General features: G+C 39.0%; 2 protein-coding genes across 7 annotated transcripts in view; one reads left to right on the top strand and one right to left on the bottom strand.

Moving 5' to 3' along the window:
• Positions 1-9,932, bottom strand: part of si:dkey-5i3.5 (uncharacterized protein LOC565091 homolog) — a 103,224-nt gene extending 93,292 nt beyond the window's left edge. For 2 of the 4 annotated variants that reach the window (XM_051930375.1, XM_051930382.1), the window contains exon 1: positions 9,862-9,929. The gene's annotated coding sequence lies outside the window, so the exon portion shown is untranslated. Of the gene's footprint in view, positions 1-9,861 lie in introns of all 4 variants that reach the window. The other 2 variants (XM_051930388.1, XM_051930384.1) reach the window with 2 other exon arrangements.
• An 18,644-nt stretch (positions 9,933-28,576) lies between these two features.
• prrt4b (proline rich transmembrane protein 4b) lies at positions 28,577-142,534 on the top strand. 3 transcript variants are annotated; one of them, XM_051930232.1, is made up of 5 exons: positions 28,577-28,633; positions 29,147-29,459; positions 88,619-89,632; positions 124,832-124,921; positions 140,509-142,534. In XM_051930232.1, exons 3-5 carry the CDS (start codon positions 88,663-88,665, stop codon positions 142,425-142,427), a joined length of 2,979 nt encoding a protein of 992 aa, XP_051786192.1. In that variant the 5' UTR covers positions 28,577-28,633; positions 29,147-29,459; positions 88,619-88,662; the 3' UTR covers positions 142,428-142,534. The 3 variants fall into 3 exon arrangements, with proteins under 3 accessions (XP_051786192.1, XP_028670640.2, XP_051786195.1); XM_028814807.2 differs by lacking the exons at positions 28,577-28,633; positions 29,147-29,459 and adding an exon at positions 66,630-66,762; XM_051930235.1 differs by lacking the exons at positions 28,577-28,633; positions 29,147-29,459; positions 124,832-124,921 and adding an exon at positions 66,630-66,762.
• The last annotated feature ends 1,645 nt before the right edge of the window (positions 142,535-144,179 follow it).

The raw sequence follows: 144,179 nt of genomic DNA, 5'->3' as shown, positions 1-144,179 counted from the left end.
ACAGCAGTTATGTGATGAGCAATGTAAGATAAATAGAAAGAGAGCACTGCTAATAAGTAATGCTGTTGCATTGTGTCAGAAGACCTCTGTGAAAGTTCTCTAGTCTAGTAATACCGAAGTTGAACTGAGATTTTAAGTGTTTCTGTCCTTATACCTGTTCCTTGGATTTTGTCTTAATCCTAGTGCCAAGTGTTCTGTTTGCCTATGTATGTTTTGACCTGCTTTTGGATTTTTCCTTTTAATTTTGGACATTAGTAAATATATTATAATATTTTTAATTACCTAGCTTTGTCATTTTTTTCTTCTTTCTGCATCTGCTCATTTCAAACTGTGCTGCCACCAGGCTGAGCCACAGAGCCACCAGCCAGACTGACTTTGAAAGGTCATAGGACACTGTTAATCATCTCTCATGGTGGTGTCACTCTCCATTAGTCAAACTCAAGCCAATTTGTTTTTTTCATTTAACAAGGTGCAACAGCCCCCTACATCAATTTAAATAGTCAAACACAACTTTTGTCCAACTAAGTATTTAACAATTAACAGTATCACAGTGAAAGAACCTAAAAATTAATTCAACCACAGTAAAAATAACAGCAGCAACTGAAGCAGATACATGAAAGTCTTATCTAGATGTTTAAAAATGGAATACAACTGGAAAGTAAATGTCCTAAGAATAGAAAAAAAATGAGAGAACAGTTTTCCTTATTCATATTTATATGTTAACCATTGTGACAGGCAGCCATGGTCATTTCCTGGCAGAGATGACAACAGAATGGAAGGACGGGGGGGAGAAAGCATCGATGAGGCAATACCTCCTCTGGGACACTAGAGGGCTGCCCTCTTGGGCGGCTATGGCACCATGGATTCCCGCAGGGCACACTGGGAGCTGGAGTTTAGTACAGCCCTGCTGGGTTCCATGGAGGCCGCCAGGGGAAGCTGCAGTGCCCTATAATGGACTTCTACCACACCTGGGAGTGATTCCAGGTCTGATTAATGAGCCACCTGGAACATTCCCAGAACCTATAAAAGGAGCCAGTCACCACCACTTAATGGCCTGAGTCAGGAGGAAGTGGACGAAGCTCGTGAGGAGGAGTGGAGGCGGAAGGACTGGGAAAGAGAAGGGACTGTGGTGCTGTATGGACTGCGCTGTACTTTGGGGAGGCAAAAAAGACATGCTTCCCCGGCTGTAAATAAATCATGTGCTGTGTGGTGAAACTTGTGTCCTGCCTGTTTGTGTCAGGTTAGGGCGACTGTTCCTGCCCTGGGCTTCACACCATATACAGATGGAAATAGTGGAATGCCATAGATTACCATCCTGAGGTAGTCATGCCAGGCCCTGGAGAAGTGGTGGGCTTTCATACAATCAGTTTCTTTATTATGAGCTAACAGGCATTGTGCATTTTGCCAAATGCTTTATATAATTAGATTTCCTGCCTTACATTCAGAATGATTCCCCAGTGTAAAATGTAGCAAACAAGAAGCATTGTCATGACTGTTATTGCATAGGGCCATGTTTACTCTCAGAGATTTTGTTTTTTAATTGTTTTTTGGCTAATGTTTGGTTGTTCTACAAAAGCAGTGAACAGAGGTGAATGGCATGAAAAGAGCAGCTCCTCTGTAGAGCACCGTTTAATTGCTCTGTGACTAGAGGACATACCCTCCCTTTTACTGCTTATTTTGTCCTGCATTTGACAGGCTGCTACCCAGATGCCTTTCTTCCTCTCCTCCAGAGGGCAGGAAAGAACCATATACAATCCATATATTCTCTTAAAAAGATGAATAGCATTAAAATATATATATACAGTGGTACCTCATGCTTCGAATTTAATTAGTTTCAGGAGGTTGTTCGAACTCTGAATTTAATTGAATTTTCCCCATTAGAAATAATGGAAAGTGAATGAACCCATTCCCAGACCCTAAACGCTGCCCATTTTGATAAACTTACACAGCAAATACACATCATTTAAGGTAAAAATAACACAATTAAATGCCCTAAATAATAAATTAAAACATGAAAACAATACATAAAATATGTAAATACTGTATAACAAAATGAAAATTGCATTTACTTTAACTTAGAAAGGAATGGTGATGTCCCATATGGCGGGTAGAAAGAAAAAGAATGGTTACTGTTTGGAAGAGAAGTCACTTTCCATAAACACACCATAGACTTTGGTACCTTAAACATGGCCGCCAGATCCACCACACGTGCTCCACTTCCATACTTTGTGCTAAGTTCCTTTTTCACCTCAATTGTCAGTACTACAACCTTCCACTTAGGCTTTTTTTGCTTGCACGCTCTTCTTGGATGCCATGGTTAATAGATAGGGGTTATATATGTAAACACACCAAAAATAAAGCGAAAAGACATGAAAACACACAAGCATAACGTAAGAGATGCTTTCACAGCGAGAGCAAGAGATGACTTGGATGCACAGCAGATCACTGCATAAAAGCCATCTGTTGCTGCATATTTTCACTATGCAGGCAATTTGAATGTAGAAGCATAGTTCAAACTCTGAATTAAATTTCTTTCAAATTTAGCATTCAAACTCGAACACTCGAAGTATGAGGCGCTACTATATATGAGTATTCATAGGTCTGAATTGCAATCTGATTATATGGAGGGTTATCTTGCAGGTAACGCATGTGGCAGGTAACGCATGTGGTTGGTTGTCCTGTTAGCAAACATCTGCCATTTCCTATCAGATTTCGATTCAGACCTATGAATGTAATACTCCAATCTTCACCCTGTTAAGTAAGCGAACCAGCCACTGTGGTGCAACCTCAAAAGTTTTGTCTCAGGCACTGAGGTTTGATACCTGAAAGGAGAAGGAATGGTGTGTACACCTGATAAGCCACAATTAGGGCAAAATATGTGTTGTGTACTCTTTGTATAGTTTGGCATGTACTGTATCACATATCTATGATCTGCTTCTCCCAACTGAGAGGATGTGGTGGATGTTTCCTGACTGGCTGACCAACCGCACGTGTTACCTGGGTATTAACCATCCATATAAGCAGATTGTGATTCAGACCTATGAATGTAATACTTCGATCTTCACCCTTTCAATTAAGTGAACCAGCCACCATGGTGCAACGTCAGAGCCTTCACCTCCTGCACAGACATCTGAGCTTTGATCCCTGTAAGAGGAGGCAAAGGTGTGTACACCTGATGAGCTTCAATTATGGCAAAACACGTGTTGTGTACTCTTTGTATTATTTGTCAGGTACTGTATCACATATCTCATAAAATCAGACACCAGAGTCATAAAAAAGGTTTGGGGCAGCCACCTGTATAATATTCCCTGGCTGTAAATGGTTAAATTGCTAGCACTGATGAGCTCAGAACAGAGTCCAAAACAGAACTGACTAGGTTAGTCAAATATGGTGGCTTTAAAGGCCAGAAAAGGAAGTGAAGTCATCAAGGGCAGAAGTAGAAGGGTCCTCTTCCATAGGCTCAGACCTGGACGTGATGTCATCAAAAGAGCTGAAACAGGAAGTCTCTTTGGTCATTGGTTCTTCACCGGAAGTGACGTCACTAAGGCCAGGTGGACTTTCCCGTGAACGGTCTGTAGGAAAGTGACAAAAAAGGTCAGTGCACTCTGCCACCCCATGGTCTGGTGTAGAATTACTCTCACTTAGACCCTTTAGCTGCCTCCCATGTGCACGTGTGTGACACATATATATATATATAAAATTGAAATGCAGAGCCGTAGGTTTCATTTGGCAGGTGTGCTCGCCCCCCCTTATCTATCAGCCGCTACGCGAGTTTCTCTCCCGTTTGTCTTTTCTCTGTGGTATCACTTTGGCAATGGAGTCACTTTCTTTCAGCTTCATGCTATAGCCTCGTCCATCTTTCTTCTTCCGACTTGTTAACTTGGGGCCGCCTTGACAGCTCTTTCAGCTTCATGCTGTAGCCTTGCATTTTCGGTTTGCCTTGCACTTCTGGGCTAAACAGACAAACACACAGAATTCCACGCATAGACGTTTATATATAAGATATATATATTAAACATATGAACATTAATATATATATATATTAAACAGTGTCCAGTGGAACAATCAAAAGAAAACCAGCTTGTGCTCCTCGCATTTTCACTTCAGCACAATTCAGCATTGAGTTTTCTGGTTTTTGAATGGGTCACAAGATGATCTCCTTTTCTGTGTGCCCCATTTATATCAGCCTGGCCTTGGAAAGTGTGGCATTCCCAATGCCCCTAGGATGTGGGGCTAGTTGTGTTCTCTAGGTGATTACTACACACTGTACAGGAAACCACAGATACAGTTAGCAGCAGTGCCCCTTTCTGCCTATATATATATATATATATATATATATATATATATACACACACACACACACACATGGGGGGGGGAGTATGCAGTAAAAACTGAATCTGTGAAATGCAACATTGTTTTTTTCATGCAAATGAGAAAATACATGTACATTAAATTCCACAAATATATTTGTAATTCACATAATTTTATGGAAGGCTGTGAAATTAACTTAAATTTCTTATATACATATCTGTGCAGGCATGGCAGCTCAGTAGCAGCATTGTTGATAAGTAAACCGGGGTTCACATTCTGGATGTTCCCTGTGTGAAGTTTGCATGTCCACTGTAGAGTACACTCACGAAGACACCATCACTCATTTTCTGTACATCTGGCCAATTTATCTATTAATCAATGTTCGGAATGAAGGAGGTAATGCCAAAGAAAGCACACACAGGCATATGCAGACTCCAAATAAGCATTGCTTGGGTCAGGAGTTGAATGAAGGACTCTGGACCCATGTGTTTGAAGTGTGAACTACTGTGTCATTTATGAAATGAATGTTTAACATGTCACAGGGTAAAAACATTAGCATTAAGTAAATATTAGGAAATGTGAAACATTATTTCAGGTTTTAAATGATGATATCAGTCAGACATGGGCTATTTAAACAAATACTGTTGTGTTCAAATACAAGAAATGAGACAACATCCAGGTGGATAAGGAATTGCTACATTATTTGCATTACATTTTTTCAAACCTTCATAATCCAATTCATGTTTATGGGAGCCTGGGGCCAATCCTATCTGCATTGATGAAGTGCCAGTCCCTCACAGTCCCCCTTTTATTTATCATTCTCAACTAAGTATATAAATAGAACTTCATTTTACCCCAGGGGAAAATTTGGCTTAGATAGATAGATAGATAGATAGATAGATAGATAGATAGATAGATAGATAGATAGATAGATAGATAGATAGATAGATAGATAGATAGATAGATAGATAGATAGATAGATACCAAAATGGTTGAAAAGGAAAAAAAATTAATAAGAAAGAAAACTTCTGACTTGTCAGTCCCAGCCACAGTGGGGCATTATGCAGATATATTGCTGTTGGTATATAGGAGCCCCAGTAGTTTTTCTTGACACACTTCTGCTGAATAATTCATTGGATACTTCTTCTTCTTCTCTCAGTTCATCATTTTCCATATGTTCCTGTCCTCTGCATGTCCCCTCTCACCACAATCATAAACCACCCCTTAGTCCTTCCTCTTTTCATCTTGCCTGGCAGCACTATCCTTAACATCCTCTTCCCAGTATACCCAGCATCTCTCCTCTGCACATGTCCAAACCAACGCAATCTCGCCTCTCTGACTTTGTCTCCCAACTGTCCAACCTGAGCTGACCCTCTAGTTTACTCATTTCTAATCCTGTCCATCCTTGTCACACCCAATGCAATTCTTAACATCTTTAACTCTGCCACTTCCAGCTGTTTTTTGGTCATTACCACCATCTCCAAACTATATAATATAGCTGGTCTCACTACTGCCTTGCAGACTTTACCTTTCACTCTTGTTGGTGCTCATGTACAATACAATACAACACAATTTATTTTTGTATAGCCCAAAATCACACAAAAAGTGCCACAATGGGCTTTAACAGGCCCTGCCTCTTGACAGCCCCCCAGCCTTGACTCTCTAAGAAGACAAGGAAAAACTCCCAAAAAAACCTTGTAGGGAAAAATGGAAGAAACCTTGGGAAAGGCAGTTCAAAGAGAGACCCCTTTCCAGGTAGGTTGGGCGTGCAGTGGGTGTCAAAAGAAGGGGCACACAAATGTGTAACAAATCACTCCTGATGCTCTTCTTCACCCACTCCACCCTGCCTGCACTCTCTTCTTTACCTTTCTTTCTCACTCCCCGTTACTGGGCACTGTTGATCCCAAATATTTAAACTCCTCTTCCTTTGCCAACTCTTCTCCCTGATCCTTAACCATTGCTCTGACCTCCATCTCATTCACACACATGTATTCTGTCTTGTTCCTACTCACCTTCATTGCTCTCTTCTCTACAGCATATCTCCACTTCTCCAGGGTCTCCTCAACCTGCTCCCTATGCTCTCTACAGATTACAATGTCATCAGCAAACATCATAGTCCACGGGGACTCCTGTCTAATCTCGTCTGTCAACCTGCCCATCACCATTGCAAATAAGAAAGGGCTCAGAGCCCATGCCTGATGTAATTCCACCTCTACCTTGAATGCATCCGTCACTCCTACCGCAAACATCACCATTGTCACACTTCCCATTGTACATATACTGTAAAACTCTTACATACTTTTCTGCCACTCCTGACTTAATCATACAATACCAAAACTCCTCTCGAGGCACCCTGGCATATGCTTTCTCTAAGTCCACAAAGATACAATGCATCTCCTTCTGGCCTTCTCTATACTTTTCCATCAACACCTTCAGAGCAAACATTGCATCTGTGGTGCTCTTTCCTGGCATGAAACCATACTGCTGCTCGCTAATCATTACCTTCCTTCTTAACCTATCTTCCACTACCCTTCCCCATACCTTCATGTTGTGGCTCATCAATTTTATCCCCCTGTAGTTACTACAGCTCTGCACATCCCCCTTATTCTTAAAAATCAGTGCCAGTACACTTCTTCCCCACTCCTCAGGTATCCTCTCACTTTTTAAGATTCCATTAAACAATCTGGTTAAAAACTCCACTGCCATCTCTCCTAAACACCTCCATGCTTTCATAGGTATCTTTATCACCCTAATCTGTTGCACATCTTTCCCAGCTCGGTCCCTCTGTCTAGCCAATTGGTACAAGTCCTTAGTGTCCATTCTCTCATACAACTCGTCATACGCCTTTTTTTTACCCTTCACCATCTCTATTTTCACCTTCTGCTTGATCTCCTTCTACTTCTGTCTACTTTCTGCATCTCTCTCTGACTATCCCACTACTTCTTCACCAATCTCTTCTTCTGTATACTCTCCTGTACTTTCCCATTCCATCAGCAGGTCTCCTTTTCCTCCTTCCGCTGTCATTCATTGGCTAAAATAATTAATTGGGTAAAATTAGTTAAATTGGCTAAAATAATCCATTGGCTAAAAGTACACAATGTCAGTGTGTCAGAGAATCTTAGTCTAAACACATGTTTTAATAAAAAAACAACAATGGGTGGAGTTTAAGGGGAGGCCAATGGGCCTTAATAAACAGATTCATGGTTTCTTCCCACGGGACAAAGACATGCAGTTTAGTTGAACTAATGATTATAAAGTAGCCTGTGTGTGCTAAACCTGTCCAGATGTTGTTCCTGCCTGTGCCCACTGCTTGACGGAACAAATTATTAACAGAAAATGCCCCAGCTTTAAAATCAGGTAATTAAGTCCACAAACACATCAGAATGTTACTCCTTACATATATTTCCTAACGTGTTAAGATAATAAAGTGCCTATTTTGCTACAATTAAAATAAGTGAACAAACAAACTCAAACAAGCAGCATTTTCTGTAATTTAAATATCATTAACGGTATTTGTGTACTTTTGTGTAATTTTGAAACTTTAAATGTGCTACTATTAGGGAGACTTTATATTATAACTTTAAATTACAAATGATTTACAATATTTGACATTGGATGTGATGTAAATATGTAGCACTAGAGTTGTGATGCATTTATCTATTATGGCTTATCTGGTTACCAAGCCTAAATGTCAAACTCTGCCAATGAAAATAATATATATGTTAATCTTAAGAACAGACATATTTTTCTAAACAATTCTATAAATTCTTTAAGTTAAAGTAACTAGACATGTGTTAGGCTATAGAAGTAACACTTTATGGACCTTCTGAGCTTTTTATATATTTGTTTTGCATTTTCACTAATCATTACTTGTCAATATTAAATGTATTTCCCCTCAAAAGCCTTGTGGCTGCATTAGTCTGGTTTCCAAAGTTTCTGCAGCTTCTTCTTTATAATGGAGTTCAGGCAATGAGTGCAACTCGTTGGCATGTATGCAAATAATTCCACAGCTCAAATGTCTTTGTTTAAACGTTTTAGTAAAAAATCAAAGCAAAGCAGTTTACACCAAAACAAAGAGAAAAATCAATAATAAAAAAGAAAAGTTCTTTTAGGAATTTTTTTCTGTCCAAGCTTTGTATATCTTGTTATGTTTCTTTGAGTTTCTCTTATTCCATATAACATACAGTTTTACGCTCATACTGTATGTCACACTTGCAGATGTGATGCATGAACATTTTGAAAACTGTATGCTTTTGTTACCACCCTGAAAACAAGGAAAATCGTACTGTTATGTTTCTAGCTAAATAAAAACTGACTAAAATACTATTACGGGAGTTCAGATAAAGCAGACCACTAAGGAAGTTCCATTAAATATTACGGTTAGGGGTTAAATAGAATCATCCATCATCTATGTAGTTATTAGAAATGCACATTCTAAAAAAAAATTAAACAGTCACTCATGTGAATTTGTTATTAACATTAAACATTCTACCATTGGCTATTACAAGCATTAATAAACTTAATTATATGTTTAAAAATGTTGCAGCAGAGCAGATGGTGTTGCTGCCTCACAGCTGTAAAGCCCTGGATTCAAATTCTGGCCTGGAACTGGAATGGAGTGTCCCCAGCCCAGGGTTGGCTCCTGCCTCAGTCCCAGTCCTGCTGGTACATACCCCTGCTTCCATGACCGTGAACTACATAGTTGGAAACAGCAAAAGTCAGTGAACTGACTTGAAGTTTAGGAATATTATTTAAACTATCTATCTATCTATCTATCTATCTATCTATCTATCTATCTATCTATCTATCTATCTATCTATCTATCTATCTATCTATCTATCTATCTATCTATCTATCTATCTATCTATCTATCTATCTATCTATCTATCTATCTATCTATCTAATGATATGTATAATGATTGTAACAACACAATCAAAGCTTTTCCTTCCATGTACAGTTTTACAGAAAGCATTTATTTTAGAAATAATATTACATTTTCTAGTTTTAAATGTATATTCTTTTCATGAGTTTAAACCTGTGTATTGAAAGCGTGTTTGCTGTCCAAAGCTCCTTGCAATGGTGCATACTTTCAGAGGCACTATACACAATAAAGATTAGTTGGCTGACTAACTGTGCCCATAGACTGAAGCATGTCACCTACATGGTGTATCCTAGAGTGTGAAAGTGGATTGGCAGGATTAAAATGTTCTCCAAACACCCATTAGTGACAAATAATACTTAGACGCACACTCCAGATGCCTCTTTAACGTAAGGGTAAAGTTTCCTATTGTTAGACCCTGTTCACATTTGTGTTTAATCCAGTCTTAAAGTCAAGTGTGAACGCAGAAGCACCTTGGGCCAGCCTTGAATCTTCCTTTAACTGCTGCCGTGTTTCATGGTTATGTCACAGACAGATAAGTTCTTTCATTCTTCCTAGATTATGTGTATCCTGGCCTATCTGTGCTCATGTATTATGTACAAAACTGTGTCATTACCACACTTCCTTCAGATCACCAGTGCACGTTATTATCAAAGCATATTTTTCTTACGAGCTGAACTGCTTTTTAACCGAGTTAAAACCTCTGAGGCCTTGCTCAGCAGGATCACTTTCAAACGTAGCCAGGCACATAAATTTTTGTACTGAAAACAGTCTGATGCCTGGAGATTAACCAGGCCCCTCCGATGATGTCATATGTTTAACCACCCTGCCCAACCCATTGTTGAGCTCTGCCCCATTGTTTGGGAACATTTTGTTCTCTGCTATTCAGAGATTAGATTTAATATGAGCACTTTCACACACACACATTGACACTTGCAGTCTTTTGTATGGCTTTGGTAAAGGCGGCCCCTCTCCCTCCCCCTCTCAAAATAACTTACTCATTTATACAATGCACTCTCTATTTTCAGCTGCTTAAATCTTATACATTCTTCAGAGAGTAAACACTCTTTTTTTCGCTGCTGTAGTCCATCTCCTAGACCAACAGAATATTTCTGCTACATGCTGAGACTTTATTAACTTGTGCACATCTGAGTCTTTCATCACAGCTTCTGAGGCAAACTAATTCCTCCATTAAAGCTGTGTGTACAGCTTTAGGTAAATGCTTGCTGTGGAAAGACACTCTGCTTAGCTGTTTAGAAAGAAGAAGAAGAAAACAAAACCAAATCGAAAATACAATCAAGCAGTTGACCGAGGTGGTTTTAATTATGTAAGTTGTCAACATTTTGGCTAAGGGGTTAACTTTACAAGCACAGGTTATGGATGCAAATGCACTGTAATGCTAGATCTGTTTAATCTCTATTGTAATAGAGCACATCAGGGTATTTGGCAAAGATGTGAGATTATTATGTGCACATTATGTGTCAGAGTGCATCAGCTCCTCATCCTATGTCTTCTTTTTTTGTTCTCTACTAGTTACTTACCACCAATATTCTTCTGTTTACAATTTTATCTTGTATATTTGGTTTTCCTCACTCAATTACCGTCAGGAATGGGATCTTCTTATAACTCTCAGGTGCTGTGGTCAATAGGGTTGCTTTTATTTGAGGGGGCTATAAGAGGGTTTTCATTAGTTCTAAGGCCCAAAGGGCCAGGGAAAAATGTTTTAATAACATTTTGAAAAGATTCCTGCCATTAACTGCTAAATCTGGAAGTGGGGGGTTGCAGACTTATAAGGAGTGCAATGGTCTGTACACAGCCGGGAATTTTTGGAAGGTCCAATTAATCTTAAGGAGGCAGGTAGGGACAAACCATAAGACACTGGACCGACACATTCCAGAAATCTTTAGGTGCCAACTTCCCAGAATTCGGTTGAATGTCCCTAGTCACCAACCACATTTTTTGCCCCATATTTAGAATAGGAGCAGTCCTACACTTACAGTCAGCAAAATGTTTAGCTGAAAGACCTATCTCTCTTAGATTCTCTCAAGCTAATTTCCATTTTATATGGATGTCTTGAACATAAATCAAAACACTTTGAATAATTGACGTGGATGAAGGGTTGTCAAAGAGTCTTGGACAATAAACATAAAGGCACTCAAAGGCAGTCATTATTAATGCCAAGTGGGTCAATGCAGTTCTAGCAAATTCTACTAAGGACAAAAACTCAATTGTCCTGATTAGAATTAACTGTGCACCAAAAATATTTTTAAAATCTTGGCTAGCACATTCCATCTGACCATTGGCCTCTGAGTGATAACCAGAAGTCAAGTTAATAGTGTGACTAAATCTAATACAAAATCGTTCCAAACCATGATCCAAAACAATCGATGAAGGGAAACCATGAAGACTATCTTCTCCAAAAATACATCAGCTAATATTTTAGCAGAAGGTTAAACGTTAAGGGGACTACAATTAGCATGTATGAGAACCTATCAACTACTACTAATATAGTTTTACATCACTAAGAAACAGGTAGGTCAGTAATAAAGTTCATGGAAATGTGTTCCCAGGGACAGAATGGAACAGCAAAAGAAAGAAATAATCTAATAAGCGAGCCAGAAAGTGGCGTAGCATGACAACAAGTTTCACATGCTGCAATATAATCCCTTACTTTGAAATGTAACCTTTTACACCTAAAGTTGGTTTTAATTAGATTCACAGTCTGGGCAAACCTTGGATAACCAAAAGTACTGCATTGGTAACACAAGTTCAGCACCTGAGCCCTTAAAATCGGGAGGTATAGATAACTTTCCTGCAGGGATTCTGTGTGTGATGCCTGCTTGATTTTGCACCACTCTAACTTTCTTCCAAATAAGGTATCAATAAGGTGCCCACTTTCACTATGGAATAATGGGCACAATTTCTTCCTGATTATCAATGGAATCACTCATTTTCAGATCTGAGTTATTGTTGTTGTTATATCAGTGAACTGACTAGATTTGAGACCAGGGGCCTCATGTATAAACGGTGCGTACGCACAGAAATGTTGCGTACGAACCTTTCCACGCTCAAATCGCGATGTATAAAACCTAAACTTGGCGTAAAGCCACGCACATTTCCACGGTAACTCATTCCTTTGCGTACGCAATTTATCCGCCCGGTTTTGCAGACTGGCGGCACCCAGTGTCAAAGCAGTGCTACTGTTCCTGTGTGATCACTCTTTCTTTCTTAAATCCACATTCCTGGCGTGGCTTTATAAATACACTGAAATTAACTGCATATTGTTTATTAGTGTAATGCATCTGATTGTAATTAACCTGTAGCAATATAATGGTCCAGGGAATAGCCATAGTATTCCAAATACCATAACTGCTTTAGCGTTGTAACTCTCACTGCATCTTCTTTCAGCTGCTCCCGTTAAGGGTTGCCACAGCAGATCATCTTTTTCCACATTACTCTCACTGCACCACTCGGAGTATTTATGTCACTGTATCTGAGTGGGAAATCACAGCAGCAGCTGATTGGAAAGAGAATTATCGGTACACAGCATGAAGCAGATGCTGCCTGAGCCACAGCAAACGCTTTAGTCCCTGTACGGACTTCGCGGTTTAGAAACAGTTTCATCCCAAGAACTCTAAACACTAAATCAGTCCATCAACTGCTCCTTATATAATTGTTTACTTATAAGTACAATCACCTCACTGTAAACTTGCACTACAGTTATAATATTGCACAACCTGCGCCACTTTATAAAGCGCGTATTTACATGTGATGACGGTATTCATTTCTAAGACGAAATGCAGCAAAACATGTTGATTATATTATACAGATAAAACTTTAACTTCATTTAAATAATCTGTATTGTTAATAATTAAACATGTGAGGACACGGTGCCGCAGCGCTAGCTAGTTCAGTAATTGTTCCTGCCTTGCGCTGTATTATTGCTGGTGCTGACGCGACACTGGAAAGATAGACGGATATAATAATTAAACATGTACTACTAAGATATTTCAATGTTCCTTAAAAGTTTTGAAGAATCGAAGTTCTAAGCTTACAGATGGCTTCACGTCTATTACATAGCTTATTGTGTGGCGATTGAGTTTTTGGAGAAAGAAAAGTAAGGACAGGAATTGGAGGTTAGTACGTTTGAAAGAGACAGTACTGCTGTGATAAATTATTTAACTGAAGGTTGCGCATGGCGCAGCAAGCCTCTTGCGTGAGACATGAACAAGCACTGCGCCACCGTGTTCCCATGTTTAATAACATGCTTTCATTCCTATCATCATGAAAAAGATATCACGTATACATCTCAGTATTTTAATTATTCAGAGAGCTGTAATATCAAGAATGTAATGGAGTATGTGTCCTGTCGGAGAAAGAGAAAGCCCGTTTAAAAAGCAGGTAGTGATTCATACACATAGAGCACATAGAAGATCAAATACAGAACAAAGCATTTAACATGCCACTTTAGTTACAATAGGATTTGAGAAACTAGTAAATTAAACGATTTTAAGATGAAGTTTAAGATGTTCTACTTTAATGGCAAAATAAACTACGTGATTAAAGTGGAAATTTCGAGATTAAAGTTGACATTTCGTGCTTTTTTCCCCACTGTGTGCCTTTTTTTTTGTCTGTACCCTAATAAGCTTTCATATGACACTCAGACGGTGGGCTACGACTCGCTTTTTCACGGCGACTTTGATATGTGATTTCTTTTTTATTTCGGGCACTGTGCGACTTTGTGAAGTTGAGCCTTCGAGATTCTCCGACACACTGTCACTCGATCAGCTTTCTTTTGTTGATTATACCACTGTTTAAACCAACAAATAGTACGTTTTTCATTTGCCTCCACTTGGTATTCGCTGAAATTCTTATATTTTCTCCCGTGCTTTTCCCATTGTCTTTTCACAGAAGGCTATTTATATTGATTTGCATATTCAAAGAGGCGTAATTCTGGGAGGAGTTGGCGCGGGACAGAAGGCGCGTGCACGTGCGTTACTTTTCACGCAAATCGGGATTTATGTAGTAGAAGAACGTGAAAGTATGCGTGCGCACAGATTCCTGCATCTGGATTTTTCTGTGCGTACGCACAATCCCGCTTTTGTGCTTACGCCATATTATAGTGTGAGTTCTACGCACGGCGTTATACATGAGGCCCCAGGAGAATAGATGAGTAATATAAAATGGTGAAATCTGGGAAATACAAAAAACAAGCATCAAAGCCAAAATGAGAGACAAAAATTATGGCTAGAAATACAGGGCAGAAAGTCAGCACCAGGAAAAGATACTGAAAAACCTTTAAAGAGATTGCTATGACTAAAGGATTGTTTTCACAACTCAGATAAAGAAGCAAATTCCTAGATGACCTTGGATCCCATTGTATCATTACTTGGTCACAACTGACGGGAAGCAAACATTGCTGAAATTTTGAGAAATACAAAATGGTGTATATAATGGTCCAATAATTAGATAACTTTTTAAGCAATTAGAATTTTCAAAAATGAACTTTATAACTGTATTCAGGGGCATCAAACACCCCAAAAATGAGTGTTTGATCTCAGAAATCCATTTGAAAAACTTATAAAAAATAAAAACAGAAATCATAACTCTAGTAGTTACCTTCTCTTTATCTGATGATTTTATGAAATTAGTTTAATTAGTTCTATATATGACAATGGAGTGTCACACACATGTGTGGGGGTGGTGGGGTACACTAATCTTTCCTCTGATATTCCTGCAGATCAAATATGGTAAATTCTGCCCGAGTCTGGCCATGAAGATGTCACTTCTGGTTCCAGCACTATGATGTCACTTCCAGTTACGGCCACAAGAACCTTACTTTTGGTTCCAGCCCCAAGACCTCACTTCCGGATCTGGACCCTAGATGACGTCACTTCCGCCAACCTACTATAAAAGCAAGACAACCTCCACATGTATTCAGTTCTGTTTTGGGCTCAAACCTATTCACAACTTTGCTTGTATTTGCCTTTTTTGCAGCCAGGAATTAAGTACACAGGTGGCTGCCCCAAACCTTTTTCTGTATGTCAAGGCTGATTATTTTCACAGGAGGTATTATATATTGAATACTTCTGATGGCACTATACTGAAGGATTGTGAGTGGCCCCATCACTCTTGTGATGAATCTACTTATGAGTGCTAAAACTGTATGCCAGGTTCTTCCATGGATAGCTGGTTAGGCTTCCCTCTTTTATTTTACTGCATAATACATAACCTAATAGTATTTACTGTAGCTGCTTGAGAACTGGGATTAAGGTGTGTTTATGTTTGTAGAGGTGTGTTTGTATGTTGTTTCATTTGGATTTATGGAGTTATTGGTTCTAGACTAGGTATTGGGGACAGCAGGACATGCTCCTGCTTCAGTTCTCCACCTTTGTGTGTTGGCATTGTCCTGATACTTTTTAAATTTCTTCAGAGAATGCCTTGAGTAATGGGATTAAGTTTTAAAAGAATGAATATATTGGGCTATTTATGATATATACTGTAAAATAGATGTGTTTCTGCATGTAACCAAAACATTAGTCACAAAACATTCCCAGAAGCTAATGGATGTTGTGCAATGGCTTTGGTATATACTCTTTCTAAAAAAAATGGAGAAACTATCTTATTCCATCACAATTTACAGGTTGTAATAAGAGACAAAAACAAGCTTGAAGGTTTGGGGAAACTGTCACTGTATAGTTGAAGAATTGCATTAGAATGATAGCAGTCTTTGCAGACTGGAGTTCAAAAAACAGAACTAAGTAGGGCAGCAAACATGGCAGATTTATAGTAGAGAAACCAGAAGAGGATGGATCTTTGGACCGGAAGCAGAAACGACGTTAACTAGGCTGCGACTTCTTGGGAGGTGGGAATTGCGTCATTAGGAGGTGGATTCTTTTGATGGTCTGCAGAAGGAGAAAAGGGAGAAGCATCAGAGGACAGCACCAACCCCTGATTCAGTGGAGAAACACTTACAGTCAGGCCTGCAAAATGTGCCCCATATGCATATGTTTGACAAGATCAAAATACTCAACAGAGGCTCAGATAAACTGGGGCGCTTTATTTTATTCTTACAGAAATATCAGTGAGGAAAATATATTTTTGGTATACGTTCTGTTCAGCTCCCTATGAACTGATATACCTTTCTTACATAATGAATGAAATTTTAGCGTTTAAAGAATTTAATATTGTATTTGCTATACATTGAAATGCATAAGTGAAGCACCTGCATTACAAAAAAACGATCCCACTCCACTATCCGATTCCTTATTTAGCTTGAGCACTTAACTAATGCCTGATTGACTCATATAGTTTATTAAATCTTACAGGCAAAGCCTGCCTTGCTGGTAATAATTTTGGGAAAGATTGAGGATAAGGTAGCAAACCCCTACAGACAATCTGGACTGGAGGCTTGAAGGCAAGCTAGTAATAAACTCTTTCATCTCTCTGGCAGCTCCTGCAACCAAGGAGTTCACCAGTTGTGATGGTTTTATTTTGTACCACTGAATTCCAAAGTATGAGACAGAGAGAGTGGGATTGTCCCTATGCAATGATTGTCCCAATTAAAAGCTTTCCTGCACAGGTTGGTGTGCACATCTTCTTTTTTCCAAGTCCTCTGGTAATCTGAGAGGGGCAAAGCAACATGTCAAGGTTTTGACTAGCATTCATAGTCTGAAACCTGTATTTAGGCAGTTTGGGGATCAGTGGTCATACTACCCTGAACCAATTACAGCAGGGAAGTTCAGCAGCATTACAGATGACTGAGCAACGCTGGGACAGAACTGCTCACCCAAACAAGGGATGGGACTGAAATAGGAGTCCTAAAAATGTCTGCCCAATTACTAATTAACTGTCCTGTTGGCCATTGCTGGTAGCGAAACAATTCCTATCATTGAAAACAAAGACTAAGAAAACTTCTTGCTGCTTTGAATATACACACCTTAACTGATAGAGACAAGACAGTAAGACCCCAGAGAAGATTAACTCTTAAAACCAGGGAACTAACTGATCATAGAATAAACATTGCAGCTTTCAGTGAGACACATACTGCCGAGGAGGGATCAATTTATGAATTCTATGGAGGTTACACTTCTTTTTGGAAGTGCAAACTAGAAAATGAAGAGAAAATACATAGAATGTGATATGCCATTTGTACCACACTTCAACTTCCTGACTTGCCTACAGATTTAAATGAATGCTAGGTGAAGCTTTGCTCCAACCTTGCTCTTTCTCGACATGCTACCATCATCTGTGTATATGGCCACACTCTTACCAGCTGTGAGGACAACAAGGAGACATTCTATGAGAACCTTGACTCCCATGTGAAGTCTACCCAAACAAGTGATAAAATGATAATAATCTGCAATTTCAACCCAAAAGTAAGATATAACCATGAGAGGTAGGATTTGAGTGATGAGGAGAGGAGTGATGGGTGTAAATGGACTCAGGAAGATGAACAGCAATGGGCTGCTGCTTTTGACCATGTGTCTTGAAAAAAAACTTGACCTTTACCAACACCCTTTGCAGGCCAGTAAGTACAAGACCATGTAGATGCATCCAAAATGTAACAAGTGACACCTTACTGATTATGTTGGTGTCCATAGGAGGAATGAATACAACTTCAGATTACTTAACTCCATGAAAGGAGTTAAGTCCTGGATAGATCATTGGTTGGTCAGGTCTACCTTCAGTCTTTCCATTGCCACACTGTATCACAAGCAGCTTAACGTTACTCATTCTTTGTTTGATACAACAAAGCTGAAGCATCCAGAAATAAGCAACAAGTGCCAGTCCTATTCTGATGATATGTTAACTACACATGGAACATTGACTGGAGACCGTAAGAAGAGTGGGGACCAGTTCAAATGAATAGTGATTGAATAAGCAGAGGTGGTGCTTGGACTAAAATCACAAGTTCACAAGAACTTGTCTGATGAGAATAGTAATGAGATCAGAAAAACTCCTGGAGAAGAAGTTCTTTGCATTCATTGCGTGCAGAATATCAACTCTGTGACAAAGAAAGATAATTTTAAACACCTTCAGAATAAAGCATAGAGAGAACTCCACACAATGCAGATTTAAAAGAAAATGAAATGATAAAGTGAAAGAAAAATTTAATTTCTAAAGCTCCAAACCTAATAAATATATACAATTTATTGAGCCTAAGGAAAAAATCACAAAGCATGGAGTATCATAACGCTGTACCTAACTAATAAACATGCTTTTTTTTGTTGAATAACAATTTTTGCTGAATAACACAGATTCAATGGAAGATCCAGAATATACTGAGTATGGACTATTTTGTGGCCCATTTTCCACCCTCAGAGGGAGATTTAAGTCATTGTGTCTTCCTAAACAGTCTGAACCAGACACAGTATTGATAAAGTTAATTCATTATTCTACATTCTGACTTGAAGAAGGCCTTGCATTCAATGGATTCTATAAAATATTGATGTCCCAATGAATTGCTTACAGACGCCTTTTCTGACTTTTGGTCTCAACTAGCACATTTGTATGAGGGTTAATCAAAAACTAAAGGCAATTTGAAAATTATGCACTAAACACATGGATAGAAGCTGAAGCAATATGATATACTTGTGATAGCTTATTGGTTATTTGATCATACACAGCATGCTCTCTGCCGTTAATCTAGCCAACGTCAAATGAAAATGGACGCTTCACTACAGGATTGCACCATTGTTAAACAATGTTCCATACTGAGAGTTCTTTGGGCTGAGGGAGTGGAACCTGCTGAAATTTACCAAAGGATGTTGGCTCAGTACAGAAGTGGAAACAGCATGACTCAATAAAAAGGTTAAGAATTGACAGAGGTTTAAAGTGGGAAGAACAAGTGTAACCGATGAGGCTTGATCTGGTTCCCCATGAACATAGTGCATACAAGCCCACATCGACATAGTGAATGCCTTCATCAGAGAACACCAAAAGATTATGTTGTTTGCTGTTTCTGCACTTTTGGATATCAGGTATGGATCTGCACATGCCATTGTGCATGATGCCTCAGGGTACTGTAAAGTTTGGGCAAGATGGGTACCTAAACAGCTTACGGATTTGCACAAGCCAACGTCCTTTGGTGAATTTCAGCAAGTTTCACTCCCTCTGCTGAAAGAAATCTCACAAGAGTGTGTCATTCAACAATGGTGCTTAGCGGAATGTCCATGTTCATTTGACCTTGGCTTCACCTAGACTAACAGTAGAGCACTGTGCTGTGCGTGTTTCAACTACCCATAAGCCATCGCGAGCATGTTGCATGTTGTATTGCATCAGCTTCTATCCATTGCAATTACCACATAATTTTCAAATTGCCTTTACTTTTGATTTACCCTCGAATTTATACAGTAGATATTAAGTACAGCCATCATTTCAACTAAATCAGTCATAACAGTAAACTCAGCTTTGATCACAGAGCAAAGACTCACAGAGTGCTGAAGTTGCTTCCTTCTTCCATTGTTGAATGCAAATACAAAATTATTAGCAAATATCACTACAAATTTACATCCAGATCAAACATTTTTTTCATTTCCAACAAGCTGATAGGGATATCAGGCATATCACTCTCTGCATTTTCCTTTACGATTGTATGCCAAAACTAGAATAACTGCCACTTGATTCTCACTATTAATCCTTTCTTACTTACTTACTAGAAGTCTCCCTCTTTTAACTACACTAATGCTTTTGGAGCTCTTGGCTTCAAGGACCAGAAGGGCAGCCAGCTCTAATGGAATGGTATGATGTCTTTTCCAGGGACTAGTTGGCCAGTGACTCCTAGAGCAAGCAACTTTACCTGCATTTTAGATGTCTAGTATTGTGTTTAACTATATTTAGCTTCTACACTGTTGCTTTCTTTTCATTCTGCACTCCAGGGCTGGTGGCAATGACTGCATCCCTTTTCTTCTATATGCTTGGGCTACTAGCACTCAATTGAAGTGTTGGTAATTCTCTCTTTTATGGGGCTGTTTTGGGATAATTGGTGGTGCACAAAATACTTTGGGAAATAAATTGATGCACAGAACCAAGATATATTCAGCATAATGACGTAGATAATTATCCTATCATGAGCAAAATTGCCTGTACCCTCAGGCGGTGTATTAAAATACATTTATGGTATGTCATTAATGTTTGTCTGTTCTCAAGCGCAATTCAAAATGCATCTTATGGAGCATGATAGACAGAGATTGACTTAGCACCAGTGCAGGCAGCTGTAATATTCTACAACAAATCCGTCACTGTTGAATATGTGAAAAGTAATTAGCAGTTTGCTGCTACTGAAAATTATTTTTATTTCTGCTTTGAATTTATGCACTGTGCGACATGACATATTAACTCTGCACACAGATGAACAAAAAAAAAGAATAAGGTATAAAATACACATAACAGATACATAACAACTGCAAACGGTTTTTGAGTACTCAGTGTTTTTCTAAAATGGGGACTATCTGAAATAATTGGAATAAGCTGATTTTAGTGGCTCCTGCTCTGTTAGCTAAAGCTGCCAGGATAGATTCTAACATGACATAAAAGTACGTTAAGCATTTTGGATAATGAATGGATGGAATAATGTTGAACATGAAATAATTCTGGACGGTGTTACTTAATGCTGTCCAGCATGAAAGGCCAAGTGATGGACAGTGTCACCCAAAACAATTGACTGTAACCAGCAATCAATTAAATGAAGTGAGCTTTGTGTGCAACCACCCTATAGCACTCCCTCAGTGTGACGGGACGTTTCTGCAACAAGCCTAATTTAATTAACAGGGTCTCACATTATTGCCTACAGCTAGCATTTGTGTTGGGAGAATTGATTCTCTACTGTAATAAAATTTGTAAATGCACCACCAGCGAGTTCAGTTTGTTTAGTGATTCTGTCATGCAAATGACATTCCTAAATGAATTTGAAAATGACTTTTCATTTCTGTCTTCTAATAAAGTAGACAGCCCTATGCACCTTTTTTTGCTTTTTCTTTGAAGTCAGCTTTTCTTTCTAACATGAAGAGTTGACCCTAATCTGGGAGATTGTGTCATGCTGCTGAAAGATGGCCACACACATATAAGGCAGGGATGAGGAGCCCCAACGGGCCACCTCAAAACCAGTTCCCAAAAAGAGAGAGGTAGTGATAGTTGGGGACTCAATAATTAGGGGGATTAAAGTGCAGGTGTGCTCCAGAGAGAGAGAGTCTCACACGGTGTGTTGCCTTCCGGGAGCACAGGTGGGAGACCTCCCTGGAAGGATGGATAGGCTCTTGGCCAGAGCAGGGGTGGATCCAGTTGTCATTGTCCACATTGGGACAAATGACATACATAAGGGTAGTCTGTCAGTTCTGCAATCCAAATTCAAAGGGTTAGGTGCCAACCTGAGGAGAAGAACAGACAAGGTAGTTTTCTCCGAATTTCTGCCTGTGCCACACACCAGTTCAGGTAAAATTGAGGAGATTAGAAGTCTTAACGCGTGGCTCAAATCTTGGTGCAGGGTAGAAGGGTATACAGTAGGTCTATGGGGCATTGGGACTCCTTTTGGAACAGATGGGACCTGTTCCGTCGTGATGGGTTACATCTGAACTGGAGGGGCACCAATGTATTGGGGAGGTGTATGTGTAGGCTAGTCGAGGATTGTTTAAACTAGGGAATGGGGGGACAGGGAGTTTAGGACAGGCCAGGTTTAAATGGAAGAACAAACAATGGTGTAGAAATAAAAATGCATAGTAATGTAAATTCTAAGCAAACATTTAAATATAGAAGGAGTAATACATTAAAAATAGCTTGCCTTAATGCTAGAAGTATCAAAAATAAGGTAAATGAGTTGGAGTTGTAAGTAGTAGAGCATACAATAATTATGATATTATAGCAATAACAGAAACCTGGCTAAATAACAAAGATGCAGATGAGTGTAACATAGAGAGATACCCATTTTTTAGGAAGGATAGACAGAACAGAAAAGGAGGTGGGGTTGCTGTTTATGTCAAACAAGATTTAAATGCAAGTCCTCTTCAGTTGGATGATGAGCCCCATCTTAGTGAGGACATGTGGCTTCGCATGGAAAATATTAGGGAAAAAGGTCTTATTTTAGGAGTGTGTTATAGACCACCCAAATCAGACAGTAATTTCAACACACATCTTTTTGTAATATCAAAAAGGCAAGTTTACAGGGAGATATTATAGTCATGGGGACTTTAATTATTCAAATATTAACTGGGATAACCTTACAGATGGAGGAGCACAAGAGTTTTTAGAAGTAATCAGTGACTGTTTTTTAACACAGCATGTTAAAGCACCAACAGGGGGTGAAGCCTGTCTGGATTTAGTATTTAGTAATAATCAGGATAGAATTGAGGGAGTAGAGGTGATTGGACCAGTAGGGTCAAGTGACCATAATATAATACAATTCTCAGTATTTTGTAAGAGTACAGATGCAAAGACTAAAATTGTTAAGTTGAACTTTGGCAGGGCTAATTTTGAGCAGATGCGACAAAGTCTAAGTAGGATACACTGCGATAAACTTTTAAGTGTGGAGACAGTCAAGGAGCAGTGGAACAGGTTTAAAAATGTTTTACATGTAATGCAGGACAGATACATACCTAAATTTGGAATTAATAGGAAACTAAAAAAACTCCACGGTGGATTAATAAAAATTTAAAAAAGAAGTTGCAAAGGAAAAAACTGCTTTATAAGGCATATAAGACTAATGACTGCAAAGTGAATCTTAGAGTGTATGCGAACATGAGGGCAACCATTAAGAAGGATATCAGGGAGGCTAAAAGACAGTTGGAGAGGAATATAGCAGATAAGGCAAAAGAAGACCATAAGAGATTCTTTCAGTATTTTAGTAGTAAAAGAACAGTCAAGGAGGAGGTCAAGTGCATCAGAAATAGTAAAGGGGAATTAAAAGATACAAAGAGTGAAATAGTGGATGCCCTAAACTTACATTTTTCTGAGGTCTTCACAAGTTAGCAAGTGAATAACCTCCCAGAGGTAAATGTGACAACTAAGGAGGTACTGAGGGATTTGGACATTGTAGAGGGAGAAGTGGTGCTCAGATTAAATAAGATGAAATCAAACAAATCACCAGGACCAGATAATATTTATCCTCGAGTTCTTAAGGAGGCTAGTGAGTACATATATAAACCTTTGACACAAATTTTTAGGAAGTCATTGCACACTGGAGAAATTCAGAAGGACTGGAAAATGGCAAATATCATTCTATTATATAAAAAGGGTGACAGGGCAGATCGAAGCAACTATAGGCCAGTAAGCTTAACATGCATCACAGGAAAATTAATGGAAGGAATTATTAAGGTTAGGATTGAGCAACACCTGGCAAGGACAGGAGTTTTTCTGAACAGTCAGCATGGGTTCAGAAGAGGCAGGTCATGTTTTACTAACATGCTGTAATTCTATGAGGAGGCAACAAAAGAATACAATCAAAGTGGAGCACATGATATTATTTATCTGGACTTTCAGAAAGCATTTGATAAGGTGCCACATGAGAGGTTGGGCATCAAATTAAAAGAAGTGGGAGTTCAGGGTGATGTTTGTAGATGGGTGCAGAATTGGCTCAGACAAAGGAAGCAGAGGGTGATGGTGCGAGGAACCTCATCAGAACTGGCCAATGTTAAGAGTGGTGTTCCACAGGGGTCAGTGCTAGGGCCACTGCTATTTTTAATATATATAAATGATTTAGATAGGAATATAAGTAACAAGCTGGTTAAGTTTGCAGATGATACCAAGATAGGTGGATTAGCAGATAATTTGGAATCCGTTATATCATTACAGAAGGACTTGGATAGCATACAAGCTTGGGCAGATTTGTGGCAGATGAAATTTAATGTCAGTAAATGTAAAGTATTACACATAGGAAGTAAAAATGATAGGTTTGAATACACAATGGGCGGTCGGAAAATCAAGAGTAAACCTTATGAGAAGGATTTAGGAGTCATAGTGGACTCTAACTTATCGACTCCCATGTGTTCAGAAGCCATTAAGAATGTTAGGTTATATAACACGATGTGTGGAGTACAAGTCCAATGAGGTTATGCTCAGCCTTTATAATGCACTGTTGAGGCCTCATCTTCAGTACTGTGTGCAGTTTTGGTCTCCAGGCTACAAAAAGGACATAGCAGCGCTAGAAAAGGTCCAGAGAAGAGCAACTAGGCTGATTCCAGGGCTACAGGGGTTGAATTATGAGGAATTAAAGATTAAAAGAGCTGAGCCTATAAAGTTTAAGCATAAGAACATTAAGATGTGACATGATTGAAGTGTTTAAAATTATGAAGGGAATTAGTACAGTGGATCGAGACTGTTATTTTAAAATGAGTTCATTAGGAACAAGGGGACACAGTTGGAAACTTGTTAAGGGTAAATTTCGCACAAACATTAGGAAGTTTTTCTTTACACAAAGAACGATAGACACTTGGAATAAGCTACCAAGTAGTGTGGTAGACAGTAAGACTTTGGGGACTTTCAAAACTCGACTTGATGTTTTTTGGAACAATTAAGTGGATAGCACTGTTGAGCTTTGTTGGGCTGAATGGCCTGTTCTCATCTAGAGTGTTCTAATGTTATAAAAACGTTGCGCTCCTCTTACTTATAAGCTCTCCACTCACAATGTTTGTATTCCCCCGTATTAACGAACCCTTAAGCTGTCGCCCGCTTAACTGTTCTACCTCTGGACCGCTAAGTACTGTTCAATCTAAAATAAACAAATAAATAAAACTTTACTACCTTATCTGCTCCTACAGCCCCTTGTGCCTGATCGCCGTCTTAACGATGGCTGATTACCTGCGCACCGCAGCCGCGGCCTTTTAAATTATTTTTTCTTTTCCTTTAAACTAAGGAAGCGCTGTTACGACGACGCGGTTATATGGTTACAAATGCCGATATCAGTTACTGCTGCTTTCTACCCTGCCTCCTCGATTCTAATTCAAATACAGATAACAAAAACAAGCACACGTACAAGTAAAAGTAACTTTTCCAAGTGCATCTTCAAACACCCAACTGCTTTTGCTCTTGTGTGGGCGAAAAAAAGCAAAAAAAAAACCCTTCTAAATGGAAAAATGCTTTAAAAATTCCCACACGGTTCCTTAGCGGCAACCAAAAACCAAGTTTTTAAGAGCAAAATGCATTTGTTTATTTAAATCTCACACCACAGAACAGACCAAAAACTCTCAACAGCCTCTACCGTTTTCAAAGCACACGTCAGCAGCTGTGCCGTTCAAATCAGACTTCTATGCCCGTTCATTAATAATATTTTAATAAGGAAAAAAATACTATTTTGTATAAAAATACATATATTGCATATGCAGATTTACAAAGAAGCGAGGAGGTAATTTTCTAATTGATAGATGACCTATTAGCGAGGATTGGTATGCTTATACCCATACTGGTTATTTGGCACTGAAAGAAACTCAAGTTTAATTTAGGCAGAAACTTGTGCATACGTTCAAATTTGTCAATGGAGATCATTGCTAATTACATTTTAAATAATATCACATTATTTATTTTGAAAATTCCTACAATTTGTCCCTGCTGCTAGATGTAATTATAAACTGGTGACAGAATTCAGCATGCAAGTGGTAAGAACAGGGCTTGCGACTTTTGTACTGTATCTTTTGTGTAGTTTCCATTGCTTATGCAAGCATGTGCTGTCGGTCTTGGTGATGGTTTATTCTGGAGTTGAATATGTGAGTAATAAAGCTGTATACATGTACTAATCCATGATCTGTTACTCATTTTGTGCACTTGAGCACAAATTGGTTAATTTAATATTTGACTGATATAGTCTTATATGATCCTGCAGCACCCTGTTGGGCTGTTTAAAGCATTTTTATTTTAATGGCTTGGGTTTTAATGCTGCTCTTTGGTTAACTCTAGTTTGCCATTTGACACAAAGATCAATTCTCTTGATGTTAATTTGTCTGCTGGAGTGCAGGATGTCTGCTCATGGTGGCACTGACCTCTTCATATATACTATCTCTTTAGTCTACTACTTGATTGATTACTGCATCAACATTTCTCCTGTTCTTTTAATGTATATCTTTTGACAGATACATAGGTCTCAGAACCAACACTGGAATTAATTAAATTTAATATAGGACTTGTGCCTGTCCACAGCAAGGCAAATGGGCAGCTTTAGTGTTTGTTGTGATGTGAGATTTTGCATATAAGTTGAGTGAGAAGCATTTATGCATACAACCCCCTTACCTTATAAACAGTGGTAAGTCTGTGAGATCTGAGGCATTCTGACAAAAGCTACATATTAATAATACAAAAGGGGAAAGTAGAGCAATATATTACTCTACCAAGTCAAAACAGAGTTTTTGTTTGTGTGACGGGTCTGAATTGGATTAACAAAGGGAAGACTTAGGTACAAAGCTAAAATGTACTGCTGTAGCCACGTTGGACCTGACTGTGTGCTCTGTATATTCAGTGAGGTGGCTTACCCACTTACCCACCTCAAGCCACCATCTCCCTAGCCCTAGGCTACATCCACACTACTAAGTTTTTGCATTGTTTATGAATGAATTTCTGTCCATTCTAAAACAGCAGAAAACGCATTTGATATAGACGTTTGGCCACACCGGGCATGTGTGTAGTACTGGAAAAAACCCTCAAAAGAAGGGTAACGTTGCCAGCCACCAGATTTATCACAACACTGTTGTGACAGATAGGGGGCACTGTCGTCCCCTTGAACCCTCGGACAATATGCAGGATACCAGATAAAAGTCCAAAGATAATATTTATTATAATAATAAAGTGCACAAAGCACCCTCCACTCCACAATACTTCAATAATAATCACAATAATAATCAATACTCTAATCCTCCACTCCTAGCAGCTCAGTCACCCTTCCTCCCAACTCGGCTCACTGCTGGGATCTCCCAGAGTCCTTTTATATATCTTAACCCGGTAGTGCTTCTGATTCCCCAGCACTTCCGGGTCAGGTGAAACTCCTCTTTTTCTTCAGCCCGGAAATACGTCATTTCCTCTGTCCCTGTGACTAGGACGTACTTCCGGGTTATAGTGCAAATATAAATCCTTATGCCTCCCTGCAGCATCCTCTGGCAGCCCCCATGGTATCCAGCAGGGCTGCGAAGGAAAACTCCAAGGTCCATGATGCCCTGCTGGAATTCGGGGCCCCGCCATGTTGCAGGGAAGGCTCCATCTGGCGGCTTGGGGGTATTGGCCGGGATAAGCTGCCGGCTATATTCCACACTTTATTGACCAGTGTAATAAGACTTGGTCATGAGCATAAAGGTTTGGGGAATTAGCAACCCTGTATACTTGAAAATAAGGCAAAATAAAAAAAAACGTCTTTACAGACTCAAGTTCAATGTGGTACTGAGGTACCACAAGATGGTGGTGGATTTATATAATGGGAACAGAAAGAAGTGATGTCATCATTAGACAGGATCTTGGGAGGCGGAAAGAGAGAGTGTTTCTAGACAGCGTTAGCCCCTGACCAGGCTGAAAAACATTTACTTTTCAGCCTGTAAACTGTCTCCCATGTGCATTTGTGCGACACCAGTATTTGCTTTTTGTGCATGCATGCAGCATTCAAACTGTACAAAGCACAATTTAAATGCATACAGGTAAGCAACACAACAGATATCATGAAAAGTAACTCTATTATATCTGAGAATAAGGCTTTCTTCTAAGAAGGGTGACCAATCAGGGAATGAGACATTTTAATGAACAGAATGCAATCAGTGAAGGGCAAATCAGAACGTGAAAATATCTGCACTTTCAAAAGTTTACTTTTTAATCCAATCACATTGTAATGCTGAGCTTTTATTAGAATTAGGCTCTGGAGAGTATTTTTAAAAGTGTGTTTATGGGGTTTTAAAATGCCCGGGTAGTGTGGATGAAAGGTGAAAATGGGGACCAATGTGTGCGTTTTTAAATGTAAATGTAGTAGCGTGGGTGTAGCCCTAAATTTCCTCTCTCTCTCTTAAAGATCATCTCTTCACTCACCTCTACCTGTAAGTCTCCATTAGCCTTGAATCTCAGGTCTCCAAGGGAGCATCCCAGCTCCCTGTACTATTTGAGAATCCCTCATATATCCTCAAAGGACTATCTTCTCATTAACAACCAGAAGGAGTTGCCACCCCTGTCATTCCGCAATTGTCCTCACTCTTATAGACAACCTTAGCATCCACTGGGTCGTATATCTTCCAGCTTCTTGAGGAAATACTGCATGTTCCCCTCTAGGTTTCTTTTTCCCTCACACAAAAGGTTGTGCTCTTGCCTGTTACCACCCTTGGGAGACACTGTCAGCAATCTCAACGGACACAACACTTCCTTGCATTTCTCAGCTTCTTACCTGGCAACGTACATTCCCTTTGGCAATGCATGATTCTCTCAAGATATAGGACTTCACAAGACTCTTATCTGGCACCACAATTGTCCTGCGTGCATTTCCCCATCTCTATTGGGTAAGCTTCAACAGTCTAAATATGTTTTAATGTTAAGAAAAAACAATCTTTGTAAAAAATTGAGAAGAATTACTTAATATTTGTGTATGTGATGCAACTTTTTGTAAACGAATCTATAGCATGCAAAGGATCATAGGAAGGTTTAATAAATTTTAAATGAATGCAGTTCTGCAGTTCAGTAGTTTCTAGTTGGACAGTGTGCCTGCTGGCCTAACTGCTTCATCATATAACTACCAAGGATGGGAAATGTTTAGAGGCTCTTCATCAGTAATTACCTTCCCAAGATGGTGCCAGTGTACATGTTGGCTTGCTGTCTGCTGTTGTTACCTTTTGCTGTGCTCATTCTGTCTGTGCTTAGCTGTACTTGTTTTTCTATATCTGTAATACGTTATAACCATCAAACCCTTATGGATATATGTTCCTTTGTTATTGGATCGTGTGGTGGATTTCTGGGCATTTATTATTCTCATTGTCCTCTTTGTTGCCCCACTTTACTCACAATCCTTTCAACAGGTGTATGCTGCTCATCTTGCATCCAGTTACACCATAGAAAGTGCTGTAAGAAGTGCCAGGGTAAACAGAGTGGTGTTTTGATGAGGATTAAGCTGAAACTGGCTTCACATCATGGATCATTCGACGCATGGATCTGGGAAGACTGTGACAAGCTGAATCTTTTCTGATCTGCCGGTTCCTAAAACTTAGATATACTGGTCTTCTACCTGTGGTCACAGGTCAGCTATCTGGATCTCCAATGCCCCCCTGGATTCCCGCAGCATCATAATGGTGGAATTAACTATGGTACTCTTTCCCTACTGGAATCTTCACAGTGAGTGATTGATCCTTTATTAAAATGCGTTGTTCAATGTTAAATCTCTATTGAAGAAAAACATTTACTTTAAATGAAACTTTTGTCTCTCTTAAGGTAGACATCTTATTTCTGGCAGAGACTTGGCTGAGTGAGAGTGACATAAGCCCTTTTTCTGAATTTTCTTCTCCAGATTATAGTTTTTAGCTCTCCCATGTCTACAGGCTGTGGTGGAGGTCTGGCTGTAATTTTTACAAATCATTTTAAATGTTGGTTATTACCTACTGAGACTTTTTCTAGGTTTGAGGTTCAATTGATTAAGGTGGATTTGCTTCATCCAGCTCTCTGTGTCTTGGTATATATTGTAGATCTCCCCACTCGTGTAAGGATTTCATCCAAGATTTCTCAGATTTTTTGTCATTGATCATGACACTATATGATTGAGTTTTAATTCTGGGAGATTTAATACCTATATTTTCCTTCTAAAACTTTGGCAAGGAATTTTTTACATCATATGGAGTCTTTTGATTTTGTTCAGTTTGTTACAGATCCCACTCATAAACATGGTCATACTTTGGACCTTGTATATACGTCAGGATTCTCTCTTGGTAACACTGAAACAGATGATGGATATCTTTCAGATCACAGCTTTATTACATTTGATGCCAATTTACTGTATCTGCCTTCAGTGACTGTTCCTCCTAGTTATTGGTCGTGCAGCTTTAATTCTGCGTCTGCCAGGCTTTTTTGTAATTCTTATTAAACTATTTCTTTATCATCCAGGAGGGAAGCATCCTTTCTGGATCACAGCATTGATGAGCTTGTGAATTAATTCACATCTACTTGTGTGAATATTTTGAATATTGTAGCTCCACTTAAAGAATTGAAATGTAAACCAAGAAGAAAGCTGTGGTTTAATGACACTATATGTTCTCTCAAAAGCAAGTGTAGAAAGGCTGAGAGAATGTGGAAGAAGGATCGCCTCCAGGTCTCCTATAAGATCTTCAAAGACTCCCTTATTAATTATCAAGAGGCTGTGAAGGCTGCAAGAACCATATTTTTTTTTCAAATGTTATTGCAAGCAACTCCAACAATCCTTGAGTATTATTTAGTATTATTGATGCCATGCTGAATCCATCTGGAGGTTCTGCAAATTCTGGGTCATCACTCTTTTGTGATGACATTTTGCAATACTTTATCAGTATTGCTCACTTTTACTTTATCAGTAAAATTACTGATATTAGAGCTAACATTGTCCCCGTTGCTCAGGATCTGTTGGTGAGCATCATACACTTCACTGTTTCAGCAAGATTCTCTTTCAGACCTGATGAAAATTGCGAATTGTCACCATCTTTTTGTCCTCTTGACTTTATGCCTGTTTGATTCTCTAAAGTTGTGTTTGGTGTAATCAGTCCTAATTTGCGGTCAATTGTTAATATCTCTTTTGCAGATGGGGACTGTTCCTACATGCTTTAAACATGCAGTGATTCAACTCCTGTTAAAAAAGATAAACCTTGATCCCGAGCTTCCGAGCAGCTTTTGTCCCATTTCCAAACTACAATTTCTCTCCAAATTTTTGGATAAAGTTGTGGGTACCCAGCTACAAACTTTTTTGGAGCACAACAATATTCTTGATAAGTTTCAGTCAGGATTCTGAATATTTCACAGCACAAAATGGGCACTGCTAAGAGTAATGAATGATCTGCTGTTGGCAGCTGATTTTGGGAGGTGCGCAGTGCTAATTATATTGGAGTTGAGTGCTACGTTTGATATGGTTGATCATGACATTCTGATTAACAGGCTCGAGCAATGGGGTGACATTCGGGGTATTGTTCTTAAGTGGTTCACGGATTACCTTAAAGGCAGGATGTTTTCTGTATATATTGGTAGCACAGCATCTCCGCCTCTTTAGCCTGTTGGGTACCCCATGGATTTGTGTTAGGCTCGGTCCTCTTCTCTTTATATATGTTACCATTCTACTCTATATTAAACAAGTATAGCATCCTGTATCATTGTTATGCTGATGATACCCAAATTTATTTTCAATTGCAACCAGGTGAAATGGTTTTTAAGTGCTTAGACGATATAAAACCCTATATGGTAGTTAACTTCTTGTAGTTAAATGAGTCAAAACTAAAGTCATTCTATTTGGTCAACCCATTTTTACTCAAAATATTGCTAGCACATTGGGTCCACTTGTCCGATACGTAAACCCATGCGCAAAAAGTCTTGGGTTGATTTTGGATTCAGATTTTAAATTTGACAAACAGATCAATGCTATGGTAAAAAGTATTTTTTTCTACATCAGGTTGATTTATAAAGTTGTTTTTGACATTTAATAACCTATAAGAAGCTCATTCATGCTTTTGTCATGACTTGTCTGGATTATTGTAATGCCCTCTATGTCAGGGTATCCCAGGGTATCCCCCCACGGCTGGTGCAGAATGCAGCTGCTAGAGTTTTTACCAGCAGCAAAAAAAGGGATCACATCACTCTGGTGTTGATCTCACTTCAATAGCTCCCTATTAGTTACAGGGTGGGTGGCACGGTGGCGCAGTGGGTAGTGCTGCTGCCTCGCAGTTGGGTGATCTGGGGACCTGGGTTCGCTTCCCGGGTCCTCCCTGCGTGGAGTTTGCATGTTCTCCCCGTGTCTGCGTGGGTTTCCTCCGGGTGCTCCGGTTTCCTCCCACAGTCCAAAGACATGCAGGCTAGGTGGATTGGCGATTCTAAATTGGCCCTAGTGTGTGCTTGGTGTGTGGGTGTGTTTGTGTGTGTCCTGCGGTGGGTTGGCACCCTGCCCAGGATTGGTTCCCTGCCTTGTGCCCTGTGTTGGCTGGGATTGGCTCCGGCAGACCCCCGTGACCCTGTGTTCGGATTCAGCAGGTTGGAAAATGGATGGATGGATGGATAGTTACAGGGTGAATTTTAAGATTCTAGCGTTTGTGGTTAAAGCCTTACATGGGTCAGCTCCACTGTACTTAGCTGATCTTCTCGAATCATATTCATCAGCCAGGCAGCCAGGTCTTTAAATCAACTATTGCTTACTGTCCATTGAAACTAAGGGACAATTGTGCTTTTGCAGTGGCTGGTTCTAAACTGTGGAATGGTTTGCCCCTTGCAATAAGGTCGGCTCCCACAATTTATAGTTTTATGTTTTTACTAAATGCACTTTTATTCACTTGGTTTTTAGCTTAGGAGTTGATTTTGTTATCTGTCTTTATTTCTTACTATTAGTTTTTATTCTGTGTTTACCACCATGGTCAACTTTTAGTTGTTTTAAATGTGATATTTAAATAAATAAACCAAATAAACCAAACCTGGATGAGCATGCAGATGTCATAATGACATGCATCAAAAAATATGAGGGCAACTGTTAACCAATAAAAACGATTTGCATATTTCCTAATAAGAAACCACAGATCACTATTGAGAGCATGAAATTCCTGTAGGCATGCATTTCAAAATGATGACATGGAAACATACAAGAAATTCATAGAAAAACTCAGAAAAGAAATCCAAGTGGATTAATATTGGTACAGGGGTAAACTAGAGATGCAATTTAGAAGCCGTAATAATTTGTACAAACGTTGACAGGGATTAGGAATGTTTACAGACTACAAAATTGCATCTAATACAATATCATCTTCATCCTCCTTTCCATACCAAATTATAGGATAGAGTGCTGACTCCTCTTCTACACTGCTTGTTCACCTCTGACTGTTTGACCAGACACAGCTCTAGCTCCATCATTAAATTTGTCAATAACACCACCTTAATGATGAATGATGAGACAGCTCACAGAGCAGTGGTCTACCTACTGACTGAGTGGTACCAGAATAATAATCTCACCATTAATATCTTCAAAACCAAGGTTCTGATAAATAGACTTCAGAAGGCAGACCACACTTCCATATACATTGGAGAAGATGCTGCTTAAAGTGTGAGCAGATTTTAATTTCTTGGAGTGACCATTACTGACAAACTGAAGTGGGCACAACACATTTTGTCTTTCACCTCTACTTCCTTATATATCTGAGTATAGCTTGCAATTTCTCCATCAGTTCTCACAAATCCTTACTGTCAGCATCACATCCTGATACAGTGCCTGAACAGCTGAAGAATGTAAAGCACTGCAGGGGGTGGTGAAGGTGGCACAGAATATTACTGCCACCCACCTCCCTTCTATTCGTGACATATACAACACTCAATACCTTAGAAAGGCAAAGAGGATGATTAAAGACTCAGCCATCCGGCACTTCTCGCAAATAGTACAGGGCTATAGATTCAGGGACAGTTTCTACCCACAAGTTCTAAAATTGCTAAAGAATCAATCATAACAATTCAAATACTACAACATAACAAAGAGTGTGTGTAAATATACTGCTCAAAAAAATTAAAGGGAACACTTAATCATCACAGTCTAAGACCAAGTCATTTAAGGTTCAGGGATATCAATTTGTGCAGTTAGGAAGCAGAAGTGATTGTGAATCAACTTCACCTGTTTTGTTGCAAATGAAAAGTGATAACAGGTACACTGGAAAGGCAACAGCAAGACAACCCACAAAATGGTGGTTTTGCAGGTGGTGGTCACAGACAAGTGCTCTCTCGTTATTCTTCCTGACTGATTCTTCTCTAGTTTAACATTTTTCATAGTGCCGTGTCACTATTGGTAGCATGAGGTGGGACCTACAGCTGATTCAGGTTGCACAGGTAGTCCAGCTCCTCCAGGATGGAACATCTATATGTGCTGTTGCAAAAAGTTTGTTGTGTCTCCCAGCACCATGTCAAGACCATGGAGGAGATACCAGAAGATTGGGCAACATGTGGGCCAGTCAATGGCATCAATACCTTCATCATCCAGGAACTGTCTACACACTCCACATGCCACATGAGGCTGAGCATTGTCCTACACCAGGAGGAACCCGGGTCCATTGCACAAGCGTAAGGTCTGACAATGGCACTGAGGATTTCATCAGCAGTCATGGTACCATTGCCTAGTATTTGAAAGTCTGTTCAACCCTCCAAGGATATGCCTCCCCAGAACATCCCTAGCCCACTGCTAAACTGGTCACGCAGGCTGCATAACGTTCACTATGGCATCTCCAGACTCTTTCATGTCTGTCACATGTGCTCAATGTGAACCTGCTCTTATCTGTGAAGAGAATGGGGCACCAATGGTGGAGTTGCTAATTATGGTGCTCTTTGGTGAATGCCAATAGAGCTGAACAGTGATGGGCTGTGAGCACAGGTCCCACTGGAGGATGTCTGGCCCTGGGTTGATGCCCTTCTACAGAACTGTCCAGCTCTCCTCGTGTAATGCTTTGTCTCCTGGTTTCTCCTCCATGCTCTTGAGACTGTTGCGGGAGACACAGCAAACCTTCTTGCGATGGCACGTATGGATGTGCCATCCTAGAGGAGCTGGATTACCTGTGCAACCTGAATCAGCCACAGGTACCACCTCATGCTACCAGTAGTAATGAGGACAACAACAAAATGCAAAACTAGAGAAGAATCAGTCAGTAAGGATTAGGAGAGAGCAACTGTCTGTGGCCACCACCTGCTAAACAATTCCCTTTTGTGAGTTGTCTTTCTGTGGCCTCTCCCGTGCATCTGTTGTCACTTTTCATTTACACCAAAGCAGATGAAGTTGATTCACAATCGCTTGTGCTTCCTATCTGCACAAATTGATATCCGTGACTTGGTGTAGACTGTGATGATTAAGTGTTCCCTTAATTTTTTGAGCAGTGTTACAGTTAGTGTAGGGCTGCTTCAGCCTGCATCTGAAAAGGAAAAAAAGGTTAACGATTATTTCCACACTGAAAAGGAAAAAAGGTTAAAGACAAAACTTTTTGGCTGCACGCCACACCTGATGTTGTTTCTTTAACCTTCTTTCATAATCCGCATGGAAATAACCTTTAACATTTTTTCCTAAATGTATGCAAATACATATTCTATATTTTTTGTTTATTTATTTATTTGTATTTTTGTCAACTATTCTGAGGAGAAATGCAAGGGTGTTTTTAAAAGAATTACAACAAACTGGACTTGACTGATTAAAAATGCACTTATGCAGAACGTGATCATTTTAATTTGCATATTCCTAATCGGTTGACATAGTGTTTGGTTTACTTCATGGAAATAAACTGTATTTAAAAAGCAATTGACTGTCAGCATTAGGTTCCCCCGGTGAAATGAAATTATATTAGCATATTGTTTTTTCAGTTTTAAATTCTGACAAAATGAAATTGCTCATACTGGAAGTATGAGCATTTTCTTCATTTAATCACACATTGTAAACAATTACCTTCTTCACATGTCCTGGTGGTCCAACATAGTGAATTACAGAACCATAGCGATCCTCGGCTAATTAGCAGATTACCTGCTAAAGCTACTGACTTCAGAGGCTGGGAAAATTGTGATTACATTTGTGCAGGCAGTGAGGCACATCAGGAAGGGTAGGCTGTGACGTACACTTTAGAAGAGGCCTCCAACTGTGCCAAAAAGGCTGTGCACAGGCAAGCAGTCAGCTCTGCAGAACAATTACATTTCCATCAAGACATATTTTGTGCATTCTTCTACTCATTCGATCAGTCTTATTGCTTTATTAATGGAAGCTTGTAACTATTATAATTATTACAAGTAATACACGCATTAGCACCAAGGGCAAAAGCAGCTTATGTCACACAATAACAACAACAACAACAACATTTATTTATATAGCACATTTTCATACAAAAAGTAGCTCAAAGTGCTTTACATAATGAAGAAAAGAAGAATACTGTAAAAGACAAATAAGAAATTAAAATAAGACAACATTAGTTAACATAGAAAGGAGTAAGGTCCGATGGCCAGGGTGGACAGAAAAAACAAAAAAAAAACTCCAGAAGGCTGGAGAAAAAAATAAAATCTGTAGGGGTTCCAGGCCACGAGACCGCCCAGTCCCCTTTGGGCATTCTACCTAACATAAATGAAATAGTCCTCTTTGTAGTTAGGGTTCTCACGGAGTCACTTGATGCTGATGGTTATACAGACTTCTGGCTTTTAATCCATCCATCATTGTTGGAACATCATGGTGCTTTGGGTAGATGGTGGTGGCACAAGCCACCACCAATAGGACACCGGAAAAGAAAACAGAAGAGAGAGTAGGGGTTAGTACAAATTTTGAATGAATAGTTATTATAATGAATTGGATATACAGAGTGTCAGGATTAAATTACAGTGAAGTTATGAGAAGGCCATGTTAAAGTAATGTGTTTTCAGTAGTTTTTTAAAGTGCTCCACTGTATTAGCCTGGCGAATTCCTACTGGCAGGCTATTCCAGATTTTAGGTGCATAACAGCAGAAGGCCGCCTCACCACTTCTTTTAAGTTTTGCTCTTGGAATTCTAAGGAGACACTCAGTTGAGGATCTGAGGTTGCGATTTGGAATATAAGGTGTCAGACATTCCGATATATAAGACGGGGCGAGATTATTTAAAGCTTTATAAACCATAAGCAGAATTTTAAAGTCAATTCTGAATGACACAGGTAACCAGTGTAGTGACATCAAAACTGGAGAAATGTGTTCGGATTTTCTTTTCCTGGTAAGGATTCTAGCAGCTGCATTCTGCACTAACTGCAAACGATTGATGTCTTTTTTGGGTAGTCCTGAGAGGAGTGCATTACAGTAATCTAGCCGACTAAAGACAAACGCATGAACTAATTTCTCTGCATCTTTCGATGATATAAGAGGTCTAACTTTTGCTATGTTCCTTAGGTGAAAAAATGCTGTCCTAGTGATTTTATTAATATGCGATTTAAAATTCAGATTACAATCAACGGTTACCCCTAAGCTTTTTACCTCCGATTTGACTTTTAATCCTAATGCATCCAGTTTATTTCTAATAGCCTCATTGTATCCATTATTGCCAATCACTAAGATTTCGGTTTTTTCTTTATTTAATTTGAGAAAGTTACTATTCATCCATTCTGAGATACAGGTTAGACATTGTGTTAGCGAATCAAGAGATTTGGGGTCATCAGGTGCTATTGATAAATACAGCTGTGTGTCATCAGCATAGCTGTGGTAGCTCACGTTATGTCCCGAGATAATCTGACCTAATGGAAGCATGTAGATTGAGAAGAGCAGCGGACCCAGGATAGAGCCTTGTGGAACACCATATAGAATATCATGTGTCTTTGAGTTATAATTACCACAACTAACAAAGAATTTTCTCCCTGCCAGGTAGGATTCAAACCAGTTTAAGACACTGCCAGAGAGGCCCACCCATTGACTAAGGCGATTCTTAAGAATATTATGATCAATAGTGTCAAATGCGGCACTCAAATCTAAGAGGATGAGAACAGATAAATGGCCTCTGTCTGCATTTACCCGCAAGTCATTTACTACTTTAACGAGTGCAGTTTCTGTGCTGTGATTTGTTCTAAAACCTGACTGAAATTTATCAAGAATAGCATGTTTATTGAGGTGCTCATTTAACTGCATAATGACTGCCTTCTCTAGAATTTTACTTAAGAAAGGCAGGTTAGAGATGGGTCTATAATTTTCAAGAGAAGAGGGGTCGAGATTATTTTTCTTAAGTAGGGGTTTAACTACCGCAGTCTTAAGACAGTCTGGGAAGACCCCCGTATCTAATGACGAATTTACTATGTCAAGAACATTATCAATAAGCACACCCGATACTTCTTTGAAAAAATTTGTTGGTATTGGGTCAAGGGCACAGGTGGATGGTTTCATTTGAGAAATTATTTTATGTAAATCAGGTAAATCTATCCTAGTGAAAGACTCTAATTTATTTATTATGGAGTACTGGGGTTTCGGGGGATCCTTAGTGTTGGGGAGATATACTATGTTATTTCTAATATCATTAATTTTTTGATTGAAAAATACAGCGATAGCCTCACAGGTTTTACTGGAAGTACTTAGGAGGCATTCCTTTGAGTTACCTGGGTTTAACAGATGATCAATTGTCGAAAATAACACTCTGGGATTACTAGCATTGTTATTTATAATCTTAGAGAAATAGCAGCGCCTCTCAAGACGGACTGTGTTATTGTATTCTGTTATTTTAACTTTTAATATCTCATAGTCAATAGTTAGTTTAGTCTTCCTCCATTTACGCTCAGCTCTACGGCATGTTCTCTTTAAATCAGACACTCTTTGGGTCTTCCAAGGTATAACAATGCTAGAAGATTTTTTAACTGTCTTTTCAGGTGCAACTATGTCAACAGCAGCCCTCACTTTAGTATTAAATCTTTCCACCTTACTATTTACATTCTCCTCGCTATTATAGTTGGCACTATAAACGGACTGATTGGTTAGAATGTTTGTAAGTTTTAAAGTTGCTGATGAGTCAAAGAAGCGTTTTTTAACAATATGCTTCTCATGAGTGTTTTCTATCATTATTTCTATATTAAAAAGTAGAAGAAAATGGTCTGAAAGACCCGTATCAATGACCTGCTTTATATCAACTTTTAGTCCTTTAGTAATTACTAAGTCTAACGTATGACCTGCTTTATGTGTAGGCTGATTAACGAGCTGTCTCAAATCAAAAGAGTCCAGGAGGTTCATAAATTCTTTTACTTTTTGGTCACATTGATTATCTACATGAAAATTAAAGTCGCCGACTATTAAGAGTGCGTCATAGTTCGTAATTAAGATTGACATCAAGTCAGAGAATTCCTCAAAGAAAGACGCGTTGAATTTAGGAGGTCTATACACGGATAATACTAGAACGTGAGAATCTCCCTGAATAACAATGGCGAGATACTCAAAAGACTTGAACTTACCAAAACTGATATTTTTACATTTTAACCTGCTAGAGTAAATGTTTGCTAGCCCTCCACCTCTCTTTCCTTGGCGATCAGCACGAGTAAAACTGTAATCCGGAGGCGCAGATTCGATTAAAACAGCTGCGCCATCTGAGCTAAGCCACGTTTCACTTAGTGCAATAAAATCTATTTTTTTTTCACTAATAATGTCGTTGATAAAAAACGTCTTGTTAGTTAAAGCTCTAATATTTAATAGTGCCATATTCAATGTTTCGGAGGAGCAGAGATGAATACTATGTGCGTTATTGATATAGGGAACAGGAATTAAGTTATTTTTATTAGCGCCGCTCTGTGTGTATTTTTTATTTAATCTATGATCTGTTTTTACAGTTTTAATACATTGTTCATCTAAAGTAGTAACTTTAATTAAATTATTGGCGTTTATGCCGTATTGCCTAGATTTTCTATGTGCATTAAGATTGGTTATTACAGTATTTATGTTGCGCACTTTTATGGAGGATTTTTTTAAACAATTATCATGACCAAACACAGGAGTGGCATTTCGGAAGGGGTTAAAAGCAGAGATAGATAGTCAAGATAAACGAATTACCTTCGATATGTTTTCGGAGAGGACCCGGGCGCCGAAGCTGTTCGGATGCAGACCATCTCGCTTGAAGAAACGCGGTCTTTCCCAAAAGAGGTCCCAGTTGTTAATGAACCCGATGTCTTGATTCTTGCAGAAGCCCTGCAGCCAGTTGTTTAAACCAAGCAGACGACTGTAATACTCGTTTGATCGTCTGACGAGAGGGAGTGGACCCGAGATGAATATCTTTGCCGATGGGGTCCTCTCCTTTGTGTCTTTAATTAATGCAGTGAAGTCTGCCTTGAGGATCTCCGACTGTCGGTGCCTTATGTCGTTTACGCCAGCATGTATAACAATGGCTCCAACTGCCCTGTTCTTGTAGATCGCCGGTGCACGTCTCGTCACATCTCGGACACGAGCACCGGGAAAACAAGAAACAAAAGATTTTCTATTAGGGCAAGTGATATTGAATGATCATTCCTTAATTCCTTAATATTGACAATGATATTTGGGAGGTAGGAGAAGAGGTCACAGTAATACTGGGAGAGCTTGTAACACAGGTATGGCCTGAGCTGGAAACCCAGTTTCCTGAGGCTGTGAGGCAGCAGAATTATCCTCTGCACCTCCAGGTTGCCTATTGTTCAGGAAAAATAGCACTACAATACAGATACTGCTCACCATTTACATTCAGGTTTGTCATTGGGCACTCACTATCCTGTTTTGATAATATATGTCCCTTTTTTCCGCGACATTATGCATTGGCTCTTAGTCAAAAGTTATTGCATTATACAACATGTCTAAATTATACGATGCTGATATTTATTCAGTTACTTTCCAAACCTGTTAATGTCAACACAGCATCATAGTTAGATTGAATTTATCATGGTAGAATTGTGCAAGATTCCAGTTCAACATATGAAATATTAACTCTGCTTAGGAAGTTTAGAATTAGTCAACTAACCTCAATTGCACAAGCTTGGTATGTACACAACAACGGGATTGTGCGAAAAGGTAATGGAGCATAAATTGAATCAGCTCGCTGTGAAAAAGAGACACCTTCACAGTCAGACATTCAGATAATCACTTGAGATGATGGAGTTCACCTTTGGCTTGTCCGGCTAAGAAGTTTGCTTTCAAAATAAAAACTGTATGAGATATACTCCCGCAGGAGGCGAGACAGTGTGATTTTTAAATGAAAAAGGACCAGAAACTCACACATTTTTACAGCTTTGTGCCAAAAAGTTAAGCCGATTAAGCCCAACACCTTAACCAAGAATCAGAGTTTCTAAATTCACACACTTAATAATCTCATAGCTTTATGTTTATCCATAATCTTGGTTGATCCAAAAATGATACTTGTATATGGTTGCTCCACTGACATCAGACACTGCCTACTCTCGGGCCATTCTTGGTAGTTTCACAATAGCAGTGAATTGTTTTGAAATATTGTCATGGGATAATGCTAGCACTTTTCAGCTTCTTCAAATGAAAAACAAACGCCAGATTAAATATTTTTAGACCAAACCTCTTCCAGAATAGATGTACATCTATATGAAACACAAAGAAATGTGAAGAAAAATTCTGATCCTAATTCTGCTCTGAAAACAGCTACAGCAGAATTAAAATACTGACTAGGACCTTGAATTCAGATCTTGAATTAATTGTATAACAGATCTCATAGACGCTCACATATCAACACTCACTGCACAATGCTTATTTACAATTAAATTCATAACTGTGTTTCTTTATCACTTTGTCTCATTTTATTCTAAATGTGTGGGAAACGTTTACCTCCCCAATTAAGCATGCTGACTGATATTCTTGCGTGTTTTGTTACAAAAATTCTATGCAATACATTTCCCAGCAAATGTATGGGAGTAATAGGCTTAAAGAAAACAAATGGAGCTAGAGAAAAGCCCACCATAAATACACTAGATGTTCACTGTATACTGTAGGATGGAAACAGAATCTAGCAGTGCAAACTGAGCAAAGTGATGATCATAATTTTTGGTTCAGGCAACTTAGAAAGTTTAAAATCAAAAGCTTATACTGTCTATCTGTAGTTGACATTTGGATAGTATAAGAAAAAAGAGGGAAATACATGTTAAAACCACTTCAGAACCTATAAAATGCCTGTGCCTGTTGCAACAAACATGGTGGCCATCAACCTAGTTTAAACAATTATAGAAGCATTGGTGTGGCTGCAGGCTTTAGGCAAATCCCCGGAGATGTAAGTACTTTCAACCAGGTATCATGGTGAGCAACTAAAGCAAACTCATATTTATGGCTTAGGAATTAAGGAATGATCATTTAATTTAAACTTTAATGTGGAGAACTCATTAAAGTGATACAATTCTGAGACCACCCTGGGGATGACTGTACTCAATACAGAACCCCGAGAGCACGTCATCACACAAAGGGTTGTGGAAATCTGGAACAAACTACTGAATTATGTAATTGAAGTGGAACTTTTCCAAATGATCTGGAATATGTGTTTTTTGATCATAGATGGGAAGGTGTTGCTACCTCACTGCTCCAGTGCTTGCATATTCTTCCCTTGATTATGTGGGTTTTCATGTATGTTAGGTTAAATGTTGATTCTAAATTAGGCCCACATGAGGGAATGTATGTGAGTGTATCCTGTGATTGACTGGCACCCCGTCCAGGGTTGGTACCTACCAACCATGCACCCAAAGCTCTTGGGATAGGCATGACTATAAATTAGACTAGATTTAGATTAGAAACTGGATGGACAACTTAGTTTTCACCCATCCAAATGAGTATGATGAACTGAAGGGCCGCCTCTCATTTGTTAAACTTCCTATCTTCTACTAAAGAGTTAGAGAGTATGGCCTGCCACTATGATTAAACTTGAATGCAGTAGTACTGTATTGTTATAAGTACTTACTTGCCTCTCTGGCCCACATGATAAAATATATTGTGGGGAACAGCCCGGACACAGACAGGTAGACACGATGTTATCACCACACACACGTTTATTCATCATATTTCTATTATATACAGTGCACATACCCAGTGCCTCAGCACCAATCACCCCTTTAAGTCCTGGCCACAACACAATGCCTTATCAGTCTCTGGTCCGCCTCCACTCCTCTCCACCAAGCTTCGTCCTCTTCCACCCGACTCTTGCCCCTGACTGGAGGGAGGTGGCCCCTTTTATTCACCCCGGATGGGCTCCAGCTGCATCCTGAGGGCCTGTAGCCACACCCCTGTGTGGCGGAAGCCCCAGCGGTGAAACCGGAAGTCCACCGGGTGTCTCCATATCTCTTCCCCCCAGCACTTCCCGGTGTGGCGGAAGTACTGAGGTCCAACATTCCCAAGGCATCGGGGCGCCCCCTGGCGGTGACCACGGGCCCCTACAGGGTAGAGCTTCCAAGCTCTGTACCCGTGGCCCCCAAAGCAACCAAGGAGGATGCCCCCTCGTGTCCTGGAGGAGGCACAAGCCCTCCTCCGCTCCTCCTGGGCATCCCGGTCGGGCGACAAACCTAGCCGGGTGCCACAATATGTTAAAAATGCAGCATATTCAAGAAATCCATCCATCCATCCATCCATCCATTTTCCAACCCGCTGAATCCGAACACAGGGTCACGGGGGTCCGCTGGAGCCAATCCCAGCCAACACAGGGCACAAGGCAGGGAACCAATCCTGGGCAGGGTGCCAACCCACCGCAGCAAGAAATCATTATTCTTCTTTATTCCTAAAAACATTTGTTCAGCACACTAGCCATTCACTTGGCCAGCAAGTCCAAAGACAACTTCAGCCTTCCTTAGGGCATCTCTTTCATGTTTGCTGTTGTTGTAGTTTATAGTGTAAAGTATTGTTAGGCACAGAAAAAAGTCACTTAAGTGAAAAATCCAGTGAATGTTAATTGAATGCTAGAATGCATCAATCCATAATCTGCCTTTTGTGCAGCATAAGTCTTTAAATTCACAATCTTTAAAGCCTGTCAGCTACAGGAATATCATAACTGGAGACATTCATCTGTGCAGTGCAGGATTTACGTATAAGCTACACAAGCTATAGCTTAGGGCCACCGCCTTCTTGGGGGCCCCCAAAACAAATTGTCCGAGTGAGCAATTGTCATATATACTTAAATATACTACAGCATTATTTGTCCCAATCAGGCCCGGCCTTAGGCATAGGCGAAGTAGGCGACCGCCTAGGGCCCCGGCGTCCGGGGGGCCCCGAATCAACTCCTTAGTCTAATTTTCACGCATTTCACAGAGCTTCCAGGGGGGCTCCGCCTCCCTCAGGGGGCCCCTGGACCCCCCTTTCGCCTAGGGCCCCATAATACCTAAGACCGGGCCTGCATCTGTGTAAGATTTTCAAGTTCATTTTGTAATGGTTTACACTGCAGGCCACCATTTTTGAGGATAATTTTAATGATCTCTTCTCATATTTTTCATAATGATGGGAATCATAGTTTCAGCTTTGATTTTCTGAACTGCTTCATCAAAAAAAGTCACATCTTTCAAGGTGGTAAATTACAAAATGTCCCCAATCATTTTCACTTGAAACAGCAATCTGATTATGTGCTGAATTTGCTGTAATTACTTGATTGGACTCAGAAGATTTCAATCTGCTGCTGTCTCTTGCTGGTACTGCTGTAAATAGGGCTTTTTCTCCTAAAGGACCCAGATGTTGGTGTCTGCTGTCATCAATCAAATGATTATTAGCTTACAGAGAGGCTTTTGTGGCCAACCCTGTTAAAAAAAAAACATTTCCACATTTTGAATGAATGTTTAGCTCAGTGTAGGTGCAATAATATAATCAAGATATTCACTGTCGAGTTCCGCTGATCATCTGACGTCTGGCAAGGCATTGTTTATTTCTTCAATTATTCAGCATAAACACCACAAATAATAATATGTTTTGCTGCAGGGATGTTTATACAAGTGTAATGTGACAGGTCATTTCATTTTAACAGGATAATTCATTTTTTTAGTACCTGTTATATTTGAGATCTATCATTGTGCTGATAAAAATGCAGCATCATTTAAACATGGCATTTTATTTGTGTGAAATGCTGAAAGCATTTCTAAAGGATGTATGTATTTTTACTGTACACTGAAAATACAATTTGGATTACTGCTTGGACTCCAGACTTGATTTCAGTAAGGAGTGTTGCTATTCCTCTTTAGTTTACTTGGGTTTATTTCTTTCACTGCATTGTCCAAAGATTTGTGGGTAGCAGAGTTGACAGTTCACAGTTACCCTGGTGTGACAGTGTGTTTCATAGCTAGTTGGGGGTGTTATTGTTACATACAGCTAGTGATTCTGACTCAAGGTAAGTGGGTTTAGTAAATTCAAAGACAAAAATGGGCTTTCTAATGGTGATTGCTGCCACCTGTAAAAATAGTTTGCCACTGGTTTTAAAAATCTATTTTTATCACCATTTTATTTCAAGTATACTAGCTGTTCTATCTGGTAGAGTGGTAAATGTGCTGTGATGGACATCATACATGGGCTGCCATTCTGGCCAAGATGGTTCAAGGGTCCTTACCCAACCAGGAGGCCAGTATAATGGAGTGACAGGGGGAGATTACCTGCATGGACTATTTGCTCCCCTGATACCATAGGGGGAAGTTTCCCTGGGCTACGGTGTCTGCATTGATACCCACAGGGCAGACTGGGAATTGCAGTCCCATGAAACATCCCCACTGGGTTTCCAAGGATGCGACCAGGGGAGGCTGCAGGAACAGACCACCCCTTCTATAAGGGTCTTCTGCCTGATCTGGAAGTGTTTCCGATGTGCATCACTGTAACACTGGAAGTTCTCCCAGGTCTGGCATAAAAGGAGTCCAGGCAGCACCTCACCTCAAGAAGTCAGAGTCGAGAGGCAGATGACAAAGCTTACATGGAGGAGCTAAAGGATGCTTCTGTAAACTATACAAAGAAGTCGTTGGTGAAGGTATTTGTTAAAATAAATTATTATTTGAGCTGGGGACTTGTGTTGGTTTTGGTGTATTTGAGGGCTTGAGGATTTGTGGCACCCCATACTGGTCAGAGTACATTACATGTGTGAAATAAATAAAAAGCAGATCTGACACTTATGACCTCCTCCTTGCAAAAGAAAGAGATTGTTTTAGTATTAATTAGCATCTAGTGCTTCTGAGCTTATTAAGGCCTTGTGAAACTAAATGTAAGGTTTAGGGAAATAATTCTGCAGCAAAAAGCAATCATATAACATTAATGTAATTTTCTCAACAATTCAGTAATACTACTGAAATGTCATAGACCATGTAGAATGCACCACGGTCATAACGTACAAGTCAGTCGCCGAGAGATAAATAAGGCTTGAGCAGCACACACCTCCTCTCAGTGCAGCACTCCTGGTGGATCTTCACAAAGTGTTCACCCCCCATCTCAAAAGACTCGTTACACCAGCTCAAACATGGAATTCATCACAAATGGGTCACGTGTTGTTTGCCCTGACAAAGACTGAATATGGCCTTTTTTGTTTGTCATAAAATGAGCATTCAGAAAAGAGGGAATGGATTTTTGATACGATCAACTGCTAAAGAGTTGTTGGGCAGCAAACATAAAAATGTTCTTCTTAACACACTTAAACAACCAGAATAACAATTGTGGTCAGCAGAAATACCTGATTTATGTGTTGTTTTGTTACACAATCGTCTCTAAATCTTTTGTAGTAAAAATTTTGCTGATATCATGTTGTGCTCTGGAGATATTGAGGTTAAAAGTGCAAAGGTCAAGAAAAAATGATCATTTTAGTGAGGTTTTGATTTTTTTCTTGTTATTTAAGCATTTAGCCTATATTCAAAGTTACACTATAGCGGAAATAACTGCAAAGTTTTGTTGAAACAGGTGCTGCGGTTTTTGCATGATGCTCAGACAGACAGAAATTAAGTTTTTTATATGTAACAATAAGAGTAATATATAAGACTAGCTGGGTAAGCCCGTGCTGTAAAAAGCCTAGGGTCCTAGAAACTATTGAAATCATCATAAAAAAACTGAAATGTAGAGATGTCAGGTAATTGAAAGGAACTACTCTGGGCATCTCTCTCCAAGGAGGTTTTGTTTTGCCGATGTGCTCACATCGCTTGTGTTATTAGCGGGTAAGTGAGTTTCTGTTTCCTTGGAGGTGGAGCCCTTACCCCAAGGGTACTCCACCTCTCACTTCCGGGCAGGACAGACAGACACACACACACTTCCATGCGTAGATGTTTATATATAAGATAAGATAAGATAAATACTGTAGGTTCTAAAAAATAACAAAGTGCCATTTCTTCTGAGCATTTTCAATTAGGCACACTACTGACCTGCTGCTGCCATTTACCAGATATACAGTGCTATTAATTTAGTATTATTTCCTCTAATAATGGAACATTTTAGTGAGGTGGGCTCAGTTTTTTTCTATTTTTTTGTAGAAAATGTAAAATTTTATTATTGTATATTCTAAGTTAGAGAAAACTGGAAATAAATGCAAAGTTTTATAGAAACAGGTGCAGTGGTTTTTGTATGATGCTCTAACAGACAGCTGGACAGAAAATCAATTCTACATACTGTATATAGATTACTACCTGAAATACCCAGCGTTGCCCAGGATGAAAATAAAGTGTTTTTCTTATTGTTTGAGAAAAATATAATTAAAAAACTTTAAAAATAAATTAACAAACAATGAAGATTCACTAATGTACAGTACTTGTCTTGCAGTCTTGTATGTATGTTATCATCCAGTTGACGCTCAGAACCGGCCGACTCTATTTAATTTCAAAAGCAACAGGGGCGCGGTGGTGCTCAAACATAAAGAATGCTGGCAGTCACCTCCAGTTCGCCCTCTGGTGGTCGTTCCGAATGTCAACTGTATGATAACATGCATACAAGACCGCACAATCACTCCCCACCCTACCCAGAAGGGGGTGAGTTAGGGCTGATTTCATCCTACAGTATTTTTAGTTGACCAATGACAAACACGTGTACCAAGTTTCATGAAAATCGTTCCTGTCATTCGGAAATGATGCTGGAACATATATACATACACACACACACACACACACATTGACTTTTATATGTATATAGATGAAGTTTACAGTTAAAAAAATTTACATTTTTTGTTCACGAATGAAGAACTAAACTAGTTGGAAAACCCACTAAATCTTGGAGGGCTTGAGGTTTGGTTGAAGTCAGAGGCTATTAAATTCTCACCATCCTCCTCCTCCTCTCCATGTTAATGGGAGTATCGTCATGAAACTAGAAGACAGACTGCAAGGTAAGCAAGTGGGCATGGATCAATTAGTGAGAGAGTGGCTACAAACCTTTACTTATGTACAGTATATGCTAAATAACCAATAGCAATACAAAGAATTGTACAACATCGTTTGCTTCACGTGGTCTTTGTTCATTCACAGATGACATTTACCAGATGGCCCAGTTTGTTAGTTCCAGATTATATATCCTTAATCAAAAAATTAAAAGAAATCATTCTTGCCTTAGAGAAAGCTCCTTTTTCAAATCTCCAGCAGGAAGAAAGTATCTATTTTTGCAGCTGTGCTGACATCTTCACCAAAGTGTCAGAAAAACAACCAGACGTCTTATTTTTGCAAAAAGCACCAACTGAACTGAACTAAACGGAGAGAACTCTTTTTGAAAAAAGTCTAATAAAAGGCAGCCACTCTCTCCCCTTGTCTTGTAAGCACCTGGCTTTCTGTCTGATACCAGGGCAGTTACTACTTCATAGACACACAAGCCAAGGTTGATTCTCATGGGAATCAAAGGCTAAACTTTCTAATTTAGAAAAATATTTTAAATCCTGCTTTGCCTTTTAGGTTCCCCACAATACACTTCACTTATGTTCAGCATTACAAGACAGTCAGGAAATGGTGTCTCTCCTGAAATGTGTCAGTTGGGAAAGTTGAAGTATCTCCCATACAAGGATTTTGGATTGGTGAGTTGATTTTAGTGCACAGCTTTGATGATTCTTTTGGTTCTGACATAGTGTGAAATTCAGCTATGATTCTGTCACACCCTTCTGTTACAATCCATCTCCTGGTTCTGTTTACGCTCTGTAAAATTGACCATAAACGTCAACTCCCAAAACGGTGTTTAAGCCAGTTGTAGATAATATAACACTTGGTTCCAGCACAGACTTATGAAATGTTGATTACTATTATTCCAGTTAAGGAAAATATAGCATACTAGCCATGTGCACCCAACTATGTTGCACGTGTTAAAGTTGTCGGTGAAGGGCTCCCTGTTTAAACGTGGCTGCCAGTCGTGAACTGGGCCCTTCGTTGCACAGCATTATGATTTTTTATAAGGGAAACAAAATTACAAAAGAAAACCCTTGGACATTGATTCGATAGGAACGGCCTACTCAGAATCACTGTCCGAATAGTAATTATGTGGTGGTGTAGGAGCATTTCTGCTTCTCTCCGTTCACAGTCCGTCTCGTTTTCACGACACTGCCGTTTCCTCTCACGATCTCTTTTCAACCTTTCTCCAATCTCGCAGGTTGCTTTGTGGCAATCCAAAGAGTAAGGCAATAAACACGGAGCAATGGTTATAAAAGGGGGACATATAGGTATCCAGGCTCTTGAAAGAATAAATAGGGATCACTTCACTGACATGTGAGCAACCCACGGTACAACTGTGAGACGCGCAGCACTCGCCGGCTACAACGTAACAATAATAATTTCTGGAACGTGCTGTTACGTTGTCATTCATTTTACCCACTGTCTTTCTTTCATTCATATGTTACGTAGGCACGTACCTTTTATCTTCGGCAATCTCATTCTCTAACCAGGCCTCAGGAGCTAACCAGTGTAACACTGTCCACCACCCCTTTCGTTATTCCGGCATATTGTTGACATCCGTGAGTAACAACAACGTACTAAACTGGAAGGTGGTCTACGCATGCGTGGAATTCGCAGACAAACAAAGATCAAGATCCAAATGAAGATTATATATAAAGATTAGTTAATTTAAAGCACAACAATTTGTTTAGTTTGAATGTCTGTGTTTTGAGGTGTGACTGGAGTACTACAGTCTTCAGTAGTATAAGCCTGGAGGAGATTCTTAATGCAATGCCTATGTTTTAGCTGTCTCTCTACTACCATCTAGTGCTTCTTCTTCTAATTCATTCGCGAACAAACAATGATCAAGATCCAAATGAAGATTATATATAGAGATGATCTCACCATTAGTTTATCACTAGAGATTCTAATACCTACTATGCTTCAGTAGAAGAAGAAAAAAAATTTAATAAAAGGATTCAAAAAATGATTTGTTCTCTTTAACTTAGCCAAAGCTAGCCAGCAATCATTGATCAAAGACAAAACAATAAGCAAAAATCATAATTGAAAAGTTGTTGCCAAAGGTGGTTATAAACTAAGGAAACACACTCGTTAACTCTCAGAGTTTAATAAAATTTTCGGTGACCCGGAAGTGCATTGTGCTAACCTTTAAAGTATTGTGTTGATGACATCACATGACACACACAAAAATACAAAAATATAGCAACAGTAAACAAAATGGTGGCATCCCTAAAAATAATAATTGAGGCGCAGTAAAATGTTACATTTTCTTAACATTCTTCCAATAATTTTTTAAGTTACAAAATTGCATTCTACACAATTCACACAAAAGAAAGCAAAAAAAAAGATTCAGGAGAAGATAATAAATACATTCAGACGATAGAAATATTATGCAGTGTTACTCCAAACATTATCGTAAAAGGATTAAGAATAACTATAAACCTGACACTATCTGACGGGTACATAAATAACTTCTCTACAAAATTCTTCATTTAGGACAATCCAAGAACATGATATAGCAAGGCTGGAGATGCAGTCCATGGCATTGTGTAGGCTCCAATCCCTGATATATTTTGGATCATTGTAATGTAGTAAATGTATATAATATACAATTTTAAGATAAATTACAGTATGTTTTGCACAGATAGATGAAGGATGAATGAATGTGATGAATAATTGATATCCACTAAAATATTAACAGGCAGGTTTAATTGGTTGATTTATTGCACTTGTCCAGCCTCTAGAGTTGTCCTCAAAAAGGTTCTGTTAAATGCAACATAATTTCATGCATGTAGCATAGTGGAGCAGTGGTTTGCAATACTGTCTCAGCTCCAGTACACTGGATTTCAACCTCGACCCCTGCAGTATTTGTATGATGTCTGCACAGTCTTCTAGTGTTTGCTTGAGTTTTTATCTGTTTACATTTGTTTTTCTTCAACGTTCCCACTGTTGTGTAGGTTTGCTGATCACCATTCTAAATTTTCCCTGATCAAGAAAATGGGAGTCTGTGCATGACTGTGCCATGCCATGGACTTGGGCTCCATCCAGGAATGGCTCCTGCCTTGTGCCCATGGATAACATGGTATAGAAAATGGATAGACAAACTTGAATACTGAATTAGCAGGGTTCTGGAGCTTATTCTAGCAATACTGCATGCAAGCCAGGAAAGAGTCCTGGACAGACTGCCAGTGTGCACACACACACACGCACGTACACCCACACACATGCATTTACACTCACCCAGTCTAACCACCAATTAGGCTAATCTTTACATCAGTGGGGATGTGAAAGGACGTCTGTAGTACTGTGAGGAAACTTCAACATGCAATTGCCACACCAGTGATAACCAGGCATAATTGAACCAAGAATGCTGTTTCCATGAAGAAAATGTGCTGCTAATTGCTATGCTACAGTGTTGCCAGGCTACTATAGTGTCATGAAAAAATTCCCGTATAAACATCATAACAAATTTCAACATCAGCAATGTTGTCTTGTGACTTAAGCAATTGAATGTGAAGCCACAATGTTGGAGGCCTCCATAAATGCTTTAGTGTAAATAATCCATCCATCCATCCATTTTCCAACCCGCTGAATCCGAACACAGGGTCACGGGGGTCTGCTGGAGCCAATCCCAGCCAACACAGGGCACAAGGCAGGAAACAATCCTGGGCAGGGTGCCAACCCACCGCAGGACACACACAAACCAAGCACACACCAAGCACACACTAGGGCCAATTTAGAATCACCAATCCACCTAACCTGCATGTCTTTGGACTGTGGGAGGAAACCGGAGCGCCCGGAGGAAACCCACGCAGACACGGGGAGAACATGCAAACTCCACGCAGGGAGGACCCGGGAAGTGAACCCGGGTCCCCAGGTCTCCCAACTGCGAGGCAGCAGCGCTACCCACTGCGCCACCGTGCCGCCCTAGTGTAAATAATGAAGAATTCAAATATTATAGCATTTTATTTCATTCTCTATCAAGTGTTATTCTATGAAGTCACTTTGAAATAGGTGTATTATCAGGAGGTTTTTAACAAATGTCATCAATATTTGAATATTTTTTCTTTTAGATACAAAACAAATACAGAAGTCAGAAGTAAATATAATTAATAATTAAAATGTCACTGTGATTTATGACTTACACGGTTAGGCAGATACTGTATACAGGGGATTATTTTGTGATGTTTAAACATTGTGAAAACCAGGGGAGCTCCAGCCACCCCAACCCTGATACAGACAGGCAGAGACACGAGTTCTAGCACGGCACACGTTTATTTACAAATGGGGAAGCACTTTTGCCTCGATCTCCATAGCAGCCAATACAATGCAGCAACACAATTCCTTCTCTTTCTCACTTTCTCACCTTCACTCTTCCACTCTTCCTCCCGACTCTGGCTCCCTGAATAGAGTGAGGCGGCTCCTTTTAAGCTGGTCCTGGTAGGGTTCCAGGTGGCTTGTTAATCAGACCTGGAATCACTCCCAGGTGTGGTGAAATCCCAATGTAGGGCTCTGCAGCTCCCCCTGGTGGCCCCCACGGAAACCAGTAGGGCTGTGCCAAACTCAAACTCCAAGTGTGCCCTGCGGGAATCCGTGGTGCCACAGCCGCCCAAGAGGGTTGTCCTCTAGCGTCCTGGGAAAGGTAGTGCCTTGTAGATGCAATCTCACCCAGTCCTTCCATCCAGCTGGCGTCCCAGTCAGGTAATGGCTGTGGCCGCCAATCACAACATGTATACCTAATTTAGTGTGCGTTTGTATACACATTGAAGTACTTTAGCTTGAACTAGGGATAGTTGAAACTCATTATCACACTATTACTTCATAGTTTTTCTAAGTCTAAATATTGAGAGATACTCTACCAAACATTTTTAATATAAGCAAGAACATTAGAACAGGCCATTCAGCCCAACAAGTTTGCCTAACACTTCTATATGTCCAATTTTTCCAAAATACCATGTAGTTGAGTGTTCCCTAAATTACCAATGTCTACCACACAATTTGGTAAATTATTTATTTATCTATTGTTCTCTGTATGAAGAAAAATGTTCCAACATTTGTGATAAATCTACCCTTAACAAGTTTCCACCTGTGTCCCCTACTAATTCTTTCAATTATTTAAACACTTCAATCATGTCACCTCTTAATTATCCATTTGCTTAAACTGAAAAGGTTCAACTCCTTCAATATCTCCTCATGGCTTGAACATCTTAGTCCTAGAATCAGCCTACTCACTCTTCTCTGGGCTTTTTTCCACTGCAATGTCTTTTTATAATATGAAGACCAAAATTTAACACAGTACTCCAGGTGAGGCCTCACTAGTGTGTTATAACTTCCTTTGATTTATACTCCACATTCAGTATCATGATATAATCTAACATCTTATTAACCTCCTTGATGCCTTGTGTCATGATGTGGAGTGTGTTAAGTTCACTGTGACTCCTAGGTCCTTCTCAAAAAGGTGTACTTTCAAGTTTCAGACCTGGGTATACATGAAAGAGCCAATTTTTATTGCCCCATGTTCCTATCTTATATTGTAGTTAAGTCCTACTGTATGATGCTCAGCTCCCAAATTAAAAGTTAGCATAAACTTTCTGCCTGGTTCATAAGTCTTGGCTTTATTTGACAGACCATTTAATGAGGTGAGAAAATGGTGATGAATAATAAAAGACAACAACAAGGCTTTTATGGGCTTGGGGGTTAATACAAAAACAGAAGTTCCTTTTTAAATAAATATCATTTCCTCTCAATCGCAGTATAACATATCATTTACAGAATAGTGAATATGGCAAGCATGTCAAATACAATTTCTACTAGTGACTTATTTTTTCTTAAATCCTGCCTAATTCATGTCATCATGAATTACCAGACTTGCCACATTAGAACTATTTTTATAAATGAAATCAAATGACATCCTATTTTTGCTCCTACTAATTTCTTTGTATTATTTCAAATTATTCCCTTGCTTTATGAAAAGAGCTATGTCTAATAACTTGTGACATTAATAGTTAAAGACACTACTTAGGCTTGATGGATTGATTTGACAAGTTGTCTAGCATAGTCATTTATTTGTATTTTTATTGTACAAAAAATACTTTAATATTTATTAGGTCCCTTTGCCACCTGGTCCCAGCATCTTATCATTGTTTGATTAGAATGTGTGCATTGTCCCTGTGTGTGTGTGTGTGTGTGGAGTTCTGTTTCGGTGCTGTTGGCTTTCCTCCCAATTTTAAAACGGTGTGTTAGGTTAGATGGCCATTGTACTGTAAATTGTCCCCTCTGTGTTTACATGTACCTTGTGAAGGACTGGAGCAGTGATAGTTCCTGCCGCACATCCATTGCTACTGGGTTAGGCTGTGACCCCGTAATCTTCAATTAGATTAAGTGAGTCTGAGAATTTAAACTCAAACTTTTACTGTCTTCAGTGGGCATTTTTGGTAGTATTTCACAGTAAACTGTTACTGTAAAAGTAATAGATCATGACGTCTGTATCTGCTAAGGCATTTGGGAGTAGTAATCAATTAATCTGTTTTTTCTGTCCTTAAATAATGCATGGAGCCACAAAATAAAAACACTGTAAACAGTAAAAATGTGACAGCTAATGAATATGGTGACTGATGAAATGAAAAAATAGTTGAATTTGAAGCATTTGGTTGAAGTTTGAAAGTAGTCTGGTCTGTTATACTACATGTCAAGCGCGAGCCTCTTGATTTCAAGTCTGTTCTTCTTGTATACAAAACTTTCACCTTGGGAACTTGATGGTCTGATGTGATTGTAATGTTTAATGTCATAGTAGTAGTAGTGGTTTTGGCATGTGTTGAGGATGCACTGATCTTCTTACTTGAACGTCTGACCAACATGCAACATGCCACCATGATTTAATTATTATAACTAGTGACAAGTGAACTCCACTGAATTCTCTTTGTCTTGAGTTAAGAAAAAGTCATGGAAGTGTTCTTGAACTTCCTTGGACTCAGCGAAATGCATTGATGTCATTGGGTATGGATAAACTGATGGGATTATCATGGTTCAATGGTCTTTAAAGTGTCCCTGGTGGCTTCTGAAATGTCTGACTACAATTTTGGACTGATTAATGTCACAACAAATGTGTGCCACTGTGCCTCCTTGAGATAAAATAAATAGACTTACATATCAAAAGAGTAAACATTCCTGCAGACGCTTGCAGACATTGTTCCGGAATGGTTTGTGGAACATGACAAAGAGTTCAAGGTGCGAACTTGGCCTCCAAATTCCTCCGATCTCAATCCGATCAAGCATCTGTGGGATGTGCTGACAAAACAATAACATGGAGGCCCAACCTTGCAACTTACTGGACTTAACAGATCTGCTGCTAATGTCTTGGTACCAGATACACCTTTAGCAGCCTTGTTGAGTCTTGAGCCTTGTCGATAGGGGGCCTTCATAATATTAAGCAAGTGGTTTTAATGTTGTGTCTGATCAGTGTATATATACAGTATATATACAGCTGCATGTTACCACAGTGCATAAAGATAACACTTGGCAAATCATTTGCATACTCTTTTCTACTATGGTTTATTTATTGATCCGTTCCTTTACTGACAGTGTACCTTGTGAAACTTATACTGTAATGAGCAGATTTAGAAAAATGGATGAATGGATTTACTGTCAACTTATATCCTAAGAGTATTGACACAGGTACTTCTTCACATTTATATGAAGTGTACACTTCTGTTTTTCCCCTCCTTCTTTATCAAATCAGTTCAATCCAGCTCATTGGTATGGGATCAGAATTCATGGCAGCAGATGCAATGCAGGATGGTTCCCCCGTCTGTTGTGGGGCTCACTTTCACACACACACCCACACTCATTCATGCCAATCCAGTTTAGAGTCACCAGTTCACCTACCATACAAGTCCACACAGGATTACAAACCCGGACTGTGAGGCTGAAGCACTAATTACGGCATCACCATACCCCTTCAAAATGATTACGGGCCTGTAATTGTAGTGTATGAAATTCTGTTACAGCAGCTTTTGAAGCCCACTGACATACTGCATATCACTGCAAGCTCAACATGCTAATTTGTTTTAGATAATCAGTAACATTTTTACATTTAGCTTCCTCATGTTCTGTGATGTACCACCATATTTGCCCAGTTTTTAATAAAGAAAAATTAATACATATTGGCCTAAATGGCTAAGCATTTACAGTATAATTGTAAACAGCAAACCCCCAAAGCAGGGATAAACCAAGATATTCCAATAATCTTACTGTGCGCTGCTGTTTTATTTGTAGACAGTGATTATACCATTTCCGCTCTATCCCAAACCTTAACAAGGATTTTCTTCTCTCTCTTGTTGTACACAAATGCTCTGGACTCCTGTTTATAAGCCTCCGAACATCCCCTCATTTCATTTAGCCCCCCAATAAGCATCTGTCTAGCCAATTTCCCTTTATTATACTAAGAATTTTTTCTAAATTTCCAAAATGAGGTTTCTGTGCTACTTTAATTTGTATGGATGAGGCAAAGGGACTCAGAGAGTAATTATGGTAAAGCATATCAAATCAAAGCAGCACACTGTGCAGAGCAAGAGGGAAAATAACTTTATGGGTTCAACTCAGCAAGGAAATGAAAAGCAAAACACATGTTCACTTTGGAGAAAAAGATGGAAAGGAATCACATTGCTGGGATCGCTTGTTGATAAATTAGCATGCAATTTAAAAAGTGTGGAACTCGTGTGTGATAGCACAGTGGTTGATGCTACTGCCTTATTGCTGCAGCTGCCCTGTTTGAATTCTCAGACAAGTGCATTGATTTTGCACATTCTCTGTGTTCAGGAGGGTTTTCCCTCCCAAGAACTCGCATCTTTTCACAAGGATAACAAAGTTGACTCTGAAGTGGGGTTGCATAAAACAATGTGGCTCTGTACATGACTGGGACCTCTAATGAAGTTTTCAAATGGTCCGGGTTAGGCTCAGTCATCCCGCCACTCTGTACTTTGTATTAAAATAGGAAGGTTCAGAACATTAAAAAATGAGAGTGGGTACTTGTGCGTGTGCATCCGACGGGCATTTTTACGAAGATTAGTTTCTGCCTTGTGCACAGTGTTGTCAGAATAGGCTGCAGTTTTCTACAGCCTGGTAAAATGTGTTCAGAAAATGGATGGATCAATAGATACTTTCAAATAGATAGATAGATAGATAGATAGATAGATAGATAGATAGATAGATAGATAGATAGATAGATAGATAGATAGATAGATAGATAGATATGTCACTGGGGGAAATCTGGCAGTATGTACTGTATTACCATTATAGAGCTTTCACATTCCATAATCCTGACCTGGATAAAGCAAGTTTGACAATGGATAGAAGCCATCGGGTTATGGGTGAGCAAGTATATTCATGCTAAAATAACTGTAGTGCTTTATAGGCCCATAAGCTCATTGTTGTCACACATAGAGAATACAATGAAATTCTTACTTGTATGTGCTAAACAGCTGGTAGTTACTACATTCATCTTGACTAAAATCCTCATTAACACCTTCAGGGACCAGAATCCTCTTGTGTTTCTTGTGTTATGAGCTGCTGAAAACAATTCTTTTAATTTTTTAGGTTTATGTGTCTGTGGTTTTAAATTATTCAGCTCAAGCCAACTTGATGTCTCATGGCTACTGGTACTGAGCTCCGTTTAACCCCTGGCCCCTGACTACTGGTTGCCTTTTTTTTTCCAGATTCCGTTACTGCTGCTTTTATTTTGATTTTTTTTTCTTTTGGCACCTTTATTACCCACAATTCTCTGAGTGGGGTCTCACCACTGCAAAGTAGAACTGAAACAGGAACTGCTTGCATTTAATGTATTATTTTATTAGCTTCTTTAATTTATTCTTCCGCAGCATAGCATGAAATAACACTACCACCTCCTGGAACTAATTCAAGGTGTGGTGGGAAGGCATCCACCAACCCCGACAGGCTTTGAAGCATAGCAGGAACCAATCCTAGTCAGAACAGATCAGTGCAGGACCCTCACAAGGCTAATTTGGAATTGCCACTCAACCTAGTATGTTTTTGGAAAGTAGTAGGAAAACTATGGTACCTGGAAGAAACCCACATGAACATAGAGACAACCTGCAAGCTCCACTCACACTGTGATTAGATTGAGATTCACACCCAAGACCACAGATCCATTAAGCAGCCACACTAACCATGGCACTCTCTTAATTGGTACTGTTGCATGTTGGCTGGACATTCAAGTAAGAATTTCACTGTATGTGTGACAATACCACTACTGCTACCACTCTTCATTTGGAAATGTGTGTACATTTTGAAGATGGAAGATATACAGATACAAGTATGATATTACAAATAGTTTTGATTTGTTTTGATTTTGATATTCTTTATTAGTTCCCAAGAGGAAATTGCCTTTTCGCATGACCTTTTGGGAGGTCAGATCGCAGGGTCTGCCATCGTACAACGCCCCTGGAGCAATTTTCAGGTTAAGGGCTTTGCTCAAGGGCCCAGTGGGGTAAGGTCCCTTCTGGCAGTGACAGGATTTGAACAGGCAACCTTCCAGATTTATTTATATTACTAACTTTAGAAAGGGAAACCTTCCTGAAATCATGTTTTCACTTAGTAATTTACTATTATTGAGTGTAGATTGATGAGCCAAAATGGCAAATTCATCCATTTAAAATGAAATCTGCAACAGAATAAGTCTGCAGAAAGTATATAATGATCAATGTCTTCTTATCTTTGTAAAATCATGAATATGCTAAAAACGCAGTAATCCAACAACGCTACACTTTATAACTGACCAAAAGCAAAGGACACTGCCTACAGAAAAGTCTAAGTTTGACTTCAAATAGATTTACCCATCATGATTGTAGCTGGGGAGGAATTTTAAGGAGCAATGTGAAATATGCAGTCCAATTGTGTTGTGTACAAAAAACATTTGACACAATGTGCGAGTGTTTGTGGAATGGCTAGTATTGAAAGTGCCAGACAGACAAAGAGGTCATTAGGCCAAATTGCAGACCTACAGGGTCACATTTAAATCTTTGCTTCAAGACAATGCTTCTCAAGATGGCGTGTGATTATATTAATAACAATTCAGGGCAGGAATGCGTGTCAGACCTTGTGCGTGAAAAGTGAGCATTCAAATCCAGATTTGAAGTGTAAATTAGTTTTTTTTTATTTATTCTTTTTCTCTTTAAATTGGTAATGTTTTAGATCCCAGCAAGTCAATAAATTAGTGCATGGATGATAAATGAATGGAATTTTTTAGAAAAATGATTACAATCTGTTTTTTTCATATCCTCTGTCCTTTTCATCTTACTGTCATTGCCATCATCCAGTTAGGGGACACTCTGGTATGCATTGCATGCTGTGTGCCGAAATGTTTAAAAAGCAAAATACATTTCATCCGTTGTTTACAATTGGCATTATCATAACTAGTTTGGTTTCAAGCTCACCACTATAAAAAAGAAAGTCACTAAATTGTAATCTCTAAACAGTATTTGCAGTTATAAACAAATTGCAAGCATTTTGAATGTGGCGCATGTCATATGAAAACAAGAAGACAAGAGCCCTGTGTTCAGATTTTGTGTTATAGCTGTGTCCTCTTAAAATTTCACATAGTCATTATCTGAAATTGAGAGTTTTGTTAATTGAGTTTTGTTGATTATACAAAAGAAAAGATTAATGTGAATAATAGCAAAAAAAGTGGATAAAGTAAAAATGTCATTAGTTTACTATGTATAGGGCTGCCAACTCTCTTTCTCTGGAAATGAGGACATTTGGGTTGAAAAATGAGGACTTTTGAGGACGCCTTTCCCTTTGATCACATAATACACCTTTATGCTGTCTTATGGTTTTAAAAATGATGTAAACCTTTAGTAACAGTTTATCACTATAATCACAAACTAATAACCCATTAAAAATTTTGAACATGTCAAGCCTCTTAAATTAACAGACTTCATTTGTTCCATTCTTATTTGGATAGTTTAATTGTCATAAATCTGTAAAAAGTGATACACATGGTAAATTCACTTCTAGTAAAATAAAAATAATTTTACTCTTTTCAATTTAGTTTTTTTTTGCATTTATCTACATTCTTTTATATTTTCATATATTTTATATATTTATATATTATATATTTTTATATATTTTTTTATTCTTTTCAGTAAATCTGGGTTCTTGGATAAATATGAATAGAAATCTTTACATAGCATGTTACTGAAATTGAATCTTGTGAGCATTAGACCCTTAATTGAATCTGTTCTGCCCTTTCAAAAACAAGGATATTTGTTGTTCAAATATTCTGTGAACTTGCACTTTCTTTTCAGCATAATGGGTATTCCTGAATTTATTTAAACAAAAGAATTATGAAAATATTATTAAATTATGTGAAGAAGTGACTAATTACTTGATCAACTGATAACTGAAAAAATATTGCATTTACATGACAGAATAAATGTGTGATTTTTTTAATTAACTGAAACTTTAATAGAGTTAGGAGCAATGGGTGGTAACAACAATATTTTCCATTAAAATATTACAAAGCAGTACCTACTCACAGTTAAATACGACAGACTGTACCTGGATGTATGAAATTTCTTGTTAACCAAGCTGCTGAAAGAAGAATCGAAAATAAGATCTCACATAGAAAACGTGAAATTGTAATTTCAATTTTGAATGAATTCACTTAGTTATGGTGAATTGGGATTACACCTAATTAAGGAAAGGAACAACATTTATAATGAAATGTCTACTCACCAAGAAGATAGAGCTGAATTCAAAAGATGAAGTGATAAAGCCAAGTTGGACAGTCAAAAGCCAAGAACATGAAGGGTTGTTTCTATTCTTGTCAATGTCTGCGTTATTTACTACCGGAACCGAAGTGATTTTGGGAAAAAAAGTGTATGCCCTACTTCTGTACATGCTGAGTGATGTACAGCTTTTAAATTTTACCAATGAAAAAGAAAAGGAGATTTTCACATTTTAGCAGCCAAAATTCTGGACATTTTCAAAATTTTATACATTTCTCCCGGACAGTCCATGGTACGTAAAAAATGAGGACATGTGTGGGAAAATGAGGATGGTTGGCAGCCCTAACTATGCAGTCCTGTTACATGGAAGACGAGCTTAGCAACAAGCTTAGCTCACTTCATCACACATTGTGTTTAGTTGTTGCTTTTCTAGAGTTTCAGATTGAATCCACAAATTTGGACAAGCCAGAAATTCTAAGGAGGTAATCATTATACTCCTTCATCTGTGATGTCATTTTATCTGTGATCCCTGATGTCATTCCTAACAGCCACATAGCAACCACCAAGACTAAAGTCCCCAAGTGACAGTGCCCATAATAAAAACAAAATGGCACCACAGGATAATAAAAATAAAAATGACTAACATAAATAAAAATGTAATTAAACAAAATAAATATATATTAGAACCCAATAAACTGTTTAGAAAAATTAAAAATGCGAGTCAAATCATGACCCTTTGAGTTGGTCTTTAGGTGCTACTAGGATTAGTTTTGTAAGGTTTGGGTTTTCTGGCCTTGACTATTTACGTGTCTAATTAGACTACCTAGTAATGAATATTTGCCTTGACCTTTTTAACTATACTAAGAATTATGTAGTTTAGAATTTATTTTAGGCATTGTTTTCTGAAAGAATTATTTTTGTGTTGTTGCTTTAGTTTCTGTTCTAAATGGTAAGAATGGGGTGCAGGTCTTAGTTATTATTTTTATATTATCATTTTGTTATTAATTTTATTTTTATTATTCACGTCACTTTTCTGGTTTCTTGATTTTTTTATAGGCATTGATTATTGCCAGTCATGTGGACATGATGTGTGACATCACTTGGTTATGGCATATGACATTATAATGCTGTGGCTATTTAAAATGGCACCACGGATTGAGGTGTATCCAGATTTTTGGATTCAATTATAGAAACTTTAAAACTTTTGTAGTGAGACAGGGAAAGCAATTTAAGTAAGGCTTAGAATTTCTATTATGTTTCATCGACTTTCTCATTTTCTACTTTGTTCACTCAGTTCTCTTTGTAAATTGTTTCTGTTTAGATCTACACACTGACTATGGACAGCTCTACAAACTACCTTATCTTCCAATTGCAAACTCATTTTCATTTTAACTCTTGCAGCTTGCCATTCCCAACAGGCATAAAATTCTGAAAGTACTTGTTAGTTTTCTTTGCCCTGTTTCAGATCATGTAAAGTACTAATTTATTCTTTTTCTTTAATTATATTATGATCATTAAATAAATACTTAAAATATTTATTATGGATTTAAGGTATAGGGAGGTATTTTAAACTTTTGGCTTTCCCATCAGGGTTAATCAGAGCAGAGATGCTTTTTAACATGCCGTTATTTACAGATTAGCATACAGTTCTGCTGTGTACCACTATTCAATTAAATTAGTACTGACTTGAAGCTAGGAGTTGATTTCACTTAATCTCAGTCATATCACTGTAATACAGTATTTTCTCAAAACACACAAAGTCATAAAATATGCCAGGAATGGAAATGGCAATAAAGCTGTTGTGATCGTAGAGCATTGCAATTATTCAGATGTAGCCTTATACAAACCATCTAAGTACTCCAGGACCCGAATCCCACACATTTTAGGATCCATTTAAAACAATAAAAATTACTGGTCACCGTTCACTTGGCCCATAAAGATCATTAATTGGATGTGTTCTCCATGGTTTTGGCAGTTTATTCTGTTAAATATCAAGGTTTTTCCTTTTAAGACAACTTAGAGGCCTCAATGATTCAGAGACCCTTTTATATAAGAGCAGAATTATGACAAAATACAGTAAAACTATTTGGTCTACCAGTCCCGTTTTGTTTAGGCAATAGTTATGTTGTACTACTATCTGATCCAGATGAATTTTGAAAAAATCATGAAATGTTTTTTGAGCTACACAACTCAATTATTTGCTCCAGATCCCCACAATCCTTTGCTTGCTTCCTGGCATCCATTTTAGACGTACCTCCTTTTAGTTTCCACTGGTGTCCTCAGGCATATTATTCATTGTTTAGTTGAAAGATTTCTAAACAATATATTCTATTATTACCTTTGTGAATTTTCAAGTGTTGAATCAGACCTGGACAATATGTGACTTTCTCTACTCACAACGAAAGGGGTTTAATTCCCTGAGTCCATCAGATAAGAATAGGTTATTAAGTTTATTTGTCCCCAGGGGAAATTTGTCTTTTTACAAATGTTCTTTAAATAAATAAATACATATAGTCCAGGTCCAGGTGTCTCCATGATGTGAGATATAAGTGCCAATGGCCTGTAGTCATTAGATGCCTGCCTTCTTTGAAAGAGGAACAATGCAGGATGTTTTCCACAGCAGAGGCACTTTCTGGAGCCATAGGGACAGACTGAACAGGTGATAGAGGACACCACAAAGGTGGTTAGCACAGGCCTTAAGAACTCAAGGACTGACTCCATCTGGTCCTGTGGCTTTTCCTGTGTGTTGCTTCTTCAGTTGTCTCCTTACTGTCATGTTTCAGCCAGCATTTCTACTCTGGCTGGGATTCCAAATCATGTTGTTGGTCTGTTTTGTCGAAAAGTGGGTTATTTGTTTCTATTTGTTATTTATCATGTATATTTTTCTTTGTGTTTAATGCTATATGAGAAAGGCCTACGTTATGTCCCGTGTTCTTTGTGGGTGGCTCCTTAAGGGGCGGGGCCACCTGCCAACCACCTATTTTTGGGAGGGCCCTCCATAGTTGCTGGTGGTTCATTACGAATGCACTAGGGATTGGAGTGTTTCTTGTGTTTTCCTGTGCCTTGATATTGCTTTGCATGAAATCTAGATTTTTGAACCTGTGCTCTGTTTTTTGACAACGAATTTTTATATAGGGACTTTGGTTACTTTGTATTCTTTTGTGCTCTTCAGAGCTTTTTGCTTGCACAGCCCTTGTGAAAATACAAGTTTTATTTTTATAAAGATTTTTCTCTGCCTTTTGGGTTACTAGTCTGGGTTTTGATGGTATTTTCCCCTTGTAGTCGGGCAATTATTAAAAGTGTTTTTGAATTTTTGCTTGTAAGGACTCCCAAGTCACGACACTTCATTGGTCTTTAGTTATGGTTATCTTGCCATATGTGTCAAAATCCAAATCTAAGTTATTTTGCTTAGGGATACATCAAAGTTTAAGGACCTTTATTTGAAACCTCATTTGTATCTATATGTAATTCTCAAGAAAGCTACAGTCACCAAATAAAAATGTCACTTTCTGGTTACAAGTACCCATAATACAGGTCACAGCACAATACAAACACAATTTGAAGCATAAAATAAATCATCTATTACAAGCAGTTGGAGACTCAAATTAATATTGAGAAATCATCCAGGAAATTAAATTGTAAACATTTTTTTGAAAATGTGTTCTTACAACAAGGATGATGTGCAGGAAGTAAATAAGAAAGGATCAGGAAATGAGAATGAAGTCACTGACAAAAAACCAGGATATAAATGTACCTTTCAGTGAGCCTTAAAGTGAAAGCAAAATTCAAAGTGAAGAGAACAGAACATTAGGTCAATTACCGAGCTATCCACAAACTTGGAAAGTGAGAATCCCATGGCATCGGTTTATAAAGCTAACCCTTCTCAACATGTCTTAGCAATGGGACCACAAAATGGCAATGTGCACAAAAATAAAATGGCATTGCAGTAAACATAATAATCAAAACAGTTCCAAATTCCAAGTATCAGAAAACAGTTTGTAATTTAGAGCACTATACCAAATACCTTACTAGAGTATTAAGCCTAATTTTATAAAGCTCAAAAGAAATTTAAATCATAATACAATCACAACAAAATGAAGGAATAACTGAGGAGAGAGCTACAGGTCAATCCAAGAAATGTGATAACTAAGAACCAAACATAGTGACAAAAATAATATTCAAGTAAAAAAGAAAGAAAAAATCTCAGCAACCAAATGATAATTTCCCTAATAGCTAAAAAGGTTAGTTGATTATGTTTAGAATCCAAAGGTTGGACACAAGTAACTATGAACCACAAAATGATGTTTGTAACACAGCAGCAATGCTGTCGTAAAGAAAAAGAATAGAATTACAACCAAAATGGCACTGTGATGATATCAAAAAATTAACTTAATATAAAATAAGAAAGACAAATATGAATGAAAATTGGTCAAAATGATGAAAAAGCAAACGTACCTGATAACAAACTGTCCAGGCATTCATTTTCAAATTTGGCTGGTCCAGTTTGACGTCAGTGTGGGACTGAAGGGTACCCAAAATGCAAGACAAACAGAACCATAGACCATAGATGAAGAGTAATTTAATCTAACAAGTAATGGTACTTTGGTGAATGATATTTGCAAAAGTTACATGAATAATGATGAATAATTCATCTTGGGCTACATGTCCATCTCCCATCAAAATGTTTGTTATTTTCTTAAACTCTGAAACAGTAAGGATTGTAAGGATTACAGTTCACTACAGAGAACATTTATTCATACAGTCATACTCACACAGGGCCAATTTACATAATAAAATAATACAAAATAATTAATCAGATTCATGGGGTGTCTCCCTACATGCTGCTTGATCCTGTCTATAACAGCTGCATCTCGGATGTAATTCCCTTGAAGTTAATGACAAAAAATTTAGAATTCTGAGTAAGTAATTATTTTCATATTAAAGCTAAAATGTTAAAAAATATGAGCTGAGGACTAATAATTAAATATTTCTGTGAATTTGTATGGATCTCCAGTTAAAGCACAACAGTTGCTTAAAGTGTGGCCGATATACTTGGACAGCCTCTATTAAGATATCAGTGAGACCTTAGAGCCCTCTGAAATTCTTTATTGAAGTACTGTATAACATGTTTATTGGAGACCTCAATCCCAACAATATTAGAGGCACAAAAGTGCTGAGCTAAGATCAAGGGAAGCCCGTGAGAGGTTTTTGTTGCCCAGGCATTCCAGCCTGACTTTCAGCTCCTTATTATGTATTGTCTTCCACTAGACTTCCATACTGTTTATTAGGTAGCTGTTTATTTTATTAAAGAAACCCTACTTTCTATTAAAACTGATCTTAATGAGTTTCTAATACTAATCTCAAATATGCTTTGCCGTCATTAATTTCAAAGTGAACATTTGAAAATGATGAGTCTGCTAGGGTCATTCACACAACTTGACCTATTACTCCCAGCTCTCACTCCTCAATTGCAAATTTGTATGCTGCTGCTGCTGTTACTGCTGAAGAGATCAGGAGAAATTGGAAAGAGAGAGAGAGGGGAGAGCGAATGAGCGAGCGAGAGTGAGAGAGAGTAAGAGAGAGAGAGAGCGAGCAAGCGAGCGGTGCTATATACTATATGGAGCCCATCCTTTTCCTGAGGCTGTCTTTCCCAGCGTCCACAGTACTGGCAGTCCTTGCTAATGAATAATTTGCTCAGTGAGGTGTGACCACAGGCATTGTGTATTTGAATTTCACACTGGCGGACTGAGGCAGCCAGTGGGAAAGGGGGGTGAGGGGGTGGGCGGTCAGTCGGTGGTAGTGGTGGCGATGGAGGAGGTGGGGGGAGAGGAGGCACAAACTCAATTTCTCTTGCAAGGAAGGCTATTGAGAGAAATGCAGCAGAGGGAAGCAGGCAATTTCACATTGCTGAATATCACACCTGGCCAAGTAAGTCTTGCTGATTTCCTTTCTAATGACCCGAAGAGCATCCTAATCGGTGGTCCAAAATTAAAATTCAGTTTTGTCTTGCACAACATTCACTGGAATGGATGTGGCAATGAGAGCAGAATGAAGAGCACCAGATTGCATGAATGGGAATGCATGCGTGTAGTAAACCTTAGGTAGTATTGGGAGCTAAAAGCATGTGTAGTAGCAAGAAAAATAAAGAAGCCAGAGCTGAAAGAGAGGACTGAATTTGTGGAGTATAACAAGCCAGCAGGTTTTTTTTTTTTTGCAGACAAGTTCATAGATATGCAGAGCATGAATGAATGAAAGCTTTGAATATATGCGGAAGAGCTGCTGTCTTGCTGTCAAGCTGGCTTTTTTTTTTCTTGCATTTAGAAAATATCTGTTGTTAAATGTTACGGCTGCTAAGCAGCAGATGAAAAAAAATTAGACAGGGAATGTCTTTCTACAAAATATCTAGAATGAAGGACTAGCAACTGCATGCACATATGAAAAGATGCATGGCTACTTACCTTGGACGACTCTGAGAGTAATGCGAAAATGATATTGAAATGACAGTGTGGCCCCAGCAGTTCGGTGAATTACACCCAACAGCGGCATGAGTGACAGTGAGGTGGAAAAAGCAGCAGCATTATGCCAGCCAAAGATTTAGCAAAAAAAAAAAAATTGGAAATAGCCTTTAGATGTTATCAATGAATGCTATCAGAGTAGGCTACCCTCCTGTTATAGACAGGACATCTTACTATATAGAGCCTCTCAACCAAGATGCTTTGTCGCTAAATGAGCTTTTCATTTTTTTTTCTGTAATTCAGAAACACAACTTGCTAGAAGGAAAATGGCTGAGAGAGGAGGATAGTAAAAGCAAGATCACCAGGGACTAGACATACTGTTTTTTATGTCCTAAACACGTCAAGTGTTGCCTGTCAGCCTGGCAAGTGGAGCAGAAGCCATCCCAAGTTATGATGCCCATAGCCTTCTCTCTTTTAGTAAATGGGAACCACAATCTGTGATGTGAATTTCAAATCAATTGCCTTCATTCATTTTGTTTGCTCATTAAAATATTTAAGCCAAGCCAAAATCATAGTTCGCTTCTGCTCCGGCCAGATTATATTTCTGACACATTTTGTTACTCTCCATCTTCAGCCATATACCTTCAGCCTTTTCAGCAGATTTGCCTGTCAGTAATAGCTTATCTCTACATTAATAGGACATTTCAGAACATTTCAAATCTATCTGACAAAAATGTAAACACTTAAACTGATCTGGGCACCATGGCACTCCAGGAGTTCTGCTGCCACCTCCTATATCTGTAGTGCTGGGTTCAGAGCTCAGCGCTGGGCACCGCTCTCTGGGCTTTGTACATTCTCTCTGTGCCTGGGTGGATCTTGCTCTGTTTTTCTTCACACTTCCTAAAAACATACAATTAAGCTAATTGGTAACTCTGAACTGGCCCTGGGTGAATTTCGATACATATGTGTGTGGCCTGCAGTAAGATATGGATGTGGATTAACCATATATGGATTGGGTCCAACCTTGGACCACCTTGCTACAATGCATTGGATAATGGATGGATAGATTCAATTGTTCTTCCTCGACATACACTGCACTTTAAGCATAGTAGTCATACTTATTTATTAAGACAAATACTTTAATGTTACCTGGCTAACTATTTGATGTTCAATTAAAAGAAATATGGTAACACATCCTAGAATAGAAAAAATGAAATCACAAACCCATTTGAGATTTGAACTGCTCATGTAGATTAAACTCATTAAAGCACTATTATTAGCTTAGTTTGTAGGGAACCTTTGAACTCAAGTCACCTAAATCCGTGAAGAAGTACAAGTAAGATTCACTGAGAGTCTGCAACCATAGGGAAATAGCAGGAGGTGTGTGGAGGGCAACATAAGACACAGCTCAAAAAAAAGGAGGGGGAGAAGAGAAGAGGGAGCGTGTGTGCTGTATTAATGCCTAATGTGGACCCCACATAATATTGTTATTATTATTATGACATTGACAACCTGACCGGTTAAGTCACTTGCTCCAGAAATCCAGTCTTAAGTTTAAAAGCAGGAACCAAGTAGTTCTTTTAAGGACAAATCTCATCTCGACACATAACGCTGTCACCCCACTTAATGTACAGGTACTCTCTTCTTCATTTACCTTGAGATATATTGCAAAAAATGGTGGAGTTCATTATCTGTGTTTATGTTATCATCAAGTAAAGACTGTCACCTTTGGAGCCAAAGCGGAAAATCGAGGTAGGAATTATAGCAGTTAGTGGAGTTCTTGCACAAGACTGAAAGGCCTCACAGGTAGCTGGAATGATCCTTTAGTCTAATTAGCAAACACAACTGTCTAGAGATAAGGCTAAAGGCCATGTAAGGAGCCCAAGTGTGTAACTGGGCCAACACTGTAACTGTACACGTCTTCATCAATTGGGACCTGAAATATGTCTTATTTGAACCCTGTCTATATGTCATCTTAGAATGAGTTTAAAAATGTATTTATAGTACTTACCTGCTGATACTGGTCAGCACTGCAGGCTTGTACATTATTTCATATCTATTATCTATAGTACATATACAGTATATATAGTATATACAATTAATGAAACAAGATGTACAGTACCTACTATACCTATATTTTTCCAGGTCTTAAATTTTTACCCTCTTTCTTCATCTTCTATAATGGCAGCTTTTCAACAGCAACATTTATTTCTATAGCACATTTTCGTACAAAGGATGTAGCTCAATGTGCTTTACAAGATGACAAAGATAAAAATAACAAGAAAAGAAAAACAAATTAGAAAAAGTTAAAAATGAGAAACAATAAATGACATCCCAAAAATAATATATAAGAAAAAATCAGTATGCACTAACATAGAACAGATAAACAAGTAATTGAACAAGTAGAGTTCTTATATTCTATAGACATTAATTTTAACTCTTTAAAGATAAGTCCAATGCTATGGTCAGATGAGTTGGAAGGACAGAAAAAAATATTTTAAAAATCCAGGGGTGCAATGCAGGACAAAAAAACCCACAATTTGCAGGGGTTCAGAAGACCAACCAACCATCTCCCACTGGGCATTCTACCTAACATAAATGTGCCTGCGTAGTTCCTTACTGTTTTTTAAGCTTTGCCCTAGGAGGTGTGATGCAGTGAGTCTCATTGACAGTTGAGGTACCTGCATTATACCTGCAATGGTACCTGCAATGTTCCAGCATTACCTGTGACTGCACAGTGCTTTGATCGGGTTGTGGTGGCAGCACAAAACATCACTGTGGAAAAACCAGAAAAGAAAGCAGAGAAAAGTGGAAGCAAATAATAGTTGCAAATCCACAAACAATTTTGATATTTCTCTGCATTATTATTCCCACTTACTCTCACCTTTTCTCCTTTCTTTCAGCCTGGCTTTGATCATTCCTTCCCTCCTATATATATTACCAGTATTTTTTCCTATTCAGTTGCACAACCAATGAAGGCTACTACATTTATATAAATAAATAGACAAGTCTCAATGACTTAAAAAAAACGAATTATGACAATATAAGGTTCAATTGACAAAAGAAGAGAGGAAAAAACTGCAGTCACCCACTTTACTGGAGAAAATGCTGTAAATCTCTGGAGGAGTCCATGATCAGGCAATGTAAAGCACTGCAGAGAGTGGTGAAGGTGGCACAGAATATTACCGACACCCAGCTGCTTTCTGTTCGAAACATATAGAACAATTACTAACCTTAAAAAGGCAAACAGTGTAATTAAAGACCTCAGCAAGGTTGCTTTTATCATTCTCCCTTTTTGGCTAATGGTGCAGGACCACTGGCACTAATGGTCAGTTTCTACCCATAGGTTATAAGTTTGCTAAACAGCTGATCAGAAGAACAAATGTTGGAACATAAAAGTGTTTGTATATACTATAGATACTGTATATTTTTATACCGACTAATATCTATCTGTCTCTCTCTATGTACTGTATATATATATATATATATATATATATATATATATATATATATATATATATATATATATATATATATTTACACACATTTATTTATTCAACATTCATTTTGTTTTTGAATAGTTCAGTTCTTCAGGCACAGAGTGCAGTAACAAGTTCACAGCAGATACAAACACAAAATACTAATTACAGTACATAAAAAGTGCATATAAAAACACTGGTTTGTATAAAAACACAGGAAAAATAAGTGGTTCAAAAGTGATTAATGTCCATTAATATCTTTTCATTAATTAACTGTTGAACTATGGCCAGTTGACAACAGAGGAGAGTAAAACGAAACCTCCAGTCAACAGTGTCCCTGGAGAAGATAAACGTCTTGGGGCTCTACAGTCAATTGTAAAAGAGAAAGCCCTGTAGACCTTGGCCAACTAGCCACCTACCCTCTCCTCAACATACTGTGTTGGGCCATCCAATTTGATAGCAAAATCTTTCTATCCGTTGATTCTAAGTGTCTTTTCCATAGGCAGAAACACATCTTGGACACAAAGTAGTAACCACAGGGTACTGAGAATAGAAACAGAACAGAGAAGGGTTAGTAATGGTTCAGAATTATTGTATTACTTATATTTTTCACAAAACAGTATACAATATACACAGCTGCACAGCTAACAAGCAGCTCTAGTCATGGTATGCTAGACTAAAGTAACGAGTCTTTAGTCTGGATTTAAATGCTGAGACTGGAGGGGTATCTCTTAATTAGCAAGTAGATCATTCCACAGCTTTGAGGCCCTGTAACTAAAAGCTCAGCCTCCCACAGTTGTCTTATTAAACCTTGGAGTCTTAAGTAGGCCGGCATCTTGAAATCTTAATGTGTGCTCTTCTTTGTAGGTAATGATAAATTCAGATAAGTAAGCATTGTCTTGGCCATTAAAGGCTTTATAAGTTAAAAGGAGGATTTTGAACTTAGCCCTAAGTTTAACTGGGAGCTAGTACAAGGACTTGAGACCTGAAATTATGTAGTTTTACTTTTTAGCTCCTGTAATGATTCTTGAAGCAGCTTTTGCTATTAACTGATAAAGATCAATTAGAACAGCCAATGAAAAGCACCTTGAAGTAGTCAATTCTTCCAGAAATAAATGTACAAATTAATTTCTCAGTATTCTCCATATTTAGACACAGTCTTAATTTCCCAAAATTTTAAAGATGGAAAAAAAGGCTTTAGATAGTTTTGTAACCTGTGTTTTAAAAAAAACATACTGGTGTCAAAGATAACGCTTAAGCAGCGTGCTAGTCCAAGTGAGTTAAAAAGTGACAGAATGTTGTTGCGGCTTGTATCATTCCCCCCCAAAGAGATCTCATCCATCTATTCCTGGAACTCACTGTCACAATTAATTGGAACAGGCATTGAAGAAAGGTCATTTGGTCTAAAAGAAAGGTAATAGCTAAGTATCACTTGTATACGAGTGAAAATGAATGTTATGTTTTCTGTTTATAGATCCCCATAGAAACCTATAAAGTAAAGCAAACGTGTATATATAATATGCAGTATGTATATTGATTTACTGTCAACTGTTCCAAGAACACATGCAAGTAAGAATTTCATTGTACTATGTACACACGACAAAAAGCTTGACTTGACCCAACCCAAATGAACACCCTCAACGTCATGGAGACTCTACACTATCGTAAGCACATGCTGTACTGTCTAATAAGAAGCAAAATGAATACTTTTATTGATGTATTACAAGGTTCAAATTATCACTAGTGTCATGTTCCAGGCAATACAACAGTGGCATCAGCAGAATACTACAGAATGATATAACAGAGGATAGTAAGAACAATTCAGAATGATTTGCCAAGCTTACATTGCTACAATATGAAACACTAATAATCAGCTATATTCTGCATATTTTAGACAGAAAATTTGGCAATTTCTATACCAAAATTCATTGCTTAGACTGTTGGCCTTTGCGGTGACCCAATGTAGTTTCAGTCATCTTTGGAAAATGTTAGAACCCGGGCATCTTGAGACAGTGGATTACCGTGATGAATGTACTAGCAGGTTCTATTAGTTAAACAGGCCCCATACCATTTAAAGTTTTGCGTGATAGGCGGATAATTTTCAAATTAGCCTTAAATTTAACTGAAAAGTTGTTGCATAGACTTTTAAATAAAAGTATGTGGCCCTTGCAACAGCATTTTCAATTAAGTAAAAGCTGCATAGAGAATGATTTGAAAAGCCTATGAATAACACATTACCGTAGTCAGTTCTACTAGAAATAATGTCTCCATTACTTCCATGCACGGAGAATATCTTTATTTTCCTATATTATGTTTAACTAATAAAAGCAAGTTTTGGATAATATGCTAAAATGTGTGGTAAAAGGCAAACTGATGCCAAAGATGGCAGCTTCAAATTGATGCTGATTCAGTAAAACTAAAGTTAGGCCAACTCAGTTAAAAAGTGACAGTGTCTTTTAACTTGTTGACACAGTTCATTTGGAGCATCATAGTAGAATTGTGGAAATGTTATTTGATCTGATGAATAAGTATAGCTGGGTGTCATCTGACAGGAGTGAACGCAAAAAGTATGCTTTCTAATGGCATCTGTCACCACTAACATGTCAGTTAAAAACAGAAACAGTCCCAATACTGAGCTCAGACTAGCAGTAATGATGCTAGTTTTTCAAATACTTTAAAAAAGAAAAGGGAAGTTTGAAATTGGTTTATACTTATTAAGCACTCTGGGGTCTACCTTCTGCAAAGTTTTTCAATAACGGTGTGACAGCTGACAATTTTATTTCATTTAAAACTGTGCCAGTCAATGGTGCTGGTGTTTGGCCAGGAACAGCTAGTAGGGTGGGTTTTTTAAATGGTTAGAGTTACAATTTGCTATTGTGTAATAAAGTGAAGTTACATGGGTGTTTATGTGCAAGGGGATACGGATTTTGCCACTGCCATATTAAGATTCCAAGGTGACTTTTGAAATCTGGCATGTTATCTTATCAACAACTAGTTGTACTAAGAGGGTTGAAATCTAAGTAATCGACCTAGACCACAGAGTTAACATTTACAGTGCACCATGCAATGCATATGTCTCTGTTATATGTTATTTAATATGGGATTTGTAAAAGCATTGTTAATGTCTGTGATCTGCCATCTGTTAGAATGACAAATGAAATGCATTTTATTTCTAAAAATGTTTGTGATGCGCCATCTTTTGGAATGACAGAGACATTGCAACCAGACGGACACACAGACAGACACATAGACACTTATCCTTTTATCAAGGTAGATGTTGTAACTGAAGAAGTTCCTAAATCTGTTCTACTAATGCTTGTAAGGATTTTATTATATATAGCAGTTCAGATCTTGCATTAGACAAATTACTACCTCTAAAGTAGTTGTTAGCTACAGAACTCAGGCTAGTTTTGTTTTTATCTGTTTGTCTGTAATTGTATTCAAAATGGGATATAAAACTTGTTTTTTTACACCTTTTAACACAAACTGTTTGGCAGAGCTGTAACTTTTTCATTCACCATCTGTAGATTTTGGCATTGAAATTTAAGAGTGTTTGTGTTGGGGAGTTTCTTTGTACTTTAATTACTTTTATTTTGAGGGGAGCTACTGTATCTAAAGCCTTTTCCAAAGATACATTATAGTTATACGTTAAACACAATGCTCAGCCAGAACTCAATTCCAGCTAGTCACAATTTCTGTAAATTTTAATGTAGTTTGGCTATCTGGGTGTTGCACTGTTCTAGCTTTAATTTGTAACCATAGTGGCAATGGATTAACAGAACAAATGCAATCAGCTTTTGAATAGGGGTAATTTAATTTCGAAGAGTAATAATTACAGTTTGGGTCTCAATAACATGCATGATAATTAGATCTAATGTAAGACTGTGAGAGTGAGTCAGGCCTTTAACAATTTGGCAAAACCTTGTCAAGTTCATTAGGAGTACAAAACATTTGCTGTCTGTGGGAATATTAAAATAATCCATTTAACACAATGTGGTCATGTTTTATCACATAAAAAGTCACCGAATTTAGTCATTAACAAAGAATATTACCAAGAAGGTCCGACGATACTACAATTATGGTTGATTTATTTTTTGTCTGATATGAGCACTACATTGTTCAGAAATTATAAAATGTTCATAAAATTGTTAATTTCTTTTAGAAGAAAGGGAAATAAAACATCCAGGACATCCATAGAAAAGAACACAGTCAGTGTTGCTGCTGTGCCCACTGTAATTTTTCCATATAAGTCCTGAAGAACATTTTAATTTAATTGAATTTTCCAGGTTTTAGAGTCATTATAAAAGGGTACTCAAGCATAGCCGTGGTTAAAGCACTGTAAGACAAGAGATTGATTGTAAATTTAAGGGACAGGGCTAAACTCAATGTCAAGGATTTGAAGCCACCGTGGTCGAACAAGAAAAGTGCTAAAAAGTTTTTCCTTTATATTGATATATGAGTTCAGATGCTGTTTAAAAACTGTGGTCATCTTTTATAACATGGTTGTATAAGTAAACAGAGATATGAATGTGTACTGAGCATGAGGTTATTAATCAAAACAGTTTTTCAATCATGTTTATGGAATGGCTTTATAGTTTTTCATTTTAATATCAGTGAAGCTCCTAATGCAGGCAACCCAATGGAGAATTTGGTTTTAATTCAGATCTAATGATTCTTTCATTGCTTGGCTGTCAGTTGATTTGGATGCTGTTACATACCTCAGTTCATGAGATGCCCCATAACCAGGGTTTTGAGTAGAAGCTAATGTAAAATAACATTTAGGAGAGAAAACAGTCTGTCATTTCAGAGTACAAGGCTGCAGTGTGGATGGTGCTCAAAAATTTGCAGCCATATTTTGGGATAAAATAAAAGTTTCCTTTCAGTCTGGTTAGAGGCAATCTCTAGTAATCCAGATCTTTCCCAAAAAATTGCCCCAATTCTTTACAAAAGCTATAATGCACTCATGAGGCCTCATATAGGGTAATGTATATAGTTTTGGTCTCCATATCACAAAAAAAGACATAGAAGCACTACAGATAGTCCACATGAGTTATGACTAGGCTGATTCCAGGACTATGAGCTTTGAGAATAAATTAAAGGAACTGAACCTTTTCAGTGTAAGCAAATGGAGTTTAAAAGGTCACATGGCTGAAGTTTCTAAAATTATGAAAGGATTAGTACAGTGGGCCCCAGATGTTATTCTACAATGAATCCTTCAGCAAAAACACAGGGGCATAGTTATCACTGTAAGGACTTGTTAAGAGCAAATTTTGCAAAAATATTTGAAAGTTTTTCTTCATGTAAAGAAACATAGACACGTGGAATAAATTACCAAGTAGTGTGGCAGATGGCAGGATTTAGGGATCTTCTAATCTTAATTAGGGTTAGGGTTATATTATTTTGGACAATCCAAGTGAATAAGATGAATGAGCTTGTTGGGCTAAAAGGCCTGTTCTCATCACAATTGTTCTAGTTTTGAATTTCTATACCAGGTTGCTAACCAAGCAGTGAAGGGAAAGCAACTTGCTGTAGACTGCATTCATATCATAACATTAACAATCTCAGCTCTACATAATCCACCTTAGAGTCACAGTGGCCTCGAACCTGTCCCTTCAGCTATGGGTACAAGGGAGGAAGCCCTTAACTGGGTACCAGTCTAGGGCTTCTGAGTGAACCATTGTAAGGTCCCCACTAACAACTGGGGCAATTTGAAATTCAATTTTATCAGCATGTCTGTGAGAGAAAAAACTTGCAGGAAAACCGATGCAGACATGGGAAACCATGCCGAGTCCACTAGGACAATAGCAGGGTGTGGAATTTGAAGCCTGGACACTGAGTCTGTAAGGCAGCAGCACCACCCACTGCACCACCCTTTAGACTACATTGCCTCCATCTAATCTTGCTAAGGGCCCAACACATTTTTATTTAGATTTGGTAGACATAGATATGAAGGTCTTTCTAATACATCAGACTGCAATTAAATAAAATTGTTCTGACATGCAGAAAAAGGTTAGCTACTTCATTATCAGCAAGGGAGTCCAGTTTAGCCTCAATTTCAGAAACCTTGTTACCTAGGAGGCTTTTTGCTGAATGTGCACAATTTAGAATTTCAAAATTCACAGGAGTCTCAGAAGATATTTTTGGTTTAGGACCAGATTGGTGGTGATCTGAGTGCTAAGAGACTAAACTTTGACTTCTCAGAGCTCCCTTCTCATTGTTAGCCATTACTGCTGTTACCAATGTGGACTGATGATTTTGCTGTGCACTGACTAAAATGGGCTCTGGAGAAACTGAAGCTAAGTCAAAATGGATCTGACAGAATCAGCAGCCTTACATCACTTAAGATCAACCTGCACATTAAATATTTTTTAACATGTTGACTGCTACAGTGAAAAACAGATAAATTTGTTCCTTATGCCAATGTAAAGTATACTAATTAAGTGCATTTTGTTATTGCGCCATGATATAAATTTATTTACACTAAAAAGTGTTTATTTGAGCTACCTAGTAGTTGGCACATGGAACAGAAAATTATTTTGTATTTCAGCTCTGTAATAACTTGGCTGGGTTTAGCAACTTAGATCTTGCACAATTTGTTGCACTTGATTGTCATAGTTTCCATTTGAATGTCACGGTGGTGAAACGTTAAGCATTGAGAGATATTCAGATGGTAGTAGTTAAATATATGTAATTATTTTTGTAAAAAATAAATGATATTCAAAATGTGCCTAATAAGAAAAACAGAAAGTGAAGTATTCTGCTTTATGACTCTGCAGTGATTTTTCATTTGTTTTTCAGACGCCCACTATCCTCTGTCTTAATGTGTTATCTGCAAATATGCATGTATATATTTGGCTCTACTAGTTACCTCATAAAGATGATTTATGAAATAACTCGCAGCTGGCGTCCATTTATAGATCTCCTTCTACAAGTTAATTCATATTTAGCAGTCAACATGCTCAGGTCAGATAAGACATTTATTTATTAGCTTGTCATTTTTCACTTCAGGGAAGAAGTTATTATTATTTATCCTTATTTTTTTTTGTTTACCGTATGCTTGAAATGGGCAGGTACACACTGGCACTCCATCCTGGCACTTCCTTTTCTTGTGCGATGAGCCATGGTAGTTAATGTATGTGTACGGGTTCATACCAGCACTTCACCCCACATTAACAACCCATATTTAGAAAAATAATGTGTTCTTTCACTGAGCTTTTGAACTTTCAAACCCACAAGGGGAAGCTCCAAAGATCCTGGATTTTGATGCAATCCATGCATAACAGAGCACTCTCGCACATTCACCATTTATGAAGTTGGCAGCTGCAATGTAGTTAGCTGTTCCTAGTGGCATGGTCCAGACTGATTCTTGTCATGATACCACTAATGTTACACTTTATAAGCTGGCACCGACTGGGGCACGGTGTCCAGGAAAATTGATATTTCTCAAAAGAATAAAACAATACCTTACCCACAAATTCTTAATTTTCTTTTGGTTTGCTCCTTCATTATAGATTAATTAAATTACAGTAGCCTAATCAGCCATCAAAATCCACAGATTCTACACTATCATTTCAAGTGCCAGTAGGAAGCTTAGTATATCCATAAATGCCTCGGGCATTTTGCTGTCACTTCAGCATATCTGCTACCCATCAACATCACGTCTATCAGAGAGTATGCTGTACCTTCTTGGCATTCTTGCATCCATTTTAACTTACTGTCATGGTGAAGTTGGAGCGAAACCAAAAGCGTGCCATTCATATAATGTTTGATGCTGTACAAACCTATTGGAAGTAGGCCCAACCACACTTGTCCAGGGGTGCTGTTGGTACAGTTGCAATCCAACATGGCAACAGACACAAGGAAGAAGCTCTATTTAGGGCTATAAACGTAACTCAATGAAAAGAAGTCAACTCATTTTCTGAGTTATAAAGAAGAAATAATGCCACAATGGATGGATTGATGGATGCGTACTTAAGTACAGAATAAGAAATAACTACTAATCTACACTCAGGATTTTTTTCGTTGCTTTTAATCAGAATGTTTTAGTCCATTGGTTTGAAGGAATTTTGTAAGCTAATTAAATTTTTAATTACATTTTGCAAATTAATAAGCCATTTAGTCTTCCAGTATAAATTGCCTGTATATATTACTACTATACTGTACTTACTAATGCTCAGGCCTTGCCTTGACTATTAAATACATATATTTGTTGATTGTTATTTAAGTATTAGTTAAGAAAATAAATCTAAATGTAAGAAAATTAAATATACAGGTAAACAAGAAGCTACAGTATTATAATGGAAGTGACAGACACATTCTCACTCGCCTAATGCCAGAGCGATTGTAATGTTTGCCTATCTTCATCTGCTCTTGTGCTTCCACTGGGAGATTTTTTTTCCTTCCTAGGCCTCCGGTGACAGTTTTCCAAATGGCTGCTTAGCTCTGAATTTACCGTTCTTGATTTTAGGGCACTGCCAGTTCCATTCTGATCACTAATATTGTAAAAACTTCCTTGCGGCCTGTATCCTAGTACAGCTTGTACCCATGGGCGATCTGTGGAGCAAACAACTTTATTTAACAGTGCTTAATGAAAAGAACATGCAGAGTAAATCTTTACTGTGCCTACTTGATAAATTGTCGGCTCTGACAAGAAATTGTCTGTCTGTCACTATTTATAGGTGCACAGTGAATAACAGAGTAATAAATATAATGAGGCAGGGGTGCAGGTTTTATTTTTTCCCTTCTGTCTTATGTTACTCCAGAGGGCTAAGTGATTTAGTGTAAACACCACAGAATTGAACCGTGCCGATAGCTGTCTTCACAGACTCCCTTACAGAGCTGCTTACACTAACTAACTTTAATTTTTTTTCATGCCTTTCTGTATTAAAAGTCACTTCCCGCTACTTCATAGATTATTTTTAATCCATTCAACTTTAGTGTTAAATTTCACCCCATTCTCAATTAGGTAGCTATCTAAGGTTCACACAGTGAGTCTGGGGTGGGGTTTGAACTGACAGCTTTTTGGTTGAGGTCCATTGCCTTACCCACTTGGCTACATTTTCAAAAATTCATAATGCATGTGAATTACAGTGCAATAAATAATAAATTGAGAGCATAAATAAATAAACAACCCCTAAGTTCTAAATCTTATCTCCAGCTATAATGAATATCATGGTTCACTGAGGATCAAAGACTGTGAAATACATAAACCACAACTAAATGGCTGGTTTACCGGGCGTAGTTTTTGATTGCAAGGTGTAATCTGCCAGTATGACTTCCCCTTGCTTTGTAATTTACTGATGGTAGAGAGCTTCATCCAGATAAACCAAAGCTAGTAGAGGTTAATATACTTCATGTTCCTTGAATTGTGCACCCCAAGGGCGTTAATTTTAACTTGTGGCCTGGTATGACTGAGTGTGAGTGGTCATATTAATGTTTCCTGCATTTGATTGCTTTGCTCCTGGAGCTTCCTGGATAACCTGCAATACAGAGAATGGAATAAGAGGGTCTGAAAATGAAGAGATTTGCATTAAAGTCTAGTCTGTCCATTTCTGGATTTTTTCACGGTCTTCCTGGTCTAGTCTGATTCAAGACACCTAATTTAATATCATCCTCGAAATTAACAAACTGCTAGTTAAGCCAATAGACCAATTGGTCCCAACTCAAACACATATTTGACCTCTTAATTATTGGAAAAGTCCTTGTTTCACAATAAATTGTTTTCCCTGTTTTATCAGTTTATCAGCATCCATCTTTTATTCCAAATGATATGTTTGTGGGTGTCGGACTCTGGAAAGTAGGAACCAATTCTGAGCTGGATGCTGGTTTACAACTTAACATTAAGTTGTTTCAGCTGAGTTATTGCAGTCACGGTATTTGTCGGAGTAAGCATGTGGTGCTCTTGGATATTTCTTTTAAACATGCCAATCACAAGAATTTCATTACTCTCTGGCCCTTTGTCCTATTATTATCATGTTCTGCTTTCATGAGATATTTTGCTAATCTGAGAGCAAAATCCATTCTAGTAAGGCAGCTCCAAGCTGACTGCACACTGTATGCCTTTCAGTCACCATTTCTAAAGCAAGCATTCTAAGATTGTATTAATCTGGACAATCTCACTTTCATTTCTCTAACCTGAGTATGGCAGACACTGTGGTCATAGTGCTTAAGACTTTCAAACCCTGAGATCATGGGTTCAACTCCTGCTACTTACACCATGTGACCATGAACAAGTCACTTCACCCGCCTGTGCTCCAGTTCGAAAAACAAAAATAACTCTTTTTTGTTCTCAAATGGTTGGAGTGATGTTGGATAAAGGCATCAGCCAAATAAGAAAACGTACAGTAAACTGGTTAGGAATTAATAACAAAAAGCATGGTGTCTATGAATTTGTTAGAGCCCTAGCTATCATATAAGAATCACTTTGGGGATTAGAGACGGCTTAGCTGTTAAAATTAGCATCTCACAGAGTGGGACTCTATTCTTGTAGCTCTCAGCAATTGTTATCCAAATTTCAAGTGCGCTGCTTCAAAGTTGGATGGTGCAGTGGTAGCAGTAAGGAGTCCAGGGTTCATGTCACGGGTGCTCATTGTGTGGAGTTGGCATGTTCTCTCTGTGTGGGCACCCTATGGGTGCTCAGGTTGCCTCCCAAAGTCCAAAGACATGCGAGTTAAGTGAGTTGGCCCTAGCGTGGGTGTGTTTGCCCTGTGATGAACTGGTGCCCTGTCTAAGGTTTGTTCCTGCCCTGTGCTAGCTGGGATAGGCTCCGGCAGACCCCTACAACCCTGTTCAGGACTAAATGGGTAAGCAGATGCCTGACTGACTGCTTTAAAATGATAAGAAAATTATTTTATATCCCCATCACTTGGATGAATTTCTCCTGAAAACATTGCAGCAATTAAAAAAAATGTAATCTAAGATGGTGTCCATGTACAGTAACCACCTGCTTGTCCAGGAGTTTAAATATGCAGGTTTTAGGGGTATCAGGGTCTCCATAGTGAGGGTGTCAACATGATAGTGCTGCCATGATGTAATGACACTGGAGTATGGCAACTCCACTGTGGTACTGTGGCGCCACACATTCATCCATGCAAAGCGTTATGATACACAGTAAGGTAAGCTTTGACAAGTGATATTTGCTGCTTGTGCTGTCAGACAGTGGTGACATGTTGCACGTTGATCACACATGTAAGCGAAAATTCTCACCATACTCTTTGTACTTAAAAGACTCATACGTACCCCAGAAACAAAGAGTTAGCCCCCCTGCCATCCAGCAAGTGATATGAAAGCGTTCAATGTCATACCAGCAGACTACCCCAAGGCCATTACGCTGTTAATTCCCATACAGTCATCTCTGCCTGACTTCTGACCCTGACTCCATTATGTAAGCAGGCACGCTGCCAATCAATTTGCATTAGCAATTCAGTTTTACTGTCTTATTGTTACTTATTTTGCCTGATAGATGTTGAATGTTTCCATGTGATATTTCTTTATGTCTTCATTTTCTACTCTGAAACATTTACACATGTATGAATGTATGTATGTATGTATGTATGTATGTATGTATGTATGCATTTATTTTTAATTGTCACTGTGGTTTTATTTGTTGGTGCATATCAACACACAGTTCTCATTGTACATGTAAAGTATAAAAACAATAAACTGAACTGAATTATTTATTGACTGGTCTTGTCTAGAGTAGGCATTCCTGCTGAGACAGCAGTCTGGAGATGTCATGCTTAAGGAAGACATCCCATACACTGTTATATCTGTAAACACAAATGCAATCACAGACATATAGCACCTTTCACAGCAGGCGCCATTGCAATGCATTATACAAAGCAGCTGAAAAAATTCCAGTGTTAGGCACATCTGAGGTTGAATCCTGACTTGTGTGCAATGCGGCCATGATAATAAGCTCCATACCCTTCAACCATGCTATTTGTTATGTCATGAAGTTACAACGTTGGGCATACATAACTATAATATCTAAGGGGTTTTGTTTAATCCAGGTCAGGGCTGGTTGGCGGGATGAAGCCTATCTCACCAATATTAGACACATGGCAGGAACCAATCAGAGGGCACACAGCCACTCACACCAATCAGCAGGACAATTTAAAACCACCAGTCTACCAGGAGTCAAACTCAGTCTTATCAAGCTGTGAGACGGCACCCCCTAATCACCGCACCACAGTGCCATCCACCCGCAAGCGGTTATGCAGAAGATCAGAATAGGCAGGTTTTAAAAATACAATAGAGAAAATAACATTTTGAAAGAGCTCTGCGGAAAGATTTAAAGACTAATTCTGGAATAACATCAATGGCAGCCCTATCGTCTTGATCTCACAGGGGCAGCTTGAATTCTTTAGACGCATACAAGAGCAGGCACCACTCCCTGTGGACCTACAATCAAGATGACAGACGTTTCCTGATGCCTGGTCGCCTAATCTGCACTATAGAGGGTGGCCCAGCTTTCTGGGTCATGTTGTCCTTCACGATACGTTTTACTGTGTGTGATTTGCATAACCCACAAATCTATAGTAATGATTTATTTAGATGTAGTACTACTCAATGGCATACTGTAAATATGGCCTTTGGTGCAGCGGCTGATGTAGGGCCCAGGCGCAAAGACACAGAAGCAGGTTATGAAAATGTAAATATGATCTGTTTCTTATCACAGTCACTTATTATAATTTATTACAATCGCTTGCCCTGGCAAATATAAATCTTTTTCCATTCTCTATTCTAGTGCCTCAATTTGTATATTTTTCTGAGGCTGGATTTTATAAAAGGGAAGAAAAAACCTAATTAGTAAATTACTCTTTTGAGGAGTGAAATATAGGTCATCTCAGAATGAAAATGATTGTCCTAATAGGCTTTAAGCATTAATGACAAGCAATTAATGAGCGATTCAATACAAACTATTGCTAAAGCCCAGTAATTGCTTTACAGATAAGAATTAAGACTGTTTTGTTCGTTTAAAAAATAGGTTTCTTTTTAATTATCATTAAAGGCCTGTTGTTTTTCCCCAGTGGAAATGATGACTTACAAAAGCTCTGCTCAAATAAAGATGTGTTTGAAACTCAAACAAATTGACAAAAGGGATTACAAACCTCCGGATGCACAATGGGAAAATGGCCTTAACGGGTCCTACCTGGCGCTGGAGTGTTCACATGTTTTTATTACCGTGTCTCAGTTTGATAACAGAATTTGTGCCTTTCCCATTTCCCATTTCCTCTTCCTTTATTAAAACTCTCCTTTCAGACCATTCTTTCAAATAAACAAAATGTCATAAAAATCCTTTGAAACATAACAATAGTTAAATGGCAGGCTAGTTTAATTGTTGATTCCAAACTGGCCGTCATGTAAATTCAAATAAAAGGAGTGTGCGTCACTGGCCCTGTCCAGATGTGTTCCCTGACTTATGTCCAGTGTTTCTGCAGCACCCCCATACTCCCCGCTCCCCACCAATTCTGAACTGGATCAGGCAGTTTTGAGAAAAAGATGACATAATATTGTAAGTGCTATGGACGACATAGCGGTTATCACAACTGCCTTGTGGATCCATTACCCTGGGTTCACATCTCCCTCCTAGGCAGAGTCAATGTGGAGTTTACACTTTTCATCGTGTCTATAAGAGTTTTTTCCTGCAGATCCTCTGGTTTCCTTCCAACATTGCAAAGATGTATGATTAGGTTATTTGTCAATTCTAAATTTGCCCCGAGTCAGAGTGGGTATAAGTGGGCCCTGAAATGGATTGATGTTCCATCCGAGGTTGTCTCCTGCCTTGTGTTCAGTGCAGCCAGGATAATAGGCTCCATCCTCACCATCCATGTTAAATGTTATGTCATGAAGTTACCATGTAATTGGCGGGCACACTGATATTTACAAATGGGTTATCTTGAACACTTGTGTAGATGGCTGTTTACTTGGCTGAAAGGTTGCACCACATCTGCAATACCATTGCGAATGTTAACAAAATGGCACTTTCCACAAACACACATACTGGTACTTTTAAAGAATTGAGAAATTAACATCCATCCATCCATTTCCCAACCCATTGAATCCAAACACAGGGTCACGGGAGCCAATCCCAGCCAACACAGGGCACAAGGCAGGAACCAATCCCGGGCAGGGTGCCAACCCACTGCAGAGAAATTAACATACTTATTTATATTCAAAAAAATTTAAATATCTTGTCTTCTCTAATGTAAATATTTTGGGATGGTTGGGGCAGGCATTCTAGGTGTATTGATTGAGGTTTTGGCCTTCAGACCCTGAGGATGGGGATTCATATCCTGCTACTGACACTGTGTGACCATGAGAAAACCACTTCACTTACCTGTGGTCCAGATGTATCACAAATGTTGTAAATAGCCTTGGATAAAAACTGTCTAATCTGCTTAATACAGACCAGGGTTGCGGAGGGGCTGGAGTCTATTCCAGCTAACATAGGACGCAAGGCCATCACAGGGCCTTGCAAATTGCAAATTGACTTAACCTGCATCTCTTTGGACCATGGGAGGAAACCGGAGCACCCAGATGAAACCCACACAAACACGGGGAGAACATGTCAACTCCACACAGGGAGGACATGGGACAAGAACCTTTTTCTTCTTACCGTGTTGTCCTTGCATGAAGTTGTCGGCTGTAAGTGTAATACTTTGGCTCGGGTCTATCAGTGGTTTAAATTAGGGTGCAGGTGCAGGAATAACACACAACTATTGAGTTATCCACCACTGAGCAGTTTGGGGTAAGCCTGTTCCAGATGTATCAGGCAGGAAACAGAAACCAGCACTGAATGAAGTGCCAGTCAATCACTGGGCACAGGCAGCAGCAAAAGTGAGAAAAAAAAGAACTGGCAGCTCTTCCCTGCTGTTTTGGCTTCTTCATCATCCTCCTACATATGTAATGTTCTAGACGCAATGCTGATATTACAATTTCTTCTGAGATCTGAGAAAGTAAGGGATCCCCTTTAAGGCCCAAAAGCATGCTTATATATTGAAGCCATTTTAGAAAGCATGTGGGCTTTGGGAGACCCTCAGAAGTGCAAAAGCTCATTGACAGGGCAGTTTTTATTTCTAAATACAAGTTGCTAGTGAGGCTGGTATGCATAAATGAACTCATGGTACACCTAAGGACAAATGGGGCAAATACTGGCCCACTTAAAGTTCTGGGCACACTGCCCATTCCGATTCACCATTTCAGTTTAACACATGCATCTTTGGGATATGGCAGGAAGGAGAAGTATCAAGGAATATTCACAAGACTCTGGGAAAAATTCAAATTCCATACTAGGATTCAATGTCAGTCTCCTGGAGCTGACAGACAGCAGTTCTAACCCCTACACCACCATGTCACCCACAAACCATGGTCATTCAAGCCTCAACTATTAAAACCTGATTGCTCTCTGTGTCTCTATACATCTCCTACAATGTCTTCTCTCCGCCACTGCATCAAGAGCTGCCTGTAATCCTGAGGCTATTCTAACCTGAGTGTTAAAGGAGATTTCCACCAGTGTAACCATACGTTTAAGCCATCTTTTACCTCTAATTTTCTTTTAATTAGTATTATGGATTTCTGACTCTATTGATTGCATTCATCAAAGCACCCGGTATTAATAATAAATGTGACATTTCATATAGCAGAAGCTACTTTGAAGAAATCAAACCTTTTCACTTTATAACATCAAATACTCAAACATAAGTAAGAATTTTATTGTTATTATCCATCCATCTAATTTCTGAACCCACTTTTCCCATTGCTGGGTTTTAGGGAGCTTGACCCTGTAGCATTGGTAGAAGGCAGATGGCAGTACATATGGACGGTTAACTCACACTCACTCATACCCCGGCTGGATGTACATGTTTGGGATATGGAAGGAGTCTGAAGTGCCAGGAGAAATACCAGGCATGGAAATGTGAAAAACCCCTCACAGATAGTGAGAAGATTGGGATGTGACCTCAGGGCTCCAGGTCTGCACCACTGTGCTACCCTTATTAAGGATCTTACTCTGGTTTACTGTAGTCATGAACAAGGGGTGGATCTTTCATCCTTCCAGTCGTTCTTTCCCATTGCAGAGTCACGGGCAGCTAGTTGCGTCACATCCAAGCCTGAAACCAACTGCTCCACCACAAAGAATACAATCCCAGGGCCAGTTTACAGTTGCCAACTAAGCTAACATGTGCATACGTGGTGGTAGTAGTAGTAGTATTAATATTGTCATGTGTTCAGTGAAATTCTTAACTTGCATGTCCAACCAACATGCAGCACATTACCACACCATGATAAACAAGAGTGTAATAAAATACAAAACTTCAGCTGAATTCACAGAATAACAACAATTCAACTAACCTGACATACTCCTTACTAATAATAATAAGGAAAGGGGAAGGGGCCCAGCAGTAAAGACTGATGCCGATATAATAATAAAAAAAAAAAAAATCAGTCCCACAACTTGTCATTGGTTTAAGTACAGTATGAGCTCCTGAGCCAAAATTTATTATTTAGCACAAGGATTTTGTATGTGAGGGGAAACCCCCACAACACAAAGAAATACTGAAAATTGTATCCAGAAAGTGACCAAGCAGAAAATTCAATCCAAATGAAATCTAGGTCCCTAGAGTAGTGAGGCAGCAGTGTTACGCCCGGTGTTTCTGTGCTGCCCCATATTGGAAATCATTAATGCTAATTGCTGGCTCCCTAGTTAGCACAGCTCTCAGCTCCAGGAGATGTGGTTTGTATTTGGAGCTTTTCATTTTTTGTGTGAAGTCTGCATATTCTTCCATTTCTCAGTAATCCTCCAAGTACTTTCAGTCTTCCACCCACATCCCAAAGTCAAGCTTGTTAGGTCAACTGTCAATTTGAAATCTGTCCAGTTAGTGTGAGTGTGCACATGGTTGTGTGCATGAATGTGTCTTGTGATGGAAAGGCTCCAGTCCACCTATGATATAGTATTGGAGGTACTCATCCATCCATCCATCCATTTTCCATACCTCCATAAGTCTACCAAGATCAGGGTTGTGGAGAACCATAGGGTTGGTTCCTGCCTCGCACTCTGCACTGCTGGGATAGGCTCTGAGTCTTGTTTGCTTAATTAGATATAATGGGACACAAAAATTGGAAACAACAACAACATTTATTTATATAGCACATTTTCATACAAAAAGTAGCTCAAAGTGCTTTACATAATGAAGAGAAGAAAAATAAAAGACAAAATAAGAAATTAAAATAAGACAACATTAATTAACATAGAAAGGAGTAAGGTCCGATGGCCAGGGTGGACAGAAAAAACAAAAAAAAAACTCCAGAAGGCTGGAGAAAAAAATAAAATCTGTAGGGGTTCCAGGCCACGAGACCGCCTAATCACTGCCATTTTAATACATGCAGCCATAACTCTAAAGCAATATTTACACCATCCATCAATCCACCTACTATTAATCCACTTAATTATGGACCTGTACTATAAACAATTTACAGTTAAGAAAAAATGCTTGATAAGCCAAACTAAAGTGAGTAAAGCAAGAATTTGTGTACACGTGCTGATCTGAATGTTCTGGAAATGTACTATTCCTGAATTTTGCATATAGAAAATAATTGATTTTTAGCATATTTGTTGTTGAACTAAACTTGATTCACATTCAATTTTTAAATATATGTAACATTTGTGCCAATTTACTTTCTGTTATAAAAAAATGATTTTATTTTATATCTTGCACGGTTTTCAAATACTAAATTTATCCAACACATTTAAGTGCAGCCATAATGTAATGAAATGTCCTCTTCCGATGTCCACAGTCACCAGTTTATAACATGCATGTTGTTTCTGTTTCTGATTCTCTTTCCTCCCAGGTCAATTCTCAAAGAATACTTAGGAAGACAAAAGTACCTCCTTAATGGAATACGCTGTTGTGTTAGACATGCCCGCTTGCAGCAGGTGGACTATGCTTCCTCAAGGTTTCATGTTGACGTTGGTCCTTTGGTATTCACTATACTGGGTCTCGGTTTCTGAAGCCACAATTCAGAATGTGGAGATGCAAACTTCTTCACCCTTTCTGAATGCACACGTCTTCAATCCTGCACTGTCTTCCTCCCCGAATCAGAATGCTTCACTTAGTGTCTCTTGGGTGCCTTCTGAACTTCTAATGGAATCCAAAACACCTTCCATTCAAGTTTTACCTACTGATTTAACAAGGGGATTTGAGCAAACACAGATGAAGGATTCAGAAATATCCCAGCAGAGTGCTGAAGATGGACATGAAGTGCTTCTTCCACAACCCAACTTTACCTTCTCGGAAGAAGTAAAAGGCCTGCTCTCTCCAGCATACAATGAAAGCAAACTTCCAACTGATAGCAGTGATGAAAATAGACCCACCACTGTGCCACTGTACTCTAGAACTGTGCCACCGCTGGAGTTTACTGAAACCAGTAGCAAGTTTGATACATCCCAAAAGAAATATCCTGAGCACACCACTTTTCCGGTTTATACTGTCAGCCAGACCCGAAAAACATTGAGTGCAACTAAGACTGTTCCCTTGGACCCACAAAGAAAAAGTAATGCCACCATACCTGTGCCAGAGGCTGGCAACACAGACCCTGCTATATTTCGTCAAGTACCTGAATTGCAGTCCGGTGTAGCTACTTTTGACACTTCAATGATGGAACCAACTACAGCACAACATAATAATAAGCAGGAACCACTCACTGTGACAACAGCAGACCCCAGTAGGACAGTCTGGGCCAAAACAAGTGCCTCCAGTGGTACCACTTTGGGACTGCATCTTACAACGGACAAAATAATATTCTTCAATCAAACCAGTAAGGATGTGACCGGAAATGAAACTCCAGACATTGAAGCCCCTACAGGTAAGAATTTTTGGTAACCCTTTAGGTGAGGCACTACCTGTAATGCATTTATTAGTCACATGCAGATACATAAGTCATTAACAAGGGCTTCTTTTTGGTCTTACTAAATAAAAGCATAAAAAAACACAATGATTAAAAAAATCAAATACAAAATGATAAAACATGTGCTAAGCCAACACCTAACCACACAGGAGAGCCAAAAACAAACAGAGAGCACAGCCGAGAAGGAACTAATGCCACTGCGAAAGTGTAGTGGCAGAAGAGACCCTTAAAGAGATCCCTAGGTGCTGCTACAATGCTGATTATAGCACCTGAGCCCATCCATCCATCCATTTTCCAACTCGCTGAATCCGAACACAGGGCCACGGGGGTCTGCTGGAGCCAATCCCAGCCAACACAGGGCACAAGGCAGGGAACCAATCCTGGGCAGGGTGCCAAGCCACCGCAGGACACACACAAACACACCCACACACCAAGGCCAATTTAGAATCACCAATCCACCTAACCTGCATGTCTTTGGACTGTGGGAGGAAACCGGAGCGCCCAGAGGAAACCCACGCAGACACAGGGAGAACATGCAAACTCCACGCAGGGAGGACCCGGGAAGCGAACCCAGGTCCCCAGATCTCCCAACTGCGAGGCAGCAGTGCTACCCACTGCGCCACTGTGCCACCCCACCTGAGCCTTGTAATAATAATAATAATTAATGAGGATATGGAAACTAGCTGAAGAAACAAAAGCAATCAAAAAAGGACAATTAACAGTTACAAAGCAATTAACAGGAAGTGTGAAAGTAAACTTCAGGATAAGACCCACAACAGACCACAACAGCAGCCATATTTTAGAATACATTTGAAAGTGTCACTGTGTCAGCTTTTAAATCTTTTAGGTGGGCCTAATTACTCTCCATTACTTAACCTTGGTACGCACAAAATAAAGGGCAAAGGCAGCATGTGAAAAAATTACTTGCAAGCTCAAAATACTAAAACCCTGAACGCGGGAGCAAAACTCTTATGTCTGCTTTTCTCACTGATGGGAGAGACATTGTTAGATAGAAAGAGCTCAAATCAAACTCATAAATGGCTAGAGAAAGAAGGAGAACACTGAACATGATGGTGAAGTCCTAATCAGAAATATCAGCTTTAGTAGGGCCATGTAGGTACAGAAAATGGATAAAAATCTGTCATCTTTGAAATTAATCCTACATGTGGAAACAATAGTAAATCCTCATATTTTCTTAATAATGTATAAATTAGCTAGTTTATTATTGTGTGACACAAAACCGTAATCTCCTGTCTGCCTCTTGCAATAAGTTGTATTTGCACATTAAATTTAGGCAAACACTGTAAGCTGCTGAGCAGTGCGAGGTACTGGTGATAGCCAATCACTCCAAAAAATCCCATCAGTAAAGAGCTGCCTGGCTTCTCCCCTGAGACTGGTCGATTTAGTTACTATTTTTATTAAGTGTGTCACCTACTTGATGCTGAAATATGATTGACCTGGTGTTTCTTTGTACTTTATAATGCCATGCTAAATATTCCAGGCACATATTACGCTGCATGAACCTGAATTTCATATACACCAGGAATTACAGTATTCGTCTGCCCATGGATTTGAATCAGAATCAGCAGTCTGTATTTTTTATTTGTTTCCATATCTCCAGACATTATTCATTATTTTATATACTTAATGGATTTTTTATTTTTTTTGGAAAAAAAATCTCTCCAAAGGAAATTGCATTTCTAAATAATTTTCATGTTAGAAGCCTGGTGAAGAATTCCAGCCCTTCCTTATGTTCATTTTTTCAGAACAGAGCAGGACTCCCTCTTTGCTGATAAAGGCATCTGTTACTTTTCAGTTAAACGTACTGTGTGGGGGTGTTCGTGTGTCTTGTTTGGGGGACTACCTGTCTTGCTTTTCCTCTTCTTGGTGTACACTCTCTCACTGCTGGTGACGCCAACTAGATTAGAGCAAGTAAAAGGACAGGAATATTGATCCTGTTTATTTGAAGAGAAGTTGTTGTATTCAATGTAGTTATAAATCATAAGAATTTTGAAAAATGAATGTTTTATGTATTGTCTACTCAATGCCAATATTGTCATTGTTCAGACAATTGGTAATTAAAATCAATCAATTTAAAAAGTAAACTAAAGTGAAAACAGGTGAGAAATGAAATCTCCATCTATAAAAATGACAAACTAGACAAAGACACATGTATGAAACTGAACAAATACTAATAATGGGGGAAATGAATTTGGATTTCTGCATGTCTCATAAGTCTGTTCTGTTTCACAGCGAAGGCCTTGTGTTCCATTTCAAGCCTACCAAAATAGGGGCAACGTTCAGTTTGTAGGACAAGGTTGAGGGTTGGAGACAGGAGAGGTAAGAAAGGAAAGGTCAGGAGATCCCACCAAGTAAATAGGGTTTGAGGTCCATTTAGTGATTGCTAGAGGGACAGGAGAATTTTTTTCTTTCCATTTACTTTGTAATTTTTCAGTTCTTCCTTTGTTGCTCCTTCCTTGTGTGTATTATTGAGAAACACATATCATTTTGGTTGAGGGATGGCCAGGCTTGAATCCCCATGTGGGTGCCTGCGGGGCATGTCGGGTATTGTAGTCCTGTTCGGTCTTGTGGGGGCTCCCAGGGTGAGCTGCAGGATTAGAGAGTCCCTGTGTCACCCGGAAGTGCTTACAGACCACATGTGCAGAAGATCGGAAGTACTTCTGGGGCGGCTAAAATAAAAGAAGTTGCCTGCCTCACATCATCGAGCCAGAGTCAGAAGGAGGTGGACAAAGCTTGTGAGGTGGTGTGGAGGAGGCAGCAACTAAGAGAAGACAGAGAGAGGACAAAGGGTTGCTTTATTGTGCCATTTATTATGCTTGTGCATACTTGTGGCTATGGTGGGAACCACGTGGGGAAGAGTTTCCCAAATAAAGACTCTTTGGCTTTTAACTTGTGTCTTGATCCTATTTGTGTTTGGGGAGCTGGAGCGCCCCCTACTGTCCACATGGTATACAGTATGTTTGGACGTTTTGTTGTTTTTCTGGACGCAGAGATTTTCTGGGATGGACCTCTCAACGTAAAATGTAGAATCAAAACAAAATCAATTCTTTGGGTCTGGTGATGATTCCTTGCAGTTCTAAGGTTGCGTGTTTCATTTCCAGCTGTTCACTGTCTGTGTACAGTTTCCATTTTATCTTGATACCCATGTGAATATTTCTTCAAGTCTCTTTTCACATCCAAAAGAAATGTAGGCCGTTGACTTTAAATGCATATTTAACTGTGCCCAGTGAAGGACAACCATTCTGTCCAGAGCTGATTTCTGTCTTGTGCCCGATGCTACTCCAAATCTATAATAAATATATAGATGAATACATTTTGAAATGTAGTCCTCAACAAGCTAAAAAAAACAAGCAAGGGAGAGCAAAGGAACAATTATTTTTTTTCAAGACAAGTCCTATTTGGCTCTTAGAAAAGTGTTAAGATCTGTCTAATATTATGAATCAATGGCTTGCTTCTTCTGTACTTTGCGTCCAATGGTGTCAGAATAGGCTCAGGACCTCTGCAAAACTCAGTTGGGTTAAATGGCTTTAATTATGTATATATGGATACAGAAAACTAGGCGGGGTAGATGGATACCAACATCCACGTTGTCCATAGCGGGTAGTCGGTATTATTAGACTCTGATGACCTGTGGAGTGAAAGGCGGGAGGTTCCCCTTTAGTGTCCTTGTGCACCCTTTCAGTTGTATGTAAAGGAGTTTGTGTACATACCAAGGACTTTAAGAAGCGCACACCCCTTTATGCACAGAGCATGCACACTTTAACATTCATAAACACTGCCCATTGTCCACTCAGTATGTTCCCCGTCAGGGTTTGGAGCATGCACCCCTTAACTTTCAGAAATGGCACTCCTCAGATGTCGATGCCCGAGGTGGCTGCCTATGTTGATTTATGGATTGACTGGCTGTGCATGGATACATTAAAGTTACACCAAGTCTTTCTTTAAAATAAAGAGGAAGGGTACACTGATAAAGCAATGCATTAAAAACAGTTTTTATAAAAACGTTGGAAATTGCAATCATCACTGAACCCTCACATCAACACCATAACATCTTTGAAGTTCTTCCAAATGCCAGGCGTTAAAGATTAAACTACATCAAAACAAGCACCTGTAAGAAAAGCTACTTTCCACAGGCCATCAAGCTCACAAATGGTTAAATTTGGCAGTCAATGCTCTGTCTGGGCACCTCCTTCCCCCCAATATCTTGTAATTTTCTTACACATAGCTAATGCTTAATTCAGTAGTTGTTATTTCAGTATTACCTGCAGTGCATTGTACTTTGTATGCATCCATTCACATTCTTGGTCTTTTACTTATCTCAGGTGTGTTTTACCAATTTTGTGTTATGTCTGTCATGTAACCACACTTGGGGAATCATTAAAAGAAAAACACAGTCAGATTCCTTGTTTGCAAGCATACTTGGCAAATAAATGTGATTCAGATTCAGACAATAACCTAACACTCAAATCAATAGTCATGAATGGATGGACTATTGCAATGAGAACACAAAACCATAAATCTAGGTGCAAACAGTGCTTTGCTTTATGTATTTTACTCCAACAAACAATCAATGTGCAAACAGTGCAGTGCAAAGTCTTCTGAATTAATAAATAATCCACAATAAAAACAAGTACTCATGGTGGATGTTAAAATCCACTAATAAATAAAGCCATAAATAAAGTAAGTTAAGATCAAGAATTAAAACACAATCAAGAGCAACAATTTTTTTTCCACCAGCTCTTGAACTCTGGTGTGACCTTCTTTTGAGCTTATCTCCTCTGCTCACCCCCTTGTGTCTGTTCAGCAGACAGAGATGCCAGAGAGTGTGTTCAGTCACCTTCGGCTCATTTCCTCACCTCCATCCTTTGGTGTAGTTGGGGACCTCTGTGCACTGCTCCCTTGTCCAACCACCATCCTTCAGTGCCCATGCAGCAGTTACCTGAGTGACTGGCTGCTGCTGCTCCTCTCCAGTGATCAGTAGGGGTGACCCTACCTTATTCCAGAAGTGTCAAATAATAATAATACATTTTATATATATAGCACCTTTCCCATGCTCAAGTTCCTAGGATGTCATGAGAAAGGGGAGAGGTAAACTTGCCTTCTTCCAAAGGAAATGGAGACACTGCTGTGCCTTCTTGGCTATCAAAGTGATGTTAATTAACAAAGTAATGTCAGCTGCCAGGTGCACACCAAGAAATTTGGGGCTCTACGCAGATTCCACCGTAGACCCCTCAATGTGCAATGAGATGTGGCCAGCATGAGCCTTCCTGAAATCACCAGTTATACAGTATCTTCCATCTTATCCATGTTGAGAGAATGTAGCACTTGGACCAGTCTGCCAATCATCGTCTCTCCATTCTATAAGCTGACGTCTGATGTCTGCTAACCAGAATAGATCTTTAGAAGGAGAAGTAGTGGCTGTCAAGGACTTCCTTTCTCAGACTATCTTTCTGTATAGGTCAGTGAAATAACATGTAACAAAATGCAAATAAGCATACGGCAACAATACGGCAGCAAATGATTTATAGTGCAATGTTTGTCATTTTACCTGATTTAAAATTAAACAGATAAGTCAATAAACTAAATTAAAATAAATAAAACATTGCTTACGCACAGAGTTGGTTTAATCTTAAACTCCGATTAACATGGTGACAAAGTCTCAGTGATGAACATATCTATTATAAGAGCAGAAGAACTTTACTGAACAGTGAACTCTGTCTTAGTCAGCTATAAAATGGTCAAAGTTATCTGGCACTATTTTCAGGAAAAAGAGAAAGGAAAAAGAGGAATGTTAAAGATAAAGTTATGCCACAATGCCATCAGAAATTTTTCAGTGTTAGAGTTTTGGATAAGTAATGTTAATGCTACAGTAAAAGAGGATAGGACCAGAACCTGACTAACATTAGTTTATAGAGGTTTACAGGTTTAAATGGTCAGTTCTGTCACATATAGTGAACTTCTTATATGTATGTGATGGTGTAGATCCTATTACATAAAGTACAGCTGTGCTTTCTTTTAAAATGTTGCCAGCAGGCTACACAAAAAGGCTAGAATAAAAAGTTAGTGAATTTGTTTGTTCATCTACATTGATTTTGCAAAATAAAATCCACAATTTTCACTTTGATGTCTACCAATTCAAGACAAGGGCTATATATGTTATGATTATGACTGAGTTGTTAAAACTTAGAATGAAATATAGTAACTAGGCCTCAAGACTTCAGCCAAGCCTAACAACAAAGTGAACCTTACCCCAAAAGTCAGAAGCAGGATTTTGCCCAGCATAGGCCCACGATAAAAAGGGTCAAAATTGAAATGTTAAAAAAAATTGAGAAAGTGAGTGGGGGAATAACAAAAAACCCTGAGCCACAAAAACAAAACATTTTATAGTCAAAGAGTTACTTTTTCAAAAATTTAAGAAAAATATAAGAAAACAAACAAGATGCAAAAAAGCACACCTAAGCAGATAAACTAATTCCAAGAACCAATAATCTAAATTCTAACCAGAAAGTCAAAAAAGCTATTTACAGAACGAAATACAAAAATTCAAGAGAGAGCTGATAACAAAAGTAAATTCTTCTAATGTCACTGTGGTGGTGCCGAACCACACAAGATGGCAAAAAGGGACCAATACAAAAAAGGGCTGCCTTAGAATTTTGTCAATCTGCTCCAAAATAGGCCTAACTCAAGGCAGTCTGACCCCAAACTGGACCAAAATGGCATACTGGCTTTAAAAGTTAAAAAATTCTTTTAAATACTCGATATACACAAAAATGCCCTTGAAAGGAGAATGTAAACCATAAAACTGCTCATCTGAGAAAACAAGAAAAATGATCAGTTAATTATTTACTTTTATACAGTGTCTTTCTAAACCATAGTCAAAGCATTTACATAGACAGTCACAGGCCGCTTTAACCACCACCAATGTGCAGCATCCACATAGATGATGTGATGGCAGCCATTCTTGCTCCATTTCTCTCACCACACATTTGCTATTAGATGGTGAAATGGTAAGACAGACAGTCATATAGAGACAGGGGATGATTAAGGAGCCATTGAAGCCAGGACATTGGGAAACACCCCTACTCTTTTCCAAGGATTCCGAGGGATCTTTAATGACCTCAGAGAATCAGGACCTCAGTTTCACATCTCATCTGATGGAAGGCACCAGATTTTTAGCACAGTGTCCTCATTACTACACTGGGGCATTGGGATCCACACAGAAACCATAGAGGAAGCATCCCCTCCTGGCCTCACCAACATCTCTTCCAGCACCAGCCCAAGCTTTAATTAGATGATTGCCCACCCAAGGACTGGCTGGACCCAAACATGCTTATCTCCAGGTGGAGTACTTGTTCTCAAGTGCAGGTGGCATGGCTGAATCTTTATAAAAGAACAACTTCTTTATAATAACAAAAAGTAGCACAAAACGGCAACACAGGAAAAATAACAAAAATAGGGCAAAATGGGTACGTCAGAAAAGGCATTCCAAAGCTAAAAAACTCAAATGCACAAACATGTAATCAGAAACCAAGAACTACTATATAAGAAAAAATCCAATAAACAAAGAATCAAAAACAACATTCACAAAATAATGCCCAAACTCCAACAATCATCAAGCTTCTGAAGGTCTCATTTACTCCTGCAGAAAATAAAGTTGGAGAGTGGTGCCTCTGCAGTTATGTCATACTGGCCACTTCTTGGGGGTTCCACAAAAAGAAACAAAAAAAAAAAACACAGGGAATGTAGCCTTGAGACACACAATGCAATACACAATGCATAACAATATTAACAAAAGTTACATAACAACTGGGTTATAAAGCATATAAAGCACTGGGTTCTGTTTCACAGCTGCAGTATTTGGAGGCACCGCCTCCTTAGGTTCAACATAAAGGGAACAAGGTACACAGAATAAAGAACAAATACATTTGTCATAAACACATAACATTGCAGAGTAGTCAATAAACAAAATATTAAATACAAAATAAAATAACAGAAAATGAACATAAATTGTAAAATTAAACTCAAAAGATGACAACATGAATAAATAAAAAGTAAAGACAAAAGAGCCAGGGTTAACCCTGGCCATTTCCTAACAATGCTTCCTTATTCAAACAAAAGCTTGACTTACATAATGACAACATAATAACCTAACAAGAGTAAGAATAACCTAAAAGCAAGCTGATTAAGAACATATATGAGCTCCACAATAACACAAGAGGACTTTGGTGGTCTTGTATTTAGCATCAGCCACAAGGTTGGCAGAGAAATATCAAATGAAGTCACAGATGATTTGAATCATGGAGGACAAGGAGGGTCAAGTTCTAGACTCATGTTTTAGGTGTTATAAGCAGTACTGTCTCTCGTTACTTCTATACAGTAGTTATCATGATTTCTACTTCTTAGTTTTAAAACTTGTGCAATATTTCATTATATTTATGATTATTGTATTATTATAGAGCCTATATATATATTATTGTATATATAGAGCCTGCAGTGCAGTAGGTTATACAGATTGTTTAATTAATGCTAATTTGGTGTTTGTATTTTTCTTACTCAGCTAGTGTTCATGGTCTTGTAGACCCGCAACATTATTGGATTTTTAAAACAATAAAAACGTAACATTTTGTGTTAAAACTACTTTAACAGATGTAGACTTTATCTCACTTAAAATGTAGACAGCAAAAGTGTTTAGTATTTCTGCTAGATCACATTTATCAATGAATGTGTTATTTTATTCTGTGATAAAATGTGATTTTTGTGTACAAATCAAAAATAAGCAAGACAAAAGAATGTGTAGTAGTAAACCAAGTGCTGATGGCACGGTGTTCAAACAATGTCAAGTATCTATCTATCTATCTATCTATCTATCTATCTATCTATCTATCTATCTATCTATCTATCTATCTATCTATCTATCTATCTATCTATCTAAAGTGTGTGTGTCCATGAAAGGTAAGGGTGAGAGGCCACCTTATGTGATCTCACCTAAGGCACTAAATGACCCAAGGTGGACTCATGACTGGAGCAAAGAAAGCTGCCCAGAGAACATGTTGTCAACAAAGGTAAATTTTGCCAATTGTCGGTTATGATTAACAATATCTGCATAGAGTGTGTGGGATTATTGCTACATCTGTTAGTAAAAACATTTTATAAGCATGCCAATTACTGTACATAACATGAAAAGAATCACAGTTGCTGTTACTTACCAGGCGGGTGCAATTATAGCAGCAATCCTGAGAGCTTGTTTTTAAATGTGTGCTATCGAGTCAGTAGCAGTTTGATCTCTGAAGAGCTGCTTTTCAGACAGCTGCTTCTTGGTTGTTTTATCTTTACAAGTGATGACTAATATGGCAAATATTATGAGGCATTTCTCACTTTCTCATATGTCCAAATGCTTAAAAAGCTCTGCTCTCATTTCAGCTTAGGGCTGGGTATGTTCTTCACATGAAGCGACCAGCTCCTTTTTAAATCCTCACTTGTATTCTTGATGTTTGTGCTGCTTATCTTAGACATTTTAAAAAGAGCGACCACATGTCCTGTACTGTCTTGGACGCCCCCATTTCAGCACCTTGAATTATACTTAAACATCCATTTGATGCATAAATAGCACGGTACATAATTTTACACACATCTTCTTGCTCCAAACATCAGTGTGTTTAATTTGTATTAATTCAACTCAAAATGCCTTTACATTGACACGCACACTAGCCCAGTACCTGCAGTTTCTAAATTCAGGGCTAAATTTAAATTATATTGCCACGCTCCATGATGCTGTTAGTAGCATAAATGACTAGAGTTATAATACAAACATATACAGATATAATACAGAATATAGTACAGATATATGCAGATATAATCTCTCTACATATAAAATTCAATGTCAGTCTGTCTGTCTGACCACTGTTCACGAGAGAACTACTTAATGGATTTAGATTGGGGTTTTTTTCTATAATTTGCTTGAACATTCTGGTTGATTTCGCAGCTTCTATCATTGCGCTATGTATCAAAGTTCGCTTGCGGTACCGATTTATTTGTGCAAATCCGAGAGACACGCAGCGGACATTTAGGGGAGGAGGGCAGGGACCTCCTCACTCACACGCCAGACACAGGTGGTTCCTTACCTCTTCTTAGCTAGCAAACGAGAGAACTACTTAATGGATTTAGATTGTTTTTTTTTTTCTAGAATTTGCTTGAACATTCCAAATGATTTTGCGACTTCTCTCATCGCGCTAAGAATCATAGTTCACTTGCAGGGGCGATTTATTTGCGCTCATCTGAGACAGAGGCTGCGTGCCAGGGGGAGTGGGAAGCGTGAAGTCAGGAGTAGGGAGCCGGGCAGGGCCCTCATCACTACTACACAGGCGGAGTCGTGGGGGATAGCTAGTATACAATATAATACAGATATATACAGATGTAATACAGAATATAATATAGATAGATACAAATCTATATTACTAAACGAAGGTTGTATATATGCACGGACGCCGGACGCCAGACGCCAGACGCACCGAAGCGCACACGTACTGCAACTCAGCGCCCCAGAGTCAAACCCAGCGGCTTCCCAGACTCAGTAGGTAGCCCAAACAACACAACACAACCTGTAAACTAAACTTCAGGACACAATACAACCGCCGCCCGAACGCGCACACCACTGCATATAAAACCTTCATTTAGTAATGTTTACGAAGGTTGTATATATGCACGGATGCCAGACGCAACCCGTGCCAAAAGCACACGCGCATTCGCACTCGCACAGCGCCCCAGAGTCAAACCCAGCGGCTTCCCAGAGTCAGTAAGTGGCGCCCAAACAACACAATACAACACAACCTGTAAACTAAATTTGAGGTAAAGTGTGCACGCCAACAAGTTGTCATGGTGACATATTTAAACATAGACATAGAATAACTAGACGCCTCATGACTAGCAGAATCATATGTCAACATCGCCGCCATATTGTGAGTGGCACTGCTGTGGAGTGAAGTAATGAATAATGTGCTGCTTGGGATTGTACAAACCGCTGTACGCTCCAAACCAGATCCTGGGGGATTACATTTCATAGGTAAGGCTGAACAATTGTTTTGGTTATATCTGGCCATTAGAAAATCCCGTTTTATAATCTTTACTTTAGCTAAGCCAGGCTAAGCTAGCAAAACTATGCATTTATGTTCTCAAGTGAGCCTCCAAACAACGTTTTGGCTAAACGTATTTAGTCACTAACTATGTAGATTGTTGTTAGCTGTTGACATTTCTCAAACTTGATGATGTTTTTTTTCTCAACGAGCAATGTCTTTAGTTGTGCCTGTCTTCCACAAACTAAGGCTGCACCATATTGCCAGACTGAATACTCTCAAATTACAGGATCTGAGTGAGCGAGAGAAGTGTAAGTCTGGAGGAGATCAGTGAGGTTGTGGAGAGCTTTAAATGTTAAGAGCGGTATTTAGTATTGTATTCTGTAGTTAACAGGGAGCCAGTGACGTTGAGAGAGAATAGGTGTAATATGTTCAGTGGATTTACAACAGCAGGATATTATCCTGGCAGCAGAATTTTGAAGAAATTGTAAGTGATGGATACGTTTTTCTGGGATGCCAGATAGAATAGCATTACAGTATTCTATACGTGAGGTGACTCGGTCATTAACCAATACTTCAGTACTGTGTTGCGTAAGAACAGGACAAAGTCTGGAAATGTTTCGAAGATAGAAGAAGGCAGTCCCCGAAATGTTACTTATATGGGACGAATGATTAATAATAATAATTATTATTATTATTATTTAATAATTGCCATTATTAGTGTATAAATGGATATAAATAATTGCATTTAAACGATTCACCAAAATCTGTTGTATATAAACGATACTGTTTTAAACGTTATTGTTTTTTCATCAGAAAACCTGGTTTCCACGTCTACCTGTATTAGTTTAAATGGCACTTTTGCCACTCGCAATAAGGCTGACGCGCTGACATATCGTGTCTACTGGGAAACTCAGTGAATGCGCTGTCTATCTATATATGTCTATGTATTTAAACTTGAGGTAGTGGTGACTACTGACAGTGCCAGCAGTCAGCTACTCTACAGTGCCAGCGGTCAGTGTTCTCCACTCCACAGTACCAGCAGCTACTCCACTACATAGTGCCAACAGTCAGTGTGCTCTAATCCACTGTGCCAGCACTATGTGTGGCAGCTGTCAGTGTGGCTTATTTGAATCACATTAAGGTAATTCAGTGTTAAGTAAGTTCAATTGTGATTCCTAACAGCAAGCGACTTCTAGCTAACAACACACCCATAGAAAAACAAAAACAAGACTGCATAGATAAAAACAATGAACGAAGGCGCCTACAACGCGCTTCTGAAACACCAGAACCAAACGAGTCACGGCTCCAAAAAGAAACAGCTTTAGTACAAATATATTTATTTAATTAAATGAAAACTTTCCCAGGACACTCCCACCCTCCATGATTTTTCATCCCTACAAAGATTGGAGGGAACAGAAAGTAATTGCCATTCTTAGATTTGCCATTCTTTAGAGAATCGGGGGTTTACTGGTATAATATAGAATATAATACAGCTATATACAGATATAATACAATGTAGAGTCTGCGGTGCTGTGCCTCCTTTTGTTTGTGGTTGTCACCATCAAGGAATTGCTCGGGTCACAGCATCATCTGCCTCAGGGGTTTGCTCAGGGATACACTCCCCCATACAGGTGCTATCCTCCATGAAATGGGATCAGACTCAGCCTTCTGGATCATGCAGACTCTTCTAATTAGTACTTACTGCCTACCTGTTCTAATAATTACAGCTCTGATTCAAAACAGTAATTAAACCCACGAGGTAGAAGGCAGCCTCTCAGTTTCACATGTGGGGCTCTCTTGCAATGCCAACAGGAGCATTATGAGAAAATATGAATTGAGGAGATGAAAGAAAGCAATTAGGAAAGCTGTTACAGTGGTACCATTGACACCCATCAACCACTGTAATATGTTTTCAGTACATTTCTTTTTGAATTAGAAGAAAACCACGGCGGACTGGGTCGGTTTAGGGAATGTTGTTCCAAAGGCTCCTAGGGTGCTGCAGTATTAGGTTTGAAAGTGTGGAAATTATGGTTTTAATTTCAGGGATGCTGTTGTCAATGATCCTGTGTCACCATTCCAGAGTTCCTGGTTTGAATCCCAGCCTCATCGCCATTTGTGTTGATTTTTCTTCAGTGGCCTTCCACACCTTAAACATATTCATGTTGATTTAATTGGCAACATTAAAGTGTCCCTACATGAGTGTCCTCTATTATAGATGGCCTCCATATTCACTGTTGGTTTCTGCCAGATGTTGCCAGGATAGGCTCAGGCTCTGGTAACCCTACAAACAACTTGGTGAATCAAGTTCAATGTCATATGGGTGGATTTAGGGACATTTTGTTGAAAAATTGCAGCTATCTGTATATTTATAAGGAGCTGGACATGGCCTTTGCTCCCCTATCCTTTCTCTATACTTATTGTATACCTCAGGTAGGTCAAGGACTTGCCAAGTTCTGGGCAGATGCTTGTGCATTTGGAAGGTGAAATTGCTTAAAAGAGTAAGTTTTAGGGAAAAAATAAACAAGATTTCTCCTTTCTGAATTTGTATTCTTTTTTTGAAAGTCACATATAGTATCTTCTTTTAAATCTTGGTCTGCTTTTTCCCAATTTCATGCTGGGCTTACATGCCTTTTTGGGATGGTTGCAGCGATATGATTTTCTCTCCATAGTCCATAGATATGCCTTCATGTAACGTGTTGATCCTAAATTACCTCAGGACATGTGTGTCAGTGATGGACTGAATATTCCTGCCTAGATCCTGTTGCTGTTAGGCTCCTGCTTTTCACATTTCCAAAATGACAAAAAAAAGATGGCCGACGTATTTATCCTTGTAATCTTTGTACTCTCTTTCTGACTTTTGTTGTACATCAGTCTAAGTTGTTTTCAAGTGTTAAGAGCCCATTCAAGATATGTGATGAAAATCATTTATTATATTCTTGTATATCTTAAATTCCACCTGGACCTCACTGTTTGATAGGCAGCTTATATGGAGTTCTGCTTACCACTGTCCCTCAGTGTTTTCATTATTTTTCTTATTTTTACAGCACTTTTCATTACAAATACACAAAGCACTAAACAAAGAAAAGAACAGTTAAGAATGTCATTATTATTCTTATATCTGTTTCCAAGTACCCTCAAGTAGAACTTGCCTTATGTACTATTTATATGCTTTTATTCTTCTTTGATCAAGAAACAGATGGGATATTTTTAAATGAGGACCAGAAGATGAATGTTATTAAAAACTAAACCCAGTTCGACAACCAGAAAATCAAGTTGGTCTTTCATTAGACTTAAAACAAACCCCTAACCTCAAAATGGAAAATTCAAAGCAAATAAACCTTTTAACAAAATGAACTAACTAATTCTTTTAATATTTATAAGTGTGTGGCACTTACCTTCGTATCGTCACAATGGTGACATCGCACACCATGTATTTCAGGTCCAATTTCCTTAACAATGTGGTAGCAGCTGCGACACAAAATATCAGTAAAAAAAAAGTTTTTATTTTCTTATATGTTTTTAGTGTGGGTTTCCTAAATCAAAGAGTCATTTTAGGGATTTTGAAGGCTCCTTATTATGATTATGAAATTTATTTTTGGAACTTCCAACTGCATAAAAAGTTATTGAAATTGTTTTGGTTTGTTTCGTCTGCCATTTTGTATCTTGTACTATTGCTGCTACGTTTTGTTCCTGACGTCAGAGCTGTTTCATGCATTGCTAAGTCCTTGCATGTCACGACCTTTGGGTAACGAAGTGATGGGGTAAAAGGTCATCTAAAAGATCTCTTCCTTATTGTAGTTGTGGAGATAAAACCCTTTTTGTTGTGCTCGTTCTAAAGTCTTCAGTATTTTTTCATGTTTCTGACTTGTTAGCCCTGTATTATTGACCACAATTTTTGTCTCTCGTAGTGTCTTTGATCTTCCAGTTTTGGCCCTTTTCTGTTTCTTATTTCTTCCCCTGGTCATTTTTAAAATCTAGTCAGTTCACTGACATAACAAATATATTTTAACTATAGTAAAATGAAACTGAAACAAAAAACTAACGCTAAACATGGATACAGCATCCCAAAAACGTTTATAACCATATAAATCTCCACAGGGAATCTGTTGCCAAGATGACTAAAATGTAATAACTTAACACAGTCACAAAGCTTGTATGCAAAGTTCAACAACACCAGCTTTAAAGCCAATAACAACAACAATTACAACTTAGGCAAGAGAAATTAAAATTACACAGTAGAGTGATGGAACAGTGAGTAGCACAGCAGCCTTACAATTCTAGACTGGTGGTCCTCAAGTTCAGTTCTGGAGGCCTACATGTTTTCCACCATGAAGTTTCCCAAAGAAGCTTCCTGTTGTTGATGTCCTTTTCTAATTATTCTTCTCTTATTTTTGCATTCTCGAAAGAGTAGTAGTATGAGATTTACATATATAAGAAACATAACAGTATTTTTGTTTTCCTCAAAACTTTAAAAGCATTGCTTTCGTTTTATTTGTTTTAATAGTCATCTTATTTGCTTGTTAAATTGTATCCAAAAATTACAATTAATGATGGATGGAGCAGACACAGAAGCACATGTTACAAGATGCTGAAAGGCTGCAGTTACTTCAGTGTCAGACCCACTAGAGTGATCATCTATACTAATAAAAGGCAAAGCCCTCACTGACTCACTCATCACTAATTCTCCAACTTCCCGTGTAGGTAGAAGGCTGAACTTTGGCAGGCTCATTCCTTATAGCTTACTTACAAAAGTTAAGCAGGTTTCATTTCGGAATTCTACGTGTAACAGTCATAACGGTCGACAACGTCCGCCATGTTAAACTTTCTTATTTATGGCCCCATCTTCACGAAATTTGGTAGGCGGCTTCCCTGCGCTAACCGAAACCGATGTACATACTTATTTTGGTGTATGACACCACTGTCGGCCGCCATATTGAACTTTCCAATGGTCTTTGTTACTTATGGGCCAATCTTCAAGAAATTTGGTACGCGGGTTCCCAACGCTAACTGAATCCTACTTACGTACATATATACGTCCATTCCCTGTAGTTCGGTCGCCGTGTGAGGCGGCGTTGGGTCCCCCATCCCCACGCCTCCCACGTAGTTGGCTGCCTGCCTATATAAAGCCGTCCGTCGCTCCGGTCTCTTCATTCCCTTCCTTGCTTCACCACGGCATTCACGTCTCCCTGCCGATAACTGCAGCCTTTTTATTTAATCCACGGCTTCTCCGCTGTTTTATTGTTTGTTTATTAAGATTATAGTTATTGTGTAGGTATTTTAGACTTAGTTTACATTGTTTAGGTACCCATTTCCTTTATCGTTCCAACCATACCCCCATTAACATGTCTATTGAGGTGATCACCATCGATCAAAGAACAGTCACTTAACGAGTGGTTACCATGCCCAGAGATGGTGCCTGCCTTTTCCATTCTCTGTGTTACATATTGCACGGCCATATCAGGCTCACTCTTGATATCCAGAGGAACATTGTGTCTTATGTATTGAATGACTGGGACAGGTTCAAGGTGTGGACTGATGACGGTACAGGAGATAATTATACTACACAGGATCACTATAAGCGTGAAATGCTTAAGCCCTTCACCTATGGTTCTGCATGTGAGTTAATGGCTGCCACTGAATTGTTCAGTTGTCACTTTCAAGTGTACCAAAATGGCCAAATATTTTACACCTTTGGACAACCGCCAATGCCTCTTACAAAGCCTTCTTCAAAATGTTTACCCCAATCTACAAAATCTCCACGAAAACGACATGTCATGGTTGAGGGAGAGAGCTATCCTGACACCAAGAAATGACTTGACTACGACTATAAACCACATTTTACTTCAAGAACTACCTTCACAACCGAAAACATATCAGTCTGTGGATGTAGTTGTAGAAGTAGAAGACGCGGTGCACTATCCGGTAGAGTTTCTCCACACTCTGAATCCTCCAGGCACTCCTGAGCATAATCTAATTTTGAAGGTTGGGGCACTAATAATGTTACTGAGAAACTTACAACCACCGAAACTTTGTAACGGCATAAGACTTCAGGTCACGTGTCTGCAAAAGAACCTCATTGAGGCAACTATTTTTACTGGCAGTGGCTCAGGGGAGAGAGTTTTTATTCCTCGCATCCCCGTTATACCCTCTAATCTCCCATTTCAATTCAAACGCCTCCAATTTCCAGTAAGGCTCTGCTTTGCAATGACAATTAATAAGTCTCAGGGACAGACCCAACAAAAGGTTGGCATTGATTTGAGGCAAGATTGCTTTTCACATGGCCAACTATACATTGCATGCTCAAGAGTAAGCTCAGCGCACAGCTTGGTCATATTACAACTGGAGGGCCGAACTGACATCGTGGTATACAAACAGATCCTTAACAAATAATTATTAAACTGCAGAAATGTTCGGTAATTTCGCTGAACTCCACAAAATGCATTGAAGTCAATGAAGAAGGAGGAACCAAACTAATTCTGAGTGGGTTATAATACTGTAATGGTCTTTTAAGTTTCCCTGTGAACTATGCTGAACTGAATATTGTGGCCAAAAATGTGAGCTGAGCTGTGAAGCAGCAGTGCCAACCTATAGCGCCACCATGCCTCAGGCAACAAAAGAAGCAAATGGAATGAACACAACAAACAAAATACTGCAAATGGCCACAAACTATCAATTTGCTCACAGAGTTATAATTTTGGGATACGCATTGGCTGTGCAAACAGGGCTTCATTGAGGGACTTGTACATTCCATTGTTTGAAGTCATGGCTCTGGGTGCAGCTGGAACATCTTTTTTATGTTTCTGATCTATTTGTACAGACTTTTCACATTTTTCTTCCATCAATCTTTCATTATTATTATTATTATTATTATTATTATTATTATTATTTTACAGAATTACATGTGTGTTTCAGGAAGGGAAGGCTTCTTTAAGGCTTGTTGTGACTCACAGCTGCATAATTAGCCATGCTGCACTGCACAGCAGCAAGTGAGTGAGCGAACATCTGGAGATTAATTTTAAACATCCAGCAGCAGTAATTGAGTATGAGTAATATTCTCATATTGATCAGCTAATGTATGTATCAATGCTGCAAGTTTTTTTTTTTTTTTTTTTTTTAAGTTCTGACATAATGGAATGGCTTTTACACCTTTGTGATGTCATGCTGGCCTCACAAAACCAACATGGGGCTCTGGCAAAAAATTTCCATGTAAGCCGTTCACTCTGCAAATTTCCAGGAAAATATTCAGCGAACAATATTACCAGCAAACACAGCATATTTGCTGCAAAAGCCATTTTTCATGAATTTCAATGATCAGCACTACAGATGACTACGAGACGAGTGAGTGTGTCTCTTTGATAGCATGGTGCCCTGTTTACATTTGTTCCCCAGTTTTCCCCTGAAACTGGTGCACTAGGCTCTGGTGCCAAAACTGATAATGCTTAGTTAATATTACAGTACTGTATATTATCTGATATGAAAGACAGAGTTATAAAAAGGCCACTGCAGATACATAGAGGGTTACATTAAATTTTAAAAGGGAACATTTACCATATATACTCGAATATAAGCCGAGTTTTTCAGCACCCAAAATGTGCTGAAAAATGTCACCCTCAGCTTATATTCGAGTCAGGTCTCACTGCCCCCGCCAACCCGACAGAAAGCTGGAATGTACAGTACAGTGGAACCCTGGTTCATGAATGTCTCTGAACACGTACAAATCGGGTTACGACCAAAAAGTTCGCCAAACTTTTGCATCTGTTCATGACCACACACTCGGTATACGAACAAACCAGTTTCCCTTTTGGTTTGTGCACGCCGATTGATTTCCATACGTGTTCAGTCTCTCCCTGTGCATTCCCTGTGCAGCGAGCGAGAGAGAGAGAGAGAGAGACACGTGCGTGAGAGAGAGAGACAGAGAGAGAGAGAGACAGACACACACACACGCACACACACACATACATGCACACACGAGAGAGAGCAAGCGAGAGAGATACCATATTGTTTTTGTCGACCCTCTTCTCTATTTACAGAGCTAGTTTATTGTTTTTCTTTGAAATAAATACTCAAAAACATTTAACCTACTGATGCCTCAATTAATGTACGGTAATTTTATTGGTATTTATTTTGATTACTGAAACTTAGCAGTAGCTGCTGCATTTCCCACCCTAGGCTTATACTCGAGTCAATAAGTTTTTCCAGTTTTTGTAGGTAAAATTAGGTACAGTACCTCGGCTTATATTCGGGTCGGCTTATACTCGAATATATATGGTAGTCTTTTTTAAAAAGTTTTTTGAGTCATGATAGGGAGATCTGCAAAACTTTGATGCAATTGCTGAGAAACATCTGACTCACTTAAAAAGTAATTTACTGTCACCTCGGTGACATTTTACCAGCTTGCATCCTTTTAATTGAGGCAATTTGGTTTTTTTTTTAATCGAGTCCTGTACATTTTATCTGCTTTCAAATCTGGGCCAATCCCAAAGGAGGATTGACTCACATTTACAGTACATAATCAGTAATTTATGTTTGCTGACTTCAGAAAGAAAGTGAGTACCACAGATTTCATTAAAAGTGGATCAGGGGATAACTAAGTGAATCTATGAGACTGGTAGCTCTTATTTGTTCCACTTTTGATTTCTTCAGACTATAAAAACTTACAGCAATCCAGTTGCTACCATTTAAGTGCCACAGTCAGACTCTGGGGTTTAAAAATGTTTCAAGTTTGTAAATAACTATTCCAAGATGCACTTGAAACCTTAGCGGTAGGCTAATCCATCTTTCAGATGAGACGTAAAACTGAGGCCCTGACTCTCTGTGGTCATAAAAGATACCTGGGCATCTTTTAAAAAGAGTACGGTGCTTCCAAATGTACTAGCTAAATTATCCCCCACAGCCTGGCCATTTTAAACCACCCCCTGCCCCCCCGCCCCCCCCCCCCCCCCCCAAATCTTCCCTGCCTCTAATTGGCTACCCCTCTCTCTTATCACTTCACCACCTAATTGCTAATGTGTGGTGAGCATACTAGAGAAAGAATGGGTGCCGCACATTGACATTGGTGGTGGTTAAAGGGGTTCCCACTTTCTATGTAAAGCCCTTTCAGGGGTTTAAAAAAGCGCTATATAAATGTAATTAATTATTATTATTGTTATTAATTTGTAGTACTGACAGAAGTTTGGAAGAAATTTGCAGGCCACAAGGGCAAAGACAAAGGCAGTAAATAAGAGATAAATCACTTTTAGTAAAATGGACAGTGGATAAAAAGCCTGAATGTCAGTTGTACTGAATCTACAATGCCAAAAATGAAAACCAAATTAGATAATCACACTGCTGTTTTTCATATCCTAAAGCTTGGACGTTCAGCAGTGCAATAGTGACACCAAAGGTCATGAGGTACATGACTATCAATGAGGTCATTATCATAAACAACATGGTGGCAACCACCTTAAAAAAACAACATATGAAATGGCGACACAAACATAATACAATAATGATAAGCAATAATCACATTCTAGAAATATTCACAACAATTCCAAGAGCACCTCCAAACACGAAAGAATCACATATAATATTTAGGATATTTAGCCTAAATTCTAGAGAAAGCAGTTTTCATTTATTTTACTACATGTTAATATTTGGTCACCTGATGTTAATTTACATAATATTCCCAGAGGCACCTTAACCTTAAACAGCAGATGCTGCCATTATTTAAAAATTGATATTTTCTCTGCCTTAGACTACTGCTCTTTTGTCCCTTTATGAGTTCACTGATACCCTTCGAGACTTCCGTAATTCTTTTCTTGTTTGTTTCCATAATACTGTGTCATCATTATTATGTTAACTTGATCTTAGATTTTCATTTCATTTAGACTCTTGAGATCAGAAGTTCTGAACATGGCAACAAGAATGTGTGATTCCTCCAAAAGACTCATAAAGCAAATCAATGCTTAACTTTAATGAGCCAGTCCCCAGCTAGTACACACTGGTTTCAGCCAACACAGACCCATAAAGGAGAGCTGGCATTAAAAGTTAAAAGTATAAAACAAGCCACAAAAATATAACTCAAAGATGCTTCACAAGGTTACAGAACCATCAAACTCTGGCTGGTAGAGACAAGTACCACAAAGAATCTGTATCAATGCAGAATAATTACCAAAATTTAGAAAAAAATAAAAATGTTCAAAAGAACAAATAAGCATATGCCTGTAAGGCAAGCAATTCCAAATACACACATCCACAGGCAAATCCAGAAACAAATAACAAATCAAAGAAATAACAATACTCACTTTAACTCCAATACAAACTCAATGCGCTACTGCTGAGATCCTCTTCTCTGACCCATTATATAGCCAAAGGGTGGTCTCAGCAGCATTGACGTCAGGGTGATCATATCTCTTGGGTTACTACACACAGAACTGAAGGAATGGGCGTACATTTAAAGTAATACATAATTACTAAATCATAAACAAACATGCCAGAATCCCAGAAACTTTTGTAGCATTCCCACATCAGGAACTCGAGATATTTATAGTTCATGGTACTTTTTTTAGCTCCTACTTCAGGGTACGTACTTTCCGTTCAACAAGGAGGTATCGTCGGAGGGGCTCAGGCAATTAATTGTGCTGATTGGTTGACCACAAGCACTGGTGACATCTTACAAATGTATAAGTTGGTTGGACTTTGGAGAGTTATCAGTGAAGATGGAGTGCTACACTTCACACCACAAAAATAATATTCCCCGTGAACTTGTGATCACTTTGAAGCAATAAGGTGTGAGGGTGTCCAATGAGCTCCTGATCATACTGCACTTCTAACCGCACAACTCTTCATAGCTACCTCTCTGGTGCACATGCAATGCACCGCATCGAAGCAATAATCTCCCCTGTGAAGTCTAGAGTGCATCAAAATAGTAAAGGAGGGGGTCCCCCATTTCCCATATGAACTCCCAAACGTGCCTTACTTCACACCACATCACTGTTCTTCTTCTTTACATGTCTCATATTGTATTTTGCATAAAGGTTACAGTTCCTGTTGTGCAGTGGGAACACAACACACAAAAGTGGCTAGTGGCCCAGGGCCTACATCATATGGGAACTCATTGGTTCCTCATTGGTTCTTGCAGTGGGAAAGCGCCTATAGATACAGCGTGCTAGCTGCTCTTCTTACTATTGACTTTTCTGCTTGAGTTTGATTATTTTATTTGCACTTTTGATTGTTTTTCTGGTTCATGTTTTGCTTTTGCTGCAGATGACTTTGTCTATTTGAGTACATCTATTAATATCATAGACTTGACCCACATCTCCAGCATGAGGTGGCATTTTGCTCCATTTGCTTAAGTCCATGGGATGGAAATGGTTTTATCCTGAACTGAAATGTTTGAGTGAACAGATGTACAGTCTATTGTCTTTTCTTCATAACACAAAAATAATCCAGCACTCCTCAGAAGTCTGCCAGCTTGAATTATCTCATTATTGCTGCTACAGATCTCATCACTTTTTCTCACTCCTGATCTCATCACGTAAACTTTTTCTCACTTCTGAATACTCTTAAGGTGCCTTTGAGTCATAAGTTCTGTCAGTCTGTGTGACGTCCCACCTCTAGTATGTACTTCTGTTACCACAAAGATATTCTCTGGAGGAATTTTTGCCTTTTCCATTAGGATTTGCACAGTGTTTTAACCACCCTCTATTCAATTCCCACTTCCTTTGTCTCTCCTTGGAACTTCTTCATTCTTCAGCATTCAAATTGAACTTTAAATCAATGACATTTCTTCCCATCCATCCATCCAGTATCCAACCCGCTATATCCTAACTACAGGGTCACGAGGGTCTGCTGGAGCCAGTCCCAGCCAACACAGGGTACAAGGCAGGAAACAAATTCCGGGCAGGGCGCCAGCCCACTGCAGGGCACACACACACACACACACACACACCAAGCACACTGTACATTGTACATGCTTTCTTTAAAAAAACTGCAATGCAAAATTTGGATATGGTTATGATTTGTCTACCTTATTAATTTATTGGCATAATTTCCTGACCCCTTTTTCCAATCCTTTATATTTTACTAAGGATTTTTGGGTAACAGAATCCATTTCTTTCATAATTTTCCAGCTAGAATTCTGTTTTAGGATGGCTGAAAACAATTTGCATCTTTTTCTCGTCACCATTGTGGTTTTCAAGCAGCGATTGCCTCAATGATGCTACTCAATGCCACCCAAAGGTACATGGCACTAATGTCATTGGTGTGATGAGACAAACGATCAGTGCTGTGCACTTCCTAGTCGTCCGAATTTCCATCTTGCCTGAAGAAGGGGCCTGAGTGGCCTTGAAAGCTTTCATATTGTAATCTTTCTAGTTAGCCAATAAAAGATGTCATTTTGCTTAACTTCTCACCACATTCATAATAACATGGTACAACACCCTAGTACTACAAATAAATCACAGAAATTCACTGTGAAATCGTGGTTAATGTTTAGCTATCCATTTCAATTAAAAAGACTTCTAAATTCTGGGTAAAGACTTAGTTTTTTGGGATTGACAAAATAGCAGATAGACCTTCTGTTAACAGTTTATTTTTGGCAACTTTTCTCAAAGTTTCTTCTCCTGGTCACCTCCAACCCTTTCTTTTTGCCTTACCTTGCATTCAGCATAACAATCAACTGTTACTCATTGCTCCACATGTCCGGGTGTAAAACTCATCTTGTTCAGCTGTCTGTGTGGAGTTTGCATGTTTTTATTCTGTCTTTGGTGAGGTTGTGTTGGCAGCTGTTAATGTGCATGTGTTAATTAATTAAGTCTCTATGGTGGTTGATTCCTGCCTCACCTCTGAAGCCATCTCTCAACCTGCAATGCAATAATCCGGTTAACAAACAGATATTTTGGTATTATACACTGTATTCATATGGAGTAGTTTAGAGATTACACATTTTCCCTGTGTCTGTGTATTCTCATACTTCAAAGCCTTGGACACTAGGGTAACTGGAAGCTCTAAACTGGCCAAGAGGGGGAATGTGTGGACTCCCCAACTAGGGTACAGGTACACAATAGACTCGGAATCCCACATGTCTGAATAGGCAAACTGAGAAAATGGGTTGGCTGAAATTTTTATACTGAAAAATGGCCAACGACTGCTGTTTCAGACTTGCTCTTGAGGGTTGGAAATGAACAGTCAAAGTCATTTCCTAATCAGTGGGCAATTCCTGTCTCTCATTGATCTTATTTAATTAGGAGGTTATTTTCTGCTCTCGTTTTGTTAAGTCTGACATACAGTACCCAGCAATGAGATTCTTTTTTAATGAAATAGCAAAGACTTCCTATATTATGAGCATGCGTGTGTGTTTCACTCAAGGACATTTGCTCTCTGATTGCTTAGCAAAGACACACACAGGTATTAGTGGCCTTGAATGACCTGCTCTTCGAAATACCCATTTAAGTGAGTCTCTGCGAATATGAACAGTTAACAACAGGAGGAGGAATAAAAATGAACCAACTGAAGACTCAGTCAGATTCAGTAAATGCGTCAGACCTTCAGTTATCATTGTTGCCTGAATTGTGATGCTTTGTAGAGAGCAGTTGACCTGAACATCTTAAGAGACTTGTTAGAATTCTTAAAAGATATTATTGCTGGAATAAGCGCTAGAGAAGCGATAAAGAAGGTTTAGGAGATGGATGGATGAGTGGATGGATGGATTGATGGATGGATATTGTGCATAAATATATGCTTCTTTGCTTTGGAGTTTTCCTGTGGAAGTTTCAGCGTTGTGCTTTGTGCTCTACTTGCATGTTACCTGCATGCTGCTCTGCTCTTGCTCATGCTGAATATACTAAATTTGATTAATTAAACTGAATTTCTTACAAAAGCAGGCTACACAATGTTTACTTTAAAGTGTATAGATTAGAATGAGGGCAGAAGCAATGTCTAGTTAAGGAAAGTTCTTGTAAAGGCAGCAGTTGTCTTCTCTACCTATTGAAAATCCATCCATCTGCCTGTATGTCTGTCCGCTTTTCACGAGAGAACTACTTAATGGATTTAGATTTTCTATAATTTGCTTGTACATTCCGGTTGATTTTGCGACTTCTCTCATCATGCTAAGTATCAAAGTTCGCTTGCGGTACCAATTTATTTGTGCAAATCCGAGAGACATGCAGTGGGCCGAGGGGGAGTTCTCCACTTAGCTAGCAAACGGGAGAACTGTTTAACGGATTTAGGTCGGGTTTTTTTCTAGAATTTGCTTGATCATTCTTCTTTCATTGCGTTAACAATCATCAGTGCTTGCAGGAGCGATATATTCACGCTAATCCGAGACAGAGGCTGCAAGCCAAAGGGAGGAGGAAGAGTGACGTTAGGACAGGGAGCTGGCCAGAGCCCTCCTCACTGTCCTTTTTCACTGAGCGGAGCTGCGGGGCACGGTAAGTCTAATAATATGAGAGTAAATCCAAAAGTAATGACAATTTGAACGTTACATAGTAAACACATCGGACTGAACCTCATGTGATATAACACATTCATGATGGCTTGTGGGTAATTCGAAATACACACAGTGCGGCAATCTGCTGTTAGTTTAGTTGAAGCCAGGGTCAAATGAACATAAATGATCTGTTGCAGTGATGCACTGTGGAGTAGTGAGATTCCATTGGGCAGAAAGTTGCTGAAATTTATAAAAATTAAAACTGTGCCATTGAATTAAACAATAAATCAGGCTGTAAATAATCCAACATACAGTATTTATATACAAATTAATCTTTGCACCAGACAACTAAAAGATCATTGAAAACTGATACATTAGAATAAGAACAAGCCAACAATTCTTTTAATTTGTTAATAATTCAATTAATATACCAGAAAAATAATGAAAGATGAGAAATGCAACACATAAAGACTGTCAGAATTGTATCCAATTTTAACCAATACATTTTCCAGTAAAGTGATAATTTTATTTTTCAAATGCATTTGTCCGGAAAGTGTAATGTTTCCAAATAAGTTGACTGCACATCGTAACAGCGCTGTAGTGCATTCTGCTTACTGCATGCCATACACAATATTATAATTATGCTGTTTACTGTTACTAAAAGCTGAGGACAGAATCAGTCACCACACTTGATCTGTGAGACTTGCATCTCCTTGCAATGCTTTTTCACATCCCACTGCTAAGCTTTTGTAACTGATAGCAGACAAACATGACAAACAGCAGGAGGGACAACAGGGGAAGCTGAGTGGTGAGAATGCACAAGAAAGTTTTTATGGATGGTATGGGAGACAGGGATACAACAACCCTATTCATCCTACAGCTATTCACGCTAACAAAGCAGTCCACTGGTCGGTACCCGAGCAAGACATGAGATCTCCCACAAACCTTTTCGTCCTGCTCATTTGCATGCAGAGAGCATGATTAATCGGTGTACCCTATTGCCTTCTTACATATAGATATATGTATCATCGTCACACTGCATGTGAAGAAAAATCAGTCTTGTATGGTATAAAACACTGCTGGAAACTTTTAAATGTTTGCCAGACTTTGCTTTCTTAACCTTACTACGTGACTCTCAGAGGGAAGTTTTACTTCATGATTTCATATCTTCCTTGTCGCAGGCTTCTCTGCATGAATTAAAATTAATTGGCAGCCATGCCTGAGTAGCCTAGGAAACGTTAATTACACTTTATTAAATTTGGCACTTCCAGCATTCAAGTTGTACACAAAGCAAAGTAATAAAAAAATATATATATGTATAATCCACTAATAGAAACTGATAAACATATTTTCTGTCATAAGTAAATGAAGACAGATTGTCAAGGGTTAACATTTTTGGAATTAACAGAAAATTAGTGGATTAAAGAAGAAGATAAAGAATTAAAATGATAACTTGGCAAAAAAGTTAAAAGAAGGGAAAGATGGCTAAAGAATATTAAAACAGATAGACAACATAACTCAGATGTGTGTCAATTTTTATTTATTATCCAACTCGCTATATCCTAACTACAGGGTCACGGGGGTCTGCTGGAGCCAATCCCAGCCAGCACAGGGCGCAAGGCAGGAAACAAACCATGGGCAGGGCGCCAGCCCACCACAGGACACACACACACACCAAGCACACCCTAGGGACAATTTAGGATCGCCAATGCACCTAACCTGCATGTCTTTGGACTGTGGGAGGAAACCGGAGCACCCGGAGGAAACCCACACAGACACAGGGAGGACATGCAAACTCCATGCAAGAAGGACACGGGAAGCAAACCTGGGTCTCTTAACTGCGAGGCAGCAGCATTACCACTGCGCCACCGTGCCGCCCGCTTCTATTTATTATTTTCATTATTATTATTTTATTCACCCCATTTGGGTTATAATTCAATTACTTTTTATCCGTATTATTTTTCATTCATTACGTACCTTTAAAAAACCCTGAAAAGTTTCATTTCTTGAATGGGATCTCCTGGACACATGTGGTGGACCACAAACTCTGCTATTTAAATCATCAGAGAATTTAATTCCCGTCAAACTTGAGTCATTAATAATTCATGCTCCGTCCACCAGACAGTAGCCAGTGCTGCTGCTTCACAGCGCCAAGGATCTGGGTTTAAATCGCAGCCTGGTCTGGATGGATTTCCTTCAGGGATTGCCATTTCCTGTATATGACATGCATATTATTTTCATCGTTGACTCTGTGAGTGAATACGTATGTCTCCATGTAAGAGAGTGCCTTGTGAAGACATGAAGTCTCATACATGAATACCCTGCTTCCAAGCTAGAATGTAAATGTAATAGTTTATAGGTTTATAGATAATATTTATTGTCAAAATGAATGGATGGGTAGATAAAAACAGCTGTGGACTCTCCAAAGGTTGACTTTCTACTGGGATGCTGCTGACTGGAGTTTTATTTTCCTCTCCTCCATTGTCAGTCGGCCATTAATAATTACATTAAGGGTCACTTTATGTTAATCCGTCTGAAATTGCTGTTTCCTACTGGACAATAGATGCTTACAAATTTTTTGTGTATGTCCTGTGGATGAATAATTTTAGGGTAGCATAGCATTCATCTTAAAGGAATAGCATAAATAATAGCATAACGGGTTAATAAATGCAGGCATATCAGGAAACCAGATAAAGGTCAAGTGAACAACAAAATGTACTGAAAGATGACTAAGAAATAGCAGATATCCTGTAAAGAACCAGAATGGACAGTTGTTATATGCACAGAAATTTCAAAGGTGGTGGCTCAACTCAAAGATATAAGAAGAACCAGAATATAATATAATAGACTTTTATTTTCTACTAGTTGTCCCCCGTGGCTCCGTCGGCGTAGTAGTGAAACAGGACAGTGAGGAGGGCCCTGCCCGGCTCCCTACTCCTGACGTCATGCTTCCCCCTCCCCTCGGCCCGCAGCCTGTTTCTGATTAGCGCAAATAGAAATCAAGACTGTGGCAATTCACAGTTCTTAAGTAATAAAAAAGAGTTTTGAAAAAGATACTACATAAAGTAACATTCTCGGGCCTTTTTAATCCATCCAAGGAACCAACACCAGTCAGCAACGAGGAAAACCAGTCCTGGACGGAGCATCAGTCTAACATGGGGCCCACTTATGTACACACACACACTCATAATGGGGCCAGTCCAATCTGATGTGCTCTTCTTTGAGAGAGTCATGAGGGAAACTGGAGTACATGGGGAGAACTGAAAAAGATAAATTCATAAAGCTTCTCACAACCCAAATGCTTCAGTAAAGAATTTCAAGAGTGCTTTCACTATCAGCCATTTTAGCTCATTTGTCAGTTTTCTCAAGGTACTTCTAGAGGGGTCATGGAAGGGCTAAGTGGTCATTTATTATCAATTGTGCCAAAGCTTTTTTGTTCTTCTCTTCTCTTTTGTCATCTTTTGGTCTTTGGAGTGTTCTGTATCTTCATAATTAGCTAACGGTCTTCAATTCACATTTATGGACTAAAGCTTTATTGTATAGTGATCTGTTAAACCATGTAACAATCCTAGCGTATCACAAAAATTAACTCATGCTCTTGTCAGACTTACTGATTTTTTGTACTCAATTTTCCTTTATTTTATTAATTTTTGGTGAATAGTAATATCCATCCATCCATCCATTTTCCAACCCGCTGAATCCGAACACAGGGTCACGGGGGTCTGCTGGAGCCAATCCCAGCCAACACAGGGCACAAGGCAGGGAACCAATCCTGGGCAGGGTGCCAACCTACCGCAGGACACACACAAACACACCCACACACCAAGCACACACTAGGGCCAATTTAGAATCACCAATCCAGCTAACCTGCATGTCTTTGGACTGTGGGAGGAAACCGGAGCGCCCGGAGGAAACCCACGCAGACACGGGGAGAACATGCAAACTCCACGCAGGGAGGACCCGGGAAGCGAACCCAGGTCCCCAGATCACCCAACTGCGAGGCAGCAGCGCTACCCACCGCGCCACCGTGCCGCCCTGAATAGTAATATCCTCCAGTATTATCATTATGGTGTTATTGTAATGAGATGCAATCTTCTTGACTGCACAAATGAACTATGGTCACTTAGCGTGAACGTCATAAATGTAAACTTATTTTCAGAAAGCAAGCACCACAACATAAGAAAAACAAAATGCATGTGGATTTTCAACATGATAGGCCCATCTCCAAAATGTTTTAGCCCTAAAACCTCTTTGGCCAATAGCAGTATGAAATGGACACTTCTCAGTCCACTACAGCCACATTCTTTACTTACTCAACAAACAGGATTGCTAAATCTTAATAAATAATAGCAAGGAAAAAGAGTGACTTTGGATAGATAGATAGATAGATAGATAGATAGATAGATAGATAGATAGATAGATAGATAGATAGATAGATAGATAGATAGATAGATAGATAGATAGATAGATAGATAGATAGATAGATAGATAGATTGTGAATAACATGACATATCATTAAAAGGCAAAGGTAAAAGGTGCTTTAAGAAATAAATACAGATACATTTAACTTACCTTTTCTTCGGCTTTCATTTCCTTCTCTATATCTTTCATTTTAAAGTTACAGGAATGGGAAACACATTTAATAAAACACAGCAGTTAAATTGAAAATTGATTCCATTAATTGCTGACTTTGTATATTTTTTACCCTTTGAGCTGGCAGCCTAACATTATAACAGAACATAGCTTAATCAAACAAACAAAAAGAATATCACAAGAACAACAGGGTGCTTCAAAAACAGTCCATAAAACTCATTCAGCCCCCAACTGAGAGAGAGCCCCAACAGGTTCTTTGTATAGGATAAAATAGCAAATAAAAAGATTCAGCACTAGCCCATGAATTACATTAACAATTTCTAGTTAAAGTACAGAAACAATTCTGAATAGAACCGCCTAAGTGCTCCTTGTAATCTACGTGTAATGTATGTAGTATGCACTTATACAAAGGTACTCTGAGAATTTCCAAACGTTTTGAGGTGAGGCAGTTCTACTCACTGATCATCGTGCTGGAGAGTGGCGACGTGTTATATGTTGAGTAGCACATGCAAGTAAGAATTTCTCTGTACTAAGTACATGTGACAGTAATGGCCCGATAAACTCTATAAAGGGAAATTAGATTTGTTTTTCAACTTGAGATAATATAAATGATCACTTTCCCAATGAACTATAGAAGACGGATAGGAATTCTTTGACTTGAGCAAAATAAGTCTTTGTTCAAATAGTCAGGTATTGGATATTACAACTGACTTTTCATGGCACTCTGTATACTGCAGTTAAGGCATTAGAGGTGGTCATAAATTCATTGCTATCTGAAAGATACCATATACAAAAATGTTTACCCAAAATGGTTAAGTGTAGGACATTCTCAAAACCTGAGGCCTAGTGATGCAGGCACTTCATGATGCTGAATTGTGATTCTTGTTACAAGTACTGACTTGGACACATTCCTAGCAACTAAATATAAAATGTTAATGTCTGTCTGCCAAGCGACTACATTTACATATTTGGTTGATGCCCTTATCTACGGTGACTTACAACATCAGGGATACATTTGATTACATTTCTTTTGTTCTACCACTTGGAGGAAAGGCATTTAAAGTGACTTGCTCATGGTCACACAGTGTCTGTAGCCTTAACAACTACACCGTCCTGCCTACACTTGCTTGTGAACTAATGGGACTAGAACACCGATCTTGGTGTTAATTGAAAGGTTATGTCCTTCTCTGTTCTGGAAATGCAAAACATTTTAGACAGTGGCAGCCTGGCAGCCTTGACCTGCAGTCATATGTTTACAGAAAAGAGATCAAGAAACCAAGTGATAACCACCATGATGGCAGAAAGAAAAAAAAGACCAGCAGCATCTTCTGAGTGTCAAGCACATTGCACAAAGTGATTAAATGATAAAGTATGAGAAAGACACAGAAGCACATAAACGAGCGAGGAGTAATCCTAAATTTAGAAATTTTACATAGTGGCAATCTGGTGAGGGCAAAGGTGGGGCAAAGTGACCTGTGCTCATGTGATTTTGGCAACATCATTGAGAAACAAAGTAATAACTACCATAATGCAGAGAGAAAAAGAAGGGCAGCAACATCTACTGAACCAAGTAAGAGATGAAGAATAGAGAAAGAATAAGACAACAAGATTCTGAATCACACTAACAAGCAAGAGATCATCCTGAATACACCCTGATATGTTTTGGAAATTGTAAGGAAATTAGGTTGTGGCACCGGATGGTCAGAAAAAGTATTGTAATAAAAGTATGGTCCTCGCAAGCCTGTCTAGTGATAATCCCCCAGCACACGTGTTCAGAATTCATAATCAAGCATAAGTATTGTTTTTTAGTGATCATCAAAAAAGTTATAGTTACCATAATGGCAAAAAGAAAAAGAGCAGCAAAATCTGCTGAGCATCAAGCAAGTCGCATAAGGAAGTTAAGTGAGAAAGAACAAGAAAGAATAAGAAGACAAGATGCTGAACCATATTAACAAACAAGAAATAATCCTAAATATCGAGCAATTGAGCAGCAAACAAACACGATGGCCAATAGGCGTGCAAGGCAAAGCCCAGGGATACAGAATGCAAGAATACCCCAGAGACAGAAGATCATCAAATAGTCAAAACTTCTGAAAATAGGAATGCATTGCTGTTACCTCCTTACCTCGATGTTTCTGTGATGACCACTACTTAGCAAAGTTAAATCAGTAATGTGATCAGCATCAAGCATATTTTTTTAATGTTGATTGCCAAAATAGAAAAATTCTGCTGGGTCTAGGTGAGCTGCCAGAAGTAATAATTTCAGAGGAACTAAAAGAAGTAACTATTTAGAAAACATAACAGGAGCAGCCGAAAGGAAAAAGAAGAAGAAGCATCAACTGCTCCTTATCTTTGACTTGGTATTTACTTGCATTTTACTTTAGGCCGGTAGATCTGTGTGTTTCAGTAGTAGTCAAATAAAATGAATACATGAATTACTTCCATGAAGTGACCTACAATATGAGACTTTAACCTCACGTCATGACTGCAGCATATCACATCTGAATCATAATTCACAAATGGGTATAATATTTGGAGCAATTTAGATCACATTGTGACCAAACCATATCTATCTATCTCATGTGCACACTATCCTGGTAGATACAATCAGTAAAAGTGAAATAACGCTAGTTTATTCAAGGGACAATGAAGCTTATTTCACAGCTTACAAATGGCTAACATCATAGTTCATAAATTGCAATGTTCCTGATTTTTTATGGCGCTTCCTAATAGAAATGGGCAGGCCATTAGCACCAATGCCGGCACGCTGATACTGGACGGGCCTCACTCTGAGCTGCATCCATGGTGGGGGTTTAGCTGGATAACTTGAGGTCTTTATTTTAACATTTTAAACACTAAGCCACATTACCTACTGAAACATCCATGAAATTGATGTGGTAATTAGCAAAACTATTTAAAGTACACAGCATAAAATTTTCTCTCCATAAACTGAATTGACATATCATATATATATATATATATATATATATAGAATATGAACAGTTTTTTTTACTTGTCCTGTTTCATAGATTAGGTTCTTAACTTGTCACAGAGGAGTATCCACCATAAACCTTAGAGATGAGGCACACGTGGTCTTTGTGGTCTTAATATTTAACGTGAAAGACTGGCCTCCTGTTGACAGGATCATTAAGTTCTCCTAATGATCGAGCTCTTGTAATCATCTGGCACAGAAGCCTAATGCATTTCCTGGGGAAGTAGGCACTCAAATTCAATTGAGTTTTGTATGCAGGGCTGTGTCTATTACTGTATATCTCAGTCAGCCTTGTTTTTCTGACACAAATGTTATTCTACGAAACCGCACTTAACCTTTAGCGATACCACTCATGGCTGCAAATCAGGTAGCTAGCTAGGCAAATCAGTTTTTCTGAGTGCTGTCACATAGCTCAGCAGGGTCCTCCTCAGATCTCCTCTTGCACTGCAATGCATGATAAAGTGGGTACAGTATTCAGTATGACTGTAAAATTCAAGCTGAATAGCCTTGTATTGTGATCAAAGCATAAACATTTTATTTAACTGGATGCCAGGTGTAGAACAAAACGTAAAACAATAAAAATAAACTAGAAAAGACTGTAAAAACTGCTTGATACATAACCTTTTCAAACCCATTTAATTAGGGTTGCTCAGGCACAAAGGCAGGAATCAACCTTGGATGGGATGTGAGACTATTGTAAGGCCCATTCATGCATACACACATTGGGTCCAAGTTGGAATCATCATTAGAACAAGCTGGACGAGAGCAGGCCGTTCGACCCAACAAAGCTCGCCAGTCTTATCCATTTAATTCTTCTAAAAAAACATCAAGTCGAGTTTTTAAGGTCCCTAAAGGGCTCTTGTTCAAAAAACGGACGCCAAAAAGCAAAAACAGGGTTAACTTTAAGATTAGGCACCCTTAGACTATTTTAAGAAATTGGGCACCTCATCAAAATTTTAAGATTAGGGACCCTGGTGTACCTGGCCTTACCCCCACGAACCTTAAGTTCAGGGTTTGTAGTAGGGGTAGGCCAGTCCGGTTTTGGTGTCTGCTTTTTGAACAAGACCCCTCTAAAGTCCATGCTACTCCAGTGTTTATGCTTCTCTGTGTAATATCCAATCCACTTAACCTTCAAGTCATTCAAAATGTGGTAAGACAAAAAAACAAACGTATACAGAGGAAAATCCATGCAGACAAGAAGAAAACAAACCCTCGGTGTGCATCTTACAGAGTTTAGAACAGGGGTCCCCAACTCCGGTCCTGGAGGGCCCCAGTGGCTGCAAGTTTTCATTCTAACCCTTTTCTTAATTAGTGACCTGTTTCTGCTGCTAATTAACTTCTTTTGAATGAATTTTAATTGACTTCTTTTTTAAGATTTATTCCCCTGAATTTCTTCATCGTTCCTCTGAATTACTTCATTTCTTTCCTTAAACAGAAATGAAATGTGGAGTGAGGGAGCCAACAAAAGACCAACTAAGTCAGGGCCTCAAACTCTAACCAATTTCTCTCCAACCAGTTGCTTAATTAGGCGCTGAGTCTTGTCGTTAATTAAACGCGTTGTTTAATTCCATGGCTTGTTGCTGCTCTCATCGTGCAATAGCAGACATTTCTCTTTTCTAAGAGCACTGGGAAAATGATTTGTGGACCTGAGCAGATCAACATTCCTGAGATCTTCACCTTTTTTTATTTTCAGATATTGTATGATCAACACAGTATGTTTTCGGTTCATTTTGTAGCTCATCATTGTCTGGCTGCTAATTAAGGAAAAAGAAACAATTAAGGGGTCTTAGTCTTCAAGAGCAAGTCAATTAAAATTAATTCAAAAGAAGTTATTTAGCAGCCAAAACAGGTCACTAACTAAGAAAAGGGTTAGAATGAAAACCTATAGCCACTGTGACCCTCCAGGACCATAACTGGGGTCCCCTGGAGTAATGTGACTTTCCAGAATTCACCTAGTTTAAAGTCTGAAGTGCTTTATCTGGACACTGCTTTCTTTATGTGTGCATTGTTCTTCTACGGAAATAGCTTTGTGTTCTTTGTTTTTTATGTGCATCGCTGGCTTGATGATGAAGGTCAAACCAATGGGGACCAAGAACAACATGGACTATTAAGTCAAGATGGCACTGTCTCAACTTCACAAAGTCTGGAACCGTTGACGGCAGGTAGGCAGCAAAATATAAGGTATAAAAGAACACATGGGGAACTGAGGAGAAGGAATGCACTGAAGAAATGTATTTTACACAGATCTGTTAAAAGTGTCTCCTAAACCAGATGAGGGGTTCAATTCAATTAAATTCAATTTTATTTGATTTGTCAACAGGTTTTATAGAGAAATCAACACATGACATTAAAAACACATCACAAAGAACACAGCCATCATACATAAACTTATACTTGTACAAATAAATATAACACTGAACATGACACATATGGTGAAACATTAGATCAAACATATTCAATATAACAATTAAACCAACATCACGACCTGACTGATGATTGCTGCAAAGGCTAACTGTTCATCTCACGATTTAAGCATGTGAATGCTTATTAAAATTGAGCTTACTTAGAAGAATAATAGCAGTTGAAATGAAAGAGTATTTGAGCAGGTTGATTTTTTATGCTCGGAGCACTGAACCTGTGACCTGATAGCAAGTAATGTAATTGAGAATGTAGTGGATGAGTCCTCTCTGACAAAGTGCACTCGGCTTTCTGTAATAATTGCTTGATAAAAAGGTCTGTGATATTGGAGCTTGTTATTATTATTATTTTATATTATATTATTTTGCTCTATTTTACAATTTGATTTATTCTGTTTTTGTGGGTGACTTCTAAGATTTCCAAAGCAGGCCAGCACAACATAAATAAAGAGACTCAGAACAAGATTTACAGAAGACTGACTGCTTCCTTAAACAGTCGCGCCACTGCTGTCCCTTTATGCGGATGACTTTTTCTGTATTTTCATTAAGTCAGTTTTCAGACAGAAAACACATACTGTAAAACTTACTTTGCTATATTATTTCCACCGTTTCCTTTAAATTTTATTACTACAATGATAATGGGAGGGTCTCAGCATTTTCAATTTTCCAATCTCCTTTGTCATTCTATTATTATTATCCTAAAAATAGTAGTAGTATGTGGTGGGCTGGTGCCCTGCCCGGGGTTTGTTTCCTGCCTTGCGCCCTGTGTTGGCTGGGATTGGCTCCAGCAGACCCCCGTGACCCTGTAGTTAGGATATAGCGGGTTGGATAATGGATGGATGGGTAGTAGTAGTAGTAGTAGTAGTACTTTGAATCAGTTTTAATTGTCCTTAGGATTTTACTAAACACAAGGTTCATATACCCAGAATTCTCAGCAAAGCTGAATATCATCACAGCTGATGAAACCATGGTAACCAGCATAAAGTTAAAGGAACACAATGAGAACATCTGTACATACAACAACATTGACCGGATTAACCTATGAGAATATAAACTCAAGACAGAGAACATGCTACTCTTGGTCACAAGAGCTGTAAGTCAGAAAAATAGGACATGACATCAACAGTCAATGAGTTTTCCATTGACCTTTTTATGTTCATAATTAAGTCAGATGCAATACATGGAATCAAATCCACCAGAAGAATAATAATATGTCCAGTAAGAAAAATGGAAGAAAGGGTATTTTTCTTGGTTCTCCAGTTTTCTCTTCAAATCCAAAAAGTCTTCAGGTTAGGAAATTGACTGTATGACTTGTCATATGATTTAATGGCACATCCATCCCTGACTTGCGATCCTCACCACTGGAATAGGCTCTGGCTTAGTGCAACCCTGAACAGCTTTAGATAGATAGATAGATAGATAGATAGATAGATAGATAGATAGATAGATAGATAGATAGATAGATAGATAGATAGATAGATAGATAGATAGATAGATAGATAGATAGATAGATAGATAGATAGTGTGAAAGCTAGGGGGTCCCACAAAACACAAGTCACCTTCCTTCTTCCCAGTTCTGACTTGACTGGACAAGGTGGCACAGTCCTTTTTATTGAGCTGCAGTGCCCTCTTGCATCACCCCCGGACCGCAGCAAGGCTGAATTACCGGACTCCATTTCCCAGTATTCCCTGCTGATGTCCAAATGGGCACCAATATCCAGGGTTGCTGCCATCTAACGTCCTGGGAGATTAAATGGCAGCCAGAGACTGTCCTTTCTTGTCCTTCCCTTTGATTCCAGCCAGGAAAGGTACTATAAAGGGAAAGGAAACTTCTTCTCTCCTGGTTGGGATGCCTTTCTATCCACCTGGGGCTTCCCTTCTGGGTAAGGATTCCTCCACTCTCTTAGCTAGGATGCCCGTTCATCCTTTATGTTAGTTGCAACACATAGATAGCTAGATAGATAGATAGATAGATAGATAGATAGATAGATAGATAGATAGATAGATAGATAGATAGATAGATAGATAGATAGATAGATAGATAGATAGAAGTGAAAGACACTATATAATAGATAGATAGAACAACAGAGAAAGGAAAAACTTGGCCAAATGGGGTATTGCCCAGCGATGGATGGACATAATTACATGATTAAAGAGATGTATAGCTTATGAGTATTGAAACTAACATAATTATGGACCACATAATATGATTTCTCTCTATATTTTAACCCTTCTTTTTTATAATGTTGAGTTCTCCTCTTAAACCATTTAGAAAACTTTCAGTTTATTTGTCTGCAATTCAAACATCTTACATGCACAGTTCAAAATGACACTTCTCTCTGGCCTAATTATTTCCAGATAGGATTCCTTCTAACTCATTTCCTGACTTCAAGTAAAATGTTTGTCTTTTAGATGTGTATAGGAGAGGATCTCAGCTTCATTTTTCTCTCTTTACCATCAAAACGCTGTTTCTTTTTCTCTTGTGTGGTGTTCTGAATCTCTTTATGCCTCTGTGTGTCCCTGCACACACCATTTTCACTCCTATAGAAAAATCAGATGTATCATTTGTTCCAAGCACTCTGACTATGATTATTAACGTCTTCAGGCCTTTTTCAGCCATATTTAATGTTTACCAGGGTCAAATACTGTATTTCAAGCCTGACAGCCATTAGAAATATTTTCCAACGGGCGGCCTACTGCCTTATAGCTGAAGAAGCGTAAGCCTGAATCCCAGTGTCCATGTGGTGTTTCTGCAGGTAAACTGGTGATTCGAAATTGTCCCAGTGTGAATAAATGAGTGAGTCTGTGCATGAATACTGGATGGACTGGTGACCCATCCATGTTGGCTCCTGCATTGTGCTGATGCTGTCAGGTTCTGTTCAGTCACATCACAACCCTGAGTTGAAGTTTAGGTTCCGAAAATCAAGAGTTATATCTAGCCATCATTAGTCCACAACTCATATCTTTCCAATGGGTTATTTTTTTCATATATTTTTTTTAAATCCTCCCATTTACCCTTCTGGAAGTCTGCGGGCACCACCCTTTCCAGTTTACATGTCATTTATCTTTCTTTCAAAGTCATGCTTTTATTTTCAGTGATGAGTCATCTGCTTCCCTATCCATTTTTAACATAAGATCCTCACATTTCCTGATAATTACATTTTCCAGTCACCAAAATCTCCTTTACATCATAAATTTCCTTAAATGTCCTGTTCTATTTGTAGAGTTTATATAAATTCATTTCATGGTACCATTTTGCCTGTGGCTGAACACTTGGGCATAACGTTTATCCACCAATCTGTTTTTATATCTGATTATCTTTGGTAAGACTCAAAGGAATCACTAACTAAAACGAACTTTTAGTGACTATTTTGAGCAAAATGAATGCCATACCAGTGCTTTGAGTTAGCTGGAAAATAGAAGCGAAGGTCAAATGTGTCCCACGCTTTCTCTAATCCTGCTGCACAAAATAAGAACAAACTTATTGTAAACCCAGAATTTCAGATCTCGCTTTCACTACTTATAGTATTTCAAGTTTTGAAGGTGGCATCCTGTTCTCAGTTCAGTAATGCTATTTTACAAGGCAGTGTAACCGCATAAATATGTTTTGTAGTTTTTTGAAGTGCACATATTTATCTTAAAAAGAGACATCTTGCTGGCCTAATGAGGACTTGACCAGTCTGCTCTGTGTTTCTGATAGAAATGCATCTGAACCCGTTTCACTTTGGTGTAGGGTGAATGGTGTGAAAAAAGGGCAGAGTTAGAGGCTACGCAGATTCTAAAGATCGCCAGAAATGTTGAGCTCTTTGAAAGCAATCAGAGCGCAATCAAGTCCCCAACATGGGGTACCACTCATTGCACAACATTAATTTCACATGTTAATTAAAGAATCCAGTTTAATTGCTTTTCCTGTTTTGAATTTTCTACATTCAATAAGATTCATATGCTCTACCAAAAATTTTTCACTTTCCTGTTAAAGTGACAAGGACAGTGACCTTTTTGCACTTCCAATAATAAATGTGTCAAGCTCTTTTTAATCTTATTTTGTTATTTTTGGCATATTTTTTAAACACGTGACTGAGGTTAGAAAGGCTGCTGAATGCTTTTGAAAGAGTGTAGTCACTCCACTTGTATGTAAACCATGAATTAGTAAAGGCCATGTCACATTGGGTGACTTTTCCTGTGATTTTCAGTCATGGCCTTCATTTATAATAAATGATCTTAGCAAATTGGGGGAAGTCGTTTAGTCTGACATACCCAGAGACTCACTCCAACTAATCTGTGACTCGCTCCAACAAAAGCAGACAGGTTACTCATAAGGCTGGGCTGTGTGTGTGTGAGAGCTGACAAGAAAACAATGGAAGTCCAATACATAGAATGCAGCAACGAGAAATAAGAAACGTGAGGTTGGGAGACCTCACAGGCAGAGGAGAAGTGCATCTGTCTGATGTCTTGTCTTTCACATGCTGGAAAGTCAGCACTCTGTCGCTAAATATGACATTCCCAGCAATCTTTAGTGGTGTAAACTGATGTGGTCCAGCAACGAAATCAGTCTGACATACTCAAAGAATAGAAGTCATGTAATGCGACAAAAGGAGGCAAACTGATAACTTCATTCATTTTCAGTATTAGGGGCAGCACAGCTCCAAAGTCCCAGATTCAAATCTCTTGGCTGGTCACTGTCTCTATGGACTTCACACATATTCTTTGTGTTTGTTCAGATACTCCAGTTTTCGTCCCAAACCCCAATGCATGTTGGTTTAATTGCGTGAGAGCGGATGTGTCATTGAGTGGCCCCAATAATGGACTGGTGTACCCATCAGGCCAGGGCTGGCTTTCGCCTTAGCCCAAATGGTCCCGAGATAGACACCAGCTCTGTGTGTCACTGAATTGAATAAGCTGATATGAATTGTTTTATATACAAGATATGAATTGTTTTGTCATCATATTAGTAAAGATCTTAGAGCAGGAGGCCTGTATGCCTGCAGTAAAACTGTAACCAGACGCTTAACTAGTACTCCTTTGCACATCCGTAACTAATGAATTATACAGGCCAAAGGAAATAGGACAGCTGATGGCCTACTGATCCAACCTGACTTTGACAATTTTCTTCAAGTGAAAAGTGTGTCCCACAGAATTGAAGTGGCAGATAAAATCGTATCCAGACAAGTCTCTTGTCTCTTAAAATCTCATGCAAGTCATATAACAAACACAGCCGCTCTTCAGCCTTATAAACCCCCTGGATTTAATTTAACATTTGAAATACATGAGTGCTGCAGCCTAGGAAATGTTTCACTCACGTCTTCAAATTTCAGCTAAAGACACAGTCACGTCATTTTCTAACCTGCTTATCCAAATCAGGGTGTTTGGCTGGAGCCTATCCCAGCTAGCATAGGCCCTAGACAGGGCACCAGTCCATCGCTGGGCGAACACGCACACCAAACACACACTTTGGGGCCAATTTAGCATTGTCAGTTCACCTAAGCTGCATGTGTCTGAACAGTGAGAGGAAACCAGAGCAGACATGGGGAGAACATGCAAACTCCAGACTGGGAGGCCGTGGGACATGAACCCTTACTGCGGGGCACCACCGCGACACCCATTTAGCCAAACTGATTTTACATAATTACTATTTGTATTCTTTTATAGTGGGAGGGTTAACATGTCAGTTAAGTGCGTGGCACTTGATAATTCTATAATTCTAACTAATGATGACCCTTAGTCCAATTCTGACTAGTAAATGTGAGCCAGGCACAACAAGCTGCTTTCATTCCAAAAACAGATGCACAATACATCCTAAGTCAGTGAACCCAATTCATGCTGCCAAGCACTTCTTTAAATCTGCCAGCTAGAACCCGCTCATGTAGAACTGCTCTCTGAATGCATACAAGGGATTTGTCTGGGATGCGACAATTGTATCTATTAGTGACCATTTTTCTTGTGATATACTAAACAGAGCAACCACTGTGTGTTTTTTAAATTCCTACATTCTGAAAACAGAGCTCTGATCTGGAAATGCATGAAAATACCATGAGATTTTAGTACGCCAAGTAAGGTTTTCAACATTTCAGTCAGGGAGTCGTCCTCAGTTATAAATCATGCATAAATATGGATTTTCTGGACATCCATCCATCCATCCACTATCCAACCCGCTATATCCTAACTACAAGGTCACGGGGGTCTGTTGGACAGTAAATAATTAATTAAAAAGTATCCAAATAAGAGGGCCCCCTCTCAAAGATGATACACCACTACATTAGTTTAGAATTTACTTGACAAATGCGTCTAAAAAGTCCTCCACTGCACTTATTATCAAAAACTGTTCAATTATAATGTGTTGTGCTCTTAAATAACTTAAAATATTTATGTTGTATAGTAGGGGCACTACACTCTTATGGGGCTTGTATGATTTTCTTCCATGCTGATGGATACGTTTCCCAGTAAAAAGTTCCAGGGATTAGTCCATGGTTGTCCTGAACTGAGAGAGTTCCACCTCAGAGTGTCACTAATTTAGTTAAAACAAATGGGTAGGTGAGCTTGTTGTAGCATTATTATTATTATTATTATTATTATTATTATTATTATTATTATTTCTACGCTACAACATAGTCATATGCATAAAAGTCAAAACAAATTCCCTTTAGTAAACTTTACCGATAAGAGTGTTATCTCAACAGATTAAGAGAGCTGGCACTGAAATCCAAAGCAAACATAAACCCACACCCCCTCCACTTGACATATAAATAAAAGAGGAAGATGATTAACATCAACAGCCTTCCAAAGATGTTCTGGAGAAAAGCAAACATAAATAAAATGTGGTGGCTTACAAGGGAGATTTAATAAAGGAAGCAGTATTTTAAACGCTTAATGACGTACTCATCGATTTTCTGAATTACTTTGTAAAAGATTGCTCCAGTCTTTAAAGGTTTTGGAGCAGATTCATCTCCTTGGCCTTTTCGAATAACAGTTACGTTGCGGCAGCACAAACTACAGATCCGTGGTACAACTGCTTTCATATTGTGTCGTGTGAATCCCTGTCTTGCACCCCGAAATAGTCCTTTAGCAAAACCAGCTTTATTCAGTTTGAAACGGGAACAGCACGGTTATGTATTGTAGCGGGATCTACCACTCTCAAACATACAGACACGGCAATCTGGTAGGGTTGGGTCCAGGTTAATGGCCAAGTAATCATGTTCTCTGCATTTATAATGTTCCTTGCACCGCCCGTCGACAGCAAGCGCTTATGCGTGACCGGGATCGACTCGGATCTGCTGCGAGCCGCTTCCGTGTTGGGAGCCCATGGTTGCCCTGGCAACAGATAAACTGTCTTCTATAGACACAGCAATCGCGCTGCGGCATGTCGTCCCATTGGGGGGTTGGGGGGGTGAAGGAGGTTCCAAACGAGTTTAGAAACATTACAATATATACAACAAGCAGTGGCTACTTTTTAAGGTAAAAAACGTTAACCAGTTACTCCTCCAAATGACAAATCTCATGGAGCCTGCAGACATTATGAATACTTTTACATGTTGTTCCACCAAACGCTATGATGGCCAAGACATATGATGAAAGCAACAGTTACTGAGATTTGATTGTTAATGCCAGACGTGGTAGCCCATGCACTATGTGAGGCACTATACTTTGTGGGGTTTATGGCGAATGGAGCAATAAATGAAAACCGCCAAGTGCGAGACAGTTCTGTCATGAGAAAGGTCAGAGGAGATTTGTTCAAGCTAGTGCTACAATCACTGCTCTTAACAAGAGAGTGATGTGCAGAAGGGCATCTCTGGACACTCACAGTGCACCAGACCTTAAAGTGAATTGATTGTAACCACAGAGGGCCACACTGGGATTAACTGCTGTCAGCTAAGAACAGGGAGATGAGGTTACACCAAAACCAGATGAATCAAGGCTGGAATGGAGCTGCATAGTTGGACAAAGCTCAGTTTCTGCTGCTGGAACTGTAAGATGCTCAAAAATGTAATTGTGGCTCATCGTACTCTGCAGTAATTACCTGGAATACCTAATAAAGTACTGTATATATAATTTTTCCTTTCAGAGGTAGTGACATGTTCTCAGTTACAAAGTGAGTCAGACATGATAATCAAAGTAACAGCCTTGCTGTCAAGTGGCACACTTCCTAAATAGATCCTAATATGATCCTAAATAAGATCTATCCATCCATTCAATATGTAAAGTTGTTTTCTGGTTTCATGCAGCCAGTAGGATTGAGCGTTAGGTGTAATAGAGTGCTGGTCCATCGCTGAAACACACTCACAAATGTCTGCACGTGAGCCTCAATTCAAAGTCGGCATTATTCTAAATTTGCACTTGTTTGGGATGAAGGAGGAAAACTGAGGGACCATAAAAACAACCTGGCAAGAGTTAAAATCCACCATGGTACCAGTTAGATGATATCAGTCTGAGATATTAGGTCACAGATTACAAGTTTATTAATCTTGGCCTAGTCAGGTTTCTACTAGAACGCAAGGTGCCAAGTGCTGAAGGAGGAGAAGGACCTGAGGACAGCTTCTTACAGTGTACATATATATTTAGTTAGTTAATTAGTTTGATTAATTAAGAATTAGCAGTCTAAACCTCTAAGAGGTGCTACCAACTACAGCCACTATTGCTCAGTGAGATTTGCCACCACTTCACAGCATAGGAACACTTTTAAAATTGCTAAATGGATTTGAATCTGTACTAAGGATTCACAATAACCTAATAAAAAATTAGAAAGACCCTCTAGGATCTGAGATGTCAAATGATATTTTACATAGTAGGAGGGTATCATGGAAGAAATAAAGACGAGGCCACTTGAATTTACACTGAACTCTTTAATTGGTGTAGAATGTTATGGCAGTAGCACTTAGAGAGTAGCGGAAAGGAACAAAGCCTTCTTCTCAGCTAGGCATTGGGTCCTTGCAATGCTGCTCAAGTATTTTAAACATCTGCAGTTCTCTGCAAAGATGCCAAATACTGGAGGAAAAAGGAGGAAACCATGGGCTCACTACTTCACTTTGCTCCAAAGCTGAAAAACAAATGCAGATTATACATGAATGAAATGTCAGTTCATTATATTATTATTTAGCATCAATTGTAGATTCGGTCAAGATCTAGGCCTTTAATGACCTCTTGGGCACAGCCATCAGCAGTGTGTCTGTTTGTGGCGAGAGTGTTGACTTTGGCAGTGACATTCATGTCTCTGGTGACTCTCTTCCTATGATGTGAGTAGGTGGACTGGGAGAGCATGGGGGCATCATGAGGTCTCTGTGTGGCGCTCCTGATATCTATACAAAGGATGAAGGTTCAAGTCTTTAGCGGCCTGGTGCTTCCTGTCTTGCTATATGGTTGCGAGACATGGACGCTATCCAGTGACCTGAAATGAAGACTAGACTCCTTTGGTACTGTGTCTCTCCGGAAAATCCTTGGGTACCATTAGTTTGACTTTGTGTCGAATAAGCGGTTGCTCTTGGAGTCCCAAATGAGGCACATTGTGAGGCAGAAACATTTACGGCACTACGGCCATGTCACGCGTTTCCCAGAGGGTGATCCAACTCGCAGGATCTTCATTATTGAGGACTCAAGTGGCTTGACGCCAAGGGGTCACCCACGTAACACCTGACTGCGACAGATAGAGGGTCATTCCTCGAGAGTGGGACTGGACCGCGTGTCTGCCTGGGGGGTTGCCAACCAGGATCCTGATAAGTTTTGTCATGTGGTACCAGTGCATACTCCCCAACCTGACCTGACCTGTAGATTCTGCTACTTTTTTTTGTGAAGGCAGTAAAACTGTGTACTCACATTTTAAGTTAGCACAAGCATCTTATTTGACTATGGGTCTGGGTGTAAGGGTGTCTTGTGAGGGTCTGGCATCCCATCTAGAGTTATTTCTTGTTCTGCTGCCAGAGAAGGCTCTTCTATCGGCGATCCTGTAATGAATTTATTGGATTTAAAAAATGAATACGTGAACGAGTGGTTACCTTTTCAAAGTCAGTTTGTCCAATATAAACTGGTTTTGAATGTTTGTTTCAGGAACCAATAGCATGAGCCTACAAGCCCAGCTGACTCAAAAATTATGGTTTTTTTTTCAGACAAACCACTTTTATTATATAGACCTCCAGTTGTTTGCGTTATATTTTTTACAATTGGAGCAAGCAGCAAAGCCAAATTGACAACCAAACCAATTCCTTCACTACTAAGATATGCAGAACATTTATAGCATAAACTTAAAACACTAAGTACAAAGTGAAATTTTTAAGAAAAGTAAATAGTAGTTAAACATTCAAAGTCAAGCTCATGATTGCAGCAGTTCTTTGGTATATTGCCATCAGTGTGCATATTGATTGCAATGATAGCTGCTAATGCAGGAATATAAACAAAGAAACAAGGGCGATAGTTTCCACTTTCAGCTACTGTTGATGCAATGAACTTTGTCCTCTTTTCACACTCTAAATAAGGCTAACTTGGCATCTGTTTGCATGTTTTTTCTGGCATACTCAAAAATGTCTGTCAATATTTTCACAAAAACTAAAATACATCTTGGGATGAGTCTAATTTAGCACACAGGTGACAAGCAGGAGTACCCGGCACTGCTCGGGATGGGGACACCAACCAGATTTTGGAATGAAACATAGCCTGTGGTTGTCCCCTATAAAAATGGGAAATCTGTCCAAAGTTTGGCTGAGATAAGTCCAACAGTGTGGATTTGTATACTCAGCAGGCTCCTATCAATCATGAAGAATCCACTGCATCCACTAAATAGTATCATCTCCAGACAGAAGAGCAGCTTCAGCGACAGACTGCTGTCACTGTCCTGCTCCACTGACAGACTGAGGAGATCGTTCCTCCCCCAAACTATGCGACTCTTCAGTTCCACCTGGGGGGGGGTAAACGTTAACATTATTCAAAGTTATTGTCTGTTTTTACCTGCATTTTTATTACTCTTTAATATTGTTTTTTGTATCAGTATGCTGCTGCTGGAGTATGTGAATTTCCCCTTGGGATTAGTAAAGTATCTATCTATCTATCTATCTATCTATCTATCTATCTATCTATCTATCTATCTATCTATCTATCTATCTATCTATCTATCTATCTATCTATCTATCTATCTATCTATCTATCTATCTATCTATCTATCTATCTATCTATCTATCTATCTATCCAAACACACATTTAGCTTTAGATATGAGACATGACCTTCTTATGCAGTGGCAAGGAGGATTTACTGAGATTGATATCTGATTTCAGTGAGTGAGCTTTAAGGGCTTCTTTATGATGTCAGACACTAAATGTAAAGCTCAATAGTAGAGGGTGAACAACAGGTCAACGTTGGTGGCGCAGTACAGAAAGTGCAGCCGTAATCCTAATAAAGGACAATCTGTTTTTATAATTCTTCCCATCAAATTATCTCTTCCATTTTAAATGGCTGCAGTTTTGGTCAAGTTGTTAATCTCACAGGCAACTTTATGTTGCTTGATCCGACAAGTGGAAAGACACAGGAAGTTCTGAGGGAACACAAACCTTTGCCAGCTTGCTGTCCTGTTCTCTGTTTGCAAATCCCTTGTGCCGTGTATGTAGTCCAGATGAGCTCATACAGTATGTTTAGAGTGTAAATTCTGTTTATCTTTGGATGAACGTGATGAAAGTTGATAGCATTTAACAAGAACTAGATGGATTGGATTATTTTATATTCTTTCCAACTAGCAATTTTTCTGAGATGTCTAATGTTATGAGGACGAAAAATGGGTGCAAAAGGTGCACTGACCAGGACAAGCTCTACATTTTGAGAAATGAGCACCTCTATAAACCACTGTGGGTGAGTATTGGCTGCAAGGAAGAATGAACTCCTGTAACTGTAGGTATCCAAAGAGCATCATGGGAAAGTAACTTTGTTTCACTTGAAAATGAGAGCAAGTTCTATTGAGAGTCTGCATTACAAACAGCAATGGTCTGGTGAATTTAAGTCCTTATTGGGTTACTCAAGATAAGTCTGGAATGGGCCACAAATGAACAATTTGGAGCAAGCAAAATGAACCTTGAGGTAGAGGTGGCCAGGATAACCTCTTGGTCTCATTCCCTACAAAATCCATTCTGTCCCATTTTCGCCTGCTTTCACTCACTTCCACAAGAGTTTCCATTCCATTCCTGACCACTGTCCTGCTTTGCCATCTTAAAGAAGTTGAACTGGATACTGTGGGGAACAGCCCGGACACAGACAGGCAGACATCATTTTGTCACCCAACACACAGTCATTTACAGTCCACAACTATTTACACAAGTGCCACACAACCCCAAACTCCCCCAAAGTCCAGGCCAAACCACACAATGCCTCTCTTCTTCAGGCCGCCTCCTGTCTCTCCCTCCAGACCTCATCCATCTTCCACCCGATTCCAGCCATCCTGTGAAAGGGTGGCAGCCCCTTTTATGAGCACCCGGATGTGCTCCAGCAATCTCCCACCGACACGCCCCAGTGTGGCGGAAGTGCCGGCTGCATCCCCGGAAGCACTCCGGGTGTCCCTGCTCCTCTTCCCCCCAGCATTTCCTGGTGTGGCGGAAGTGCTGAGGTCCAGGGCTCTCCAGGCATTGGGGCGCCCCCTGGCGGTGACCATGGGCCCCTACAGGGTTGAGCTTCAAAGCTCTGTACCCGTGGTCCCAACAGCAGCCTTTTGGGTGTCCCGGCTGAGTACCACCCCCAGCCGTGTGCCACAACTGCTTTATAGTCAGCTTTATAAACCCCCTGGATTTAATTTAACATTTGAAATACATGAGTGCTGCAGCCTAGGAAATGTTTCACTCAAGTTTTCAAATTTCAGCTAAAGACACGGTCATGTCATTTTCTAACCTGCTTATCCAAATCAGGGTGTTTGGCTGGAGCCTATCCCAGCTAGCATAGGCCCTAGACAGGGCACCAGTCCATCGCTGGGCGAACACGCACACCAAACACACACTTTGGGGCTAATTTAGCATTGTCAGTTCAGCTAAGCTGCATTTGTTTGAACAGTGAGAGGAAACCAGAGCAGACATGGGGAGAACATGCAAACCCTGTACCCGTGGCCCCCAACACAACCAGGGTGGACGCCCCCTCGTGGTCTGGAGGAGGCGCAGGCCCTCCTCCGGTCTTCCTGGGCGTCCCGGCTGGGTACCACCCCCAGCCGGCTGCCACAATACATAGACATTCCTCATACAGCAGAATCTTTTAAGAGAAAAGAAAATCACACAGTGTAAGTAAATCGGTTTAATAACAACTTTTTCTTTATCAAAATAAATCTATTCCTGTTATTTTCATATAATAAACAGAAATAAATTAAATAAACATAAATTAATAGATATAGCGTGACCTAACATCCTCTATTTCTCTGCCATGTCTCTTTTTGAGTCTTAAAATATTGGTCTTACTTGTATTTATGAAATCCAAAAAATTGGTCTTCATTTAATCTCAGACTGTGCAAACAAACAACAGACACATATATTGTTTGATCCATGGACGGCAGGTATATGTTTTGAACCTCAAGTGTGATGTACTGTAGGCTTTACTTAAAGAAAAGCACACATGGCAGTTTAACTCACTTAAGATAAGATCCTGCAGTTTCAGCAAGTGGAACACCCTGCTGACCTACACACACACACAGATAAGTGAAGACATTTACAGTATGAAGGAAAGGGAAAAAAAAAACCAAATAAACTACTCCCACTAGGACTCAGATCATGCAGCTGCCTTACTGTACATGCGGCTATGCATATGCACCACCATGCCTGGAATGACTCATTTGAAAACTGAGAAAAAATTTAAAAAGAAAAAATGTGTCACCACTGCATCAGACACGAGACACATGTGCGCGTTCTCTTTTCTGGCTGCATTGATTATAACATCAGTGATCAATTATGTTAGTAAACAGAGCTATATATACACGATATATACTGCTCAAAAAAATTAAAGGAACACTTTTTAATCGGAGTATAGCATCAAGTCAATGAAACTTCTGGGTTGTTGATCTGGTCAGTTAAGTAGCAGCTGCTTTGGTGTTAATGACATTAACAACAGGTGCAGTAGCGGGGCAACGACGAGACGACCCCCATAACAGGAATGGTTTAACAGGTGGAGGCCACTGACATTTTTTACCACAAGAAAAGCTATACCAGGAATATGCGAGGAAATTATTATTTCCAGATCCCTTTTCTTGTTTCAAACATGCGTTGGAAACACAGAAGGCATGTTTTCTTTTATCGAAACTGAAAGAGGATTTACTGTCTTAGTTTTAGGATTTTATTTTCTGGTAGTACCCCATGCCTGATTAGCCTCCATTGTAAAGTGTCAGTGTAGTTAGGTAATTTTTTACATTTATAGAAAAGCTTAACTTTAGAAGAAAATTGCACATGGCAAATGCATATATACCATGTTTGTGAAGAAATGAATTCAACTTGAAAAATATTATGCTTATCCTTTAACAAACACATATTATCCATTCATTCCGGTTCTTGTTTTCTTTGAAGGCCCAAAACTGGGTAAGGCAGGATCAGCTGTGTCTGGGCTGCCAGTCCGTTGCGGGGCACACATTCACACACACACACACACACACACACATTGGAAAGATGGACGCTTAGATTATAATCAAACACCATACGTGTATTGGAAAAACTAACAGTGCCACTGTCCTCAGGGACTGGGTGGGGAAGAACAAAGTGATGTTGATAAGAAAGGGCAAGCAAACAAAGCAATAAAATTATAAATATGTGCACCAGAAATAGAAAAAAAAAATAGTTTCATAATATAAGGGCACACTTTAGCTTATTATACAAAGCGAGTACCATTACAGAAGTCAGTGAACTTTATGGTGGGATTGATTCTGGTTCCCCATGACAATAACTGTGTTTAAAAGTGGATGGGTGGTTTAGCATCACTGATGCTAGGTGTTAACAGATAGGTCTGATTAGCCCAAATTAAACTGTCATTCCTTATTGCCACTTGTAACAGTTGCCAACCTCACGTCGCACACATGAAACATGCCACTTGTAACTTAGAAACTGTCCTGTCTGCGGATCAGCGAGGGGTCTCCATTCACTGCTCAGCAAGATGCGAGAGCTTCTATGTAACCTGAAGGCCAATGGTTTGCAAGTGGTGGGCCACACTTCAATGTGTTTCAACAAAGCGAATTTCTGCAGTATGCATTATTAAGAGTATTGGCACTCTCAAGAACGTCATTTAGTGTTTAACCACATACAGTATATCTGTTCAAATGACCTTATTGACAAAGTAGACGTTGTGTCTGACCTGACCATTAGTGCGCTTTTCACAACTTTTTTTTTCCTTTCTCTCTGTTGTTTCGCAGATGAAGACTTTGGTAAAGCGGTAATAGATGGGCATCCAACGACAAACTCGAAGAGCATTTTAACCAGCATCAGTCCAGAACTGGACTATCCGGAGAACGACAGCTTCACTCCTTTCTACATGTTGCCTGCCCCCATGTTTATCCCTCTCCATGCAGACTGGAACACTGCCATGGCAGTTTGGGGTATTGCATGGGAGGTCCACATTTATGGAATAGGATCCCTTTATGTTGTTATTTCATTCCTCGCAGCCCTCAGTCTCCTGCTTCTTCCGTTCAAATGTCCATCAGGAAGCATCTTTTTCATGATCGTCAATATATTTCTGATAATTGTGGGATCCAGTAGAGCATTCTCCTTGTTCTATGATGCCTACAACCATCAGGACAAGCTGCCCTCCTCCGTACTACTGCTCCTCTATGAAGTTCCATTTCCATGCCTGACATCTTCATTTGGTGTGGTGTTTTTACTTCTCTCCATGCGATCGAGAATGCAGCTGTCTTACTCCATATTTCAGCATCCATGTTTCTTAGCTGTTTTAGTCTTCTTTCACTTTTCGGCTTCCTTGGGCTCCATTGTGCTTGTTCAAGTGCTCAGCCATCTCCCATGTCTCTTTTTTGTATCCCAAGGAGTGTTTGTAGTCTTAATGTCTCTCATGTCTCTGGCGTACTTCATCTTCTATTGCTACGTAAGAGCAGACGCCAAGCACATCTACCACCTAAACAACACCTCCCCACCCATAGAAAGATACAACAGATGCCCTTTCGCTGATGCAAAGGACTGGGACAGAGCTGCTATGACAGCAGTGTTTTCGTCCATGTTTGCCTTATTCTCTGCCGCCCTCCAACTCTATGCAATGCTGCATGCTTTGGGGTTTGGAGGCATCGAAGTATTCCATCCATGGCCCTGGTGGGCTTTCCACCTGAGCTGTAGGATCTGTGAGGTGGGCATGGGCCTCACCTTAGTGTTTATTGTAATGTATCCACTCTTCTGCTCTAAGGATGTTCCCCAGCAGAGCTGCTGGCCCAGCATTTTCTGTCTGCCTCACAACCACGTCACAATGAAATCACCTATACTACCAAACAACTATCAGTGGTCTTCTTCGCAACAGGAAAAGCTTGTAATCTGTGATACAATAGCCCGAAGTGAAATAGAATGCCTTCCCTTGTATACGCTTGTGGAAAACCATCTCAGCAGTCTTGAAGGTCTTGACCTTCTGTACCACAGTACGAGGTGCTTAACATTAAAGGATTTGGAGCTGAACATTAACCCCAAAAAAGGATCGTGCTCATCCTCCTTCACAAGTATGCAGATGGACAGTGACTCCACAGCAGACCTCCATCCTCCCTCACCAATAAACCTGAGACGCAGCATCGATGAGGCTCTATTCAGTGAAGCGCTTATTCCGGAAAGCCTCTTTCAAAACTCAAAACTTTACAGCTCAAGCAATTTGTCCCTCAACGTTCAAACCAAGGCAGAGAAAAGAGATTTCAAGGAGAATGCTGCAGACTCTGGCCTTTACAGGACTTCTTCTTGCATCGAGATGGACACGGCCCCAGCTCTGAAAGAGTCCATCTTAAGTTCTGACACGTTAGATGCAACCTCTTCTACTGAGCAATGGCGTGGAAGCAGTGGCAGCTCCCTTTATAAACTCTCTCTCAATGGATCCTCATTGGTCCTCTGCTCGAGTCCAAGCAGGACAGGCTATTCATCCCTCAGCAGCAACAGAATGCCAAGAAACGTTTCCCAAACAAGTCTGAACCAGTTTGCTCCAGTTCAAAGACATTATCAGTCACTGGGTTCAGTTTCAAGGGAATCACTAAATGAGCCAGAAGAACGAGATTTAGCCCTTCAAGCGGAGTTTATGAACGTCTGCCGACAGATTGATGAACTGAGTGTCAGTAGCGACACCATAGACTTGTAAGACACTGTGATCTTGTTCATCTGTGACCTGACACTGTCATTTCAAACGGATTTCAGCAGTCGAGAAACAAGGACTGGAAAGACTTAAACAAACAGGACGCAGTCTTAAACTCTGTTTGATGGGTTCACCCCACTGCTACCAATAAACGTGGAAACGTGGAGGATGTTGGAATCCAGTAGCAAAAACTTTTATAGCCTCCGAGGAAATGCAATCCCACATTTTTCTTTAAGTTTTTTTGCTATAAACAATATATGGGGCTCTTTTGTATACTCATTCTTCCCAGGCATCCCATTATCATTGCCAGAGGCCAAAAGAGATTTTTTTTTCCTCCATGGACCGGATGAAATGTTACTTAAATGACAGAAATTCTCACAACATTATGTCACTAAATCTTTACAGTCTTTGCTGCACTTCAGAAGTAGAGGCCCCAGCACTTCTTATTGGGAACTTGTTCAGTTCAGACTTCTCCAGTTGCACTGTTCATTTATTTCAGTGTCGCCTTGTATTCCTGTGTTTGTTCCTCCCAAAAGAGTCAGCTGTACCAGTGGTAAAAAAAAAAAAAAAAAAAAGTCTTTAAGTTAACATATTGTTTGTACAAATCATTTGTCAAAGGTGTTGAATTCCCTTGCTTTTTAAATGCTCAGATTTACACATTTACTTTGACGTATGCTCCACTGTACATTTCAGTCATCTGAATTTTTTACTGTAAAATTCCAAACTCTTTGTGCATTGTATTTAGGCTCAATGCTGCCACCTGCTGGCACACCCTCTCTTTGTCTCATAAACGCCAAACACTAAGCCAGGAAAGAAAGCTTTTTCATCATCTTCATTATTACTTACATTAGAAAGTGACAGTTTTTTGGATGTAGCACTAATATAAATTTACCTTAAAATGGTTTTGTTATCTACTTTACAGACTGACATTTACAGTGCAAAAACAGCATTCATTCTTCTTATAGGTCATATTAAATATATATATATATTATTACATTATATAAATTTAAGGAAAATGTATCTTCTTTTGTGAAATGCAATTATAAAATAAATAAAAGTGTTAAGGATTTTTACAATGATATTTATATTTGCTGCTACTTGATGTGTATTATTTAAAAAGCTGCTCGCATCACTACGGCCACAGACTCTATTTGATATGTTGTGTTCATCATAGAGAATAAACATTTCAGTGTCTAAACCATGTGGCAAATATTTACATATACACATATACATACATACACACAAATATATATATATACAGTATATATACTGTATATATATATATATATATATATATATATATATATATATAGTACACACATTATACAGTATACAGTAGGTCCATAAATATTTGGACAGAGACAACTTTTTTCTGATTTTGGTTCTGTACATTACCACAATGAATTTTAAATGAAACAACTCAGATGCAGTTGAAGTGCAGACTTTCAGCTTTAATTCATTGGGGTGAACAAAACGATTACATAAAAATGTGAGGCAACTAAAGCATTTTTTTAAACATAATCCCTTCATTTCAGGGGCTCAAAAGTAATTTGCTTTAATGATAAAGTAAACTACGAGGTTAAAGTAGACATTTCGAGATTAAAGCCGAAATGTCAACTTTAATCACAAAATACACCTTTTCACTGTGTGCTTATTTTTTTTCTCTGTGGCTCAAATACAGCGCTGTACATTATGTTGCTGTTGTGAAAAAAAACGGCACAGAAGATGGTATGTGAGACTTTTAAAACGTATCGTATC

This window comes from Erpetoichthys calabaricus, chromosome 1 (assembly GCF_900747795.2).
Source record: "Erpetoichthys calabaricus chromosome 1, fErpCal1.3, whole genome shotgun sequence".
Classification (NCBI taxonomy): domain Eukaryota; kingdom Metazoa; phylum Chordata; class Cladistia; order Polypteriformes; family Polypteridae; genus Erpetoichthys; species Erpetoichthys calabaricus.
Note: the sequence above shows the minus strand (reverse complement) of the source record. Positions and strands in the feature narration are given on the sequence as shown.

What these genes read in the sequence shown, in the direction of transcription:
- prrt4b (XM_051930232.1), top strand. Translation starts at nt 88,663, where the DNA reads ATGGAATACGCTGTTGTGTTAGACATGCCCGCTTGCAGCAGGTGGACT. An exon ending in AGACATTGAAGCCCCTACAG is followed by an intron (nt 89,633 to 124,831) that starts GTAAGAATTTTT and finishes TTGATGATGAAG; the next exon opens with GTCAAACCAATGGGGACCAA. An exon ending in TCTGGAACCGTTGACGGCAG is followed by an intron (nt 124,922 to 140,508) that starts GTAGGCAGCAAA and finishes GTTGTTTCGCAG; the next exon opens with ATGAAGACTTTGGTAAAGCG.